Genomic DNA, 144,179 nt, shown 5'->3' with positions numbered 1-144,179 from the left:
TCTTACAAGAACATGATGGAAGTAAACACCGGAAATTGGCCAAAATCATGGTCTCATGAGCATGGATATGCAAATAGCCATCAAGGTAGGGCATTTTGCCAATGGCTCAAATGTGATCATGTGACTGCAAGATGTGCAGCTCTTAGAACTTTGAAATCAGTTTGTAGGTAGCTTTTGGGTGGCCGCTGAGCAACCAATCATAAGTCAAGATTAACATGTAACTTCCATCACCATGCTAATAATTGGGTAGCAGCAAAGGCCTACCCTCTTTGGCGCTACCGGTGTGCCATCTGAGGCCTTTCGCGGGTACCTGAGTGCTCAATGAGCACACACGCGCCCATCGGTGCAAGATTTGACTTCTGCGCATATGCAGCAAATGAAGTGAAGACACTCACGTGAGCAAGATTTTCAGCATGCGCAAAAGCAAAAAATCGGTGAAATAGCTGAAATCTCATTCGTGCAAGTGTCTTCATGTGAGAGTTCGCTTGCTATGCAAGCGCAGAAGCCAAATCTCACGCCGAGGCGCGGGGCGCATGCATCCCAAAAATCACTAACGGAATGTAGCACCTTACTGTTCCAGTAGCAGGCCATCACTGCTGGGTGGGAAAATGGGAGGAAGTATGTGAACAGATCTAGAATGCTTGTTCTACAAATGAATGTTCTTTTTTTAAAAAAAAAAGTTTGTTAAATATATAAACATTAAAAAAGACAGTACATGATCTTTCCATTTTGTTACATATTTGTTTACCTTATTATTGCATTGTATAATGTCTTGGGTTGAACAGAAACAAAACAACAACAACAACAAGAAAAAAGAGAAAAAGGAAATGTAATAACAACAAAACACAAAAAGAGAAAAAGAGAAATCTAGGAAAAGTGGGAAACAGATAGGAATAGAAAAAACCCCCCAACATATAATAACCCCCCTCCCTAAAAACTGTTTTAATAGACAGCTCTTTTTCTTATATACTTCTACGGCATGTAACATCAACGGTTATTCTTCGGTTTTGTGTGTAACCGAAATTGTACTATATTTCCCTATATCTCATTTTAACATATGTTTTTATAATAATTTAAATATATTAAACATAAATTTTCTATATACAGCTATTATCCCTGTTTTCTCTTATCCACCCAATTGTAGACTTCTTTCCAGATTTCATAATAACTTGATTCATCTTTATTCTTTAACTCTTGTGTTAACTTATCTAATTCTGCACAATCATATTTATTTTTAAGCATCATTCTTTCTGTTGGCTTTTCTTCTTTTTTCCAGTTCTGAGCTATACAGATCCTGATTGCTGTAATAATGTGTTGAATATGAATGTTCTTTTTTATTATTATCATTTCTTTTTTAAAAAATATATCCACTTCCACATTCTGGGTTTTTTTCCACGTATTTTTTATTGCTTAACCCAGAAAGACTGGTGTTAATATCACATTGCAGAAGGAAGTAAATGACTTCACAATTGCACTGCCAAAACTGGGTATCTTAAGTCAGTTTCCTTTTGTTTCCCCAATAGTCTATGCCAGTGGTGGCGAACCTTTTTTTTTCCCCTCGGGTGCTGAAAGGGCATGGGCATGAGTGATCGTGCATGCACAAGTGCCCACACAATAATTCACTGCCTGGGAAGGGCAAAAACAGCTTCCCCCACCCCTGGAAGCCCTTTGGAGGCCAGAAAAGGCCTGTTTCCCAACTTCTGATGGACCAAGTAGGCTCGTGTTTCACCCTCCCCAGACTCCAAATGCCCTCCTCCAGCCCCGCGGAGGCTCTCTGGAAGCCAAAAATGCCCTCCCAGCCTCTGCCCGAGCTAAAAATTTGCTGGCTGGCACACATAAGAACGTTAGAGCTGAGTTAGGGCAATGGCTCACATGCCAGCAGATATGGCTCCACGTGCCACCTGTGGCACCCGTGCCCTAGGTTCACCATCACTGGTTTCTGCCCAAATACACTATAGGGTGAAATAAAGGACTATCACCTTTTTTTTTTAAAAAAGACATATTTTTGATGTCCTTGGTACAAAGTCAAAAGAATAATGTCACATAAACAGGTCAAGACCAATTTTTTTTATTCTTTTTCCACCCTCTCAAACTTTCTTAGCATGTTCCTCTTTCCAAATGCTACAAACCTATCGAAAAGAAATTAGATTGGGGCCAAATTTTAGTGATACGGTTCTGGGGATCTTCTGCAAAGTGAGTAAAGGAGGTTTAGGGTCAGAGGCAACAAATTTGGTCGCCAGTCATATTTTAATGAGTTAAGAAGGGCATGGCAAAAATTGGAAGGCCTTGGGAAGGTTATACATTTCACTAATGACTGGTTTATCTTTTCTTTCCTCAGTTGAATGTGAATCGCAGCATTTAATCCCTCTACCCATCTTGAGAAATCATTCCCATTCTCGCCAATTGTTGCTAAGCTGTGGACGGGTGCCAAACTCATTGCATAGTATTATCTCTGCCAGAGTGTCTGATGGAAAAGGGAAAAATCCTTATTCAGAGACAGGCCTACAATAAGCACAACTTCTTGTGCCAGAATGATCACAGTGCATCCTCTCAATTGTTACTTTTATGTACAGGGGGAGATAATACCCTTGCATTTCCTATTAGAGACATCTCCAGTGTTCTCGCCACATAAGCTGCCATCTGGTAGTGACACTCATTAATTTTCAAGGGGGGGGATCTGGTTCCTGGTCAGTTTGCCTAATGAGATTTTTAGGTTGTCATGCATTTCACATATACAGTGATACCTCATCTTACAAACGCCTCATCATACAAACTTTTCGAGATACAAACCTGGGGTTTAAGATTTTTTTGCCTCTTCTTACAAACTATTTTCACCTTACAAACCCACTGCCGCTGCTGGGATGCCCCACCTCTGGACTTCCGTTGCCAGCGAAGCGCCCGTTTTTGCACTGCTGGGATTCCCCTGAGGCTCCCCTCCATGGGAAACCCCACCTCCAGACTTCCGTGTTTTTGTGATACTGCAGGGGAATCCCAGCAGTGCAAAAACAGGCATTTCGCTGGCAACGGAAGTCCGGAGGTGAGGTTTCCCAGCGAGGGGAGCCTCAGTGAAATTGCAGCATCACAAAAACACAGAGGTCTGGAGATGGGGTTTCGAGGACTTTGGTGTTTTTGTGATGCTGCTATTTCACTGATGCTTCCTTCGCTGGGAACCCCCACCTCTGGACTTCCGTTGCCAGCGAAGCGCTTGTTTTTGCGATGCTGGGATTATCCTGCTGGGGTTCCCCTGCAGCATCGCAAAAACACAGAAGTCCAGAGGTGGGGTTTCACATTTATTTATTTATTTTATTTATTACTTAGATTTGTATGCCGCCCCTCTCCGAAGACTCGGGGCGGCTCACAACATGTGGAAACAAATCATAAATAATCTGACAATTTAAAATATTTAAAGATTTAAGAAAGACCCCATATACTAACAGACATACACACAAGCATACCATATATAAATTAAACATGCCTAGGGGGAGATGTTTCAGTTCCCCCATGCCTGACGGCAAAGGTGGGTTTTAAGGAGTTTACGGAAGGCAGGAAGAGTAGGGGCAGTTCTAATCTGCGGGGGGAGTTGGTTCCAGAGGGCCGGTGCCGCCACAGAGAAGGTGGGGAGCCTCAGGGAAATGTCAGCAGTGCAAAAATGGGCGCTTCAGCTGGCAGAAGGGGTGAATTTTGGGCTTGCACGCATTAATCGCTTTTCCATTGATTCCTATGGGAAACATTGTTTCGTCTTACAAACTTTTCACCTTAAGAACCTCGTCCCGGAACCAATTAAGTTTGTAAGACAAGGTATCACTGTACTTTGATGTGATTGCCTTCTCTTGGAATTTTCTGTCTGTCTTTTTCTCCCAGAATTACCTTACATTCCCAGAAGAGAAGGGAATCAACAGGCCAGCTACACAATGGACTCGTTCCTTTCTAATAGGGTCTCCTTTTTTTAAACTTCTTTTTTTCCAAATTCCTTTCCTGGAAGAAATTCTTAATGGTGAGAGTTATTCAATAGCAGCAGAGGTGGTAGCCCCCTCTCATTGGAGGTTATTTGAACATACTGTACTTTTCAGAGTATAAGATGCACCTTAGTTTTTGGAGAAGAAAATAGGGGGGGAAATCTGCCTACCAGGTATTCATCTGGCTAGTATCCTTAGTCAGTTTCAGCTCATTATTTTATCCCCTGGTTAAGGCTTTAAAAATACCATATTCAGAGAGAGTAACAATGAAAGAGCTTGCAATCCGGTAAGAGCTGGGAATATTGTTAGCACTTGGTTAGGGCTGGAAAGAAACATTCAGAGCAAGCAGAGCAATGGGGGGAAAAACCCTGCAAAGACTTAGGGCTTGGAAAACATTCTTTGCAGAGAGTAGCAATGAAAGAGCATGCAAGGTAAGAGCTGGAAAGATTGTTAGCACCTGTTCTGTCGGGCTCTCTGGCAGACTCCTCCCAAAAATTCACAGGTACAAATTTCAGACACACACACGTTTGAACATTCAAAACAATGTTCTTTATAATGAAAATTCATTTAACCTCTTTTGGTATAGCAAAGAGCACTTGTCTCCAAACAACCTGGTTATTTGTACAAGTCCCTTATCAGTTCTGTGATACTTAGCTTGCAGCTGTGAGGCAATTCACAGTCCTTCTTCTTTCACAAAGTGAAACACACTTTGCCCTGGTTTAGCTTCAAAGTGGGAAAAAATCAGCACACAAAAGGTCAAAGTCAGTAAAGCAGTCACGAAACAACGATCAGATAATCCTCCTCAATGGCCAAACCCACAGGCTGCTATTTATAGCAGCCTCACTAATTACCACAGCCCCACCCAACCACAGGTGGCCTCATTTTCTTTGATAATAATCTCTCAGTTGTTTTTGCCTATGCATCGCTCTCCGCATGCGTGGCTCTATCATTAACTCTTGTTCTGAATCCAAGGAGGAGCTAGATAATTGATCTCCTTCTGAGCTGCCTGCCACACTCTCCTCCTCCCTGTCACTCATGTCTTCTTGGTCAGAGGAGCCTTCATCAGCAGATTCCACCGTGGCAAAACAGGCCTGCAGCATGTGGATGTCTCCCCCACATCCACAGTCCTTGGGGCAGGAGCTGGGCCAGAGCTAACCACAACAGCACCTAGCTAGGGCTGGGGGGGGGGAAGCTTTGAAAAAAGCTACATTCAGCATGTAAGATGCACCCTAATTTTCAGCCAATTTTAGGGAGGAAAAAGGTGCATCTTATACTCCGAGAAATATAGTAGTTAGGTGGCTATCTGTCAGAGGTCTGAAAATCTGTAGATTTCTTCCCTGAAAGAATCAGACCTGATGATCTTTAAGATTTACTTTTATCTTCACAACCTACGCAATCATCTCACTTTGCTTCCTCATCCTTCCTTAAAGACCCTTGTCAAGCACCCCCCTCTCAAACCAGTGCAGCCAAAAGTTTAAAAGTGCTGTTCTGTATTTATGAAGACCCAGCCCCCAATTCCCTGACTTACTTGAAAAGTCTGACTTTGTTGTTCAGTGGAGGATTTGGTTATTAAATGTTCTCTCTAGGATGCCTTTGACATTGATGGACAAATAATCTATGTGCTGCTGTGACAGCTCTGACAGCACATGTCTTAAGCAAAGATTAATTACAGGTATTCACAGGCCAAAGTGCCTTTTTGGTGACTAAAAATACTATCAGATCTGAACTATAGTTAAACAAAGTTAATCACTTGGATGTCTATATCAATTATTATTGAATTCCTTAAGAATTTGGGAGTTCCTATTGTTTATGTCACATTTTAGACTGTTTTATTAGAATGTATCCTGTTTTTATTTGTATAGCTGAAAATGGGGTTCCCTACCCTTGCTTTTGTTGTACATACTCCTGGGTCATTTGGAGGATGATAAAGAGCTTGAGGACTCTGATACAGATAGTGTTTATGAATTAGTGGTAGGCCCTGGGTTACAGGTATTAGAACAGGTGGGAGGCCAGCAACAGGATGTTGCTATGAGTCCAGAATCTAGTGAGGAAGAAACAGGCATTCGCTGGGTTAATCCTCAATTCAGAAGGGTCCAAAAACGCAAGGAACAGGTGTTAGGAAAAAGATATTAAGGGGAGGAATGGGTTAAATACTGTAGTGATGTATTAGTTACATCAGGAGGCCAGTGGGGAAGAAGGGCGGAGTTTTAATGTTGCAGTTCTAAGATGAAATGTGTTTCAGTTTGGCTCCAGAGCGAGTAAGTTTATTTTGTGTTATATTGCAGTCATTCCTGCTGTTTTTGAATCATGCTGTAAATTCATGAATTTCAGGAGGCATGAAGGAATGTATGTGGAATGTAATTAAGAGAGATAACAGGAGAAAAGAATGAGCCAGTCTGTATTGCATTTTTTAATACGGAAACAAAGAGAATAAAAATGGAGTTTCTTTGTTTATGAAATACTGCATTCAGTAAGTGTTATTTTCAATAACTAAAGTTCTACCAGAAACCAGAACAGCTTTGGCCAGCCAAAAGCTACCTACAGTGGTTGGGTAGTTCAAAGTCACCCATCCAGAGATTTGAAGGATATTTAGACAACAAGGTTATTTCTAAATAACCTTCAAATCTCTGGACCGATTTCAGGGATTTAAAGCACATACAACAAGAGACCCATCTTCCTAGTAATTTTTTATATTTGGCATTTTGTGTTTTTTTATTATGTTCATAGCATTTACCCTTATGGAAGTGATGGCGAATCTATGGCATGGGTGCCACAGGTGGCACGCGGAGCCATATTTGCTGGCACGCGAGCTTTTGCCCTAGCTCAGCTCCAACGTGCATATATGTGCTGGCCAGCTGATTTTTGGATCACACAGAGGCTCTGGGAGGGTGTTTTTGGCTTCCAGAGAGCCTCCAGGGGGATCAGGGAGGGCGTTTTTACCTTCCCCTGGCTCCATGGAAGCCTTTGGAGCCTGTGGAGGGCAAAGCACAGCATACTTGGCCCACCAGAAGTTGGGAAACAGACTGTTTCTGGCCTTCAGAGGGTCTCCGGGGCACAGGGGAAGCTGTTTTCGCCCTCCCCAGGCATTGAATTATGGGTGGGGGCATTCACACATGCATGATAGTGCATGCCCATAGTCTTTCAGCACCTGAAGAAAAAAAGGTTTGCCATCACTGCCTTACGGAATTTCTAACTATTGCCAAATAGTTGTATGTCCTGGCTGTTGTTGTTGTTGTTGTTGTTGTTGTTGTTGTTGTTGTTATTATTATTATTATTATTATTATTATTAATTGGATTTGTATGCCGCCCCTCTCCATGGACTCGGGACAGCTAACAACAGTGGTAAAAACAGCATGTGACAATCCAATACTAAAACAGCTAAGAACCCTTGTTATAAAACCAATCATACATACAAACATACCAGGCATAAATTGTAGGAGCCTAGGGGGAAAGAATATCTCAGTTCCCCCATGCCTGATGGCAGAGGTGGGTTTTAAGGAGCTTACGAAAGGCAAGGTGGGTGGGGGCTATTCTAATCTCTGGGGGGAGCTGGTTCCAGGTTACTTGCAGATACATTTTAATTCTCTTTGGTGGAAAAGTGGAATATAGTAGTAGAAATTTAGATTTGTTATACATTGTATTTTTTGCACTTTGTTGTGAGCCGCCCCGAGTCTGCGGAGAGGGGCGGCATACAAATCTAAATAAACATAAACATAAACATAAATCAAAATATTTCATAGCTGCAATTCAGTGGTATCATGTGAAGCAGCCCAGTTTAAAAGCAACCAGGGTTGGGGTTTTCCCAAGATTAGCCATCTAGTCTATCAAGTGTCAAGAAGCATTTTGCGTTCTCAGAATCCTTTTTTTCCCACACTTGCTGTTTTTGGTAAGCATTAGCTGAGATTTACATCAGATTTGATTTCTGAGATAAACGGGAGAACATCATATTTCATGGTCTGGGGTTTGTAAAGCACAGGGTTGAGTTAATAATGTATGTATGCATGATAAGCACCCACATTTTCCTCTTCTTGTTGGCAGAAATTCCATTGTTCAAAGGCCAAATCTCAAATAGCCATGATAATCAGATATGTTTTATATTGGTTTTCTTTTCTTATCACACAATAAGCATATAATGTAGCAAAATGTTATGTCACAGCTATTAAAGCATGCAAACACATTAGTATAGAATTAGATCTGCTGTGACAAAGGATAAATATTATGCCTGGGGTGAGTTATGCTACAGCTGTATCATTAGTAATTTTACATACAATTGTAAGTAGATTTTTATCATGCTATATTTATGTAATGCACCCTGCTGTCCAACTCTTTTATTCTTTTGATTATGGATTGAATAATTTTCATTAGTTTTCAAGAAGAGACTAGACAACCATTTGTCTGGAATGGCATAGAGCATTGTGGGTTGAACTAGAAGACCTCCAAGGTCCCATCCAATTCTGTTCTAGTCTCATTTCAAATTTCATGAAGTATAATGATTGGTTGAAATTTATGTTTACCAACAAAGAAATAAAGGAAGACTTGTATAGAGAGCCAAGGTGGTGCAGCAGGTAGAGTGCAGTACTGCAGGCCACTAAAGCTTACTGTAGATCTGCAGGTCAGTGGTTCAAATCTCATCACCGGCTCAAGGTTGACTCAGCCTTCCATCCTTCCGAGGTGGGTAAATTGAGGACCCGGATTGTGGAGGCAATATGCTGGCTCTGTTAAAAAGTGCTATTGCTAAAATGTTGTAAGCCACCCTGAGTCTAAGGAGAAGGGCAGCATAAATAAAATTGAATAAATAAATACAATAAATAAATAAATATATCTATTTCAATCTGTTTAGCTCTCATCAGGTAGCCATACCCTTCTGGGATTCAAAACCGGGCTACCTGCATATTAGGTAAATGTATTAACCTCTAAGCCACAGTCTCTCCTCGCTTTGTCAGTTATACCAGAGGAGAGATTAAATGAGGTTTTTTTCCCAGTGGGGCCGATTTATCATGGCAATCAGGTCTTTGTCATTTTTATGGTTCATCCCATACTATCAGGTTGCCCTGATAGACTGGTCTCATAGGAAAAACCACTCTACTGATGGTTTGGTATGAATTTGACTTTATAATAGAATAGAATAGAATAGAATAGAACAGAACAGAATAGAATAAAATAGAATGGAATGGAATTTTATTGGCCAAGTGTGATTGGACACACAAGGAATTTGTCTTGGTGCGTATGCTCTCAGAATACATAAAAGAAAAAGATACATTTGTCAAGAATCATGTGGTACAACACTTAATGATTGTCATAGGAGTCAAATAAGCAATGAAGATACAATCAATATTAATAAAAATCTTAGGATATAAGCAACAAGTTACAGTCATACAGTCCTAAGTGGGAGGAAAAGGATGATAGGAATGATGAGAAAAACTAGTAGAAATAGAAGTGCAGATTTAGTAAAAAGACTGACAGTGTTGAGGGGAATTTTTATAACATAAAAACCTTCACTGGAGAGGTGACAGTTTGTTCTGCACCTTCTGTTTGGTCAAGACACAAACCCTAAAACTGCAGACAAGAATTATCAGGTTGGAATGGATGACAAAGACATGAATGGATGGTTGAGAACAAGGAAATACAGTACAGAGAAAAATGACTGAGTCAATCAGATATCCAAGAAATAATGAATGATAACTGTTAAGTATCAGGGGTTTTAAAAAAATCTGGTTGTTTCAGAAACATTATTGAATCTTGAGGTTAATTGTTTTTGACAAAGAAATGAACATACATTGAAAAATATGACTGGTTTGATTGTTTATTATATAAGAGGAAAATAGGTAATGCAAGATATACCATTTTGGGGTAGACTTCAGAATGGATTGTGCTGAAAACGGATATGAATGAAAAGCAAATAGGTAAGAGAAAGGAGAAAGAGAGGAGAAAAGTTTTCAAAAACTGAAAACATGTACTGCATGAAAAAATGTCAGAAGCCAGATTTGTCTCTGAAGAGAAAGAATGGAAATTGTATGTCATGAAAGAGGGTGTGAAAGCTACTTGGAACAAAAGAAAAACTCATAGAAATTTAGAGAACAGTGTGTTGTGATTAGTGTTGGGCGAACCGAACCCACAAAGTCCGGGCTCGTATCAAACTTTGTGCGGTTCGGCATGCCGAACCCAAACCCGAATTTTTTTAAAAGTTTGGCAGAAGTTCGGGTTCGGGAGAGCGCCGGGAAGCACCGCCGCCCAGCTGTCACCTTCAGAAACAGCCAGGGCACTTCTCGGCGGTCTCCCGAATGTCGAACTTGGAAGTTTGGCAAAATTCGGGTTCAGGAGAGCGCCGGGAAGCGCCACCGCCCAGTTGTCACCTTCCAGAACAGCTGGGTACCGAACACAAACTTTTTTAAAAATTCAGGTGCCGAACCCGAACCCGAACTTCATTGGGTTCGCCCAACACTAGTTGTGATTTTTAAAAAGTTTTCCATATATATGTAGGGAAATGTAATGCATAATTTAAAGAATCCTGGATATTAGATTCATATTCAGAGCAATTACCCTATTTCAAAGGGGAAAAGAATTTCACCCTACTATATCAACATCCAAACCTCTTTCTTATTTAATATAATTTGAGAAAGATCACATGGGATAAGAATACCTAAATAATTAATAAATCCAATATACTGTAAATGCAGAAAGTATAATTACTTAAAACTCTACCCATCAATTCCAATTTACAGCAGTTATAGAGTGTCTTGCAATTCACCCAAAACTCATTAATCAAGTTCAATAAGGCCAACATTGAAGCATGATGCTCCAATACATTTATATCCTTCTTTAATGCCTTTGTCTTACAGTTTCTGCATTTGGTAGATTGCTTACCCCAAACAAAACAGTGTAATGAGTACCAGAATGCAACCATTTCAGTATGCAGGACACCTATGCAATCTGGCCCAGATCTTCCATGATACTTCCAGTGTAGCAATTTGAGATGCACAAGTCTCAGTGACAGGGCTTGTGTGGAAGCCACCTTCTCCAAATGTAAATCAACAAAGACCCATCCTCGAATACAGCTCATCTGTTTGGAACCCATATTGCATCTCAGACATTAACACCCTTGAAAATGTCCAAAGATACTTCACCAGAAGAGCCCTTCACTCCTCCACTCGAAACAGAATACCCTACGAGACTATCCTGGGCCTAGAAAGTTTAGAACTAAGACGCCTTAAACAAGATCTAAATATTGCCCACAAGATCATATGCTGCAACGTCCTGCCTGTCGGCGACTACTTCAGCTTCAACCACAACAACACAAGAGCACACAACAGATTTAAACTTAATATTAACCGCTCCAAACTTGACTGTAAAAAATATGACTTCAGTAACCGAGTTGTCGAAGCATGGAACTCATTACCGGACTCCGTAGTATCATCCCCAAACCCCCAACACTTTACCCTTAGATTATCTACGGTTGACCACTCCAGATTCCTAAGAGGTCAGTAAGGGGCGAGTACAAGTGCACTAGAGTGCCTTCCGTCCCCTGTCCTATTACTTTCCTATATCTCCTATACCTTTCTTCTATTCCCATATCTCTTCTTCTATTCTTTCATTGATATGTTCTATTACTATATCTTCTTTTCTATTATTTCTTAGATATATTTTACTATGAGTATCTCCTCTATAACCTTCATCATGTATTTTACTATGTGTATATAGATATATACCCACTAAAACCCTCATTGTGTATTGGACAAAATAAATAAATAAATAAATGGGAGGAATATTGATTCATTCTGAAGGTGACAAGTCAGGAAAATAATACTGAAGTGGTGAAAAAGCTGTACAGTTAAGAAAGTGCAGCATGGTGTTATCCCTTCATTATTAGTGAAAGATCATCCATCAAGAACTGTGAAGATAGCAAGGGTAACTGCCCTCTTTGCATCAGGGGTGGGTTCTACTTAACTTCCCCACCAGTTTGCACATGGCACTTCCCAAGATATGATCCTCTGCGCGTGCGCAGTACTAAAAGCTTTTGCGCAAAAAGAAGATGGCGGCAACTCTAAAGGAGAAGGATATTAATTTAGTAAGGTTTAAAGGAAATTAAGCTTGAATTCAATGAGAAGAAAATTAGATATCCAGATGACAACATTAGAGAACAAGGCTGGGGGGAGTTGGATTGACACCGGAAGTAATTAATTGGGAACTAATAATTTTTTGGGAGATTAATTATAAATAATGAACTAACTCGATACTGTTTTTATTATAAAATGAAAATATTCTAAAATGTATTGAAGAAGTTTGTATGGAGAAAAATGATATAGATATATATACCCAAAAAGATGGCGGCACCTATACCATCGTCGAGACAGCCATCTGGGGGTGTGACAAGCCTGGGTCACTGCCAGTTCCAGTGACCCAGGCCACCAAGTTATGCACTGGTTCTATAGAGCCGGTCCAAATCGGGAAGATTTCTGCTTTGATGTGTTCTTAGCAACCAGTCCTTGAAAAACTTTATTTATTTATTTATTTATTTATTTATTTATATTTTATTATTTTATTACTTTATTACTTTATTACTTTATTACTTTATTACTTTATTACTTTATTACTTTATTACTTTATTACTTTATTACTTTATTACTTTATTACTTTATTACTTTATTACTTATTTATTTACTTATTTATTTACTTATTTATTTATTTACTTATTTATTTATTTAGTAGATTTGTATGCCGCCCCTCTCCGTAGACTCGGGGCGGCTAACAACAATAAGAAGAAACAGCATAAAACAAATCTAATATTTAAATTAATAAAAGCCCTTATTAAAAACCAAGCATACACACAAACATACCATGCATAAATTGTATAGGCCTAGGGGGAAGGTATATCTCAATTCCCCCATGCCTAATGACAGAGGGGGGCTTTAAGGAGCTTATGAAAGGTGGGGGGGCAATTCTGATCTCTGGGGGGAGTTGGTTCTAGAGGGCCGGAGCTGCCACAGAGAAGGCTCTTCTCCTGGGTCCCGCCAAATGACATTGTTTAATTGACGGGACTATAGGCAGAGGTGGGATTCTGGGAATTACTCAGAATTGGAATTTGTATGTCAGCGTTCTAAATAGCATCTGAGAAACAAAACAAGTCCCAGTCCATTTCTCTCAATCAGAGCTTGATTTATTAACAGAACCATTTATTTATTTATTTATTTATTTATTTTATTTAGATTTGTATGCCGCCCCTCTCCGCAGACTCGGGGCGGCTCACAACAAAGTGAAAAACAATTTATAACAAATCTAAATTTCTACTAAAAACATTTTAAAAACCCCATTTTCTAAACACACATACATACACACATACCATTCATAAATTGTATATGCCCGGGGGAGATGTCTCAGTTCCCCCATGCCTGACGACACAGGTGGGTCTTAAGGAGCTTACGAAAGGCAAGGAGAGTAGAGGCAGTTCTAATCTCCGGGGGGAGTTGGTTCCAGAGGGTCAGGGCCGCCACAGAGAAGGCTCTTCCCCTGGGGCCTGCCAACCGACATTGTTTAGTTGACGGGACCCGGAGAAGGCCCACTCTGTGGGACCTAATCGGTCGCTGGGATTCGTGCGGCAGCAGACGGTCTCGGAGATATTCTGGTCCAGTGCCATGAAGGGCTTTAAAGGTCATAACCAACACTTTGAATTGTGACCGGAAGTTGATCGGCAACCAATGCAGACTGCGGAGTGTTGGTGAAACATGGGCATACCTAGGTAGGCCCATGACTGCTCTCGCAGCTGCATTCTGCACGATCTGAAGTTTCCGAACACTTTTCAAAGGTAGCCCCATGTAGAGAGCATTACAGCAGTCGAACCTCGAGGTGATGAGGGCATGTTAGCTACGCCATTGTCATTCCGATTCTGAGTACTTCCCAGAATCCCACCTAGGTTAAGATTCATCTTACATTCCCCACACCCACAAGTTCATCACGAGAGCCAGTCTGTTGAGGCAGAACAACCGGTGGCCTTGGCATGGAGAAAGGAATCTTTGGAATCTTCCCCTCTAACTACTCACTACCCCTCCCATCCCCCCTTGTGTTGTGTCAGGCTGAACTCTCTAAACTCCCCATGAAGACTCAGGCCTGACATCACGCTCTTTTCGCACCCGAGGAAAAAAATGGTTTGCCATCACAGTTCTAGTCCTTCTTAATCAGATCAAACAGATTAAATGACTTGAATAATCAAGAGATGTCTAACTTATCGTACAGTTATCTTGTTTTGAGGATTGGTTTCTGAGTCTAAACAGCTGAGAGAATTCTAAATAAATTCTGCCTTTAGCCCTGTAAAGTATTCTGTATCTGCTCCCTAACCTAACATTCAGCATAATTGACCACATCTCCTTATGTTTATTTTTCTCATTGGTCCCTAAACAGTTCAGCTGCAGATCTATCAGCCCTTATTTTTTGGGAATATTAGTATTCACCTCTGAATGCTGATCATCTTAAATGGATTTCAAGAATGACCAAAAATAAATACTAATTTTCCCACATCTCAGACTGACACCAAGAAAGGGAACTAAAATCAAAGAATCAAAACAATCATGGTACAAATGGCATGAATGGATTCAAAAGAAAAACTAGAAATGTTACAATACAAAGTATCAGTATACAGTGATACCTCGTCTTATAAACGCCTCATCATACAAACTTTTTGAGATACAAACCTGGGGTTTAAGATTTTTTTGCCTCTTCTTACAAACTATTTTCACCTTACAAACCCACCGCCGCTGCTGGGATGCCCCGCTTCCGGACTTCCATTGCCAGCGAAGCACCCGTTTTTGCACTGCTGGGATTCCCCTGAGGCTCCCCTCAATGGGAAACCCCACCTCCGGACTTCCATGTTTTTGTGATGCTGCAGGGGAATCCCAGCAGAGGAATCCCAGCAGTGCAAAAACAGGCGCTTCGCTGGCAATGGAAGTCTGGAGGTGGGGTTTCCCAGCGAGGGGAGCCTCAGTGAAATTGCAGCATCGCAAAAACAGAGAGGTCTGGAGGTGGGTTTTCAAGGACTTCAGTGTTTTTGCAATGCTGCGATTTCACTGATGCTCCCTTCGCTGGGAAACCCCGCCTCCAGACTTCCGTTGCCAGTGAAGCACTCATTTTTGTGATGCTGGAATTCCTATGCTGGGATTCCCCTGCAGCATCACAAAAACACAGAAGTCCAGAGGTGGGGTTTCCCATGGAGGGGAGCCTCAGGGGAATCCCAGCAGCGCAAAAATGGGCCCTTCGGCTGGCAAAAGGGGTGAATTTTGGGCTTGCACGCATTAATCGCTTTTCCATTGATTCCTATGGGAAACATTGTTTCGTCTTACAAACTTTTCACCTTAAGAACCTCATCCCGGAACCAATTAAGTTTGTAAGGCAAGGTATCACTGTATATAGAAAAAATAACAAATACCTTACGAATGTCAATAGAAATTAAGAGCAAACATTTTCCTTCTTTCCTTTTTATTTCAAAGATGTATTATACCAATGATATATATAATTGAATGTATATTATTAAATAAAAGATATAAAGAAATGAAAGATATATACAAAAGGTAATAGAGATGGAATAAGATCTGTAAAACTTAAACAAAACATGTGAGAAATATTTTTGAAAACAATAAAGAAATTTACAAAAAAAGAAGAAATGTTGACAGTCACATTTAAGTATCCCTCACTGTTTTCTGGTTTGGAAGAATTTCCAGAAAACGTTTCTTGCATTTTCAACATTCATATATGCACTCTGGCATGCATCAAAATTTTGAGAAAAGAAGGATTTACTGAGGTAGTAATTTATAAAACTGCCTTCATGAACTTTGCTCCGCACCTATGAACATCATATAATTCAGTGTTTTTCAACCAGTGTGCCGTGGCACACTAGTGTGCTGTGAGACATGGTCAGGTGTGCCGCGAAGCTCAGAGAGAGAAAGAAAGCAAGGGAGAGAGAGAAAGAGTGAGAAAGAGCGAGAGAGAGAGAAAGAGAACAAGAGAGAGAGAAAGAGAACTAGAGAAAGAAAGAAAGAAAGAGAGAGAAAGGGAGAGAAAGAAAGAGAGAGAGAGAAAGAGAGGGAGGGAAGGAGAGAGAGAGAAAGACATAGGGGGAGGGAGGGAGGGAGAGAGAAAGAGAGCAAAAAAGAGAGGAAGGAAGGAAGAGAAAGAAAGAGGGATGGAGAGAGAGAAAGAAAGAGGAAGGAAGGGAGATAAAGTGGGAGAGAGAAATAGAGCGAAAGGGAGGAAGAGAGAATTTTTTTGTCCAAACTTTTTTTAGCCCCCCCCCCCCCCGCCCCACTCAATGTGCCCCAGGGTTTTGTAAATGTAAAAAATGTGCCGCGGCTCAAAAAAGGTTGAGAATCACTGATATAATTTATAAACTGTAATTTAATTAGAATGGCGATATTTTTTTAATGTCACTTTTAAAATCACCTCGAGGTTCGACTACTGTAATGCTCTCTACATGGGGCTACCTTTGAAAAGTGTTCGGAAACTTCAGATCGTGCAGAATGCAGCTGCGAGAGCAGTCATGGGCTTACCTAGGTATGCCCATGTTTCACCATCACTCCGCAGTCTGCATTGGCTGCCGATCAATTTCCGGTCACAATTCAAAGTGTTGGTTATGACCTATAAAGCCCTTCATGGCATCGGACCAGAATATCTTCATGACCGCCTTCTGTCGCATGAATCCCACCAACCGGTTAGGTCCCACAGAGTTGGCCTTCTCCGGGTCCCGTCAACTAAACAATGTCATTTGGTGGGACCCAGGAGAAGAGCCTTCTCTGTGGCGGCCCCAACCCTCTGGAACGAGCTCCCCCCAGATATCAGAGTTGCCCCCACCCTCCTTGCCTTTCGCAAGCTCCTTAAAACCCACCTCTGTCGTCAGGCAGGGAGGAATTGAAATTTTCCCTTCCCCCTAGGCTTATAGAATTTATACATGGTATGCTTGTTTGTATGATTGGTCTCTTAAATTAGGTTTTTTAGATTATTTTTTAATATTAGATTTGTTACATTGTCTTCTTTATTGTTGTTAGCCGCCCCGAGTCTTCAGAGAGGGGCGGCATACAAATCTAATTAATAATAATAATAATAATAATAATAATAATAATAATAATAATAATACTGAATTGATGGAGAATTATACTGCTGCAATTAAATGAGTGTGGGAACTAAGTATTGTTTTCTGTAGTTTCCTGAGTACTTACTATTTGCTTTTACTTTCTTGAAAAGATTAATGCTTGTGTCTTGAATGTTGATATTTAGTGAAAGAAGTGGTGCAGAAAAAAAAATCCCAGCTCTTCATCTCTAAGATGCTAGTGTGCTTCTGCCACCACTTTTATATTCAACTATGTAATAAAATGTGTATTGTGCAGAATGCTTTCGGTGTTCTTGAATGAGATTTACAACTTAACTTTTTAATACTCTTCTCTAGTGTTCGTAAAGTAAGTCCTCCAGGAAAACAAAAACCACTTTTCATTTTAGGTATTGTATTTTTGTATCACCTTGGTCCAAAAGGAATCCTGATAGTTTCTATCAGGTATGTCCAGGGGTGGGTCCTTTTGCTGCTGGTTTGCTCAAGGTTGCACCGGGCCCGTACATGTGCTTTGTGCATGAGTGTGCACCCACAATAATCAAAAAATAGCTTCTGCACATGAACAGAGGGAAAACTTAGCTTCTGTGCATGCGTAGAAGAAAAATCCAAGATGGTGACACCCATGGACCAGCACTGACAGAACTAGTTCCATGACATCATCACCGGTTTACTAACGGTTCTGAAGAACCTGTGGGTATGTCCATCCGTGGCCCATGGACCACACGCAGCCCTGGACAATTAGTAATGAGGCCCTATGACAGTGATGGCGAACCTTTTTTTCCTTGGGTGCCAAAACAGTGTGTGTGCACGCTATCGCACATGCGCCAGTGTCCACACCCATAATTGTTTAATTTTATAAGGTGAGCCAACTTTTCACTTGACTGCATTGAGTAAAGAGGAATTGTTTTTGGCTGCATATAAAAATATATAATACATACTGTATGCTAGTGGCCAGGGTGAAGGACCATCGCTTAGCAGCCCCAGGCCTGCCATCATAGGTGTGTTTTAAGTGCTTTTCAGAAGGTGAGAAGAGTGCAGACCGTAAGAATCTCTAGGGAGAGTTGGTTCCAGACAACTGGGGCCACAACAGAGAAGGCTCTCCCCAGCGGTCTTGCCAGCCAGCATTGTTGCAGGGCCTCACGGCCCCGCTCAGGCTCGCAATCTCCACTCATGTGAGCGTCAGGAAGGCTCATGGCTCTACTCATCTGAGCATCACATGGACTCACATCCCCACTCATCCAATCGTTGGAGCAAAAAACACCTTATTCATCTGAATCTCTTACCAATAAAGAGCAAAAAAGATTTTATTTATATAAAATTTATTTATATAATCCAGTAAATCTGATCATCAATATTCTAAACTAAAAAGCAGAGCTGAGGGTTTAGAACTTGGACATAAAGGTTCTGCAGAAATAGAAATACAGTGTTCCCTCAATTTTCGTGGGGGATGCGTTCCGAGACCGCCCGCGAAAGTCGAATTTCCACAAAGTAGAGATGCGGAAGTACATACACTATTTTTGGCTATGAACAGTATCACAAGCCTTCCCTTAACACTTTAAACCCCTAAATTACAATTTCCCATTCCCTTAGCAACCATTTAGATTATTACTCACCATGTTTATTTATTAAAGTTTATTTTAAAAAAATTATTAAAGGCGGACAAAAGTTTGGCGATGACATATGACATCATCGGGCGGGAAAAAACCGTGGTACAGGGGTAAAACCCGCAAAATGTTTTTTAATTAATATTTTTGAAAACCCGTGGCATAGACTTTTCGCGAAATTCGAACCGGCAAAAATCGAGGGAACACTGTACTCAGTAGATGGTAGCAAAAATACACAGCTCTTTGCTTCCATCAAGTGGTTGTTAGGATTTTGCATCTCAGGTATGCTATATCTGCTATACCCAACTTTAATTGACACAACATGGGGCATAGTTTACTTATTTGTAATACATAAAATATGTACTCAGACTTTACCATGAAACAGTTGAAATACTACTCAAGAGCCGTGGTGGTGCAGTGGTTAGAATGCAATAGCTACAGTACTTCTGCTGACTGCCAGCTGCCAATACTTTGGCAGTTCAAATCTCACTAGGTTCAAGATTGACTCAGCTTTCCATCCTTCTGAGGTCAGTAAAATGAGAACCCAGATTGTTGGGGTTGTAGTATTTTTATTGAAATGTTGTACGCCGCCCCGAGTCCACAGAGAGTGGCAGCATATAAGTCCAATTAATAAATAAATATTCCAACACTAAACTTCTTAGAGAGGGCTGTAAAGCACTGTGAAGTGATATATAAGTCTAGTGCTAGTGCTATTGCCATTGCTACTTACAAATTACACTGCATCATCAAATAATACTTCCCAAATCTGGAACCCAGTTTAATACGTACATTACATATTTCAGCTCTGCAAATTCAGGAACCAGCATAGCACTTGCTGACCTGTCTAGAAGTATTAATTAGGAATGAAGCAATTTAGTCAAGTATGATTTAGGGCCTCAATTAAGATAATGAAATCATTGTCCCTCTAAAATTTTTTATCTTAGATGGACTCTCTAAAAATGTGTGAGCATCAGCACTATTTTGTAATTAAGCATTGATTGATTTATTCAAACAGACAAACATTACTGTAATTATCACTTAAGAGTTGTAATGTGACAGTTATTGAAATTGGAAGCTTTTACATTTCATTCCTGTTTGACCTGTCTATTTACATTTTTCTCCATACACCAATATGGATATATACTGCCAAATTAAGATAACACTATACAGATATGAGGAAATAGTCCCTGTAATCATACATTTTATAATATATTTGATCATGTAAGTGGTATGTCTCTCTGTGCTATTTTGGCTGCAAAAAATCTGTCTAAGACAGAGATCTCCAGCTCCCAAGTCTTGTACCGTTCAGAACTGGGCTGTAACATGATGGGCGAGCTTACGTGAGCTTATTTTTTTTTAAAAAAACATACAAGCCAAATAAGTAACATCAGAAGAAAAACACATTAATTTCAGGTCTGTCCATAGATTTCTGTCTTGTAGTAGGAGAACATTGCCATGCTATCTAGTGTTTAAGTTGTGTTCAAAGAAATGAACCTTCTGGGTTCGGTTCCAAGTGGGGGAAAAGACACTGGAAGCAGGGAGGCTCTTTGGAAAGAAGATTTAATACTGGACAAAAGGACCACGTGGTTTGAAGTCCTGAAAAAAGGAGGTATCACATGCCGCAAAGATGTTGAAGAAGAAAAGAAGGAAGTTGCTGAGAGTTTTTTATGCCCTCTGTTGGGGTCCCACCTTGAGTTTCCTGTTCCTATATAAGAAATGTATCCTGATTGGTTGTCAGACTCCTGGATGGTAGGAGGTCTTGGTTAACTTTGTAGGCTTTTGTCTGTGCCCCACAAGGCTTGGCTGATGTATTCTTCTCAGGTACCATGTGGTGAGATGGCTAAAGGGCTTTGAAATTCCTATTATAGATTAGATTAGATTTATTGGATTTATACGCCGCCCCTCTCCGCAGACTCGGGGCGGCTCACAACAATGGTAAAAAACAGTACATAGTAACAAATCTAATATTTAGCAATCTAAATTACAGTTTTAGGTTAAAAAATCCAAAAAAGAAACCCCAATATATAAAAAACAAGCACACAATCGAATCATGCACAAAAACTACATGGGCATGGGGGAGATGTTTCAATTCCCCCATGCCTGACGGCAGAGGTGGGTTTTAAGGAGTTTACGAAAGGCAAGGAGGGTGGGGGTAATCCTAATCTCTGGTGGGAGTTGGTTCCAGAGGGTCGGAGCCACCACAGAGAAGGCTCTTCCCCTGGGTCCCGCCAGACGACATTGTTTCATCAACGGGACCCGGAGAAGGCCAACTCTGTGGGACCTAACCGGTCGCTGGGATTCGAGTGGCAGAAGGCGGTCTCGCAGATATCCTGGTCTGATGCCATGTAGGGCTTTATAGGTCATAACCAACACTTTGAATTGTGACCAGAAACTGATCAGCAACCAGTGCAGACTGTGGAGTGTTGGAGTAACATGGGCATACTTAGAGAAGTCCATGATTGTTCTCGCAGCTGCATTCTGCACGATCTGAAGTTTCCGAACATTCTTCAAAGGTAGCCCCATGTAGAGAGCATTAAAGTAGTCGAGCCTCGAGGTGATGGGGGCATGAGTGACTGTGAGCAGTGACCCGCGATCCAAATAGAGCCGCAAATGGCCCTTGTGAAGATTTTTCTTGTGTAGAATAGACTGCCCTTTGTCAAAGGTGAGGGGAATGAGTAAGTTGGGCTCAGGCCTTGAAAGTCCATTGACAAAATTGGGGGCTACTAAGAGTGAGTTTGTTTTCATTCCTAAAAACATGTTTCCCCATTTTCTCATATAGGAAAATATTTCGTTCCTCTAGAACAATGATTCTCAGCCTTTCTAATGCCACAACCCTTTAATACATTCCTCAATGTTGTGGTGAACCCCAACCATAAGTCTAGTGCCAATTTTCCCAACAGAGCTTTGAGCTGATTGGCAGGAAGGTGAGAGGGACACCCCCACTGTAAACACCTGATTGGTTGGATTGTAAAAATATGTTCCAAGGTGTCAGAATAGAAGCTTTAGTTCCTAACAGCATGGGAAATTTATATTTTCTCTTGGTCTTAAGCGACCCCTGTTAAATTGTCGCTCGACCCCCATAGGGGTCCCGACCCCCAGGTTGAGAACTACTGCTCTAGGAGGTGTAACTTCCTACACTAGTTACGGAGAGAATTCCAGGAGTGTAAATATAGCTAGTATCATTGTTCCTTTAAATGGAATTTATTGGGAGCTCTGTGATTTTGAAATGTAGAGGTGGGTATATGTAAAGTACACATGCATATCCAAGAAGAATTAAATATAATCAAGAATTCCTAGCCTAAGAGCGTTTCTGCAATGAAATCCTGATTATCAAACCCTTCTCAGAGGTATTTGGGTGGCTGATGTAGGAACTGAAAAATTGATTCAGTCTATCTTTGATCTGACCCAACGTAGCTCTTGCTGTGTTAATACCCTCATTGATATTAGTAAGCTAATTGCTTCCACATCAGAGCTCTTAAGTAAAGTACGAAGTTACTATCAATTTAATATGTATCTTTTGTAGATTTTTTTTTCATTTCAGCTTTTTTAATTACAAAAGAAAAGCATCTTTTTAGAATAAATGTTTGTTTAATGTTATTGTAACTGCTACAATGCAAACTCATTTGTAATTACCCATGCTGTGTTATTATTGTTTGTTTAAAAAAAAGGGAATAAAATGAAATTTGTTTGAAAGTTATACTTTTAAGAAAACCTCAAAAGGCATGAGTTTGCAAAACACATTCACAGTGCAATTTTTGAGAACCCTGTCAAGATATCACTAGGCGTAATGTTCATCCTTCACTTGCTGCGAATTGAGGTCTTAACATTTTGTAATGAACGAAGGTTTTGGTTAACCTTGGCTCTGGCAGACCTCATTAAAATAGCAGCCTGTCAGTTTCAAGTTTTAAAATATCAGTCCTGTCAGTTTTATATTCAATAGAATAATCTACAATTTTATTTAGGATATATTTTGTATTGGAATTGGTGTGTCCCAAGTAGTGGGAAAATAAAGCATTAGTCAATATTGCCATCTAGAGGACAAGAAAGTCTCAACTCTTATCATACATGAAGGGAGCAGTGGCAATTCTTGAAATGTCACATATACAGATACACACACACACACAAAAACACAGAGAGAGAGAGAGAAAGATATATTTAACGTAATTATGGTTAGTCACATACATTTAAACTTGTTTCTGTTATTGAGTCTCTTCGGAGAGGGGCGGCATACAAGTCTAATAAATTATTATTATTATTATTATTATTATTATTATTATTATTATTATTATTATTTTGTTCAGTTCTGTTGTCTAACTTTCTGTCTTCATAGTGGGTTTTATATATAATAACTTATATATAATAACTTTTTAATGGGGTTCTAGTTTTAGATAATGCTTTAGTTTTAGATAATGTTTGACTTTTTATCCCCTTGTATCTATTTATATTGTATTTTTATTATTATTGTAAGCTTTGGGACTGGGCGGCATAGAATTATTGAGTCCTTTGGGACTGGGCGGCATAGAATTTGAATGAATGAATGAATGAATGAATAATAATAACCTGTTGCCCTATGTCAGCTTCAGCACATATATTCACTCTAGCCAGCTGATTTTCAGCTTTCCAGAGGGTAGGGGATGCTATTTTTACCCTCCATAGACTCCGGAAGCTTTCCTGAAGCCTGAGGAGATAGAAAAATGTACCAACTGGCCTATTGGAAGTTCGGAGGCTTCAGTGAGGCCTGCATGGGAGGGCATTGCATTATAGGTGTGATATAATGCAACTTTTGGCACCCAAGCTAAAAAAAGGTTTGCCATGACTGCTGTAGCTTGACCCTGATCCTAGCACAATACATCATATTTATTGAATTCTTTGAATATTTTTCAGAAGCAGACTTTACTCGGGGGTTTTTTATTAACCAAATATCTTCCCTTTGTCTTGTGGTTAGGTAATTGACATTAAAGAAAAACTAAAGCTTTCCAAAAAGTTCTGGTCTGCATTACCCTACACCATCTGCAAGGAAGAAACAGTGACTGCTGGCATGTCTAACGAAGAGGATTGCTGGAACGGACACACCAAAGCTAAGTAAGTGAGAGACAAAATAATAAAAACAGTATTTACGGATAAAACCCACCTGTAGTGCCTAGAAGGCTTTGCTTTACAACACTTTGTCAATTGAACACAAGGAAGTTATGGCATTTTTTATCCATAACTAATTAAAGCTATCTCTCTCCATTGTAACTGGAATACAGTACTTTGAAAAAATGCATACATATGCCAGAAATTCCAGATTCTTGGAGTTGTGCAAAGTATTAATGTAAAAGCCTATGCTGATTATCGTAGGTATATAACATTACCTGATTTTTTAAAAACCAAACAAACACATATTTATTCATTCATTCATTCATTCATTGCACTCTAAATCAGATGTTGTCCCATTGCTTAGAGAATTGTTTTCCAAATGTATGTAATTATTGCCTACTGAAATCAGTAGCTCTCAAATGAATACTCAAGGTTCATTTATTTCAGTGAGACCAAAGTTTCATTTACCCGCTCTTAATAAAACCTAGTGCTTTTAATTCCTGGTTATTCCAACTGAAGGATGTGAAGAAGAGGCACAGAAGTAAGTGGTGCCGATTTTCAGTATGGAATTTTTTGTTTCTTTTATGCAAAGTTAACAATAAGAAACTCTGATAAATTTAAAGACAAAAAGGACAAATATAAAACATGGAAAGAGAGACACATAACTAAGACAGAATATCAGCAAATAGCCCGAGTCTGCAAAGAGGAAGTGAGGAAAGCTAAAACTCATAATGAACAAAGGTTTGCAACAAAAGTTTAAAAAAATACACCACCACCACCCATAAAAGCTTCTTTCAACATGTTAGAAACAAGAAAAAAGTCAAGGAAAGAATTGGTCCATTAGTGGGACAAAGTGGCAAGAAGGTGACAAGCAATAGGGAGAAAGCAGAAGTATTTAGCTCTTTTTTTTTTCATTTGTCTATACACAAAGATAAAAAACAGTCCAACTTATCAAAAAGAGCAATGCAAAAAACAGGGTTACTTGCCTAAGTAGAACATCTCCAAGATCCCTTCCAACTCTGTTATTCTGTTCTATTTTATAAACAGGTACTGTATTGCATGAAAATATTCTCTCCCATCTACCTTCCTCTGTAGAATAGACCATTTAGGAATTTTCAAATTCTGAGCTATGGCTACTCAGGAAATACTGTGATTTTTTTATTATTATTATTTTGGAAAGGGGAACTATTTGTTTGCATCCATTCTTGGAAAACACCCCTCCCTGAAACATAAAACACCATAGAATGAGTGAATGATCCTATAAACATATTTATCAGAAAATAAATATGTTTATAGGGAAAAAAAGGAAAATAAATATGTTTATAGAAAAAAAGGGGGCGAGTACAAGAGCACTAGAGTGCCTTCCGTCCCCTGTCCTATTGCTCTCCTATATCTCCTATACCTTTCTTCTATTCCTATATCTCTTCTTCTATTCTTTCATTGATATGTTCTATTACTATACCTTCTTTTCTATTATTTCTTAGATATATTTTACTATGAGTATCTCCTCTATAACCTTCATCATGTATTTTACTAAAACCCTCATTGTGTATTGGACTAGATAGATAGACAGATAGATAGATAGATAGATAGATAGATAGATAGATAGATAGATAGATAGATAGATATGAATGAATGAATGAATGAATGAATGAATGAATGAATGAATGAATGAAAAACTTATAAGTCATGGATGAATGTCCTTGTCTCGTTGAATAATGCTATCAAACTGTAATCATTACAATGATGTGTCTTAATTCTCCATTCTGCTGTACAGGTATCTACCTGAGATCATGAATGATGGACTCACCAATCAGATAAACAATCCTGAGGTTGATGTGGACATCACTCGGCCTGATACCTACATAAGACAGCAAATTATGGCACTAAGAGTAATGACCAACAAATTAAAAAATGCATACAATGGGAATGATGTGAACTTTCAGGACACAAGTAAGACATTATGTAGGCAATTTTCTCTGCTGCAACCTTGCTTTTTATTACTTCTAACACTAGTAGCTACCTGCATAGAAATTAATATCTGTCTTTTTCCTGTATCCAGTCTTTGGTGGCTAGACACCACTGTGGGTGGGCCTTTGGACAGAGTAAGTAAGGTCATATCATACATGGAGGTGGGAACCAAGTTTTTCCATGTTAATCTAATCAAGGTAAGAGTGCTCCAGTTTTTCAATGGTATTAAGACAACTCCAAGGTTTACAATACTGTTGAGCTTGTTTCCCACTTCTGAATGAAATGGAAACACATAACTAATTTTCCAGCTATCACAGAAAGACAAATGAAAAAGATGTTATAAAGTTTCTGTGTGGTCCTGAAACTGTGTGGTCCTGAAACTGTTGATCATGGAGATGCTGTAATGGTCGTAAGCGTGAAAAATGGCCATAAGTCACTTTTTTCAGTGCAGTTATTACATGCAACATGTAAAATGAACTGTTTTAAGTCAATAACTTCCTGTATTATCCAGGAGGAATGCTGGTTTATTGTTATTGATGCTTAGATATTTTATTCATTTTTCTAGCAATTATATCATGTTGCCCCATAGGCAAAAACAAAATATTTTTTGTTTTAAATGAAATAATAGATAAATAATTCCCCCTGGAGGAAAGACGTTGTTTTTCAGTACATTTGGCTAAGAATATCCTGTAAAAACACTGCTATGCCTCTCACTACATTTGTGGGAATATTCAGGTTGCAACTTTATTTTATTTATTGGATTTGTATGCCGCCCCTCTCCGCAGATTCTGGGCGGCTAACAACAGCAATAAAACAGCACATAATAATAATCCAATACTAAAACAGTTAAAAACCCTTATTATAAAACCAAACATACGTACAGACATACCATGCATAAAATTGTAGAGGCCTAGGGGGAAAGAGTATCTCAATTCCCCCATGCCTGGCGGCAGAGGTGGGTTTTAAGCAGCTTACGAAAGGCAAGGAAGGTGGGGGCAATTCTAATCTCTGGGGGGAGTTTGTTCCAGAGGGACCAACTTGCTAACAGATTTTCAGTTTGCTATTTCAATTGTTATTTCTTTGGGCCCAAACTCATGGCTAATAATTTGTATCAGCGGAACAGCTTTATTGGCAGTCTTCCCACTGGGATCTCTTAAAAAGGCACCTATATATTTTTCAAAAATTCAAATTAAATAATTTGGTCTTTATGTTTGCTTCAATGTTTGGCCTTTAGAGAGCATCCTTGTGCATTCCACTGTGACCCTGACAGATCCTTCTTCTGCATGTAACACAACGGTGGATTGCTCCCAGTGGCAGCGGCTCCACATCCACAAACCAGTAGCAATGGTTTTTAGAACCCACTAGTAATGTAATACCCCTGCCTTATGGTCAATGTGAGACCTGCTATAAGGAAGGAGTTTGCAACCAACCTGCCTGGAAGCTGATGGTCCACCAAGTGGTACACTCAGACCAGTAACGGGATGCACCCGGTACGGGACACACTATAGTGTGATAGCAGAAATGGAGGTGCATATGCATCTCCATGTGTCTGATGCATGCATCAGCCTTCCATCATTGCAAGATGGGAAAAGTCAGGAACTGGATTGTGGGGGCAATAGGCTGGCTCTGTTAAATGTGCTATTGCTAACATGTTGTAAGCTGCCCTGAGTCTAAGGAGAAGGGTGGCATAAAAAAATTGAATAAATGAATGAATTAATGAATGAAAACATACATAAATGAATGAATGAATGAATGAATGAATGAATGAATGAATGAATGAATAAATAAATAAATAATACACACACACACACACACACACACACCGGACCAGAATATCTCTGGGACCGCCTTCTGCCGCACGAATCCCAGCGACCAGTTCGGTCCCACAGAGTTGGTCTCCTCCGGGTCCCGTCGACTAAACAATGTCGTCTGGCGGGACCCAGGGGAAGAGCCTTCTCTGTGGCGGCTCTGACCCTCTGGGACCAGCTCCCCCCTGAGATTAGGATTGCAACCACCCTCCTTGCCTTTCGCAAACTCCTTAAAACCCACTGAAACATCTCCCCCTTGCCCATGTTGTTTTGGTGTTAGATTGATTGTGTGCTTGTTTTTTTAATATTCTGAGGTTGTTTTTTATGATTTTTTTAGCTTAACATTGTAATTGGATTGGTAGGTATTGGATTTGTTATTATGTATTGTTTTTACTTTGTTGTGAGCCGCCCCGAGTTTGCGGAGAGGGGCGGCATATAAATCCAATAAATGTAATCTAATCTAATCTAATCACACACACATACACACACACATGTTGGTGCAACATTTGGCTTCTGCGCATGTGCCAGAAGTAAAATCTTGTGTGAGGATATTTCACCAATTTTCAGTGGGCTTTTGCTTCCTCACATGCGCGGAAGCAAAGAAATCACTGAAAATCGGTGAAATCTCGCATCCTCACACATGTGACATTCCGCTTCTGGAACATGCGCAGAAGCCAAATCTCACTCACCAGTCTCCGGGAATGCACCAGTAGCGCCAGCGATGGGGAACCCTTGCCTGATCCATTACTCAGACCCATCAGACAGTAGATCTCAAAAAATGAAAGTAACCTGGAGTTACTCCACTCCCTGTGTACAGTTTGAACTGTTCTCTAAATCTCTTCCCTTATTTTTCTCTTTCTTTCCCTGGTCCTACAGGTGAGGAGACCAGTGGCTCCGGTAGTGGAAGCGGCTGTACAGATGACATTTGTCCAACGGAATTTGAATTCATCACCACAGAAACTCCTTTCATTGACTCAGACAGGAGGGAAGTAGACTCTTCAGCCAGCCAGCCCAGCCCATTTATCCTCACGGGCTTCCTCCTCCTTCTTACAGTCTGGCTCCTGCAAAGACACTGCAGATAATCCTGGCTCCGGTCTGTCCTGACTGCCTTTTAGCTATTGAAAAAGAACAGAGCAGCCAGTTTGCTCCTTTTCTGATGCCCTGAGACAATGGACCGCACCACCGACCCTTACGGTTTTCTACCAGAAAGAAGCGGCCCTGCCCCCCTGCCCGGTTTGGCACTTTCCCGGAGAGTGCCGGGGCCTAGAAGAGGCTCTTCTGGTTTCCATCTAGGGAAGGTGACGCCTGCTTCTCAGAGATCTCTTCTTTCACACTTTTATTCTAGAAGAATTTTCAGAATATGATTTGCTTTTATGCTTCAGAAAGGGGAAAAAAATGTGGGGGGGGGAGGGGACCTGACATGGGCTTTTCTTTTTATTTCTTTTCTTTTCTTTTTTTCCGTTAGAAAGAAAAAGAGAATGGGAAGAAGACACATGTTGAAAATAAAGCTATTCCAAGGCCGAATAATAAGCACGCACATATGCACACATAGGAAACCCAAGCCTTCTTTTCTTATCTAGGACAGTGTTTCCCAACCTTGGCAACTTGAAGATATCTGGACTTCAACTCCCAGAATTCCTCAGCCAGCGAATGCTGGCTGGGGAATTCTGGGAGTTGAAGTCCAGATATCTTCAAGTTGCCAAGGTTGGGAAACACTGATCTAGGACACTTCTGTATTGCACTTCAAATCACCAAAATGAGGTGTGTTAGTCCCTGAGAGAATATCTTGGAGTTTGGTGTTTGTTTTGGGGTTGGGTTTTTTTTTTTGTAACACAGGTGTAACTACGTTGATTCTTAACTGTCAATGGAAGAGTTGGTGGAGAGGTTTGAAGCAAAAACAGGACACTTTCTGAGAACGAGAGTGGCACCTTCCTGTCCCTTTGCTCTCACCAGTTGGTGTTTCCCAGCTAATATTTTTGTTCCAGTTCATTTGACCCCTGTTACAACACGGGTCCAGGGATGCCCTATGGGGGCATCTGCAGGACGGTATGAAAAAAAAAGTCAAAATGGCAGCCATGATCATGTCATCGAAGCCCCTCCTCTTTTTGGAGGCCTACTGTGTTCATGGATTGCACATAAGAAGGGGTGGAGCTTCAATCACATGCCTCTACCCAAGGGTAGGCAAAGTTGGCTCTTCTATGACATGTAGACTTCAACTCCCAGAATTCCTGAGCTAGCATGATTGGCTCAGGAATTCTGGGAATTGAAGTCCACAAGTCATAGAAGAGCCAACTTTGCCTACCCCTGCTCTACCCTAATCTTGGCATTTTTAACAAACCCGCCCCCTATCACCATCCATCCACAGCATTTTTAAAATCAATTCTTGATTTTAGAACATTATACAGACCATCCACCACCACCCAACAAATCTCTTACAATATCCAGTAATCTTTCTTACTTACTTATTTACTTTCACTCTTGATCTCGAACAGAATTTTCTGAACCCGTGCTGAACCCAATGGCCAATTTAAAAGCAGCCAATAATAGTAATTGGATCAATATCTTAACTTTTCATAGAAACTACTTTCTTCCTATTGTTTGTTGTATCAAAAGGGAATTCTCTTGCTGAGCTATTGACACTCCTACATGTGCACGCACTCACACAAATATCTCTCTATCTACACATATAATATATATATATAGTACTGACACTCCGAATTTATTTCACTTTTTTAGTCTTAGTACGGCCATCTATTTTTATATATATGAATATAAATATAAATATATATATAAAAATCACAGATTTTAACTTCTTAATTACAAGCTCAGGGTTGACACATCTTTGTAGGGGGGAAATGTTTTGTCAACCAGCTTTTCGTGTGTATGTGTGTTGCTTGGGTAAATGTCATCCTATCATTATTGACAACTGCAAAAGTCAAACGGGAGACTTTTTTGCCCATTTCTTTATAGCAGGAATATGCAATCATTTTTTTTTTTACAGGTCTGCAATCTGCATTTGGTCTTTAAATGGTATGATGTCATGGAGCGGCATACACAAAGGATATAAACAAAGTCCAGTGAGAAAAAAAATAATTTTAATCACATTTTCATTCAAATAACTTACCATATTTTTCAAAGTATAAGATGCACTCTTCCCCTTCCCCAAAATAGCAGAAAATTTGAGTGTGTCTTATATAGTAGTACCTCTACTTATGAACTTACTTCATTCCGTGACCAGGTTTTTAAGTAGGAAAGTTTGTAAGAAGAAGCAATTTTTCCCATAGGAATCAATGTAAAAGCAAATAATGTGTGAGATTGGGAAACCGCAGGAAGGGTGGAGGCCCTGTTTTCTCCCAGGAGATACCTAGAGAGGCCCCATGGAGGCTTCTCCCCACCTCTTCCGGTCCTGTTTCCTCCCAGGACATTCCTAGAGAGACCCCATGGAGTCTTCTCCCCGCCTCTTCCGGGCCTGTTTCCTCCCAGGAGATTCCTAGAGAGGCCCCACGGAGGCTTCTCCCTGCCTTTTCTGATTATAGTTTTGGAAGTTTGTAAGTGGGAAATGGTTCTTGAGAAGAGGCAAAAAAATCTTGAACACCTGGTTCTTATCTAGAAAAGTTCATAAGTAGAGGCGTTCTTAGGTAGAGGTAACACTGTACTACGAATGTAACTTTTACTAAGCTTTTTTCCAGCCCTAGTGAAGTGCTAGTGAGTGAAGCAACCTTCTGTGCTTTGCTAGCGAAGCCATCTTCCCTTTGCCTGATTTTCTCATTGTTTCTCTCTGAAGAGAGAGAGAGGCGCACTGTTTTAGAAACTGTTTTTCAACCCCAACCAGAGGATAAAAAGCAAGCATGTGGGCTCAAAACCAGCAAACTCATGCTAAAGCTGACCAATCTAAGGACTAGCCAGATGAACGCTTGGTAGGCAGATTATTTTTTCCCTCCTGAAAAACTAAGGTGTGTTATACTCTAGTGCATCTTATACTCAGAAAAATACAGTAATTACCAGTAAATACCATTCAAATACAGTGGTACCTTGACATACCAGTTTAATTTGTTCCAGACCCGAGCTCGTAAGTCGATCAACTCGCATCTCGAACGAATGCCTTTAGACTTTGTTTTTCGCGCCGAGATAACTGGAAGCAAGGAGATTCTTGCGCCACCTAGTGGAAGCTCGGCTCGTATCCCGAATTTGAGCTCGGGTGTCGAACAGAAATTTCGCTTGCGTCGCGGCTCGTAACTTGGAATACTCGCGTGTGGAGCAGCTCGTATCTAGAAGTACTACTGTATAGGGAATCCTCACTTAGAACCTGCCTTGTACAGCAACTGCTGTTACTCTGATGAAAAAATAACATTGCAATTCATTCTCCTATTTATCATCTTCACAGGCCCGTAAAGCAAAGGAAGCTAAAATAAAATGATATGCGCAATTGCGGTTTCACTTAGCGATCACTTCAATTAATTACCAGTCTCAGTTGTGGTCGCTAAACTAAAATTACCTGTATTCCTCTTACATTTGATAATTTCCATTTTTGATCCTATCTGGAGTAATAATTTTGGAGACTCTTTGAAGGTTCTGTCCAATATTTGTGGGTTTGCATAAGTTCTATATGGACAGGGAAAGTTAAGTATGCTTTTTTGGGATATCACATGCACAATTCATGCAAAAGGTGGGGGGGACTTTGACAACACGGTTGCAATCACTGCCTTCATTTTTTGACAAACAATCCACAGAAGGTGTTATTATTATTATTAAGCCCCTTGGAGGTCTAGCTCCAAACTCATGCATTTGTGAAAATTTGTGGGATATGGACATGGGAACATAACAGCTTGATTTGGTAACGATGATTGCATTCTTATCTGCTTAATTAACTGCAAGAGACTTAAAATATCTGAAGGATGCGTCTGGATAACATGATCTGTAATCTATGCTTACGTGATCCTGATGGGCACATTTCAGGTTTGTTCATGAGATCCATTAGCCAAACCACTTAGAGATGCACTTTGATTACAAGAAGCCTGAAGTAGCAATTTCTTTAAATAATCAGGCTTGTACCCATCTCGTTTTCCTTCTACTCAAAATTCCACTCTAGGTTCCTCATGGCTTTCTTCCTTTGGGCAATATAATCTATAGCGGAGGTAAAGAGCGATGTAATTGCTACATTCCAAACATTTGGGAATTAGAAATCAGTTAATTGTAAATCTCCCAGGGAATAATTAGCAAATCCACAGCTGATTTCTGCCCAGCCTGCTATACCAGAGAAGAAAAACCTTCCTGCCATAGTCCATGAACTTCAGATCTTCAAAAGTTGTATCCTCTAGTCACGATAGACCTCACAAAGTTTTCTAGGGAAAGAGACATAAGTAGTTTGCCATTGTTCTCTTCTGTGCTATCATTGTTAACAGTCCTGTGGCCGTAGTGATATCCCATCTGAGTTCCAATCAAGGCCAGCCATACAAAGTTGCTGATTTCAGACAATGGCAGCCTCTTGCAAAGATCCAGATATTGGTGAACCAATATTGTGTTGGAGAGAAAATGTCGATCACATAGCTTTCCCTTGAATTCAGCTGATTCTGAAATTCTGGGAGTTAAAGTCCACAGACTTTAAAATAAATGAAACCCTGATCTAAAAGATGCTAAAAGTCAATTGTGGGGGAATTAATTGCAAACGTGTGGAATCTGGCCTTTGTAGCACCTTCTATTCACATTTACAAATGATTTACTGATATTTTCTGTACAGGCGTCTCCTCTGATTTATTAACCACATTCGCTTTTGTCAAGATTTAGGTGAAAAATTTAAGTTTCCACATTCCAAGATTTCTTGAAGTGCTTTTTGTTTTCTCATGTTACCCAATTTTTAATATTATTCATATATAATATATTATATATATGAGGGTTATCTGGAAAGTAAAGTAACAAGGCTAGTAGCTTTCATGGGGAATACTGATAGGGGAAGTTGGTTTTACTATTATTATTATTTATTAAATTTGTATGCCGCCCCTCTCTGCAGACTCGGGGCGGCTCACAGCAGCAATAGAAAACAATATACAATACAAATCTAATATTACAAAGTTAAAAACCCATATTTTAAAAGAACATGCACACAATATACCATGCATAAACTATATAGGCCTGGGGAAGATGTCTCAGTTCCCCCATGCCTGACGGCAAAGGTGGGTTTTAAGAAGCTTATGAAAGGCAAGCAGGGCGGGGGCAATCCTAATCTCTGGGGGGAGCTGGTTCCAGAGGGTCGGGGCTGCCACAGAGAAGGCTCTTCCCCTGGGTCCCGCCAGACGACATTGTTTAGTCGACAGGACCTGGAGAAGGTCGACTCTGTGGGACCTGACTGGTCGCTGGGATTCATGCGGCAGAAGACGGTCTTGGAGATATTCTATTGTGTAGCGGGAAGCCAGCGGAAGAGAACGAGCAGTGCCAGTGGTCAGTAGCATCATTGACTGGAGTTGTGATGAAGGTTAGAGATGAGCATCCTTATTCCATTTCCCTCCAAGTGTTAAGTGCGCGCTTCAATATGCTTCCTGAATGCTACAATGCATTGGGTGCTGCAATGGGTGCCCAAGATGCTTACTGAAGGGCACAAAATTGACAGAGTCAGTGCCGCTCGAGAATTTCTTGACCATTTCGAGATTGAAGGCAAGGCTTTTCTCAACTGTAAAGTGACAGAAGATGAACTTGGCTTAGCACCATACTCCAGAGAGCAAACATCAATCGATGAAGTGGCGCCATACCCATTCTCCTTCAGCAAAAAATTTCAAAACTCAACAATCAGCGAGAAAAATCTTGGGCACCCATCACAGCAGCGTTCATGTCCTTAGTATTCAGATAGCGTATTACAGTACACATTTCACACTAGGAGGGAAACGGAATGAGGACGCTCATCTCTAACCTTAACCAAAACCTCAATCGATGATCTACTGACCACTGGCACTGCTCGTTCTCCTTCGTTGGCTTCCCACTACACCAGACCTGGGCAAGGGATGGCCCGTGGGCCGCATTTGGCCCACCTGCTGTCTGTGACCGGCCCGCCCACTATCTATAACTGGTCTGTGGAGGTCGGGGTCTGCTCCAGTGCAAGGATGAAAGAGCTCACTGTGTCTGCCCAGACTTCTTCGGTTCCTGCTTTTCTGATTAATCATGAGAAAAGCAGGAACCAGAGGAGTCCCGGCAAACGCAGTGAGCTCTTTCATTCTCGCATTGGGATGGACCCCGACCTCCTACCAAGAGCGGCCAAGCACAGAAACTACACAAACACTCCAGCGTAGTGACTATGGTGCACCGTGTTGCCGTAAAGCAAACAATTAGGGGTCTGTAGAGTGGGTCTGGGTGTTTAGGGCAAGCCAGGGTCTGGATCTTTACAGTATTGGGTAGAACTGAGTTAATTATATTAGTCCGGCCCTGTAAAACCATCCCAATTTCTCATGCGGCCCCATGGCAAAATTAATTGCCCACCCCTGCACTGCACAATAGTAATACCAACTTCCCCCGTGAACTGCTCAAAAAAATAAAGGGAACACTTAAAAAACAGAATATAACTCCAAGTAAATCAAACTTCTATGAAATCAAACTCTCCACTTAGGAAGCAACCCTGATTGACAATCAATTTCACATGCTGTTGTGCAAATGGAATAGTTGTGCAAATGGAATATTTCATGAGAATATGTCATTCATTCAGATCTAGGATGTGTTATTTGAGTGTTCCCTTTATTTTTTTGAACAGTATATATGCCTTCCTTGAGCTATTATCTCCTGAAATGTACCTCTGATTCCCAGCAGGCACATTGAACATGTCTGAAAAACAGATGCTTGAACAGCTGTTTTTATATGTTGAAATTGAACACCTGGAAGCTAGGGTGTGAGGAAGTGCTCTGGTTTGAATTGATCCTGAGCTGTAACTACCCCGAGTAGCATTATGTCCTCATTTTCACTGATGCTTCTTAATTGGCGTCCAGCCAGGGATGAAATCCAGCAGGTTCTGAGAGGTTCTGAAGAACTGGTAGCGAAGATTTTAAGTAGGTCAAAGAACCAGTAGCAGGAATTTTGAGTAGTTCGGAAGACCTAGCTGGCCCCAGAATGGGGTGAGAATGGAGATTTTGCAATATCCTTCCCCCAGGAGTTGAGAGGGAATGGGGATCTTTCAGTACTCTTCCCTTGCCACACCCACCAAGCCACGCCCACAGAAGCGGTGGTAAAAAAAATGGATCTCACCACTGGGTCCAGCTTTGCTGATGGCTGTTGTGTCTCTCCATTAACAAAGATTTGGCACAAATTTGAACAAAAACATGATTTCATTGCTTCACGCTTGGTTTCCCATGGCTGTTTTAACTTGAGGGTAGCAAACACAACCTGAACTTCTCAAAAGAAATATTTAATTCTGAGCAAGATCAGCCCAGAAATAGCTCTGGTAAAAATGCAGAGGGCTCTGCAGTAATCATGATTCCATCTCCAAAACCTGAGCTGATGCTGATGACGGGTGTTATTAAATAACACCAAACTCAAATAGCTTGTCTCCATTTAATCGTCTTGACTGTGTGAATTACCATGTGAGTTAAAATCAGGAATGAATTTTGTCCCATCATATTTCTCTGTTTACTTCTTCACAGTAGCTTTCACGATTGCTTTGTGTAAGAGGTGCACAAGGCTTTCAAATACCCCCTTAGAGGTTACATTGTCTTTTTTCTCATATGTCACATTGCCTTGGAATGTGAAAGAGCTATTCAATCTACCAAGTGTGTTAAATTTCAGAATTAGGAAATAAAAATGTAAAAAACTGGTGCTTCTTAAACACAAGTATTCTATATCATTTGATGTGCTTTTCTTTACCTGGCTTATAATTGTACTTCAGAAAAACTGAGATATTGCTGGCTGGGTTAAAATGCAAACAACAAATATCCTGGTTGATGGTCAATACAACACTAATAACACCTACATTGGTTTCTGGTGAATCTGCCCTAAGAAAGCTTGCCGTAGTCAGTGTAGCAGATTTGAAGTCTTGCACAGGTAGCATGGATGTGATAAGATAGCTGCAGGTATTAAACTAAAACCTCATATTCCCTTATCATTTTAAAGAAGGTAACAGCCACAAATGTTCTGAAAATGAACATTTAAGCTCTTTCTTCCATGAGAAAAATGTAACAACCACCCCCTATGGCCTAAACAAACGATTCTTATATTCTTTTTTTAAAATCAAGATGGTTTTAGAATTCAGAAGTCAGTTTTCTAGGGCATAAGGTATGCTCTTATCTTTTCAGCAAATAATAGCAGTAGTACTTAGACTTATACAGTGGTACCTCTACTTACGAACTTAATTCGTTCCGTGACCAGGTTCTTAAGTAGAAAAGTTTGTAAGAAGAAGCAATTTTTTGCATAGGAATCAATGCAAAAGCAAATAATGTGTGTGATTGGGGAAACCACAGGGAGGGTGGAGGCTCTGTTTCCTCCCAGGAGATTCCTAGAGAGGCCCCACGGAGGCTTCTCCCTGCCTTTTCCGGCCCTGTTTCCTCCCAGGAGATTCCTAGAGAGGCCCCATGGAGGCTTCTCCCTGCCTTTTCCGGCCCTGTTTCCTCCAAGGAGATTCCTAGAGAGGCCCCACGGAAGCTTTTCCTTGCCTTTTCTGGTTACAGTTTCGGAGGCTCGGCTTTGTAAGTGGAAAATGGTTCTTGAGAAGAGGCAAAAAAATATTAAACACCCGGTTCTTATCTAGAAAAGTTCATAAGTAGAGGCGTTCCTACGTAGAGGTACCACTGTATACAACTTTACAGTGCTTTACAGCCCTCTCTAAGCAGTTTACAAAGTCAGCATTTTTTTCCCAACAATCTGGGTCCTCATTTTACCCAACTTGGAAGACTGTCAAATTGCAGGCAGCTGGCTGTCAGCAGAAGTATCCTACATTACTGTACTCTAACCATTGCATTACTCTGGCTCATAAATAATAATTCTGGTCTAATTCCAAAAACTCCAATAGCTTCTCACATTAGTATCAACTAGATGTTTTCAGCCTTCATCCCATTCAAAAGCTACAGGCTCCATTAAGACCATCATTTAGCAATTACGAAGACGTCTCTGGATTCAACAGATAACTTTTATTTAGCCCTACATAAGGTTTCTGGTTAATGGCTGAAAATTCTACCACTCTGGCCAATTGTTACTTTATTTTTATGCCCAACAATGCAAAGTCACAGCTGCCAGTTCTTAGCTGGTGTTAGTCTTCATGTACATCAAGTTCTTCCCAAGAAGCTAGGAAGGTGGAATGTGCCACTGACTATATACTGTCATGTGAAAAAGAAAGTACACCATCTTTGAGTTCCATGGTTTTTAGATATCAGGACATATGGTATTAAAAATCCTCTGGTACTTAACAGTTCTTAAAAGTAGATACATTTAATCTCAGATGAACCACACATGACATAGTATGGTACAGCATCATTTATTTCACAAAAAGAAAGTCAAAGAAGATGAAGCCATGTATGAAAAATGAAGTACAATGGTACCTCTACTTAAGAACTTAATTCGTTCCATGACCAGGTTCCTAAGTTGAAACATTCTTAAGAAGCCATTTTTCCCATAGGAATAAATGTAAAAATCAGAACTATGCAACAAAGAAACAAATGCTATGTGTCCGGGGGTGGGTGGGATCCATGCAAAGCTACACAAAAGTCTTACAAGCATCCCCACTACCATTCTCACCTGCTTTTCTGGGAGAATATCACTTTTTGGAATTATCAGGATGGGAACTATTTGCATATCTGTTCCAGAGGGCCAGGTCAGAAGAAGAGAACAGCTAGTCTCTAAAACAGATGCAAGTTCTGTAGTTCCAGATGGAATTTACTTTCAAATGCATGTTCTGTTTTGGTTTGGGGTTTTTTGGGGGGAGGTGTTGTTTTGGGGGTGGGTTTTTTTTAGTTACTTGATATCTGGAATAACCTTAAGCATTAATGGGGCAGGGAATTAGAAGGTGTTAATGAAGTCACAATTAGGTTTCCAATTAAATTAACAACAAGCACTTTTAGAATGTATAATCTAATTTGTTAATCAGCCTGCACAGCATATTTTGATGGAGTGTAAGGAGGTGAAACCAAGTGTTACAAATCATGGAATATATTAAATTAAAGCAGAACTGTTGGAGGATACAGTGTGTTGCCATTTTTATACGAAACAAAAATACAGAAACACCACCCTTTTAAAGTTTAATACAATATATAAAATTGCTTCTTCTGAGAACCAGTAGTGGGTTCTTACCGGAATGATAAAGGATGCCACACGGGCAGTAATGGGCATCCAAAATTTTTACTGCCACACTGTGGGTGGGGCTTATTTTGTGGGTGGGGTTTAATGGTCATGTGACCGGGTTGGAGTGGCTTGCAGGCCATGTGATCAGGTGGGAGTGGCTTGAACGATCATCTTTGTTCAAGTGAACTGTTAAGTCGTCGACTGACAACCTTACCAGTGTCGCTCGCTGGGGTAACAATTTGTTTCACATTTCCTGCACTCTCCTTCCTGAGTCGTCCTCCCCATCTCAGGCTGGGTAGCTAGGCAAATGGGTGCTGTCAGAAGCATAAATGCTGCCACCCATGCCTTCTACTTGCACCTCAGGCGAGAGGTGGCCACGTGAGGCTGGAGGGGAGCCGGGCAGGAGAGAGGGAAGCTCGTCCAAAGCCAGGAAGGAGGAAAGAGGAAAAAAGCAAGGAGCACAGACACAGCAGCAGCAGCAGGGGAAAAAAGGAGAGCCAAGCAAAGACCAGTAATCCACAAAGTGACAGCCACCAATCAGCTGGAGCTGCGCACCCATCTTCATTTCCACTGGTGGAATTGCATTCCACCCTGTCCTGCCTGCTGCCCACCCCTGCAAATGGGGTAGCAAAAGTTGAACTGTGTATGCAGATTTACAGAGGTTTTTTGCTTTTGTTCATGCACAGGGAGCAAAATCTTGCGAGGGGATATACACACGTGAGATTTTCTGGCAAAATCAAAATATTTACTGAAATCTAATGCACATGTGTATCCCCTTGCATGCTGGGACACATTTGTGCACTTGCAAGACACCTGAAGCTGCACACACAGCGCATCGTTAGTGGTGGTAGAAGCAATCCACCCCTGCTGAGAACTTATGCCTGGTATCATATTAATGAGACATCCCCAAATCATCTTTGGCATTATTTCAGATCGTTCTCAGGAAGATTTCCTCAACGGTCAAAATAAGCAAAATTGGGAATTTTAGAAAGCTCAAAGGTAGGATGCACATTTTTAAAAGTTGGAAGGAATGGTGTGAGAGAAGAAGGAAAGGAGGAACTTAATTTACAGTCTAATATTATATTTCAAGGTGGGAATCTGTATAGACAGGGGTGTCAAACTTAATTTCATTGAGGGCCACATCAGAGTTGTGTTTGATCTTGGGGAGGGGGCTGGAAGCATGGCCATGGCTATGATTAGCTCAACATCACTCCTGCCGGGGCGCCTGCCAGCAAAAACAGGCTCCCCAGCTCCCTTTTTGGCTGACATGGCCTCCTGCAATCCTCTGTCAGTGAAAACAAAGCTCAAGAGGGCCGCATGCTTTGGAAAATAAATTGACCGTCTCCTCTTCATGGCAGCTTCTTAAATACTAGAATACTGTTATCATGTCCACTAGGACTCCAAGGTCCCTCTCACTGTTACTCTTTTTGAGCCAGGTTATGCCTAATCTGTTCTTGTTCATTTGGTTTTTCCTGCCTAGGCATAAAACGTTGCTTTTCTCCACATTAAATTTCATGTTGTTGGATAGGTCCCATTTTTCAAGTTTTCAAGTCTGTCAAGATCTTCTTGGATCCTGAACATGTCTTCTGGGGAGTTGGCTATTCCTATCAGTTTAGCATCATCTACAAATTTGATAAGTTCCCTTTCTATTCGCTCATCTAAGTCATCTATGAAGATACGATCAGTTTCCGATCACAATTCAAAGTGTTGGTTATGACCTATAAAGCCCTTCATGGCGCCCGACCAGATTATCTCAGGGACCGCCTTTTGCTGCACGAATCCCAGCAACCAGTTAGGTCCCACAGAGTGGGTCTTCTCTGGGTCCCATCAACTAAACAATGTCACTTGGTGGGACCCAGGGGAAGAGCCTTCTCTGTGGCGGCCCCGGCCCTCTGGAACCAACTCCCCCCAGAGATTAGAATTGCCCCCACCCTCCTTGCCATTCGTAAGCTCCTTAAAACCCACCTCTGCCGTCAGGCATGGGGGAATTGAGATACTCTTTCCCCTTAGGCCTTTACAATTTTATGCATGGTATGTCTGTATGTATGTTTGGTTTTTATAATAATGGGTTTTTAACTGTTTTTAGTATTGGATTATTATTATATGCTGTTTTATTATTGCTGTTAGCCGCCCCGAGTCTCCGGAGAGGGGCGGCATACAAATTAAATAAATAAATAAATAAATAAATAAATAAATAAATACATAAATAAATAAATGAATGAATGAATGAATGAATGAATGAATGAATGAATGAACTAAACTAAACTAAACTAAACTAAACTAAACTAAACTAAAATAAAATAAAATAAAATAAAATAAAATGAATAAATTAAATAAATAAATAAAATAAATGAAATAAATAAATAAATGCCAAAGAATACTGGGCCTAAGACAGAACCTTGTTCTGCTTTCTTTCCTCCATGTAGAACAATTTGGACAATTTGTTCAGTACAGTGTGTACAGTTGCAAATCCATATGGTGGTGGTGATGCTGTCTATCCTTCATTTTTCTAGTTTACCAACTTTTACTTAAAAATCTCAGCAATTTTTAGAGATATGCTGGTTGAGGAATTCTGGGAGTTGAAGTTCACACATTTAGAAATTGCTGATCTAGAAAACCTGATCTAGAATTTTTGGGAAAAAAATCAAAAAGTTATTTTTGAAAACCTTGATATAGAATTCCATCCAGCATCACTTAAGTGGTCTCTGGGGATTCACAGTGACTTGGCTTTTTCTATCCACAAATAGGACCAAAGTCTTTCAAGGCAACACAAGGGCTGCATTTGGCTTTTGAAAGAAATGCCTGCCATCATTTTCCTAAAAGAGACTGCCTTAGATGAGAGAATGATGAGACAAAAATGAAGTCACTGAAGTAGAATTTAGGCAATTTAAATTCAAATCAAAATTCATTCATTAGTATTAATATGATTGCTTCCAATTAAATTGGTATGTTAATATTTAAATAGTCTAATTAATTAATTTTCTTCTCATGTTCAACATATAAATACTGTAATACTTTTGGAAGGTCCATTTCCAAAGTTTCCAGATTTGTGCAAAATGGGATTCCTAGCTTTTGACAGATCAGAAGGCAAGAACAAATCACAGTTTCTGGCTCTGATTTTTATGGGGGGAAAACAACTCGGAATTCCCAATCCACCTGTCACTGAAAACAAATAGCAAAAAAAAAAATATGCTTTTGCAGTTTCTTTAGTTAGCCTTTTATTTTCCTTTACCTACAATTCTTCATGCTGTTAACATTGAACTGGAAGTTAAATCCAGCCTCTCTTGGAGCTTTCAGATAGTTAGAGGTGAAATTCAAAAAATTAGAACATCGTGCAAACGTTCATTTATTTCAGTAATGCAACTTAAAAGGTGAAACTTAATATATGAGAGATACTCGTAACATGCAAGGCAAGATAGTTCAAGCCGTGATTTGTCATAATTGTGATGATTATGAGGTATAGCTCATGAAAACTCCAAATCCCCCATCTCAGAAAATTAGAATATTACACGTGATCAATAAAACAAGAATAATAATAACAGAAGAATATCGGACTTAGGAAAAGTGTAAGCATGCATATCAGTACTTCGTCTGGGCCCCTTTTGCAGCAATTACTGCTTGATTGTGGTGTGGCATGTACGCTATCAGTCTATGGCACTACTGAGGTTTTATGAAGAGCAGGATGCTTCAATAGCTGTCTTCAGCTCTTCTGCATTGTTCGATCTCATGTCTTTCATCTTTCTCTTGGAAATGCCCCATAGATTCTGTTGTGGTTGGCTCTGGCCCAGCTCCTGCTCCAGGGAATGAGGAGGTGGATGCAGGGGAAAATTCAACATGTCACAGGCCTGTGTTATTGCCGACAGAATCAGTTCAGAGTTTAGTTTCCTCGGACGAAGAAGAAAGTGGGAGTGACTCGGCAGAGGAGGGCTTGGCACACAGCCAAAGCAGTCAATCTTCCTTATCTTCTATAGCTTCAGATGATGACATTTTGGATCCATGCAAGCGCAGAATTATGCATAGAAGAGACCAAGTAAGAACATATTACAGGAAATAAGGGAGGCCACCTGTGTTTGGGTGGGGCTCCAGTAATTAGGGCTGCTGCTATAAATAGCAGCATGTGGGTTTGGCCATTGTGGAAGAATATCTGTTCACAGTTCATCAGGAATCTTATGTGCTGGACTTTGTTGCTTTTTCACGCCTTTGAAACCAAAGCAGAGCAACGTGTGTTGTTGGAAGAAGTGGTGTGAAGTTTCTTCACAGCTGCTGGCTAAGTACTTAATGACTGCTTAAGGGAAATTGTACAGACTACCCGGTTGTTTTGGGAAGAGTGCTCTTTGCAATACAAAAAGAGTGCTTAGTTTATTTTGACTTGTGTGATAAAGAACATTGTTTTGAATTTTCAAACATGTGTTTGTACCCTTGAATTTTCAGGAGGCTCCTATCAGAGAGCCCGGCAGAATAGATTCTCTGTGCGGTTCAGGTCAGGCAAGTTTGTTGGCCAATCAAGGAGAGTAATCCCACAGTCATTGCAGAAGATTTTGACACGTTTGGCAGTATGGGCGGGTGCCAAGTCCTTCTGGAAAATGTAAGTCACCACCCCCATAAAGCTCATATGCGGATGGAAGCATCAAGTGCTCCAAAATTTCCCGGGAGGCAGCTGCGTTGACCCTGGATTTAATGAAGCACAGTGGACCAACACCAGCAGATGACATGGCTCCCCAAATCAACACAGACTGTAGAAACTTTGCAATGGACCTCAAGCATCTTGCAATGTGCACCTCTCCATTCTTCCTCCATACTCTGGGTCCTTGGTTTCCAAATGAGATGCAAAAGTGTGCACAGTTCATTGTTCATTGATAGTTCTCATTGTCCAGAAATGTCTCCTTAGTTCTATGTTGGATCTCTCTTTGATGGGTTTCTTCTTGTTATTCCACAATCGCACACATTATTTGCTTTTACATTGATTCCTATGGGAAAAATTGCTTCTTCTTACAAACTTTTCTACTTAAGAACCTGGTCATGGAACAAATTAAGTTCATAAGTAGAGGTACCACTGTAATGACAAGTAGATACCTTTCCAAAAGATTCCATGCAGGTTAAAGCCACCAAGGTTGAGGAATTGCTATAAATAATTCAATTGAAGATCTAATGGGGAATGGAAAGAGATACCGCAAAGCAGCACTTCACTGCTATGGCGCATCCATATAATGTTTTACATTGTACTGTGCATTCACTAGTGGTTCAAAGCCTTTTCGGTGTCTCTTGTCTTGCAAGAAAATAAACAGAAGGACCAGCACAACTAAAACTATGAGAGCTCCCACAATAGCGGATCCTATCATCAGAGCCCAAGTCTGGGATTCTTCATCAGATTCTGAAAAAGTAGAGAAACATTATGAGATACAACAACATTGTAAGTAAAAAACACCACACTTCAAAGATATACAAAGGGTCGCTCATAAAGTAATGCACCACATTTTTTTTCTTCAACAATTATTTATTGAACACAATGAAACTTACACACAAGAAAGAATGATGTTTCTTCTACATTCCCTATTTTTCCACATAATCTCCGTCCTGTTCTATGGCCTTCCTCCAGTGAGACACAAGGGTGTGTATGCCCTGTCGGTACCACTCTTTGTTCTGGTCACGAAGCCATTTCTGCACTGTGTGAATCACCTCTTTGTCATCCTCAAAATGTCTTTCGTGACCAACTATTACTTCTGTCAACTGCAAATTCTCCATAAACTGTACACAAACGTTTGTGAATGTTCCCAACAGTTTTTTTCTCTGCAGTGAGAAATTCAATGACAACCCTCTGCTTGTAATGTACACCACTCACAGACGCCATTTTGAAACACTGCTGTAGCTACGCTATCTGTCTGAAGAAATGCACAATTTATACATGCACTCCTGACAATTCAAATAATGTATATCTAAAGTTTTGCATTTGTACCATTACTGGTGTTGTGGTTAGCTCTGGCCCAGCTCCTGCCCCAAGGACTGTGGATGTGGGGGAGACATCCACATGCTGCAGGCCTGTTTTGCCCCGGTGGAATCTGCTGATGAAGGCTCCTCTGACCAAGAAGACATGAGTGACAGGGAGGAGGAGAGTGTGGCAGACAGCTCAGAAGGAGATCAATTAGCTAGCTCCTCCTTGGATTTGTATGCCGCCCCGAGTCTTCGGAGAGGGGCGGCATACAAATCTAAATAATAAATAAATAAATAAATAAATAAATTCAGAACAAGAGTTAATGATACAGCCACGCATGCGGAGAGCGAAGCATAGGCAGCAACAACTGAGAGATTATTATCAAAGAAAATGAGGCCACCTGTGGTTGGGTGGGGCTGGGGAAATTAGTGAGGCTGCTATAAATAGCAGCTTGTGGGTTTGGTCATTGTGGAGGATTATCTGATCGTTGTGTTTCGTGACTGCTTTACTGACTTTGACCTTTTGTGTGCTGATTTTCCCCCGCTTTGAAACTAAACCAGGGCAAAGTATGTTTCACTTTGTGAAAGAAGAAGGACTGTGAATTGCCTTACAGCTGCAAGCTAAGTATCACAGAACTGATAAGGGATTTGTACAAATTACCAGTTTGTTTGGAGACGAGTGCTCTTTGCTATACCAAAAGAGGGCTTGGTTTAAGTGAATTTTCATTATAAAGAACATTGTTTTGAATTTTCAAACGTGTGTGTGTCTGAAATTTGTACCTGTGAATTTTTGGGAGGATTCTACCAGAGAGACCGACAGAACAACTGTAGGTTGAAAAAAATGTGGTGCATTGCTTTCTGGGCGACTCTAATATATTTTTTTTAAAAAAACACATGGAAAACATTAGCACTTAAAAATAGGATTATATGTTTGCAATATAAAAACCAACAAAAGAGATACATTGAAGTGGAGACGTAACCTAGATGTGCTGAAATTTGGAGAAGCAGAGCCATGATGGATTTAATATGGAGAGTATAAAAACCAGGGTTACAAGGGTTCCAATTCTTTGGATTTAAAGCTTCTTCAAATTGACCTGGTGTCAACTAGCCTGCTGCTTACTACCATGGACAAGTGGGGAAGGGTCAGTGAAGAATCTTTCGTTGCAGCTTTGCAAATACAGTCTGGTCTTTGCTTATCTCTCCAAGGTATTTTTCTTCTAGCTTTGATATGCAGCAGCCCTCTGACTGCCTAGCTACAAGGCAGTTGGGCTCTATAGTTTTTTTTTTCAATTTGCTGATTCACACAGGCTGTGCCTCAGATCTTGCCTGGAGATCTGAACTGAAACTTGTTGCTTTCAGTTCATTCCTAGTAAAAACTACTTTTTTTCTGAATCTATGGAGCCAAGGATTTTTCCTTCCTAGGAGATGGACAGAGGCAGCCCTGACAGAAGCTTGGTGGTGCAGTGGTTAGAATGCAGTAGTGCAAGCTACTTTATTTATTTTTATTTGTTTATTTTGTCCAATACACATTGAAGAGAATAGACAAGTAGTAATATATATAAAGAAAAGGATAGAAGAAAAGATATAAAAATAGAGGAGAAGATATATGAAAGGTGTTTTATTTATTTTTATTTATTTATTCATTTGTCCAATACACAATACATATGGAAGAGAATAGACATGAAGTAATATATATAAAGATAATATGTAAAAATAGAGGAGAAGATATATGAAAGGAAGAAAATATATATGATATATGAGATAAAGGAAAGACTGTTTTTTTATATAAAAGGTTTTTATTATGGGGTTTAGTTTTTAGATATTATATATGGCTTCTTTTTATTGCTGTATCTTTTGTATTGTGTTATATTATTTTGTAAGACACCTGAGTCCTTCGGGATTGGGCAGCATAGAAGTCAAATAAATAAATAAACCTGCAGACTAATTCCATGGCATCAACCACAACAATCTTGCATCAACTACAGTAACATGGTGCCTGATTCTTGCGCAATTGAGAAAGAAAGAGTTCTGAAATTTGGGGGGGGGGGAGGATCGATTAATATTACCTGGTAGATCAATGTCATAACTGTAGCCCAGTTGCTCAGCAGTTAGAAACATTTCCTTATTCGTGACAGGGGGGAAGAAGGGCACCATGTTAAACATCTGGTTGTGGCCAATGGGTGCCAGTTCCTGGGGCCAGGCATTGTCCAATGGCTTGAATCGTTTCATCCACTCATCAAATATAGCATCAGTGAAGGAATGAAGGACCTGTAATTCCAATTGAGGTTCATCTTAAATTATTGATATGGCTAGACAAATATAATGAAAACAAACAACTACCCATAACTACTTTCTGGCTACCCATATTCACCATGCGTCCTTGTCCGTCATAATCAAGAGCCACTCCGTCTTGAACAATGAAAGATGTTGCAAAAGAAAAGTAGTAGAATTATCCATTTCTGTCCCACAAAAGGTTCAACTAACTCATAGATTCTTCTAGGTATCTACCAGTGAAGGGTCGCCATCCTGCAACTACCCGTGTGCTTTGCTGACCGCACTGTGTCTTTGGCAGATGCGCAAACGCGCCCAAGTGAAATTTTGCTTCTGCGCATGCACAGGGAGCAAAATCTCACAAGGGGAAAATCGCTACATTTTCATGTGCGCGTATGTCCTCTCACGAGCAGGGGTTGGCAGCAGGCAGGACAGGGTGGAACGCAGTTCCACCAGCAGAAATGAAGATGTGTGCGCAGCTCCAGCTGATTGGCAGCTGTCACTTCCTGGATTACTGATCTCGGCTCAGCTCCCCTTTCTTTCCCTACTGCTGCTGCTATATCTGCGCTCCTTGCTTTTTTCCTCTTTCTTCCTTCCTGGCCTCGGACGAGCTTCCCTCTCTCCTGCCTGGCTCCCCACCAGCCTAACTCAGCCACCTCCCGCCTGAGGTGCAAGCAGAAGGCATGGGTGGAAGCGGAGCTGGCAGCATTTATGTTTCCGGCAGCACCCGTTTGCCTAGCTACCCAGCCTGAGGTAGAGGAGCGACCCAGGAAGGAGAGCACGGGAAACGCAAAGCAAATTTTCACCCCAGCGAGCAACACTGGTAAGGTTGTAAGTCGAGGACTTAACAGTTCACTTGAACGATGATGATCATTCAAGCCACTCCCACCTGGTCACAATGCCATCAAGCCACCCCTACCCAGTCACATGACCATTAAGCCCCACCCACAAAATGAGCCACACCAACAGTGTGGCAGTAAAAATTTTTGCTGCCCATTATTGCTCATGAGGTTTTGCTTCCTGCCCATGCGCAGAAGCAATATCTCACTATTTAATATCTGCACTATTTAATACTTAATATTTATTGAACTGTCCTGCCTTCTCCAGTACCTTAGTATCTTCTCCAGTACCTTAATCAGTTTTATTTATTTATTAATTGTATTTATACTTTTAAAATAGGAAATAATTAAATAGTATGTTTTTACCCATAAATGCTTTAATCATTTTAATCATGATCTAGAACTGAATTTTATAGCAATTAAAGAAAATTGAGCTACTTGCCTAATTTGTTATCATGCGCACTCGCTGGTCGCCCGGAGCTGCACGTACAGCTCCATTTTTGCTACCGAAACACCGTCCCCCACCGTCCAGGTAGGAACCCAATATTGGTATCTACAGACTGGTCTATGCTTCAGGTTTAACCTCAAAGTAAATATTGTTACAGTCGGGGACCACAGATTCATTGTAGGGGGAATATAACTACAGAAAGTAAAAATAAGATTTTCATGGAGTTCTTCTTCTCTGACATAGAGACAACAGGAGCAACGTGAAAGTATCTGTCAACATTTAAAATGCATTAAGGCCATCAGAAGCTTCAGCCATCCATTTCCTTTAGGTTCCTGCTACAAATTGATGGGGAAATTGCTCTCCTGGTGTCTGGAAATTTACTACAGAAGTAAAACATCAGGGTTGAGGGAGAGCTCAGAAACAGCATCTCAGCCAGCATTATTCACCCCCTGCTGTAGGCTCTGTTCTAAGAACAATTTTGTACAAGCTAACAGACTTCAGGAACTTTTTGGCAAGAGAATAAAGCTGTGTGTGTAAAACGTATCCATAAGTTTTTGACAAATTTAACACAGCCTCACCAGTCAGACAAAAGTCAGTCAGATAAAAACACAGTCTTCCTAATAGCAGGGGTGTTTATGCACTATTTATTTCATACTTAATATTTATTTAATTGTCCTTCCTTTTCCAGTACCTTAGTATAATCCTTAATTAGTTTTATTTATTTATTATCTATATTTATACTTTTAAAATAGGAAATAATTAAATAGTATGCTTTTACCCATAAATGCTTTAATCATTTTAATCATTATCTAGAACTGAATTTTATAGCAATTAAAGAAAATTGAGCTACTTGCCAAATTTGTTATCATGTTGAACCTTGTGGGTTCAGTACAAAATCTTAAAATGTTACTGTGCTCCTCAACAAATAATGCTATCTATCATTTGTCATTTTTGTGGCTATTCAAATAATGTGACTTAACTGAAAAAGAGTCCAAGCACCAATTTTAAAATTTATCTTGGTCAGTAAGCCACTCCCACCTAGTCACATGACCTTTAAGCCACCCACAGTCATATGATTATCAAGCCATTCCCACCTGCTCACGTAGCTAGCAAATCACCCCTACCTGGTCACATGGCCTTTAAGCCACACCCACAAAATAAGTCACGCCCATGGTGTGGCAGTAAAAATGTTGGCAGCCGATCATCACTGGGTGGATGTGACCAACTGGGTGGCCGTGGCTGACTGGATATGGCTGACTGGGCAGGTGTGGCTGATTAGATGGGTGTGGCTGACTGGGTGCACATGACCAGCTTGATGCCACTCCCCAAACTGCCGCCATGTTTCCTCTTCACACTGGGTCAAAGCTACACTGGCACAATATTTCCTCTTCACGTTGCGTAGACCAGGATGAAGCAATGTGACTTGCTCTTACATTTTCCCAACAGGCCAGATGTAACCATATTGTGGGTTGGATCCAGCCTGTAGGCCTTGGGTTTGACACCCCTATCCTATAGTATCAATGTAAAATCCAGTGGCGGGTTTCTACCAATGTGGTAGGTGACTGTCAGATTGTGCAATTTGAATGTGGCCACTCCGGTGCCAGTCCTTCAGGTGCCGCTATATTTTTTTTCTTTAATTTTTAGACTTTTCTGTTTTCTGTGCATGCACAGAAGCAAAATCTTGTGACAAGATGTGCGTACATGTGAGATTTTGGTAAATTTATGCTTCCGCGCATGTGCGAAAGCAAAAAATCACCAAAATCTCTCTCACGCATGGATCCTCTCATGAAATTTTAGCGCATTTTTGCTTACTGTACATGTGTGGAAGCAAAATCACACTGGGGAGGTACGCACATACGTGAGAATCCCCATGCTGTGCGCGCAGCGCATCGGTAGTAGCAGCTAAGAGCAATCCACCGCTGGAAAAATCCCAAATGTTTGGAATTCAAAATTCAAGAAAAAGGTCTAAATGATTACAAATGTTTTTGTTTTTTCCTCATGTCCTTCATCACCTCTCTATAAAGAGAGATTACCTCAGAACAAATCTTTGAAAGACTCTCCATTTGAGGCAAATATTATTGTCTTTTTCTTCATGATGGTTAAGATTATTACAACCTCAGAGGATGCTACGCTTCAGACACCAAACCATTATTTCAAACCTGCTGAAAAAGAATCTTGGCACTCTTATTGAAATTTACTAAGAGTGAATGTTCAAGTCTTTCCTCTTTTGGTTACTTGTACTGTACTAATAGTTGCAGGGATCAAACTTTAATGTAACCAGCAGAGGGAGCTCACATTAAATCAAAAGGACTCAGCGTCTTTTTGATTTTATTAAAAAGTTTAATTTTCCATATGCGGCAGCTTCATGTTTTTTTAATATTATTTGCTGATTGGGGGGAAAAATCTATTGGCCCCCCTCTGATTTTTTCCCCCCTCCACAGACTGACACAGCTGTCCTCCTACATCTTTAGTCTCCACAGCACAAAGGGCTGTTGTGAAGTACCGAAAAACACATTTTTAATCTTGTTGAGCCAATGCTATCTTTGCAGAATACTATTTTCTTTTCAGATGTTTTTAATAATGTAACAAGCAATGGATAGTCTTGGCTTCAGAACACTATAATAAATATCACATTTTAAAATAACAATGAACCAGAGTTTACTATCTCATTATAAAGCATTCTGTCTTTTGCAAGACACTGGAATATTCATAACACTGATTAAATCTCTGGAGCAGGATTTGGAAAATCATTTCAAATATCGTCCGTTCCCCCCAATATAATTCATTCTTGGCTCCTAATCTATCAAATGTGGGGATTAAGGGTTTCTCAAATGTTTGAAACTCACTTTTAATCCACTAGAACTGTAGCAAACATACATGTGATAAGTGATGGGGGTGATAACACTGGATCTTTTAATATTTCTTTCATATAACTTTTCTCTACCATTGAGAACTAATTGTAACTGACTAACTAATTTGGGGTAACTGATAACCTGATTTGATTGTAAACTTCTGAGTGCTTCAGACTTCAGAAGAAAATATATGAAATATAATAATATTTCAACAACAGGTACAAGAATAATGTAATGAAACAAAATGAACATTAACTGAATATTTTAAGTGGTTTGCAAGATAAATTAAATGCCTGATTTGCTTCCCAATAAATTTAAATAAACCCCAAAACATGTATATTCAAAGTGTTGGTTATGACCTATAAATAGCCCTTCATGGCATTGGACCAGAATATCTCCGGGACCGCCTTCTGCCGCACGAATCCCAGCGACCAGTTAGGTCCCACAGAGTTGGCCTTCTCCAGGTCCCGTAGACTAAACAATGTCGTCTGGTGGGACCCAGGGGAAGAGCCTTCTCTGTGGTGGCCCCGACCCTCTGGAACCAACTCCCCCCGGATATCAGAGTTGCCCCCACCCTCCTTGCTTTTTGTAAGCTCCTCAAAGCCCATCTCTGTCGTCAGGCATGGGGGAATTGAAACTTTCCCTTCCCCCTAGGCTTATAGAATTTATACATGGTATGTTTGTATGTATGATTGGTTCTTTAAATTGGGGTTTTTTAGATTATTTTTAATATTAGATTTGTTTACATTGTCTTTTTATTGTTGTTAGCTGCCCAGAGTCTGCGGAGAGGGGCGGCATACAAATCCGATTAATAAAATAAATAAAATAAATAAATTAAATGTTCATATAACATGTAAATTTTATTCTGTGTCCCATCGCTGTATGTTCAAATGAGTTCACAGTGTTCAGTAAAATAATGTCAAGATAGCAGCTGTTTTTATTTGTGTTGCTCATGAAATACTCATTTTGAGAAAGACTAATAGTCTGTCACACTATTGCAGCTGGCATCTTAACATGTTTACCACATTTGCAGCTTCCTGCTTAGTGCTATTCCAAACTAAAAGCATAGTAGTCAATAGAGCAGAGGCGGATTCTAACTAACCTCACCACCGGTTTGCTTCCTCCTTCAGGCGCAGTGCTGAAAACTTGGCTTCTGCACATGCGCAGAAGTAAAAACAAGCAAAAAATAGCAAAAGAAAGCTGAAAACAAGATGGTGACGCATGCTCAGTGCTGAAAACTTATATATAGCAAAATATTCTCTCCCAAAAAATGACCCATAAAAGATGGCGGCGTCCAAGGACCAGCACTGACAGAACTGGCTCCATCACATCACCACTGGTTTACTACCGTTCTATAGAACCAGTGCAAACCAGGAGGAACCCACCTCTGCGATAGAGATTAGATCATTGGTGGCTAACCTTTTTTTCCTCAGGAAAAAATTTCCTCAGGAAAAAAAGCCATATTTTTTTAATTTTAAATTTTTTAAATTTTTTAAATTGGATTTGTATGCCGCCCCTCTCTGAGGACTCAGGTCGGCTCACAACATATCGAAAGTACATAATAATCTACATCTCAGAAATCCAATTAATATGACAAAAAGAACTTTAAAAACTCCAATATAATTTTAAAAGACATTCATCACCATTCACTCCATAAATACCCTAAGGCACTCGTTGGTCAGGGGGCTAGGATCTAATGGCCCCAGGCCTGGCACCATAAATAGGTCTTTAAACTTTTTCGGAAGGCGAGGAGGGTGGAGGAGCTGATTCCAGAGGGCCGGGGCCCCCACAGAGAAGGCTCTTCCCCTGGGCCCCACCAGCGTCCCTCGCCTATGGAATATGAGGGTCTGTTGTGGCAACCAAGCTCCAAACCTGCTTCTCCTGGTATCCTATCAACTGCAAAAGTGGTTGTTAGAATGAACATTTTTCCGCTCTGGGTGAGCCATTTCTACGGCTGTCATTGCAAGTGCTAGAATTTACTAAAACTGCAGCAATAACAATAGCCGAACGCAGAGAAACAAGCAGGGATTTATTTATTCTTTCTTTCATTCATTCATCATTAATTCGTTAGAAACATAGAAGATCAACAGCAGAAAAAGACCTCCTGGTCCATCCAGTCTGCCCCCACACCACTTCCTGCACCCTATCCCAGGATGGACAGATGTTCATCCCAGGCAAGTCCAAATTCAGTCCCTGTGGACCGACCAACCACGTCCGCCGTAAAAGCATGTGTGTGCACTATCATGCATGTGCGAGTGCCCACACCCATAATTCAATAAAATAAAATAAAATTTTAAAAATGTTTTTAAAATCCCCAGAAAAGACAGGCTACTTGAAGGGAGGAAGCAGTTACCTGTTGGACCGAGCCATTTCCTGCCTCAAAAAGTGTGGGGGGGGGGGAGTGAGGTGAAGGAGGGAGGGCCTGTTATGACAGGCCGGTCACAGACAGCGGGCAGGCCGGATGCGGCCCGCGGGCTGCCCCTTGCCCAGGTCTGCCCTAGAGGCTCTTTGGAAGCCTAAAATGCCCTCCCAGAGCCTCTGTGCAAGCCAAAAATCAGCTGGCTAGCACACACATGCATGTTGGAGCTGAGCTAGGGCAACGGCTACATGTGCCATAGGTTCAACATCACTGGATTAGATATACTAATCAATAGAAAATATTATTTCCACTTTATGCATAAATCTGGAACCAGCTCCCTCCGGAGATTAGAACTGCCCCCACCCTCCTTGCCTTTCGTAAACTCCTCAAAACCCACCTCTGCCATCAGGCATGGGGGAATTGAGGCACACACACACACACCTGGGCCTATACAATTTATGTATGGTATGTTTGTGTGTATGTCTGTTTTAATAATGGGGTTTTTAAAAGTTTTTTAAATTTATTAGATTTGTTATGAATTGTTTCATTGTATGCTGTGAGCCGCCCCGAGTCTACGTAGAGGGGTGGCATACAAATCTAATAAATAAAAAAATAAAAAAATAAATAAAGTCCATTTCCTGCTGGTCATATTTAATTATAAAAGTTTATGGAAATCAAAAAGCAGAAGGATATACCACAAAAATAGGATCATTTGCCGCAGAATGGGGGAAAGCACCCGTTCCATTCAAAACAGAGTGAATCCAGTTATGGAGACTGATGATTGACGGCTCAAGGTTTCCATCTGGCTCAGCAAAACCTTCCAGTGCATTCCTGTGACAAAGGCAAAATAAAGAGGCATGGACACTTACATCAAAAATGTCACCCAAAAAAGCACAACAAAAATGTTCTTCCTGCGCCAACTCAAAAAGCTCAGACTGCCCAAGGAACTACTGATACAATTCTACAAAGATATTATTGAGTCTGTCATCTGCACCTCTATAACTGTCTGGTTTGGCACTGTAACCGAACAAGACAGACACAGATTTTAACAGATAGTTAAGACTGCATAAAACAGTTACAACTGGCCTGCCTTCCACTAAGGACTTGTATACTGCATGAGCCAGAGAGAGGGATGATAAAATATCTAGAGACCCCTCACGTCCTGGACATAAACTATTTCAACTTCTTTCCTCAAGACAACGCTACAGGATGTTGCATGCCAAAACAACTAAATACAAGAAGAGTTTTCGTCCCATACCATCACTCTGCTAAACAATTAATTCCCACAATAGTATCTATACCCTGAGATGTCAAACCACCTAATAGAAATGTCTCACTATTAGCTTTCTCATCTTTTCTGTTACTATTTCCTATCACTGTTGTAGCTTGTGATTTATGATTATGGTGGTTTATGATTGTGATCATAACTTATCACTTGTTGCTTGTATGTACACTGAAAGCAAGGGTGGAATTCAAAAACTTTAGCAACCCGATCTCTGCCCAGTTGCTGGGCAGGTGTGGCTATGGTGGGCGTGGCCTAATCGGTCTCCTGAACCATGGTGGAGGTGATGGTTTCACCCTCCCTAGGCTTCAGAGGTTTTTCTTGAGCCTCTAGGAGGATGAAAACGGTCTCCTCTGGACTCCAGAGACCCTCCGGAGGCCGGTAACAGGCCTCTTTCCAGACTTCCAAAATTTCCAGGAGCCCACTTTTGGCCACCAGAAGGGTGATAATGGCCTCCTCTGGACTCCAGAGACCCTCCAGAGGCCGGAAACAGGCCGCTTTCCGGACTTCCAAAGCTTCCAGGAGGCCCGTTTTTCATCTTCCGCAGGCTCCAGAGGATTTTCTCAAGCCTCCAGGAGGATGAAAACAGTCTCCCCCTGGCTCTGGAGGCCCTCTTGAGCCCAGAAACAGGCCCATTTCCAAACTTCCAGGAGGCCCATTTTTCACAGAGCCTCCACATGGGCCCAGCACTTACCCGGCATCCAAAATGGGCCACATCAAGACTCCTGGAAAGAGTGGGGTGGGGCAAGATGGACAGGGCCAGACAGTCCTTACAATGTCTGGTTCAGCAAACCAGATATTTAATTAGCAGATGGTTTGCCTGAATTGATCCTTAGCCACCTCCGTGGTCTGCAGTCTCAGCTCATCAAGTTGATTTTCAATAAACTTCCCGAGGGCCTCTTTTAACGAATCAACCTTTGCTTTAACCGTGCTCAGCAGCTCAAAAATAGAGAGTACGGTTTGTGCTGTTAGCAGGCTTTGTCTTGATAAGAAGTCAATTATACTCTCATTATTCAAATTTGTCAAGTTTGGCTTCTCACCCCCCCTCTTTCGAAAGCTCTGCAGCTGGGCAGAGGACAGGAATCTGTTCAGAGGTGAAGGAGGGGTCCTCATCCTCTGCAGAAGAAGCGAGATCTATGAGATGTTGGCTTTCGATCTCTGCTTGTTCATCCCACTCCAATGCCTCCTGTTCTCTTGAAGAGTTGAAAGGTATTAGGTTACTCACAGGGAGTGGCTGCCTGATTCTCAGATAGCTGCCGACCTTCTGTTGTTTCAAGGGCTTTGGTGAAGTTTGTGATGCAGAGTATGTGCGTTGCCTCTTCTTGCTTTTTCCCATGTTGGTTAATTGTGAAAACCTCCGGTGTCCAGCTCTTCTTTTCTCTGTCTTGCTTATCGGCCTCTCTTTTTTTTTTTGTATAATTTATAATAAATTATAATAAAGCCAAGAGGAACTGCTGTGGACACATTCCACCCGGTATGGATTTTTAAAAGTTGTTTTAAAAAATGAATTAAAAGTATAAAATATTTTGTTAAAATGTTAAAATGTAAAAATGGAGTTAAAAGTTTAAAATAAATTAAAATTAAGTTTAAAATTTAAAATATAAATGAGTTAAAAAAGAGAACCTGTTTACTTTTGGAGGAGCTCCTCAGAGTCAGTGATGCCTGTCCTCCATCTTGGCTCCTCCCTCCTCAATCCTGAATTGATCCAAACCAGCTGAATCCCACCTCTGACTGAATGTTTTTGCAACAAAGACAAATTCTTAATGTGTCCAATCATGCTTGGCCAATAAAGAATTCTATTCTATGTAACTTCTAAGCATCTCCAGCCAGAAATAAAAGTCATTCTCAAGCAGCAAAATCCCTTCTGAAATTGAAAGGACTCACCTGAAACTGAATCTAGAATTCCGAAAGAAAGGAGGATTATCGAAGTCCTGAAGAGAGAGACACTTCTGAACGTCCTCTAGAGTTGGCAGCTTATCACCGGCATTGCTAAAAGGGAGCCTCTGTAGAGGCCCTTCATTGCTTCCATTACACAGCGTGACCAGGCGGTTATAATCATTCAGACTTAGGTTCAAAATAAGACAGATAGCAATAGTTAGATCTATTCGTTAGTAATGTTTTCCCAATTTTGTTTCAGTACAGTAGAAAAGAATTAAACTTTTAATTAGTTACCTGAACAATTAATAGCACAAATGATATTTGTTTTAAGTTAGCAGAATTTTGGTAATCTATTTTGTACGATATTTAGTAATAACTCTAAAGTGTGCAATAGGGTTGATATTCCTGGAGGGGTCTGTAATATGGTAAATGATTTAGCTTTACTAGATAAATGGTCAAAGCAATGGAAACTGCAGTTTAATGTTTCCAAATGTAAAATAATGCACTTGGGGAAAAGGAATCCTCAATCTGAGTATTGCATTGGCAGTTCTGTGTTAGCAAAAACGTCAGAAGAGAAGGATTTAGGGGCAGTGATTTCTGACAGTCTCAAAATGGGTGAGCAGTGTGGTCGGGCAGTAGGAAAAGCAAGTAGGATGCTTGGTTGCATAGCTAGAGGTATAACAAGCAGGAAGAGGGAGATTGTGATCCCCTTATATAGAGCGCTGGTGAGACCACATTTGGAATACTGTGTTCAGTTCTGGAGGCCTCACCTACAAAAAGATATTGACAAAATTGAACGGGTCCAAAGACGGGCTACAAGAATGGTGGAAGGTCTTAAGCATAAAACGTATCAGGAAATATTTAATGAACTCAATCTGTATAGTCTGGAGGACAGAAGGAAAAGGGGGGACATGATTGAAACATTTAAATATGTTTAAGGGTTAAATAAGGTTCAGGAGGGAAGTGTTTTTAATAGGAAAGTGAACACAAGAACAAGGGGACACAATCTGAAGTTAGTTGGAGGAAAGATCAAAAGCAACGTGAGAAAATATTATTTCACTGAAAGAGTAGTAGATCCTTGGAACAAACTTCCAGCAGACGTGGTTGGTAAATCCACAGTAACTGAATTTAAACATGCCTGGGATAAACATATATCCATTGTAAGATAAAATACAGGAAATAGTATAAGGGCAGACTAGATGGACCATGAGGTCTTTTTCTGCCGTCAGTCTTCTATGTTTCTATGTTTCTAATCACTGTACATCAATTTGGCACTTTCTGTGTAATTAATTATAATCAACCTCATCCTCAATAAGCAGAGATAACAGCTCTAGTGTGCAAGTTGAGGGTGATGAAAGCCAAAATACAAAACACATCCAAAGTCAGGTTTACAACTAAGATTGTTTATGTGATAAGAACACTCACCCTATGCAAAACTCTAAGATACTATTGTGTAGAACAGGATTTCTGAAACTATTTGTTTATAAGACCCCTTCTCACTTTTAAAAATTATGTAGAATTCCAAAACAAATTTTGTTTGTGTTACATTTATTAATATTTACCCTATTAAAACATCAAAATTGCATATTTGTACTATGTTTACTTATTGCATCACATAAAAATAAACAATATTAAACTGATTAGATATTAAAATATTTTTATGAAAATACTTGGGTTATTTTTAACAAATAAAAATAATAAGAGTGACATTGTTTTACAGTTTTGAAAATACCTTAAATATTTGACAAATAAATCTGATTTTGCGAACCCCTAAGGAGGACTTGGGGGAGCCCCATGGGGGTCCTTGGGCCACTTCTTTAAAATGTTACTTTTACCGATTCTGAGATAAAACAAAATGCAATATTACTTCTTAAAAGTGCTGCAGGGAGTGGGGAAAAATCAGATAATTGGCCTTAACTGAACACAAGGTATTCGGGCCTTAAGGATATTAACTTTAATCCTGTTAAAGTTTTGGCATCAGTAGCTTGGAGGCCCTGAGCAAAAGCAACCCATGGGGAAGAAATGGCTTTCCTTCTCATAATTTAGTGAAAATAATTGTGCATTGGAGGAAGAGAGAAGAATTAGACAAGACGTGACCATGGAGTTTATTCGCATAACATGGTTTAATGGTTTTAAGCTTTTGGGAGGCTTTCCCATATTTTTCGGAGCATAAGTCACACCGGACTATACGTTTTGGGAGAGGAAAACAAGGGGAAAATTTTTCCTCTGCCTCCCACCAATTTTCTCCCAGCAAACAGTAAAGATGATAGACACTGTCTGCTGTGCATTTCTGTGCAAGTGTGCCTGACCCATAGAAATAGCAAAGAGTTGGAGAAATGTACATTATGGCAGTATATTAATGCCAGAAAGTTTTCTTAAATGTAATCACACTAACTCCTCCCAATTATTTAAATAGATCTACTCCAGACACGACTAAGTCAGCTGCCTTATCTTAATACTAAACAGGTTCGCCTGGTGCGGCCCTATCTGGATTGGGACTCACTGCTCACAGTCACTCATGCCGTCATCATCTCGAGGCTCGACTACTGTAATGCTCTCTACATGGGGCTACCTTTGAAAAGTGTTCGGAAACTTCAGATCATGCAGAATGCAGCTGCGAGAGCAATCATGGGCTTTCCTAAGTATGCCCATGTTACACCAACACTCCGCAGTCTGCATTGGTCGCCGATTAGTTTCCGGTCACAATTCAAAGTGTTGGTTATGACCTATAAAGCCCTTCATGGCACTGGACCAGATTATCTCCGGGACCGCCTTCTGCTGCACGAATCCCAGCGACCAGTTAGGTCCCACAGAGTGGGCCTTCTCCAGGTCCTGTCAACTAAACAATGCCATTTGGCGGGACCCAGGGGAAGAGCCTTCTCTGTGGCAGCCCCGGCCCTCTGGAACCAACTCCCCCCACTCTCCTCGCCTTTTGTAAGCTCCTTAAAACCCACCTCTGCCGTCAGGCATGGGGGAACTGAGATATTCTTTCACCCTAGGCTTCTACAATTTATGCATGGTATGTTTGTATGTATGATTGGTTTTATAACAAGGATTTTTAGCTGTTTTTAGTATTGGATTGTCACATGTTGTTTTTACCACTGTTGTTAGCCGCCCCGAGTTCACGGAGAGGGGCGGCATACAAATCCAATAAATAAATAAAATAAAATAAATAAACAGGGCACTGTTACATTTCAGATTATACTTTTAAAGATCTTTAAAATTGATGTAGCTTTCTGAAAGTATACATTCTCTGCTAGTTAAAAGAGGATACAATAGCACTGGGCCTCTTCAGATCAAGCATTTGTTTTAAAAAGCTTCTTCATTTCATTAAGTTGTCTAAAACAATAATAAAGCAGTCTTTAAAAAACAAGTCTAATAATTTGAATGCTCTACAGACATTTATTGACTTATCCCCTTGCATCCAGTTCAGCAGAAAATAAAAATGTGCCTCACTTTTTCAGTTCTAGTACTGTTTGCTGCAAGGAGGTAAATTGCTGGGGGGCAGAAGCCAAAGATTGGGGGTGGTTGGATGGGACTACATTTGGTGCATAAGACACACCCAAGTGTTCGCCATCTTTGGGGAGGTGTCTTCTACTCCGAAAAATACAGTATATAACATTTGGCAAATATATTGTAGGGTGTTCTTTTTTTCCCATTCACAAAATGGCTGTCATGAGAGAGACATGGTTATGACCTATAAAGCCCGGACTAGATTATCTCAGGGACCGCCTTCTGCTGCACGAATCCCAGCGACCAGTTAGGTCCCACAGAGTGGGTCTTCTCCGGGTCCCGTCAACTAAACAATGCCGCTTGGCGGGCCCCAGGGGAAGAGCCTTCTCTGTGGCGGCCCCGGCCCTCTGGAACCAACTCCCCCCAGAAATTAGAATTGCCCCCACCCTCCTTGCCTTTTGTAAGCTACTTAAAACCCACCTCTGCCGCCAGGCATGGGGGAATTGAGATACTCTTTCCCCCTAGGCCTTTACAATTTTATGCATGGTATGTTTGGTTTTTATATTAATGGGTTTTTAATCATTTTTAGTATTGGATTATTATTGTACGCTGTCTTATTGTTGCTGTTAGCCGCCCCGAGTCTCCGGAGAGGAGCGGCATACAAATCCAATTAATAATAATAATAATAATAATAATAATAATAATAATAATAATAATAATAATAATAATAATAACCTAAGGTAAGGGTGATCTTTCTTCCTTTCAACCCATCCCAATTTACCTGAGATCAATTTACTAACCTCTTGCCACGTTTCTTACTTTCTAAGAAACCACATGAAGGTTATTTGGGATCCACAGTCATCCTGGCATGTAGTGATATTTTGGATCAAACTTTGGTTCAAGAAAAATATCCCTCAGTGGTGGCAGCAGCTAAAGTTGTGCCTGAACCGAGGATGTGTCAGATAGGCTTTGGTTACAAAATCACCTTTTCTCAGTCACAGAATTGGAAGTTGCCTTAGATTTTGCCTCCTTTCCTCTTGTGCTACTTCACCAAGGCTACCTTCACAGAAGTACAGTGGTCCCTCGGTTTTTGCGGGTTCGAACTTCGCGAAACGGCTATACCACGGCTTTTCAAAAATATTAATTAAAAAATGCTTTGCTGTTTTTTTCCCTATACGCCTTTAATAAATATTTTTTTAATAAACTTTAATAAATAAACATGATGAGTAATAATCTAAATGGTTGCTAAGGGAATGAGAAATTGCAGTTTAGGGGTTTAAAGTGTTAAGGGAAGGCTTGTGATACTGTTCATAGCCAAAAATAGTGTATTTACTTCCGCATCTCTACTTCACGGAAATTCGACTTTCGCAGGTGGTTTTGGAATGCATCCCCCGTGAAAATCGAGGGAACACTGTACTGTAAAGCTTAGGATTGTTTAGTAAAATGGAAAATTATCATAGAAATCATTCAATGTTTTAAAATATTGAAGGTTTCTTGAAAAGCATATTTACATTATTTGAATTCGATCTTTGTATTAATTAAAAATAGTTGAAAGATACTGTAGATTAACCACAGTGGCAAGGGAAAATTAGTATGCAAAGGCTGAACATCAATGTTTCACTGGTCTCCAAATGTTTGTTACCTATTGCAAACTATCTCCCATTCTGAGAATCTTGAACTACGACTTATTAGATTTGGCTCATCTGGTCTTGATGCTCCAAAAAGCTGATCCGTGCACACATCGCATTCATTTTTGCCTGTAGCAAAATTCCAGAACGGCAATGCAAAGGACTCGTTGCCAATCAATCGCTAAAAACATGGATGGGGAGAAGAGATGGAGAAAAGAGATCAATCACATATTTATATTGTCTTTGGCAATGATACTTACATCATTAACAGTTTTTCAACTTCTCTTCACTTTGCAATATCTCTTAACTTTGTTCGTGAAAATTATATATTCCATTTAATAAGATCCACGCCCACTGCAACAACATTGCCAAAAAGGCTTCAAGAGTTGTTAACTTAATCCTACATCGTTTCTGCTCCGGTAATCTCACACTACTCACCAGAGCATACAAAACTTTCACTAGACCAATCCTCAAATACAGCTCATCTGTCTGGAACCCACACCACATTTTGGACATAAACAGTCTAGAAAATATCCAGAGATACTTTACAACGTCCTTCTTGTCAACAACTACTTCAGCTTCAACCACAACAACACATGACCACTTATAGTAAACTTATAATAAACTGCTCTAAATTCAAATGTAGGAAATACGACTTTAGTAACCGATGCATGGAACTCACTACCTGATTCTGTAGTATCATCACCTAACACCCAAAGTTTTTCCCTTAGACTATCCACTGTTGACCTCTCCCGATTCCTAAGAGGTCAGTAAGGGGCGTTCATAGGTGCACCAACGTGCCTTCCGTTCCCTGTCCTAATTTTTCTTTCTTACTACTATCATGTATATGAACATTGTTATATCTTTGTATACCACCAATACATACTCGAATAAATAAATAAATAAATAAATAAATAAACAAAAATAAAATAAAATAAATAAAATAAAATAAAATAATAAAATAAATAATAAAATAAATAAATTTCATTTGCCAACTGACACATACCGTTTTATTTAAAAAAATGCAGGATTCATGCATTATTCTGATTAGCTACCCAACAGCAATAGAATGGTTAACCCGAATAACCAAAGTGCTTTAAAATAAGTTTATATTCCCTGCTTTCTTTTTCTGGTCTGCTCTCATTAACGAACTCCATCATCCAATCAATAGTGCAACAAACAACAAAATAAGCAGCACAGATACATTTCACTATAGCTTAGAGTATTAGTATTTGGAAGATGAGTGTGACAACAAAATTAGATAGATTCTTCTTAGTGCTGAATACATTGTTCTTCTACCTGCAAGCATAGTTCCCTGTAAGCTGCGCAGTGCGCTATAGCGCAGAAGTTTCTACTCGTTGGCCCGGGAATTTCAAATTTAGCGCGGAGGACCGACCTCCGTGCTGGAATTTGAAATCAGAACGGTTGCTGCTCTACAACATAGGGCAGCAACAGTTCCTTAAGCAAAGGCGGGAAACAAAGTGCAAAGTGGCCAATCACAGCAGGCCCGCTTTCTTCCCCGCCCCTTAAATCCTGGATTTTCTCCTCCCCGCCCTCCGGCAGCCAAACGGTTGTTTAGCTGATGTCGGGTAAGGTAAGAAAATCGGGCCTCTAAGCCTCGGTGGGGTGGGGGTTGCCGCCAGACTGCCGAGATGGGTGAGGCAGGGCTGGTGGCGCAGCCCACCGCTAGGCCTCTAAGCCTCGGTGTGTGTGTGTGTGTGTGTGGGTTGCTGCCGACCGGGTGCCTCGTCGGTGTGCGTGTGTGGGGTTGCCGCGGACTGCCGAGAGTGACGCAGCAAAGTAAGAGGTCTGGTGGCGCAAGGCCTCTAAGCCTCGGTGTGTGTGGGTGGGTGGGTGGGTTGGTTGCCGCCGACCGGGTGCCTCGTCGGTGTGCGTGTGTGGGGTTGCCGCCACCTGCCGACTGCCGAGAGTGACGCAGCAAAGTAAGAGGGCAGGTGGCGCAGCCCACCGCTAGGCCTCTAAGCCTCGGTGTGTGTGTGGAGGGGGAAGGTTGCCGCCGACCGGGTGCCTCGGTGTGTGTGGGGTGTGTGGGGGGGTGTTCTAGGCCTCTAAGCCTGGGGGGTGCCGACGACCGGGCGTGTTACCTTTCCGCGGGGCCCTCTTACTTGCGCCTTCCGACTTTTCCGGCAGCTGCAGCGCTCCGCCTGGCTGGAGTTTCCCTTGCGGGGGCCGCGTATGAGCTTTGGGGCCCGGAGGGAGGAAGGGTGGCTGGCCGGCAGCAGCGGCACCGGGAGTAGCCGCCTCACAGCTGACCACCTTGCCGCTGCCCCACAGCTAGTCACAGTGCCGCTGCTGCCGCCGGCCACCCTTCCTCCCTCCGAGCCCCAAAGCTCATACGCGCCCGCCGCAAGGGAAGCTCCAGCCTGGCGGAGCGCAGCGCAAAATAAGAAGAAAAGGTCCCGCGGAAAGGCGGGGGGAAGGCGCGCCTCACAGCTGACCTTTTCTTCTTGTTTTGCGCTGCACTCCACCCGGCTCGAGCTTCCCTTGCGGTGGCCGCGTGTGAGCTTTGGGGCCCGGAGGAGGGCGGCAGCGGGAGGGTGGCGGCACCGGCAGCAGGGCGGGCAGTAGCCATGAGACGGCGGCACGGTGGTCGGCTGCGAACTCCAGGACAGAGGCACCGATGCGGCGTTTGGACGTGTTGCTACACGCCGTACATGCTGGCGTTGCCTGGCTGGCACTTGCCTCCTGGCTGGGCCGGGACGGAGGCTCCAGCCCCATGCCCAACGCAACGCTAGCATGTACGCTGTCTAACACGTCCAGACGCCGCGTCGGTGCCTCTGTTCTGGCCGCCGCTATTGCCCGGTGCTGCCGCCGCCACCGTCCTCCCGCTGCCGCCGTCCACCCTTCCTCCCTCCGGGCCCCAAAGCTCACACACGGCCGCCACAAGGGAAGCTCCAGCCAGACGGAGCGCACCGCAAAATAAGAAGAAAAGATCCCGCGGAAAGGCGTGGGGGGGGAGGCGCGCCTCACAGCTGATCTTTTCTTCTTGTTTTGCGCTGCAGTCCGCCCGGCTGAAAACAAAATGGCTCCAAAAGTTGGCCGGGCTCCCGGGAGGCGGTGCGCGACTGTTTCCTCTTTGCTGCAGAGCCGCACGGAGGCGAAGACACGGTGCCCAGCCACGCTCCGCCTCCCGGGAGCCCAGCCGATTTTTGGAGCCGTTTTGTTTTCAGCTGGGCTCCCGGGAGGCGGAGCGTGGCCGGGCACCGTATCTTCGCCTCCGCGTGCTGCCTCCGCCCGGCTGAAAACAAAACGGCTCCAAAAGTTGGCCGGGCTCCCGGGAGGCGGTGCGCGACTGTTTCCTCTTCGCTGCAGAGCCGCACGGAGGCGAAGACACGGTGCCCGGCCACGCTCCGCCTCCCGGGAGCCCAGCCGATTTTTGGAGCCGTTTTGTTTTCAGCTGGGCTCCCGGGAGGCGGAGCGTGGCCGGGCACCGTATCTTCGCCTCCGCGCGCTGCCTCCGCCCGGCCGAAAACAAAACGGCTCCAAAAGTCGGCTGGGCTCCCGGGAGGCGGTGTGCGACTGTTTCCTCTTCGCTGCAGAGCCGCCGGGCAGAGGCGAAGACAACGGCGCCCTCCACTCTCTCTCCATCTCTCTCTCTCTCTCTCTCTTTTTCTCTCTGTTGCCGGCGTGGTGAACGAGAGAGAAAGAGAGAGAGAGAGAAAGGAGGGGAGAGAGAATGAGAAAGAAAGCGAGAAAGTAAGCAAGAGAGAAAGACAGGGAAAGAAAGCAAGAGAGAGAGAAAGAGAGGGGGAAGAAGGGGGAGGGAAAGACATAGAGGGAGGGAAGGAGGGAGAGAGAAAGAACAAAAAAGAGAGGGAGGAAGGAAGAGAGAAAGGAAGAGGGATGGAGAGAGAGGGAATGAAAGATGAAGGAAGGGAGAGAGAAAGGGGGAGGGAGAGATAGAAAGGAGGGAGAAGGGGGTAGTTAGGGAGAGGGAAAAGGAAGGGCTTGGAGAAAGGCAGGGGGAAAGAAAGATAGAAAGGAAAGAGGGAGGGAGAGATAGAAAGGAAAAGGGGAGGGAGGAAAGAGGGAGGGAGGGAGAGATAGAAAGGAAAGAGGGAGGGAGAGATAGAAAGGAAAGAGGGAGGGAGGAAAGAGGGAGGAAGACATAGAAAGGATAGAATTATGGATGCAAGAACTTGCTCATGCGTGATAGCGCACGCCCACACTTACTTACTTACTTACTTACTTACTTACTTACTTACTTACTTACTTTATTTATTTATTTATTTATTTATTTATTTATTTATTTATTTATTTATTTATTTATTTATTTATTTATTTATTTATTTATTTATTTATACTTATATGCCGCCCAGTGCCAAAGGGACTGCCGCTCAGACACTATACTTTTCTGCTCACCCCGAAAAAAAATTAGAGGGAACACTGCCTGCAAGCTATAAGAGGAATTCTAATAGTCTGTCTGGAATATCTGGAGACATTATGCATTCTCAGGGTGTTTATTTTTCTTAGCATTATTATACCTCTTTATTAGGAAAAGGATGGTAAAAGATACAGAGAGCCTTGGGGAAATGTATACATGTTTTTACTAACATCAGTTAGAAACAGTCTACAGTATTTCAAAAATATGTTCACCAAGAAGGAGGTTTGAAAAATTGATATTTTATGGTTTGGGAATAAGAAGACAGACTATTACATATTTTATTGGTTCTTGTCTATCTATCCAAACATGGAATGAACCAATTTTAAAAACTATAAAATATACACCTGGTTAAAAAATAGCTCTGCAGAAGGAAAATGTACACTTCTTGGTTTAAGAATTGTAAATATTTATTCTTGTAAACCTTACTATATGGTAGAATAGTATTAGTGATTTAAAATTAATATATGCTGATTTTTAATGTAACCCTCAAAATCTCCCTCCCTCCTCCAGCCCTCCCTTCTACATTGTTTCTTCCTTCCTTTTTTTCTTCCTCGCTGTTCCTTCCTTCTTTCCTTTCTCCCTTCCTTCTATTAATTCTCTCTCCCCTCCCTCCCTTCCTGCTCTTCTTTCCTGGTTCTATACTTCCTTCCTTCCTTTCTTCTCTTCTTCCTTCTCTCTGTCTTTCCGTCCCTCCTCTCTCCCTTCCCCTCTTCTGTCTTCCCTCCCTCCAGCTTTATTTTATTTTTATTTATTTATTTTGTCAAGTACCTATTGGTAGTATACAAAGATATAACAACGTTTATATATATGATAGTAGAAAGATAGAGACATTAGGACAGGGAACGGAAGGCACGCTGGTGCACTTATGCGCGCTCCTTACTGACCTCTTAGGAATCAGGTGAGGGCAACAGTGCATAGCCTAAGGGTAAAGTTTGGGGGGTTAGGTAATACTACAAAGTCAGGTAGTGAGTTCCATATATTAACTACTTGGTTACTAAAGTCATATTTCCTGCAGTCGAGTTTGGAGCAGTTTACTTTAAGTTTGTATCTCCTGTGTGCTCATGTGTTGTTGTGGTTGAAGCTGAAGTAGTTGTTGACAGGAAGTCGTTGACAGGAAGGACGCTTCCTCCTTCCCTCCCTCCCACAGGTTCATAACCTCTGCGGCTCTCTGGACCACACCAGTATGAACCCACCACTGCCTACCAGGCTTCAGAAAGGCCTGTGCGCATGTGTGGGGGAAGTGTGTGGGGGATTGTGCATGCATGGGGGGAAGGAAGGGGTTTGGGCATGTGCACGCATGCTAGCACCCCCACCGACTTTTGGCATGCGAACCAAAAAAGGTTTACCATCACTGCCCTAGTTTAAGGTGACCAGACGTCCCGCTTTCCGTGGGACAGTCACGCTTTTTTATAACCTGTCCCACGTCCCGTGCCGTTTCAAAAATGTCCCAATTATTTTTCTTCCTCCCCCCCCCCTCTCTCCTCTATGGTGATGGCGGAAGGAAACAGCAAAGCATCTTGGGGTCATCCTGGGTGGGTTGTACTTCCTGTGTCTCCCAGCTCAGAGTAGGCCTCACGCTCGCAATGAGCTTCCTGAAGAATTCTTCGTCGGAACCGAGTGAGGGGATCCAACTTCGGAAGCCCGTGCTTGCAGGACACGCCTGGGCACCGGCAGCCTGTACATTGCCAAGAGGTGAGCCCCCTCCCCCTCCCATCAATGGCGTCCCGCTTTAGCAATGCTGAAATCTGGTGGCATTACCCTAGTTGCTTCTTTCAAACACAAGATGAAGGCAGTAATGGCAACTGACCTGCAGGTCTCTTTCTAAGAGTAGTAAATGATACCTATGCCAGGTAACAAAAGCAGGGCCTTGATGGGAGAAATCTATCGCTGTGAAGGGACGGCCTGGTCCTGAAAACAAGAGAAACAAAAATTACAGTTAAAAAGGCACTCTGAAAGATTTTATTTATTTATTCTTTGTCCAATATACAATACATATGGAATGAGATAAACGTTAAGTAGTATATATAGGGATAGTAAGTAAAAAAGAAGAGGAGTGGATGAGAGGGAGAGAATATATAGGATATATGAGAAAAGGAAAGGTAATTGGACAGGGGACGTTAGGCACATCAGTGCACTTATGTACGCCCCTTACTGGCCTCTTAGGATAGATTAGATCTGCAAATTTCGGCTCTCTGATCATGCGTGGAAGGAAAATTATCCCTCTGCACATGTGCAGCAGCAAAATGGCATGAGGAGATGCACGCAGGAGCATAGTGAGCGCAAAATGTTGCGAGGCGCACCGGTAGGAGGTAGGAGGAAGTAAGAGTAACCCGCCCCAATCTGTATTACCTACAATATTATTTTTACTACTTAACCTCCCTTGGAGTACTATGTACAGTTCTGGTCACATCACCTCAAGAAGGATATAATGGAACTGGAAAAGGTGCAAAAAAAAGGGCGACAAGTATGATCAAGGGAATGGAGCACCTCCCTTATGAAACCAGGTTGCAACGCCTTGGTCTCTTCAGCCTTGAAAGACGGCGTTTAAGGGGTGACTTGATCGAAGTGTATAAAATGATGCATGGGATAGAAAAGGTGGAGAGAGAAAAATTATTTTCTTTATCACACAATACTAGGACGAGGGGGCACTCCCTAAAGCTCATAGGTAAGAAAGTGAGGGCAAATGAAAGGAAATATTTCTTCATTTCGTTGGTTTATGTAATTCCCTTCCAGAAGAGGTTGTGACAGCTGTCAGCCTTGATAGCTTCAAGGCAGGATTAGACAGATTCATGGATGCCAAGGTTATTGAAACGGATGTCCATGTGCAACCTCTATCTTGGTTGAGGCAGGCAGGATTTCCTCGGGTACCATTTGTTGGGGGTCAAGGGAAAAGGAGGGTTTTGCCTTCTCTTCCTGCTCAAGATCTCCATGGACAATTGGTGGGCCACTGTATGACACAGAATGATGGACTCAATGGGCTTTGGCCTGATTCAGCATGGCTCTTCTTATGTTCTTATGTTCCCACCAGACTGGAAATTCACTAACCTAATAGAGTATCTCTGACGGAATAATAATGAAGCCACACGTAGTAATTATAAATGCTGCAGTTTGCTACTTGTGGCTCATTTCTGCCGGGACCAAGCAGACTTGACCAATGCTGGGTTGCAATCATGTAGTCAGGATGGATAGTAGCCTTGGCAAAATTGAGAGCATCTAAAAACTGTTCTCGCTCTTCATTTGTCAAAGAGTGGATGTTCTTCCGGACAACTGGAGGCTTCTTTTCATCACAATTGGGTCCTGTCCAGCCAAATTTGCACTCGCCACAGTTATAGCCAGAAAAATATCCTAAAGAAAAAGACAGCACCGTTTATATTACTGCTGGATACCAATAAAAATGCCAAGAAAAGAACTGTCAAACACATGTGATTACAACATGTTCCTACAAAAGCTAGATGCTGGCCTGTGGGAAGAAGCCAAGCTCATGTTATGAAGTAGTTGTGAAAATGAGACTTTTGGTAGTTAGAAACAATACTGAGTCCTCATTCAACAACTGTTGGGATCCCTTCTACTGTTGGTTAGGAAAAAAAAGAACAACTTGCCTAACAAATGTTAAGAACTGTATAAATTCAAACAGCTACAAATCTGGTATTAAATCTTTCCTTCTTTTTTAATAGATTATGAGACATTGATATATACAGTGTTCCTTCGATTTTCGCGGGTTCGAACTTCGTTTGTAAGACAAGGTATCACTATATTTCAACTGTTTCATGGTAAAGTCTGATTACATATTTTATGTATTACAAATAAGTAAACTGTGCCCCATGTTGTGTCAATTAAAGTTGGGTATAGCAGATATAGCATACCTGAGATGCAAAATCCAAACAATCACTTGATGGAAGCAAAGAGCTGTGTATTTTTGCTACCATCTACTAAGCTCAGTGTTCCCTTGATTTTTGTGGGTTTGAATTTCGTGAAAAGTCTATACCACAGTTTTTCAAAAATATTAATTAAAAAATACTTTGTGGGTTTTTTCCCTATACCACGGTTTTTCCCATCCAATGACGTCATATGTCATCGTCAAACTTTCATCTGCCTTTAATAAATATTTTTTTTAATAAACTTTAATAAATAAACATGGTGAGTAATAATCTGAATGGTTGGTAAGGGAATGGAAAATTGCAATTTAGGGGTTTAAGTGTTAAGGGAAGGTTTGTGATACTGTTCATAGCCAAAAATGGTGTATTTACTTCCGCATCTCTACTTCGCGGAAATTCAACTTTCGTGGGCGGTCTCGGAACGCAACCCCTGCGAAAAGCGAGGGAACACTGTATACTAAAAGTAGACTGGCTTTCTTAAAACCTCTTTATTTTGATTTATTCAACACTTTCTCTTATTTATCTATAATCTTAGATATTAGATATAAGGAAATGAGCTACAGAAAATATATCTGGTTCACAATTTCAATACAAATCTACCGTACACCCGCCCACCCTTTCCTTCCTTCTACTCTTCCTTTTTCCTTCCTTTCTTTCTTTCTGTATGTTTGTCGAGGGTTTTTTTTGTCTATTTGTCTCGGTCTATTGTCAAATGCATATCGTTCATACTATAATTTGACATGTTTATTGTTTTAATCTCTAATTACCTATTTCTCGCATTTTTTTCTTTTTCCCTGTAATTTGAAATGTTTCCACTGTTAAGTGTAATTAAATGTATTTATTGTATATTTGTAAATAAAACTTTTTTTAAAAAAGGAAAAAAGAAAAAGACAGCACCGTTTATATTACTGCTGGATACCAATAAAAATGCCAAGAAAAGAACATAAATGTCAAACACATGTGATTACAACATGTTCCTACAAAAGCTAGATGCTGGCCTGTGGGAACAAGCCAAGCTCATGTTATGAAGTAGTTGTGAAAATGAGACTTTTTGATTTGATAACACTTTTTAAAGAACACAATACAGCCTGGGAGGTAGTTGGCCCTCCAAGCTCATAAGTATACTACCTGGGCTCTTTAGGAACTGAGCTCTTGTGTTACATGTGACTTAAAAATAGTAAAACAGTCAAATTCTGGACGTTTTAAAAAGGAAGGAAGAAAACTATGCAATATACAAAAATTGCATTTTTAAAAAACAAAGGCAAAATGTTTCCACTGGGTTTTACACAAGCAAGTTACTGTGAGCAGGGCAAAGAGGTAAGCCATAATCTTAACCACTGTACTATTTCTGTAATTAACTTTAAGTTAATTTCTTGATGCAAAAAAAAAGGGGGGGGAATATACTTATTTATTTATTTGTCAAGTGCAAATTGGTAGTGTACAAGGAAATAACACTGTTTATATACATGATACTGGTACTAATAATTGAGAAACGCAGGACAGGGATGGTAGGCACGCTGGTGCACTTATGCACGCTCCTTACTGACCTCTTAGGAATCGGGTGAGATAAACATTAGATAGTCTAAGGGTAAAGTTTTTTGGGGTTAGTGATGAAACAACAGAGTCTGGTAGTGAGTTCCATGCATTAACAACTCGGTTGCTGAAGTTGTTTTTTCTAGAGTCGAGTTTGGAGCAGTTTACTTTGAGTTTGTATCTGTTATGTGCTCATCTATTGTTGTGGTTGAAGCTGAAGTAGTTGTTGACAGGAAGGACATTGTAGCAGATCATTTTATGGGCTATGCTTAGGTTGTGTTTAAGGCGACGAAGCTCAAAGCTTTCTAAGCCTAGGATTTCAAGTCTGGTGGTGTGTGGTATACTGTTGTAAGTAGAGGAGTGGAGGACTCTTTTTGAAAAGTACAGTGTTCCCTCGATTTTCGCGGGTTCAAACTTCGTGAAAAGTCTATACCACGGTTTTTCAAAAATATTAATTAAAAAACACTTCGCAAGTTTTTCCCTATACCACAGTTTTTCCCACCCGATTACGTCATATGTCATCGCCAAACTTTTGTTTGCCTTTAATAATTTTTTTTTAAAATAAACTTTAATAAATAAACATGGTGAGTAATAATCTGAATGGTTGCTAAGGGAATGGAAAATTGCAATTTAGGGGTTTATAGTGTTAAGAGAAGGCTTGTGATACCATTCATAGCCAAAAATAGTGTACTTAAATCTGCATCTCTACTTCGCGGAAATTCGACTTTCGCAGGCAGTCTCAGAATACATCCCCCACGAAAAGCGAGGGAACACTGTGTATCTGGACGCTTTCTAATGTATTTATGTCCAAAATGTGGTGTGGGTTCCAGACAGATGAGCTATATTCAAGGATTGGTCTGGCGAAAGTTTTGTGTGCTTTGGTTAGTAGAGTGATATTACCGGAGAAGAAGCTACGTAGGATTAGGTTAACAATTCTTGAAGCCTTTTTTTTTGCAATGTTCTTTATAATGAAAAGTCAAATAAACTAATCACTCTTTTTGTATAGCAAACAAACTGGTAATTTGTACAAGTCCCTTATCAGTTCTGAGATACTTGTGAGGCAATTCATAGTCCTTCTTCTTTCACAAAGTGAAACACACTTTGCTCTGGTTTAGTTTCAAAGCGGGGAAAAATCAGCACACAAAAGGTCAAAGTCAGTAAAGCAGTCACGAAACACAACAATCAGATAATCCTCCACAATGGCCAAACCCACAGGCTGCTATTTATAGCAGCCTCACTAATTACCACAGCCCCACCCAACCACAGGTGGCCTCGTTTTCTTTGCTAATAATCTCTCAGTTGTTGCTGCCTCTGCATCGCTTTCCGCATGCGTGGCTGTATCATTAACTCTTGTGCCGAATCCAAGGAGGAGCTAGATAATTGATCTCCTTCTGAGCTGTCTGCCACACTCTCCTCCTCCCTGTCACTCATGTCTTCTTGGTCAGAGGATGTCTCCCCCACATCCACAGTCCTTGGGACAGGAGCTGGGCCAGAGCTAACCACAACAGGGTGGTGACAGAAACAAGGGAATATCCAAAGAAATATTTGGGAACCTACAGTGCACACTAAGTATTTTGCTAGCTGCTGCCAGTGGTTGAGTCCAGGTAGGATTTTCTGGAACCTTCTTAGAGTCAAGCCAGGAGGGGCAAAGAACAGGAGCATCTTCAATGTGCTTTGCATTCCCATTATCTTGAAAGGTTGGGGTTCAAAACCTCAAAATTCCCAGCATGGGGTAGTCTGATCTTTTTTTACATATCATTATTAGTTTTTCTGCTACTAGCTATGTTGGCAAAATGACCATAAAGATGCAGTAAAGAGTAATATAAAAGTTTAGTAAAATACTATTACACTGGTGGCCTTTCCAATGTTTTTCTGATTACCTCAATGAGAACCGTCAAGAAATCTATTTTCAGAAAAAGAAATAGCCTTAGGAAGAAGAATCCCATTAGCCCTTCGCAGCCTGCATGCATGGGAACCTACCACATTCGGAAAAGATGTATTATGGAATTAGCTGTCTCACAGCAATAATGACTGTTAATTGCTTGTAATTGCACCCGTGACCTCTATTCTAAACCAATCAACTTACTACAATACATTCAAACAATAAACATTTACAAGAAGTATGTTAGCAAAAGAAAACAAGAATAGGTCAGACTTTCTGATTTAATTATCCCTGATTTACAAAATGGAAGGCTTAAGTAATATAAGGTCCACCATGTACAATAATGTAGTTCAACACTGCCATATACACACAGTCTTTAGCATGGAATTAATGGCAATTAGAATGGTAAGCATATAAAACTACTATGTTCATGTTTGCTCGTAACTGCAATTATAGAAAAGTTAAGTCTACACTGGATTTCTATATATTGTGGCACATTAAACTCAATATTTTTTACTGCCGTGATTTCGATAATCTACAACTCCAAGCCTGAATCAAACAATAAAATAGTTCCCTTACTGGGATGCTATGTTTGACTGCTAGGCCACAAGTTGGTTTGGTAAAACACCACCGATAACACAGCTACCCTCCAAAAAGACCTTGACTTTGTGTCAGAATGATCAAACATCTAGCAACTCCAAATCTCAACCAAAAATTGCTCTGTCCTACACATTAGCCAAAAAAAAAGGAGCACCAAATACTAGCTAAATAAACAAGACCTTATAGACAACCCTCACTCTGTAAAAGACCTTGGAATACTCATATCAAATGAACTAAGCGCCAATGCCCACTGCAACAACATCATCAAAATTTTATCCTAATCCTACCTAGCTTCTTCTCCGGTAATATCATACTACTCGCCAGAGCATACAATATTTCACCAAACCAATCCTAGAATACAGCTCATCTGTCTGGAACCCACACTTCATTTCGGACATAAAAGTGAAGAAATTACATAGAAAGATAATCCAATAAATTAATAAATAACATTCAAAGAAAAATATGCAAATATGTAAAAATGCAAAGCATTACGTTAACAAAAAATAAGATAAAAATGGATAACTCTCCAACTGAAATTCTGAATGACCAGGGATGTGAATTTCCTAAATTTATGTTTTATGTTTTCCCCCCCTTTGGTTTGTTTGTCATTGTTATGTTTGTGTGTGTATATATATATATATTTTTAAAAGGATCTTAGAAACATAGAAACATAGAAGTCTGACGGCAGAAAAAGACCTCATGGTCCATCTAGTCTGCCCTTATACTATTTTCTGTATTTTATCTTAGGATGGATATATGTTTATCCCAGGCATGTTTAAATTCAGTTACTGTGGATTTATCTACCACGTCTGCTGGAAGTTTGTTCCAAGGATCTACTACTCTTTCAGTAAAATATTTTCTCATGTTGCTTTTGATCTTTCCCCCAACTAACTTCAGATTGTGTCCCCTTGTTCTTGTGTTCACTTTTTTATTAAAACACTTCCCTCCTGGACCTTATTTAACCCTTTAATATATTTAAATGTTTCAATCATGTCCCACCTTTTCCTTCTGTCCTCCAGACTATACAGATTGAGTTCATTAAATATTTCCTGATACGTTTTATGCTTAAGACCTTCCACCATTCTCGTAGCCTGTCTTTGGACCCGTTCAATTTTGTCAATATCTTTTTGTAGGTGAGGTGTTCAGAACTGAACACAGTATTCCAAATGTGGTCTCACCAGCACTCTATATAGCGGGATCATAATCTCCCTCTTCCTGCTTGTTATACCTCTAGCTATGCAGCCAAGCATCCTACTTGCTTTCACTACCGCCCGACTTCTATTAGGAATTTTGTCACAGTAACCAGCCTTGCAATACTTCAGAGGTATCACAACTACAATTCTAAAATTCCCTGCTAGCAGCCAATCTTTCATCATCAAACATCTGGAGAACTTCCCTTTTCTCTCTCTCTCACCTGTACACTGGCAGGTTCTGTTGAAGAACTTCAGGGGCCATCGTTCCCGATCGTCCACGTTACGGAGAGTGTAGGGTCCACTCCAGGGCTTCCTGTCTACCTGGACCTCCTGACAGGTGCCCCTGCCTTGCTGTGAACCGCACACGTTGTTCGGGTCCGTCCCCAAAGCTGGACAGCATACCTTGGATTGCAGCTTTTCCACAGTCATACATACTCGTGGAAATTGGCCCTTCGTCTCTGGAAACCCAACCAGGCTCAGATACGCAAGGAACGTCAGCCGAAGCAACTTTTTGCCTTGCAGCAAGAATGCCATGAAGATCTAGTCTGAAGAGCCTTCCAAAGTCTGTGGCTCAGCTTTAGGGTTTTGAATCTGAATGCAGGATAGGTGAAGAGATTGCCATTAGCTGTTTCCAGCTGTTGAGCAAGCCCCTTTTTAAAATGAACCCAAGGAACATTTTGGTTTTTTACTTCTCACCGCAACTGTGTGTGTGTGTGTGTCTTTGCTTAATCCAACTTTCCAAAGGATTGAATGTGACTAATGGGCAAGCAATTTAGCTCTTTGTTGTTTGCCAAGAGGCCATGTATTAAAAGTTTTATGCGCGGGGGGCAGTGAACTCTAATTAGAAGGATTAGCCTTTTGAAATCCCTTATGATGAGCGCATGACACTAGGAGCAAAAAGAGACCCAGGGAACGTGGAGAAGAAGCGCGGGATGACTCGAGACAAAACATCTGCTTCAGTCTTTTTTTCCGCTCAGAGATTTATGAGACCATAACCTCGGGCTTCGTGCTGTGGGCCGAGAGAGTGTGAAAAACCTAGACCTCCGCCACATCTGTAGTTGTGAACGTACACTCCGAAACCCTTTATAGGATCACGAGCTGTCACATGGCAGAAGACTTTGAACTGGGGCCTTTGAAAGACCCCCTTCAGCTTTCCAAACCTACGCAAAGGAACTGAACACACGTAGAAAATTGCGGTGGACTTTGGGAGAAACCCTCCCATACTTCCACCTGAACAGAGGGAAGGCGGCAAAATGGACTGATATCCTGTATTTTCTCCTGCTGTGACCTCAGAAGTCAGGAGAGGCTGCCAGCTCCTCCTGAGGGTTTCCAGAGGCAGCTCTGCCCCCCACCCCAAATTCCCCCCCCTGCAGTCTTCCTTTTCCCTTCTTCCTATTAGAATATAATTCTTTATTGTCCAAGTCTGATTGGACACACGAGGAATTTGTCTTTGGTGCAGATGCTCTCAGTGTACATGAAAGAAAAAGAGACATTGGTCAAGAATCATGAGTTACAACACTTAAGGAAAGGAAAGGAAGGGAAGGGGGGAAGGGGAAAGGGGGAAGAGAAGAGGGGATAGAAAAGGGAAGGTGAAGGGAACGAAAGGAAAGGAAGGGAAGGGAAGAGAAGGGGAAGAAAAGGAGGGGAAAGGGAAAAGAGGACAAGAGAAGAGAAGAAAAGAAGAGAAGAGAAGGGGATAGAAAAGGGAAGGCGAAGGGAACGAAAGGAAAGGAAAGGAAGGGAAAGGAAGGGAAGGAAAAGGGAGGAAAGGAAGGTGAAAGAGGAGAAGAGATGGGAAGAGAAGAGAAGAGAAAGGGGAAAGAGAAAGGGGAAAGGAAGGAAAGGGAAGAGAGAAGGGAAAGGGAAGGGAAGGGAAAAAAAGGAAAGGAAAGGAAGGAAAGAGGAAAGGAAAGAGGAAAGGAAGGGAAGAGAAGGGGAAAGGGGAAAGAGAAGAGAAGGGGATAGAAAAGGGAAGGTGAAGGGAACGAAAGGGAAGGGAAGGAAGGGAAGGAAAAGGGAGAGAAGCAAAGGGGAAAGGGGAAAGAGGAGAAGAGATGGGAAGAGAAGAGAAAGGGGAAAGAGAAAGGGGAAAGGAAGGAAAGGGAACAAAAGGAAAGGAAAGGAAGGAAAGAGGAAAGGAAAGGAAGAGAAGAGAAGAAAAGGGGAAAGGGGAAAGGGGAAAGAGAAGAGAAGAGGATAGAAAAGGGAAGGCGAAGGGAACAAAAGGAAAGGAAGGGAAGGGGAGAGAAGAGAAGGGGGAAAAAGGAGGGGAAAGGGAAAAGAGGACAAGAGGAGAGAAGAGGAGAGGGAAGGGGATAGAAAAGGGAAAGCAAAGGGAACGAAAGGAAAGGAAGGGAAGGGAAGGAAAAGGGAGGAAAGGAAGGGGAAAGGGGAAAGAGGAGAAGAGATGGGAAGAGAAGAGAAAGGGGAAAGAGAAAGGGGAAATGAAGGAAATGAAAAAAGAAGAAAAGGAAAGTGGAAAGGAAAGGAAAGATTAAAAAAAAACAACTGCCGAAACCCGGGATCGAACCAGGGACCTTTAGATCTTCAGTCTAACGCTCTCCCAACTGAGCTATTTCGGCGGTTGGTCAACTCCCCTTCTAGAAGAAATAGAAAAAAACTTGGTTAATTCTTTTCGGTTGATTGTATCGATCTCCGGTTTACACTTTAAAAAAAGGAAAGATTTAGCTGCAGGTGCCTGTACTGTCGCGTCCTGCACCGCTCATTAGCGGGTTCTTCTGCTAATATTAACCCGCCTGCCAACAAGCGCAAATTAATCAGTTTTGTTTTGGTTTTTTAAACGAGGCTTGCTTGCAGGGCTTCTTTCCCATTAGGAGATATTCAGATTCCTGATGCAAATCTCAAGATTTGTCTCTCCTTATCTCATATATCTTTTCTTCCTTCATATATCTCCTCCTCTATTTTTATGTCTTCTCTTTATATATAATACTCCATGTCTATTCTCTTCAATATGTATTGTGTATTGGACAAAATAAATAAATAAAAATAAATAAATAATAAAGTTTAGCCTTGTTTAAAGCGAGCAGAAACAAATGGCATAATTGCTACGGGTAGAACTATCACCATCGGTAAAGCCCTTCTAGCTCTCGGATTGTCCCACGAGGCGTCCCCAGAGGTGCCTTTGCAACCGGAATTTCTGGTTTTTCTTTTTGGAGACGTTTTGCTTCTCATTTAAGAGCGCGAAACGTCTTCAAAGGAAGAAAAAACACAAGGAAGTCTAGTTGCTTCTTGGGGGAAAAAAACACTTTTGGGATTAACCAAAGGGATTAATTTGGGATTAATGGGGGGGGGAGACACTAAATAAGGAGAGAAGTGATTTAGAACTAAGGAGAAATTTCCTGACAATTAGGACAATTAACCAGTGGAACGGCTTGCCTCCAGAAGTTGTGAATGCTCCAACACGTTGGATAACCATTTGTCTGAAGTAGTGTAGAGTTGCCTGCCTAAGCAGGGCGTTGGACTAGAAGACCTCCAAGGTCCCTTCCAACTTGTTGTTGTTGTTGTTATCATCATCATTATTATTATTTAGCCTCTAATAAACCCAGTCAGTACTTTTTAAATGCTGAACTAGCCATTCTGGAATAATTACAATTCCCGTCTGTTACCTGTACAGATAGATGATGATGATGATATTATTATTATTGTTGTTGTTGTTGTTGTTGTTGTTATTATTATTATTATTATTATTATTATTATTATTATTATTATTATTATTATTAACCATGACCTGGATGAATGAGAATCTCCACAGACCTCTCTAACCACTAGGAAGTCTGGAATTTCAGTGTGTTTCACAGAGTCATTGGTAATGAATGTTTTTAATTATATTAGAACTTTTAGGTTTTTTAATTATATTAATTGGATCCAGATGTATTGTTGTTTTCTTTGATATGTTGTGAGCCGCCTTGAGTCCTCAGAGAGGGGCGGCATACAAATCCAATTCATTAATAAATAATAAATAACAAATAAATAATAAATTAAAGGTCGCTACCAGTTGCAATGTAACCACAGCTGCCTTATTATGCAAGTAAGGTCAGATAAAGAGCAGTGGGAAATGTTCTTCTTTTGAGCAAAAATAACCTGCACTTCTCCAGCCATGTCCTTGCTCCTTTGCTACTACGTCCCTACTAGCAAGATTCTCCAGGCAGAGAGCGAGAAGTTCATGCCCCAGTCCATCATCATTATCGGCCCCTACCTTCAGCAGCCTACCTCTCGAAGCACCTCGGTCTCCAGACTAGATAATCCAGGGATGTGGCGAAGGCTGATTTACGCTACAGAAATTACATTACTTTCATTGTCATTTTTTACAGCCAGCAGTTGTCAAGATTTCCTATAGCATGGGTCTCCAACCTTGGTAACTTTAAGCCTGGAGGACTTCAACTCCCAGAATTCCCTAGCCAGCAAAGCTGAATTCCCCAGCCAGCAAAGCTTTAAGCAAAGCTGGCTGGGGAATTCTGGGAGTTGAAGTCCTCCAGGCTTAAAGTTACCAAGGTTGGAGACTCCTGGCCTAAACTAGTTTCTAAACTCAGCAACTTTAAACAGAGCGGGCTACAACTTCCAAAATTCCCAGCCAGTGCTTAATAGAAGAGCTGTCCCTATGTACCCTATGACAAGCATTAAGTTTTACCTCACGTTTCTTGACAAATGTATCTTTTATGTACAGAAAGCATATGCACCAATGACAAATTCCTTGTATGCCCAATCACTATTGGCCTATTCTATTCTATTCTATTCTAATTCTTAATCTATTCTATTTATCCAGTTTAAAGTGAGGTTGAGAAATAACCTGGACCCATGATGGCGAAGCTATGGCACGCATTCCACAGGTGGCATTTGGAGCCATAGCTGCCGGCCTTAGCTCAGCTCTAGCACACACGCAGAGGTTCTGGGAGGGCATTTTCAATCTCCAGGGGGGTGAGGGATGTTTTTGACCTCCCCAGGCTCTAAGAACATCTCTGGAGCCTGGAGAGAGTGAAAATTGGGCCTACCAGGCCCACTGGAAGTTGGGAAATGGTGGAGCAGGGCAGGCAAGGATTCCACTTACCAGCCACTACCGGTATGCCCTCCAGGATTGTAGTGGACGTGTTCACGCTCAATAGGCACATGCAAGCCTGTCGGCACGAAATTTCGCTTCTGCACATGTGCAGGATGCTCTTACACGTGAAATTTTGCCCATTTTTGATTATTTCTTTGCTTCCGTGCTTACACAGAATCCTGCGTGCGAGACCATCCTCGCGTAAGATTTCACTTGCTGCACATGCGCAGAAGCAAAATCCCACCAGAACTCTGATCCTAGATGTACAGCTGAAACCTACTACTGGAGCAGGGGCATGGCACATGGGGGGGACACGATAGTACCCATGGACACGCGTGCGAGGTTATTTTTAGTACCAATGTCACTTGGCGGGACCCAGAGGAAGAGCCTTCTCTGTGGCGGCCCCGGCCCTCTGGAACCAACTCCCCCCAGATGTTAGAATTGCCCCCACCCTCCTTGCCTTTCGAAAGCTGCTTAAAACCCACCTCTGCCGCCAGGCATGGGGGAAGTGAGATACACTTCCCCCTAGGCCTTTACAATTTTATGCGTGGTATGTCTTTATGTATGATTGGTTTTTATATAATGGGTTTTTAACTGTTTTTAGTATTGGATTTTGGTATACACTGTTTTATTGCTGTTGTTAGCCGCCCCGAGTCTGCGGAGAGGGGCGGCATACAAATCCAATAAATAGATAGATAATAAATAAATAAATAAATAAATAAATAAATAAATAAATAAATAAATAAATAAATAAATAAATAAATAAATAAATAAATACTATGTACAGGAATAGGGTTTTTTTCTTCTTCTTCATGCCATCTACTATGTAATTCTTGTGGTATAAAATGTTACTACATATAACTTTTATCCTAAATGAATGGCTCTATTTCTCTATGTGCCTCACGTATATTTTAAGGAGCATTTATTTTTTAGAAAGTATCCAGAAAAGATCCTGAATTTACCAAGTCTGAATTACCAAATTAATTCAGATTTCCTACCTAAGTACTACAGGAACTGTTAAACCATACAAACTTTGCAACACGATTAAAAAGGATTCTTTGAAATTAAAACAATGACCCTTCTTAATCATGTTACAAATGTTTTCCAGGTAAATCGGAAGGTTTCCATTACGCGAGCATTATTTCAGCATTCTTTAGTGAAAATACAATTTACATGCTGCTGTAGATTGGGCTGGTCTGATATTCATTTTGAAGCTGTGGATGGAAACCAGCTGGAAACCAGGAAGCCAATGAATGCATAGAAACAGAAACATAGAAGATTGACGGCAGAAAAAGACCTCATGGTCCCTCTAGTCCAGTGTTTCCCAACCTTGGGCACTTGAAGATATTTGGACTTCAACTCCCAGAATTCTCTAGCCAGCATTCGCTGGCTGGGGAATTCTGGGAGTTGAAGCCCAAATATCTTCAAGTGCCCAAGGTTGGGAAACACTGCTCTAGTCTGCCCTTATATTATTTCCTGTATTTTATCTTAGGATGGATATGTTTATCCCAGGTATGTTTAAATTCAGTTACTGTGGATTGATCAACCACGTCTGCGGGAAGTTTGTTCCAAGCATCTACTACTCTTTCACTAAAATAATATTTTCGCATGTTACTTCTAATCTTTCCCCCTTTTGAACAAAGAGGAGGGATAACCCCACACATACTTTTAGCTCAGAATCAACCATAAGTATGCTCGACTACTGTAACGCTCTCTACATGGGGCTACCTTTGAAAAGTGTTTGGAAACTTCAGATCGTGCAGAATGCAGCTGCGAGAGCAATTATGGGCTTCTCTAAGTATACCCATATCACTACAACACTCCACAGTCTGCATTGGTTGCCGATCAGTTTCCGGTCACAATTCAAAGTGTTGGTTATGACCTATAAAGCCCTTCATGGCACCGGACCAGAATATCTCCGGGACCGCCTTCTGCCGCACGAATCCCAGTGACCGGTTCGGTCCCACAGAGTTGGCCTTCTCCGGGTCCCGTCGACTAAACAATGTCGTCTGGCGAGACCCAGGGGAAGAGCCTTCTCTGTGGCGGCTCCGACCCTCTGGAATCAGCTCCCCCCTGAGATTAGGATTGCCCCCACCCTCCTTGCCTTTCGCAAACTCCTTAAAACCCACCTCTGCCGTCAGGCATGGGGGAACTGAAACATCTCCCCCTTGCCCATGTTGTTTTGGTGTTAGATTGATTGTATGCGTGTTTTTTAATATTCTGGGGCTGTTTTTAATGAATTTTTTAGTTTAAAATTGTAATTGGATTGGTGGGTATTGGATTTGTTATTATGTACTGTTTTTACCTTGTTGTGAACCGCCCCGAGTTTGCGGAGAGGGGTGGCATATAAATCCAATAAATCTAATCTAATCTAATCTTTATATCACAGGTGTCATCACGTTACTGTCATGACATTTCCCCCATTCACGGAGCTAAGGTGGACGTGGCCTGCATGTGACGCACCTGGCTCACTGGCCGCCAGTTTGACACCCCTACTTAAAACACTCATCACCCTTAAAGAAATATAGTACTCTATTTTTTGGAGTATAAGACACACCTTTTTCCTCCCTAAAAGCTGATAATTTGGGTGTGTCTTATGCTCTGAATATAGCTTTTTTCCCCCAGCCCTAACTAGCTAACGATCTTCCCAGTTCTTACCTTGCAGGCTCTTTCATTGTTTCTCTCTGCAAAGAATGTTTTCCAAGCCCTAGGTCTTTGCAAGGTTTTTTTTCATCTAACTTGCTCAGAAGAAGTTTCTTTCCAGCCCTAACCAGGTGCTAACAACGTTCCCAGCTCTTACCAGCCTGCAATTTCTTTCATTGTTACTCTCTGCAAAGAATGTTTTTGATGCCCTAAGTCTTTGCAGGGATTTTTCCATTGCTCTACTTGCTCTGAATGTTTTTTTTTTCCAGGTGCTAATGATGTTCCCAACTCATACTGGCTTGCAAGCTCTTTCATTGTTACTCTCTCCGAATAGTTTTTTTTTTAAAGCCCTACACAGGGGATAAAATAATATGCTGGCTAAGGACACTAGCCAGATTAATACCTGGTAAGCAATCTTTTCCCTATTTTCCTCCTCAAAAACTAAGGTGCGTCTTATACTCCGAAAAATAGGGTAATTTTATTTATTTATTCGATTTTTATGCCGCCCTTCTCCTTAGATTCAGGGCGGCTTACAACATGTTAGCAATAGCACTTTTGAACAGAGCCAGCATATTGCCCCCACAATCCGGGTCCTCATTTTACCCACCTCGGAAGGATGGAAGGCTGAGTCAACCTTGAGCCGGTGATGAGATTTGAACCGCTGACCTTCAGATCTACAGTCAGCTTCAGTGGCCTATCACTTCACAGAGAATATTTTTATAAAACAAGTATAAACTATAATTGAAATATATATTTTATTCTGTTAAAATATTGCTTGATTGTCCACAAATTAATTTCTGTTGAGCAAGTAGAAAAATTCCTATCTTTTCAATTCAGCTCTGGAATCATCAGACATCAGCACAGGACAGTATTTTAAAAACGAACAGATTACTAATGTCCTCTGGTAAACATGATGAAGTGTGTGCCTACCCCTTAAGTATAAAACATTGTCTAAATTTTAATAATACTGATAGTACAATGTTGTAACAATACAAAAGAGCTACTTTAAAGTGCAATTTTAAAGGGAAAAATGTTATTGGCTTGAAATGTCATTTTAAAGCTTCAGTACTGGAGTGTTGGTAAAAATTAATTTGGCCCCAAAGAGGTTTACATTGAGAATTCAAAAAATCCATTCTATTCCGCTGATACTTGTTTCTTGATTGCAATACATCTTCAATTACTCCATTTTTTTCTTCATGTGTTCTTGAGGTAGTATGATTTCCTTTTTTTCCCCTTTCCAGCTCTGATATATATGAATTCATACAGATTCTCCAGCAATAGAAAATGGTTCCAAAGCCTTTTCTGTATTTTTCCAGTTGTGGAAGTTCTCTTGGTACCATTCAACTAGGGTTAGAAAGAAAACAAATAATTTTACTTTTAAACACACTTGTAATGTAAATCTATGTCAGTCTTAATTAATGAAATGAAATGAATGACTTAACAACCTACTGACAACCTTATATCCTTTCACCAAAATTGACATCTCATAGGGGCTTTCTGTACACTACTAACTTTCCAACTATTTTAATTTGAAGTAGGTTCTCATCTAACCATAGAAAAAATATTATGCCATCTCTTCTGCAACCCAACAAGACCGGCACAGACTTCAGAGGATAATCAGAACTGCAGAAAAAACAATTGCTGCCAACATAGTTCCCTCTAAGCTGAGCAGTGAGCAATCGCTCACTTAAAAATCATCATCAACTCAGAGTTTTCCAAACCTGCCCAGAAGCCGAGAGGGAAAGAGTGAGAGGGAAGGAGAGAGAGAGGAAGAGAGGAAGAGAGAGAAACAGATAGAAAAAAGAGAGGAAGGAAAAGAGAAAGAAAAAGAATGGGAGTAAGGAAGAGAGAAAGAAAATCAAAATCTAGTTTGAAACTAGCTCAACTATTTAAGTGGCATTTTGATATTGATAGAATTGCCCTATTATGAGCTCACTGTTATAGACACACAGTACAGTATTTTATTTTGAAATTCTCTGAGGCAAAACAGGGTGGGTTTTTTATTTGTTTGTTTATTTGTTTGTTTATTTATTTATTTATTTATTTATTATTTCTGTGCCGCCCAGTCCCGAAGGGACTGCCGCTCAGGCACTATACTTTTCTGCCCACCCCCCAAAAAAATTAGAGGGAACACTGGCTGCCAACCTGCCTTCCATTGACGACCCGTACACAGCACGAGTCAAAAAGAGGGCAGTGAAAATATTAACTGACCCCTCATGTCCTGGACACAAACTGTTTCAACCCCTACCCTCAAAACGTCGCTACAGAGCACTGCACACCAAGACAACTAGACACAAGAGCAGTTTTTCCCCGAATGCCATCACTCTGCTAAACAAATAATTCCCTCAACACTGTCAAACTATTTACTAAGTCCGCACTACTATTACTACTAGTTTTTTCCCATCATTCCTATCACCAATTTCCTCCCACTTATGACCGTATGATTGTAACTTGTTGCTTGTATCCTTAGGATTTTTATTAATATTGATTGTTTCCTCATTGCTTATTTGACCCCTATGACAATCATTAAGTGTTGTACCTCATGATTCTTGACAAATGTATCTTTTTATGTACACTGAGAGCATATGCACCAAAGACAAATTCCTTGTGTGTGCAAACACACTTGACCAGTAAAGAATTCTATTCTATATTCTATTCTATTCTATTCTATTCAATGGTCAGCCAGTTCCAGGCCGTGATGCAGTCCCGCTGGAACAAGGCCCTCCGGCTCTTAGCCACCAGCAGCGCTTCCCTCCAGCCTTTTCCCAAAGCCCTGCACCAGGAGGCTGAAGTGGACCACAAGTCAAATTTTCTGCCCCCCTCCAACCTTCACAAAAAGACCCCAAAGGAGGTGACTCTCTGCAGTGACATAACTGTTGCTGCACATATTGCACATATCCGGCTCTGGGGTCATAGTTTGAGGGCGCCTGATTTAGTGCAATATAAAACATGCAAATAATTTTTCTGCGGACCACCAAACTTTTCCAACAGACCACATGTGATCCACAGACCAACAGTTGGCGACCGCTGATATAGATGATGAAGCTGAACACATAAAATGTATCCTGTTCAAACAAAAATGCTTCGTGCAAAATACAGTGATACCTCGTCTTACAAACGCCTCGTCATACAAACTTTTCGAGATACAAACCCGGGGTTTAAGATTTTTTTGCCTCTTCTTACAAACTGTTTTCACCTTACAAACCCACTGCCGCCGCTGGGATGCCCAGCCTCTGGACTTCCATTGCCAGCGAAGCACCCGTTTTTACACTGCTGGGCTCCCGTCGCTAGGAAACCCCACCTCCGGAATCCCTGCTGGGATTCCCCGCAGCACAAAAACAGGCGCTTTGCTGGCAATGGAAGTCCGGAGGTGGGATTTCCTAGCGAGGGGAGCCTCAGCGAAATTGCAGCATCGCAAAAACACAGAGGTCCGGAGGTGGGGTTTCAAAGACTTTGGTGTTTTTGTGATGCTGTGATTTCACTGATGCTCCCTTCACTGGGAAACCCCACCTCCGGACTTCCGTTGCCAGCAAAGCGCTCGTTTTTGCGATGCTGGGATTCCCCTCCTGGGATTCCCCTGCAGCATCACAAAAACATGGAAGTCCGGAGGTGGGGTTTCCCATGGAGGGGAGCCTCAGGAGAATCCCAGCAGCGCAAAAACGGGCGCTTCGACTGGCAAAAGGGGTGAATTTTGGGCTCGCACGCATTAATCGCTTTTCCATTGATTCCTATGGGAAACATTGTTTTGTCTTACAAACTTTTCACCTTAAGAACCTTGTTCCGGAACCAATTAAGTTTGTAAGACAAGGTATCACTGTATATAAATAAAAATTAGCTACTTTCTGCTGCTGTTATAATTAAGCACTGAGCTTTCTATGAGAATCTAAGAAGACATGGCAACTGGACAAGTAAAACCCAGGATTTAGTAGCCGTGTTGCCAAATGTAATTGCTGCCCAGAAGCAGATCATTTGTGCTCAGATTTCAGGCTTATAAAATTAACCATATAAAACTCAAAAGCAAGTTTAATTAAGTTCCCCACTGTAGAAATTGCAACTTTAACCGCCTAACTCTGTGACAAATTGAGTGTGTGAATTGTGTGAAATTTATTTCCCAAATTTGTTTACGACGGCTGTTCGTTTCCATTCTGCCCCTCTCCTGTTTCAATAGTATAGATCAGTGTTCCCCAACCTTGGCCACTTGATGATATTTGGACTTCAACTCCCAGAATTCCCCAGCCAGCGAATGCTGGCTGTGGAATTCTGGGAGTTGAAGTCCAAAGTGGCCAAGGTTGGGAAACGCTGGTATAGATAACATACTTGTTTTCTTGATTCCTTCCTTCCAAGAGACCTTCGGTTTCCAACCCAAGCTGTACATTTTTCCAGAATTCATTGGGTATCCCATGTCATTTGTAGGTCTAAAAATAAAAAAGGAGAAGAGCTTTTCAATAGAAACATTTTATTTCCAGCAGCATTTGTATCGGTTATCACCATAAAACAGAGGTTTTCAGTATCAGACAGATTCTCGTCTTCTCTAAAACCAGCCTTAAAACGAATAAGCAATACATTTTACATTCCTGGGTTGGGGAGCGGGGGGAGGGAATAATGTTTATTTACTTTGCACAACCTATTTCATTTTTATCAAAGAGATGGAATGTGTAAATTAAAAATGTAAATTCAAGTGTAAATTATATACATAATACAGATATGTATATAAATTACTACAACAAGGTACAAGGTCCCACAGAGTTGGCCTTCTCCGGGTCCCGTCAACTAAACAATGTCGTTTGGCGGGACCCAGGGGAAGAGCCTTCTCTGTGGCGGCCCCGACCCTTTGGAACCAACTCCCCCCAGATATCAGAGTTGCCCCCACCATCCTAGCCTTTCGTAAGCTCCTTAAAACCCACCTCTGTCGTCAGGCATGGGGGAATTGACATTTTCCCTCCCCCTAGGCTTATAAAATTTATGTATGGTATGCTAGTATGTATGATTGGTTTCTAAATTGGGGTTTTATAAATTAATTAAATATTAGATTTGTTACATTGTATCATTATTGCTGTGAGCCGCCCTGAGTCTGCGGAGAGGGGCGGCATACAAATCTGATAAATAAATAAAATAAATAAATAAATAAGGTACACATAATTTAATAGTAATGGAACTTAGACTTATATATTATTTTTTTATTATTTTATTTATTAGATTTGTATGCCGCCCCTCTCCGTAGACTCGGGGCGGCTCACAACATACAATAAAACAATTCATAACAAATCTAATACATTTAAAAAACATTTAAAAACCCCATTATTAAACCAGACATACACACAGACATACCATACACAAATTGTATAGGCCCGAGGGGGGGGGAATGCCTCAATTCCCTCATGCCTGACGACAGAGGTGAGTTTTAAGAAGTTTACGGAAGGCAAGGAGGGTGGGGGCAGTTCTAATCTCCGGGGGGAGCTGGTTCCAGAGAGTCGGGGCCACCACAGAGAAGCCTCTTCCCCTGGGACCCGCCAGACGACATTGTTTAGTCGACGGGACACGGAGAAGGCCAACTCTGTGGGACCTAATCGGTCGCTGGGATTCATGCGGCAGAAGGCGGTCCCGGAGATATTCTGGTCCAATGCCATGAAGGGCTTTATAGGTCATAACCAACACTTTGTAAAGTGCTTTACAGCCCTTTCTAAGAGATTTACAGAATTGACATATTGGCCTCAACAATCTGGGATCTCATTTTATCAACCTCGGAAGGATGAAGGATGAGTCAACCTTGAGATAGTCAGGATCGAACTCCTGGCGGTGTGCAGGAACCGAAACCTGGGCGGCTGAGGAGGAAGGCTGAAGCGGGTCTGACGAGAACGCAGCGCAGCCCGTTTGCCTCAGCCTCCATTAGAAGCAGCGGTGGCGGCGAAAGCAGAAGCCTCCCGCCCTCCTCCTGTTGGAAAGAAACAAGTCGGTTTACAGAGGAGGAAGCGGTAGCGGCATTAGAGGTGGCTACAGAAGTTGGCTTACAGAGGAGGAAGCAAGATGAACCTACCAAGGAAGACAGGTGGCCACGCGATGGACAGCAGAAGCTTGGGTTTCCTCCCATACCGTCAGCAGCAGCGGCAGTAGCCTTCCCGTAGTCTGGCGATAACGACTTCTCACAGTTTGGTAGCGGCGGCCGGCATCACCCACCAAACCGTGTGAAAAGCCGCCACCACTGACCGCCAACCAACGGCATTCGGTGTATAAGACGTACCCAGGTTTTGGCGCACTTTTTTGAAGTAAAAAAGGTGTGTCTTATTCACCGAAAAATACGGTAAGTCATCTGGCTATATTATTCTTAAAGTGTGCCTACCTCTGCTGTTTTTGCCTAAAGAGATGCTGAAGGGGGGCGGGGGGAGACACCAAACAATTCTGAGTTAATGTGAGATATTTTTTGAATTTCTGTATCCAATAAGCACGGGAATCTTTAGAAGCAATTATCTCCAAATCAGCATCCAGTATCTGCTAAGAACCATACATGTACACTAATAATTCCCTTTCTCCTTGATGTTTCCAAGCTTTTATGTAGTCTAATCCTTAGAGATTATCCATTTCATTCAAAATTGATTTTATACTTTTTAATTCTTCATCTTCCAACTGCGCCCAATGCCTCTTATTGTTTAATTAAGATGTGCCACTCTCAATAAATATTTCTAAGTATCGGTATTCTTTGGACTCAATAGACAATGCTTCATTTCTGTTGATTGCAAATCGCTCCTTTCCAAGAATCCCTGTGCAGATGGTAATTTTGCTAAAAACCAAGATGGGGCAGGTGATTAAGGAAAACTGAAACCAGAAGCAATAAAACACAAATAGGGAGCGAAAAACCCACACCTTATTGTAAGACAATCTGCTAGTGACAAAATACAAAATATAAACCAGAACTGTTGAAAAGGGTAAAGCAAACAAATCCACACAACAAAGTATACTTAAAATTTCTCCCTTCAGAGATTGATTTGTTTGTTTGTTTGTTTGTTTGTTTGTTTGTTTGTTTATTTATTTATTTATTTGATTTGTATACCACCCCTCTCCCGAGACTCGGGGCGCCTAACAGCAACAATAAAACAGTGTACAATAGTAATCTAATACTAAAAACGATTAAAAACCCATTAATATAAAAACCAAACATACATACATAAATACATACCATGCATAGAATTGTAAAGGCCTAGGGGGAAAGAGGATCTCAATTCCCCCATGCCTGACGGCAGAGGTGGGTTTTAAGTAGTTTACGAAAGGTAAGGAGGGTGGGGGCAATTCTAATCTCTGGGGGGAGTTGGTTCCAGAGGGCCGGGGCCGCCACAGAGAAGGCTCTTCCCCCGGGTCCCGCCAAGCGACATTGTTTAGTTGACGGGACCCGGAGAACATCCACTCTGTGGGACCTAACTGGTCGCTGGGATTCGTGCAGCAGAAGGCGGTCCCTGAGATAATCTGATCCGGTGCTGTGAAGGGCTTTATAGGTCATAACCAACACTTTGAATTGTGACCGGAAACTAATCAGCAACCAATGCAGACTGCGGAGTGTTGGTGTAACATGGGCATATTTGGGAAAGCCCATGATTGCTCTCGCAGCTGCATTCTGCACGATCTGAAGTTTCTGAACATTTTTCAAAGGTAGCCCCATGTAGAGATTGAATCTTTCTCGGTTTTTTAAAATCTAAAACTTGTGGCTGGTGAAAATTAGTGTCAATACAAGCCTTTAGAGTTTCATCTGTGAAACAAAGAGTGTTTCAAACGACAGCTTTTCTCTCATTCTTAGAACTGAAGAGGTGGACGGGAACTAGTTTAGTATTATGCAAAAAAGCTTCCCCATGTCCCCTTGGAAGGCTAACAAAAAACTGGGGATTATCATGACTAAATGTGCATTTTTTCTGCTCTGGGAAAGGAAAAGAAATGTACTAAAAGCTCCATGCTCTCTTCTCAATACAACAACCCATCCCACAAAAGAACAGACTACTTTGGGGTTCAATGTATTCACATTTCCGCAGAATTGACAGAGTTAATGTGTCTAATTCTGTGACAAATGTTTAAGAAGATTATATAAAAAAAGAAAGCAATCCTAACAAATGATTTGAAATGAAGCCAACTCAAGTCTTACCTGTCTTTAACATAATCCATCCAGTGTTCTATCTCAGCTTCTGAACTGGTATTTTTAATCTGACAAGGAAGAAAAGATGCGTATTACCAACTAAATATTTGATCATCTTGATTTAATTAACCTTCTTCGAATAGATACTTCAATGAATAATGGGAACAGCTTTTACTGTACATGGATTTGTTGATGCACTTCAATCAGGAATGACAGCAGAATTCTTCCAGTCATAATACTCTTAACTTAAATATTATAGAATTACAGATGCAAAAAAAAAAGTATCTAATAGGAAGACATGAACGGATAGATACAATCCCATTTTTTCTATTGTGGAATATGCTGTGAGCAGTCTCACAATGGCTACTTGACCTCAAAATTTGCAACTAGTAGAAGAGAGATGGTTATAGGTAGCCCTTGACATACAGCCAAAATTGGGACCAGAATCTGGGCCTTTAAGCAAGATGCCCATAATCATAACATAGGAAGGGATTTTGAACGTCTTCTATTCCAATCCTGTCCAAGCAGGACTGTGACAAGGACCGTGACCAGGTTCTTAAGTAGAAAGGTTTATAAGAAGATGCAATTTTCCCCATAGGAATCAATGTAAAAGCAAATAATGTGTGTGAGTGGAGAAACCACAGGGAGAGTGGAGGCCCTGTTTCCTCCCAGGAGATTCCCAGAGAGGCCCCATGGAGGCATCTCACTGCCTTTTCCGGCCCTGTTTCCTCTCAAGAGATTCCTAGAGAGGCCCCCTGGAAGCTTCTCCCCACCTTTTCCAGCCCTGTTTCCTCCTAGGAGATTCCTAGAGTGGCCGCACTGAGGCTTCTCCCCACCTTTTCCAGCCCTGTTTCCTCCCAGGAGATTCCTAGAGAGGCCCCACGGAGGCTTCTCCCCACCTTTTCCGGCCCGGTTTCCCCCCAGGAGATTCCTAGAGAGGCCCCACGGAGGCTTCTCCCCACCTTTTCCGGACCTGTTTCCCCCCAGGAGATTCCTAGAGAGGCCCCATGGAGGCTTCTCCCTGCCTTTTCCGGCCCTGTTTGCTCCCAGGAGATTCCTAGAGAGGCCCCCTGGAAGCTTCTCCCCACCTTTTCCAGCCCTGTTTCCTCCTAGGAGATTCCTAGAATGGCCGCACTGAGGCTTCTCCCCACCTTTTCCAGCCCTGTTTCCTCCCAGGAGATTCCTAGAGAGGCCCCACGGAGGCTTCTCCCCACCTTTTCCAGCCCTGTTTCCCCCAGGAGATTCCTAGAGAGGCCCCACGGAGGCATCTCACTGCCTTTTCCGGCCCTGTTTCCTCTCAAGAGATTCCTAGAGAGGCCCCCTGGAAGCTTCTCCCCACCTTTTCCAGCCCTGTTTCCTCCTAGGAGATTCCTAGAGTGGCCGCACTGAGGCTTCTCCCCACCTTTTCCAGCCCTGTTTCCTCCCAGGAGATTCCTAGAGAGGCCCCACGGAGGCTTCTCCCCACCTTTTCCGGCCCTGTTTCCCCCCAGGAGATTCCTAGAGAGGCCCCACAGAGGCTTCTCCCCAACTTTTCCGGACCTGTTTCCCCCCAGGAGATTCCTAGAGAGGCCCCACGGAGGCTTCTCCCTGCCTTTTCCGGCCCTGTTTGCTCCCAGGAGATTCCTAGAGAGGCCCCCTGGAAGCTTCTCCCCACCTTTTCCAGCCCTGTTTCCTCCTAGGAGATTCCTAGAGAGGCCCCATGGAGGCCTCTCCCTGCCTTTTCCAGCCCCATTTCCTCCCAGAAGATTCCTAGAGAGGCCCCACGGAGGCCTCTCCCTGCGTTTTCCAGCCCTGTTTCCTCCCAGGAGATTCCTAGAGAGGACCCATGGAGGCTTCTCCCTACCTTTTCCGGTTACAGTTTCAGAGGCTCGGGTTTGTAAGTGGAAACTGGCTCTTGAGAAGAGGCAAAAAAAACTTTGAACACCCAGTTCTTATCTACAAAAGTTCGTAAGTAGAGGCGTTCTTAGGTAGAGGTACCACTGTACCAGTGTTGGCAAACCTTTTCAGCACATACTGGAAATCTGAAGAGAAGCCTCCCGGAGTGCATGCACATGCTGGGAAGATGATCTTCCAATTCCCGGCATGGACATGCGCACCAGCCACCTGGTTTTCCAGTTTCTGGCACACGTGCGCACGAAGGGCAGCTGGCTGGTGTGTGTGTGTGTGTGTGCCAGAAACAGGAAGAGCTCCTTTCCAGCGCATGCATTCACCTCGGGAGGCTGCTCTTCCTGTTTCCGGCATTCCTGCGTACATGAAGACCAAGTAGCACAAGGGCTGGGGGGGGGATGGGATCCAGGAGGATGTGATGACAGAAAGGGGGAGGAGCCCACAGCACCCAGCTGCGGCTTTAATTAATTAATTTATTTATTTATTAGATTTGCATGCCGCCCCTCTCCGCAGACTCCGCAGTAAAAAAGACAAATCTAACAAATCTAATATAAAAAGTAATTTAAAAAACCCCAATTTAAGAGACCAATCATACAAACAGACATACCATGCATAAATTTTATACGTCTAGGGGAAGGGAATATCTCAATTCCCCCATGCCTGATGACAGAGGTGGGTTTTAAGGAGCTTACGAAAGGCAAGGAGGTGGGGGCAACCCTGATATCCGGGGGGAGTTGGTTCCAGAGGGTCGGGGCCGCCACAGAGAAGGCTCTTCCCCTGGGTCCTGCCAAATGACATTGTTTAGTTGTTGGGACCCGGAGAAGGCCAACTCTGTGGGACTTAACTGGTCGCTGGGATTCATACACGAATGGGGAACTTTTCGCTGCCCAGAGGATGCTTTTCAATCAAAGCCATATGCATGTGTGTATCTCTCTCTGTCTCTGCTCTCTTGGAAACTGGGTGAGAGCAACCCTCCTCTCTGTTGTGATCCCCTGTCCAGCTGTGGTGAGGCTGGGAGAGTGCACACAAATGGGGAGACGGTCAAGCGAGTGCCCACCCACCCTGTGTGTGCCTTTTCTGTATTTTCGCTGAGCCTGGCTGCTCATTTGAAGAGGGTCTTCCCGCTCACACACACCCTCCCAGTCTCACCATATGACTTTTATCATATGGTTTATCAGTGATGGCGAACCTTTTTTTCCTCGGGTGTCGAAAGTGTGCAGATAGAAACATAGAAACATAGAAACATAGAAGACTGACGGCAGAAAAAGACCCCATGGTCCATCTAGTCTGCCCTTTTACTATTTCCTGTATTTTATCTTACAATGGATATATGTTTATCCCAGGCATGTTTAAATTCGGTTACTGTGGATTTACCAACCACGTCTGCTGGTAGTTTGTTCCAAGGATCTACTACTCTTTCAGTAAAATAATACTTTCTCATGTTGCCTTTGATCTTTCCCCCAACTAACTTCAGATTGTGTCCCCTTGTTCTTGTGTTCACTTTCCTGTTAAAAACACTTCCCTCCTGAACCCTGTTTAACCCTTTAACATATTTAAATGTTTCGATCATGTCCCCCCCTTTTCCTTCTGTCTTCCAGACTATACAGATTGAGTTCATTAAGTCTTTCCTGATACGTTTTATACTTCAGACCTTCCACCATTCTTGTAGCCCGTCTTTGGACCCGTTCAATTTTGTCAATATCTTTTTGTAGGTGAGGTCTCCAGAACTGAACACAGTACTCCAAATGTGGTCTCACCAGCGCTCTATATAAGGGGATCACAATCTCCCTCTTCCTGCTTGTTATACCTCTAGCTACCTCTAGATATGCTATCATGCATGCCCGAGGGCCCACACCCATAATTCAATGCCTGGGGAGGGCGAAAACTGTTTCCCCCCATGCCCTGGAGGCCTCCTGAAGGCCGGAAACAGCCTGTTTCCCAATTTTGGGTGGGCCCAATAGGCTCGTGTTTCTCCCTCCCCAGGCTCCAAAGGCTTCCCTGGAGCCGGGAGAGGGTAAAAACGTCCTACGCCATCCCCCCGGAGGCTCTTTGGAAGCCAAAAATGCATCCCAGAGCCTCTGTGCAAGCCAAAAATCAGCTGACCAGCAGACACGTATACGTTGGAGCTGAGCTATGGCAACAGCTCGTGTGCCGGCAGATATGGTTCCATGTGCCACCTGTGGCAGCCGTGCCATAGGTTCGCCACCACTGGTTTATCATATGACTTTTTATTACAACATTTCTCCAGAACCGCACGAATAAGGTCCCACAGAGTTGGCCTTCTCCAGGTCCCGTCGACTAAACAATGTCGTCTGGCGGGCCCCAGGGGAAGAGCCTTCTCTGTGGTGGCCCCGGTCCTCTGGAATCAACTCCCCCTGGAGATTAAAACTGCTCCCACCCTCCTTGTCTTTTGAAAACTACTTAAGACCCACCTATACCGCCAGGCATGGGGTATTTGAGACATCTTTCCCCCTTATTATAATTTATGTTTGGTATGTATGTGCTGTTTGGTTTTTAATTATGATAGGGTTTTTAGTTTTTTTTAATATTAGATTTGTGCCATTATAATATGGTTTTTATCGTTGTTGTGAGCCGCCCCGAGTCTTAAAAAATAAAACAACCTGAAGCAAATAGAGGTTTATAATGTGAAACATTTAAATAAAACCAAGAACTTCCCTAGTAAAATGCTCAAGTCAGTTCTTGGCCATTTTACTGCTATTGCTCAGGTCATTTAGTTATTACTCACCAGATGGACTAATTCCTTTGCAAGCTGGGCAATAGACATTGCAAAAGTGGTCCCAATGTTGTAGATCTCGCCTGGCTGTCCTTTCTTCAGAACAGTAAGGAATGCTTCCGCTACATCACTAGCATAAAGAAAATTTCTTTTCTGAAGTCCTGAACCATGAATGCAACTAAAGGAAAACACAAGAGTAGATCATTTTTAGTATGGATTATTAAAAAAGCAAGGTCGTTGATAGTAGCGGAATGGTCTAGCTGGGTTTTCAAGGAGTTACACTCACTAAAAGACGGAAGACATCCCTAAATCCTTCATTTTATTATTCAAATTGATAGTCTTTACTGGGTAAAGTATGCAAAAAAGAAAAACCGAGTGCAAAGCAAATAATGATGTACAATTTTTATTAACAATAAAATTCTATATTACACATAAAACATGACATTCCTAAAGTGCAGATTGCTGGGGACCATGGGAAAGAAAAAGAGAATAATACACAGAAGCATATAGCTCCCTGAACTAAGGTTTAAGATTAGTGAAAAGCACAAAATAATAAACATGATCTAGCACAAATTCTATGACCTCTGCTGGTGAAAAGATATTAAACACCCAAACATAGCTTCTCATTTGATCAAAAGCAATACACAAACTAAAATACATCCAGGCTTCAACCACCCCCCATTTGTTCATAATACAGTGATCCCTCGATTTTTCGCGATCTCGATCTTCACGAAACGCTATATCGCGATTTTTCAAAAAATATTAATTAAAAATATTTTCCCACCCGATGACGTCACTCTCTTCCTTTCTCATCTTTCTTTTTCTCTCTCTTTCTCTATCTTGCTTCTTCCTCTCTCACACTCTCTTCCTCCCTCTCTCATCTCTTTCTTTCCTTCTCTCTCTTTCTCTATCTCTCCCCCTCTTGCTTTCGAGCGGCGGGCGGGCGGGCGGGCGAGCGGCGGCCGGGCAGCAGCGAGGAGCCGAAGATCGGGGTTTCCACTTTGCGTGGGTGGCGGGGAAGACCCAGGGAAGGTTCCTTCGGCCGCCCAGCAGCTGATCTGCTCCGCAGTGCCGCAGCAGCGAGGAGCCGAAGATCGGGGTTTCCCCTTTGCGTGGGCGGCGGGGGAAACCCTGATCTTCGGCTCCTCGCTGCTGCCGTGCTGCCGAGCAGATCAGCTGCTGGGCGGCCGAAGGAACCTTCCCTGGGTCTTCCCTGCCGCCCACGCAAACTCCACCATCTGCGCATGCGCGGCCATGGAAAAAGGGCGCGCATGCGCAGATGGTGTTTTTACTTCCGCACCACTACATCGCGAAAAATCGATTATCGCGAGGGGTCTTGGAACGGAACCCTCGCGATAATCGAGGGATCACTGTACATATTTAACACTACTCAGCAATTTTTCACTGTATATCTAAATTAAGAATCACAATATGCGGAAACATAATTATATGTATTTAAATGAAAATTAAATACACACCAAACTCCAAAGTTCTGTTCTCTTTTCTTAATATTACAAACTTCTTTGGCAATAAGAAAGCAACTAATTTTATAGGCATACAGTTTCCCTCGATTTTCGCGGGTTCAACCTTCGCAAATAGCCTATACCAGTTTTTCAAAAAATATTAATTAAAAAGTACTTCACGGATTTTTTCCTATATCACGGTTTTTTCCACCAGATGACGTCATATGTCATCGCCAAACTAATAATTTTTGCAAATAAATAACAAAAAAATATTATTAATAAATAATTATATTTATAAATATCAGGATCACTAAGTGTCTTATTGGATGGTGACTACCAGTAATAATGGTGAGTAAATGGTTGTTAAGGGAATGGGAAATGGTAATTTGGGGGTTTAAAGTGTTACGGGATGGCTTGTGATACTGTCCCTAGCCAAAAATGGTGTATTTACTTCCGAATCTCTACTTCGCGGAAATTCAACTTTCGCGGGCAGTCTCGGAACGCATCCCCAGCGGAAATCGAGGGAACACTGTATTCCAAATTTTAGCTATAGGTTCAAGTTTCAGGATATGACATGGCTTGTTTTCTTACACAGTTTTTAAATGAGCACATACATGAACACTAACACATACCATTTTCTATTCTGCTGTAAGAGAGAAATGAACTTAGGAATAACCTAGGAAATATAAAAGACAAAATGAACAATTATTAACATTCATACTGCTATAAAAAAAAAATGATACAGCTTAATTGCTGCAAGTAAATTTTCATTAATGCTTGATGTCAGTTCGGCCATCTGCAGCTTTGTGCTTCGCTGGCATCCTCAGGAGGAAAGCATTTTGAAATTCCCTGATATTTCCCTGACATTTCCCTGTAATTTGTGATCTAGTTAAGACGTAGTCGTAGATGACATCATACCAAATGGCTAAGCCGTGGAGAAATATCGGTAGCTGAGGAAGCAAGTTGTTTGTATTTGTATTTGTATTTATTAGATTTGTATGCCGCCCCTCTCCAAAGACTCGGGGCAGCTAACAACAATAAAAAAGACAATGTGAACAAATCTAATATTAAAAATAATCTAAAAAAAACCCCAATTTAAAGAACTAATCATACATACAAGCATACCATGTATAAATTCTATAAGCCTAGGGGGAAGGGAAAATTTCAATTCCCCCATGCCTGACGACAGAGGTGGGTTTTAAGGAGCTTGTGAAAGGCAAGGAGGGTGGGGGCAATTCTGATATCTGGGGGGAGCTGGTTCCAGAGGGTCGGGGCCACCACAGAGAAGGCTCTTTTCCTGGGTCCTGCCAAACGACATTGTTTAGTTGACGGGACCCGGAGAAGGCCAACTTTGTGGGACTTAACCGGTCGCTGGGATTCGTGCGGCAGAAGGTGGTCCCGGAGATATTCTGGTCCGATGCCATGAAGGGCTTTATAGATCATAACCAACACTTTGAATTGTGACCGGAAATTGGTCGGCAACCAATGCAGACTGCGGAGTGTGGTGTAACATGGGCATGCCTTGGGAAGCCCATGATTGCTCTCGCAGCTGCATTCTGCACGATCTGAAGTTTCCGAACACTTTTCAAAGGTAGCCCCTTGTAGAGAGCATTACAGTAGTCGAACCTCGAGGTGTTGAGGGCATGAGTGACTGTGAGCAGTGACTCCCAGTCCAAATAGGGTCGCAACTGGTGCACCAGGCGAACCTGGGCAAACGCCCCCCTCGCCATAGCTGAAAGGTGTTTCTCTAATGTGAGCTGTGGATCGAGGAGGACGCCCAAGTTGCAGACCCTCTCTGAGGGGGTCAATAATTCCCCCCCCCCCAGGGTTATGGACGGACAGATGGAATTGTCCTTGGGAAGCAAAACCCACAGCCACTCCGTCTTATCCGGGTTGAGTGTGAGTCTGTTGACACCCATCCAGTTATGCTCCTTTTTACTTGACTCTGCCAGGCAGGACTATCCATGGGGTTTTTTAAACATGATTTTCCCCTGACTTTGGCATATAGAGATTAGAGAGGACTTAAAAAGGTGCGGGTGTGTGTGTGACAGGTTTGATGGAAATCAGAGATATGACAAACAGGTTGCCCCAACCTTCAAAGACTTGGAGCCTGGGAAACGATGCAAATTGCACGAAGTGGTATTTGGGAATCAAGTGGTTTCCTAAGCACCTATATGGCACACCATTGGTTGAAGACAAACTGGTCAAGGGGGGAAGGCCAGGAAGAAAGGAAAAATCTGTAACCTTTTGTGCGGGAATCTTAGATCTAGCCTTACTTTTGCTGCAACCACTACTACTTGGTAAAATAACTTATCACTTTATGGCTAAGTGGGGTCGAGGGGTCTTTCTTTCCTAGCTGGGGCAGGTCTGACACCACCAATCAGCATAAAAATCTCTACCTTCCATCCAAAAATTGCACTGAGTTATGCACCTGGTATCGGGAAGTGCTTTGCGTGCATGAGATAGAATGAGAAGAATCTCAAGCCCTATTTCAACTCTTAAGGGGAATGCAGTGGCAAGTAACATGCACACACCTGCACAGTGGTGCTGCAGGATGGAATAAAGGCCCTGCATGTGCTGCATCAAACCATAACAGAGGTCTCCTTAGCTATCTGCAATTCAGCAAAGCCCATTTTCACATACTGGACCAGTGGTTTTCAACCTGTTTTGAGCCGCGGCACATTTTTTACATTTACAAAATCCTGGGGCGTACCACCAACCAAAATGACACTCTAACACAGTACATATTATACATATAGTTAATAATAGTTTCTAAATGTTTGATATTTCTACTGTCAGATTGAGAGGTTTGCTTTCTAGGTAAGGATTCTGATAAACATTAGAGTTCACCCAGAGGTTGTGGGTTCAAATCCCATGGTCAGCTGGGTGCAGGGGCCTTGGTTCTGTCTGTTTTGATGATGTATATAGAGATTTGAGCTCTTTAAGAAGATTACCCTTAAGGAGGCCATATACAATATAGATAACATTGTGATGCATTGTATATCACCCTCTGCGGGGGGGGGGGGGGGCGGGCTCTTATAAAAATAAAAAGGTCAAATATCTATATACACCATCAGGATAGACATAACCGGCTGAGGCTGAGGCTTCATCTAGTGGTGGCAACATTTACCTCCAGTCCTGACCAGGATTAGAAATCTGGACCATGGGGAGGACTAGCAGCTTCAACTACTCGCCGTGGTCACACAATGACATGTGCGCAGTAGCCCCAGCAGGGACCTTCCTGGGTTTGGATGAGAGGTGGATTGCTATTGGTTCATCGCTAGTGGTCAGGATGAATCCTAGAAGGTGATTGGTCAGTGAGCATTCCCTGCGCCTTCACTCTTCCTGTCGCTGATGGAGGCGGCTGGCAGTGGGCCGGATAAATGGCCTCCGCGGGCCGTAGTTTGGGGACCCATGTTTAATTTCCCCACGGCACACCTGACCATGTCTCACGGCACACTAGTGTATCGCGGCACACTGGTTGAAAAACACTGTACTAGTCACTTGAGCTAAGTTGCAACATTCCTGCTGTTCATTTGGTAAATTAAAATCTCAAAGTGTAGGCTAGACACAAGATTGTAATTTAATTGGGCTATTGGAGATAACACTAAGATAAATTTTCCTGTAAGCAATTATCGGTGAGAGGGAGAGATTGACAAAAGTCCAATATTATCACTTTCTAGCTCAAGGATGTCCAGCAGACAAGTTTGGTCACACCCTGCTTCGAAATAATTGGAAGTTAAAAATTGTAGTAATTAGAGACTCAGATGGCTCTGTAAATATTTCAATCTCTACCCATCAGAAATCTCAAAACTGTAGCTTGGACATAAAATGATAAATACTTTATTCTAAGCACAGCTATTTCATAATGGTCAAATCTTTGGATAATTATGGGCTCTGATAACAGATGTAAGTCCAGCTTTTGGTACATTTTGCAGATTTAAAAAAATGCCATGAGTTTATGAGAAGATTGACCTGATCAATTTATTATATCTTGGCCTTATCATGAATTGTCCTAAAAACAGTATAGTTTGTCACTTTTTCATGGGATATTTCCATGGTAATCTACACTGCTTGAAAAAATAAAGGGAACACTCAAAGAACACATCCTAGATCTGAATGAATGAAATATTCTCATTGAATACTTTGTTCTGTACGAAGCTGAATGTGCTGACAACAAAATGAAATTAATTGTCAATCAGTGTTGCTTCCTAAGTGGACAGTCTGATTTCACAGAAGTTTGATTTACTTGGAGTTATATTGTTGTTTAAGTGTTCCCTTTATTTATTTATTTTTTTGAGCAGTATATAAAAGTTTAAGAAACTAAAAAGTAAAAAGACCTTGATTTAACTTACTTTTTCAGGAAACTGATGGGGTCCATAAACGTTGCTGCTCCGTGTGATAACCACTGGAAACTTTAACGTACACATGACAACTGTATTAAAATGAACCCAGTCGAAACTGCTATTAATGACCTAACATGATTGATATCCAGTTAAACCCATTCCTGATGGCATAATTTCTATTGCCAGAACAGCAACAATTTGTATTTGTATTTATTACATTTGTATGTCGCCCCTCTCTGAAGACTCGGGGCGGCTAACAACAATAAAAAAGACAATGTGAACAAGTCTAATATTAAAAATAATGTTTAAAAAACCCAATTTAAAGAACCAATCATACATACAAGCATACCATGTATAAATTCTATAAGCCTAGGGGGAAGGGAAAATTTCAATTCCCCCATGCCTGATGACAGAGGTGGGTTTTAAGGAGCTTGCGAAAGGCAAGGAGGGTGGGGGCAACTCTGATATCTGGGTGGAGTTGGTTCCAGAGGGTTGGGGCCGCCACAGAGAAGGCTCTCCTCCTGGGTCCTGCCAAACGACATTGTTTAGTTGACGGGACCCGGAGAAGGCCAACTCTGTGGGACCTAACCGGTCGCTGGGATTCGTGTGGCAGAAGGCGGTCCCGGAGATATTCTGGTCCGATGCCCTTACAGATGCAATGCCCTTACAGGTTTTATTTTCTTTTTGGCTTCCTCAGATTTTATTGCTAAGGACTGATATCAATAAAAGAGAATATGTCAGCTGCCGCCTTAATGCTTGCTTGTGTGTCACTATTATACGGTGACAATTTGCCATGGAATCTGGGGAGGATGGATACTTGGGGGAAAGCGTTAATAGTAACTGTTGTATCTCCCTGAGATGCTGCTTCAAGATCTCCCAGCTGGGAGAAGAAGGCAGCTCCATATGACCTACATTTGAAGTGACCGTTCTGAAAACAACTTGTTTGAACCTGATTGGTTATGGAGGATCAGCAATGCAAGGCAGTTAAGGGAGGGAAAAGTTGAATTTAAGGATTTTGGCACACGAATCTCAGTTCTAGAATTGCACTACTGAAATGCACTTCACTTCTAATAAAACTACAGCGTTCCCTCGATTTTCGCGGGTTCAAACTTCGCGACTAGCCTATATCACGGTTTTTCAAAAAATATTAATTAAAAAATACTTCGCGGGTTTTTTTCTATACCATGTTTTTCCCGCCCGATGTCGTCATACGTCATCGCAAAACTAATAATTTGTGCAAATAAATAACAAAAAATAATAATTATTGTGAATAAATAATTATGTTTATAAATATTAGGATCACTAAGTGTCTTATTCAACGGTGAGTACCAGTAATAATGGTGAGTAAATGGTTGTTAAGGGAATGGGAAATGGTAATTTAGGGTTTTAAAGTGTTAAGGGAAGGCTTGTGATACTGTCCATAGCCTAAAATGTTGTATTTACTTCCGCATCTCTACTTTGCGGAAATTCGACTTTCGCGGGTGGTCTCGGAATGCATCCCCCGCGAAAATCGAGGGAACACTGTATACCTTTCTCAACATATGGAGCCAAGGATCATTTCTACTGTTGGTATATGTTTGTGGAAGATTTGACAATATATTTATAGTTTAGGATTTAAATGTATTAATTTTATTTATTAATCTAATTTATACGCCGCCCAATTCCTCAAGGACTCTGGACGGTTTACAACAAATAAAAAAAATATTTAAATGGGGGATCCTTGATTCTCTCTGAGCTTGGTTGTCTTCTTCTGGACATTGCATCACCCAAATTTAGCAATGATATTAAGGATATGCACTCAGATAATGGCTGACATCACCCACTTTTTTGCCAACAGAACAACAAAAAGACATAGATTTCTAAGGCAGAAAGGCTAAGATTCAAATGGCACATTTAGCAGAAGGATCTAACTTGATCCACTGCACCTAACATTAAAGTCCAAGGAACAAGCTGGTATCTAAAAACAGGCGAGCAATCTAGGACCCCTAAGCTACACATAATTTCCAAATCTGTTTCCAGACAAGTTGTTAAAATTAGTGGCATGGTTTCTTCCCATTGGGAGGCAAACAGTAGCAGAAAACTTAAAAAAAAACCCTTCCAATACAGTTTAAAAATGCCCAGCATTCTCCATGCTAAACAAAACCACAACTTCACCCTGGCATATTGGTGTGGTTGAGCTGGGTCCCAACCTCCTTCTAATAAATGTGGCCACCAAGCTCGCGTTCCCAGCTCTATGGCACAAATCACTACTTTTTGTTATGCATTCACAGCCTTTTGGACCCAGCAGATAATTGCTAGAAGCTTTTATTACCCTCCCAATGTCATTTATGCTCACCCGATATCTTTCCCAGTACGACTGGACAAAACATTCAGCCGCTGCCTTAGATGTTGCGTAAGGATTTGTGGGTTGTTTGGGTGAAGATTCATCAAATTCCTGCAGCAGAAGTTTACATGAAGTCAATTTTAGCAGACATAGTGGTGAATTACGCATGGCTCCAGTTACCATATTTTTCGGAATATAAAACGCACCTTAGTTTTGGGGGAAGAAAACAAGAAAATAAAATTCTGCTTCCCAGCAAACAGTACAGATGATATACAGTGGTACCTCTATTTACGAACTTAATTCGTTCCGTGACCAGGTTCTTAAGTAGAAAAGTTTGTAAGAAGAAGCTATTTTTCCCCTAGGAATCAATGTAAAAGCAAATAATGTGTGCGATTGGGGAAACCACAGGGAGGGTGGAGGCCGTTTCCTCCCAAGAGATTCCTAGAGAGGTCCCAGAAAGGCCTCTCCCCACATTTTCTGGCCCTGTTTCCTTCCAGGAGATTCCTAGAGAGGCCCCATGGAGGCTTCTCCCCGTCTTTTCCAGTTACAGTTTCGGAGGCTTGGATTTGTAAGTGGAAAATGAGTCTTGAGAAGAGGCAAAAAAAATCTTGAACACTTGGTTCTTATCTAGAAAAGTTCGTAAGTGTTGTGTTTGGGCCTGGGCCAGCTGTTGCCCACACATATGTGAGAGATGCATCACAAAGTGATTGTGAAAGCCTGGCTGACAGCCAGGAAAATGTGGCAGAAAGCCCAGAGGATGAGGCAGATGGTTCAGAGGAGTTGGCAGAAAGACCACAGGAACTGGCAGACAGCCCAGGGGATTTAGTAGGCAGCCCGTCAGATAGCCTCTCTTCTTTGGATTCGGAAACGGAACAGATAATCAATATGCGTAGCCGTAGAGCAATGCAAAGGAGGGCTCAATTAAGGGATGATCACCGGTGCTTATGGTGTCACCTGTGTTTGGGCCTGGTCCACAGAATGAGGGCTGGGTGTGGTTCTCATAATGAGGGCTACAGTTATAAAAGAGAACAGAGGCAGAGGCAAATGGTGGATGTTTATCTGTGTGGTTTGTGTGGCGTTGTTGTTCCTGCTTTGAAGCTTCTGCTCTGTGCCTTTGGATTTCAACGCAGCATTGTCAGGCAAGTGGGAGTTGAAAACTCTGGGACTAGCTGCTGCTCGTGCTTTGAAAATTCAGAGAACTCCTAGAACGTTCCTGCTACGTGAATTTTGTATTTGTTTGCTTTTGCATGAACTTTGTATCTAGCTGAATTTTCGCCTTGAACTGTGTTTTACAGGGTTTTCGTTAGCCTTTTCTTTTCTGTTTAATACAAGTTTGCTGATTAGCAATGCACATGTGTGTCTGACCTTCTTTCCTGGACCGTTAATTATCAGGCAGAACAGAAAGTAAAGGTATTTGTGTCACGCTGGAAATTGCCAGCCACAGAGACATTCAGTACTTAAAGAATTAATGTGTGCCTTCCCTCTTGTCACTCCCATTTTTACATCAAATTCCACATATCATATCCGTCTGCTTACATAGCAGCACATTCCTATTCTCTTCCTTCTTCTCTTCGCCATGTTTTAAGCTGCTTGATAAATGTGTCTATCACGGCACTGTTATTTTCTGTTTTAAAATAAAGAATGTTTGTTTTGACTTACTACTGCCTGAATCTCCTTTAAATCCATCCCTCCGCCTTATCAGTTAATAAGGCGACATGGTAGCAGAGGATGGTTCTACAGAATTAAGCAAAAGCCAAATGGCGAGAAACTATACAAAGCAAGATTAGTAGCATAAGGCAACAGTTTGTAGGTAGAGATACCACCGTACACTGTTTGCTGTGTATTTCTGTGCATGTGTGCCTGTCCAAATTAGAGAAATGTACATTATGGCAGTATATTAATGCCAGAAAGGTTTCTTAAATGTAATCACACTAACTCCTCCCAATTATTTAAATAGATCTACTCCAAGCATGACTAAATCAGGGTTTAACTCAGCTGCCTTATCTTGATACTAAAACAGGACACTGTATTTCAGATTATACTTGCATGGATGCTATTAAAATTAATGTGGCTTTCTGGAAGTATACATTATTCTCTGCTATTTAAAAGAAGATACAAAAGCACTGGGCCTCTTCAGATTAAACATTTATTTTAAAAAAAACCTTCTTCATTTTGTTAAGTTGTCTAGAACAATAATAAAGCAGTCTTTAAAAAGTAAGTCTAATCATTTGAACATTCTACAGACATTTATTGACTTACTTTCCTGCATTCAGTTTTAGCAGCCTGATTAGCACAAGAAAATAAAATTCTTCCTAAGCTTCTACCTCCCAGCAATTTGCCTCCTTGCAGCTTTAGTTTCACTTCAGTTTTAGCCCCGCCCTGCCTGCAGCCTCAATTAGCTGAGGGTCAGGAAGCTGCTAATCAGTTGCTTGGCTTAGCAGGCTCTGTTCTTTTTGCTGCAAGGAGGTAAATTGCTGGAAGGCAGAGGCCAAAAGGTGGTGGCTGAGTGGGCTACATTTGGTGTATAAGACGCACCCAAGTTTTTATCCTTTTTTGGGGTAAATAGGTGCATCATATACTCTGAAAAATACGGTAACTAGTACAAGTAACTCCAATACTGGCAGCAAGTATTACGAATCCAGTTGCAATATATATATACAGGTAGTCCTCAGGTTATGACCGTTCATTCACCAACCATTCAAAGTTGCAGTGGTGAAAAAATGGTACTGATGACCAGTCCTGAGAGTTCTGACCACCATTCTGACCACAGTTACAGGATTGTGATTTCTGATGTTCCCCGCCAGTTTCTCACAAGCAAAATCAATGGAGACGCTAGCTGGAAATCACAATCATGTGAGATCCTTGCCTAATGACCCACACTTAACAATGGCCAGAACTGCTTTTGCTAACTGATATGGTCCTGACATTACAACAGTGATGCAAATTCTGTCGTAACCTCGGGACCACCTGTACTCATGATTTGTTCTGCTTACTTGTACATCAAATTACAAATTAGAATCCTTTTTTAACAGAAAACAATATAAGGATTTAAAATATTGATATAGTTTCTTTATAAGAGTTTGGAGCTGTAATACCAGTCAGACCCACACAGTGGGGGAGAAAGGCAAGAAATTTCAACCTACAGTGATCCCTCGATTAGCACGGTCTCGATTAGCGCGAAACGCTGCAACGCGGTTTTTCAAAAAATATTAATTAAAAAAATAAAATATTAAAAAATAAAAAATAAGTCCACGCTAGTTCTCTCTCTCTTTCTCTCCCTGTTGCCGGCGTGGTATATGAGAGAGAAAGAGAGAGGCAGAGGTCGGGCGCATTACCGGGAGGTGGAGGCGGCGTGGGGACGCTGGGTGCCGGGGACACCGAGGAGGGGGTGGACGTCAACTGCGGGCGGGAGGAAAGCGAATGCCACGGGGCTGGGCTCGGCTCCCCCCTCGGCTCCCCCCCTTACCAGCCCCGCCGCGGAAGGCTCCATTCTGTTCCCTGAATGGAGACCGCCGGCCGCTCAATCGGGCCGGCAGGGAACGTGGACCGGCAAGGTGCCCTCCGCTCTCTCTCTTTCTCTCCCTGTTACCGGTGTGGTATAAGAGAGAGAAAGAAAGAGAAAGGAGGGCGACTTGCCAGTCCACGCCCCCCTGGATGAGCGGCCCCGCATGGCCCCAGCGCCGGACTCCGTTGCCGAACGCCGAAACCGGAAGGGGCGAGGTGGGGGGGGAGAACGGGAGGCTCAGCATTCCGTCAGTCGCAGCGCTGGCTGTCAACTTTTCTTTTTAGCACTGGGGAGGCAAGTCAGCTCCTGCCCAGTTTTAAAAAGAAAAGTTGACAGCCAGCGCTGCGGCTGACGGAATGCTGAGCTTCCCGTTCTCTCTCCGCCCCCTCGCCCCTTCGCCCCCCTGTGTTCCTAGGAGAAGTGCTGGTGAGGAGCAGAAGGTCTGTCTTGCCTCAATCCCCAGCACTTCTCCTAGGAACACAGGGAGGCGAAGGGGCGAGGGGGGGGGAGAGAAAACGGGAGGCTCAGGAAGGGAGCTCGGGAAGGAGCCCACGGTCAGTCGACTGCGGGCGGGAGGAAGGCGATTGTTCCGCTGCCGCCAGCATGGCCTGGCTGGCAGCGGAAGATGTAACGGAGCCCACGGGGGATTCGCCTTCCTCCCACCCGCAGCCGAGACAGATCATGGGCTCCTTCGCAACCTCGGAGAGCTTCCTGGTTTTCGTGAGCTTTCATGCCCTGGAAGCTCTCCGAGGTTGCGAAGGAGCCCACGATCAGTCTCGGCTGCGGGTGGGAGGAAGGCGAATCCCCCGTGGGCTCTGTTACATCTTCCGCTGCCAGCCAGGCCATGCTGGCGGCAGCGGAACAATCGCCTTCCTCCCGCCCGCAGCCGACTGACCGTGGGCTCCTTCCCGAGCTCCCTTCCTGAGCCTCCCGTTTTCTCTCCCCCCCCCTCGCCCCTTCGCCTCCCTGTGTTCCTAGGAGAAGTGCTGGGGATTGAGGCAAGACAGACCTTCTGCTCCTCACCAGCACTTCTCCTAGGAACACAGGGGGGCGAAGGGGCGAGGGGGCGGAGAGAGAACGGGAAGCTCAGCATTCCGTCAGCCGCAGCGCTGGCTGTCAACTTTTCTTTTTAAAACTGGGCAGGAGCTGACTTGCCTCCCCAGTGCTAAAAAGAAAAGTTGACAGCCAGCGCTGCGACTGACGGAATGCTGAGCCTCCCGTTCTCCCCCCCCCACCTCGCCCCTTCCGGTTTCGGCATTCGGCAACGGAGTCCGGCGCTGGGGCCATGCGGGGCCGCTCATCCAGGGGGGCGTGGACTGGCAAGTCGCCCTCCTTTCTCTTTCTTTCTCTCTCTTATACCACACCGGTAACAGGGAGAGAAAGAGAGAGAGCGGAGGGCACCTTGCCGGTCCACGCCCCCCTAGATGAGCGGCTCCGCATGGCCCCAGCGCCGCCCAGGCAAAGGGGAAACCCCAAGATCGCTTGCCGCTTGCCGTATTGCAGCGAAGGAGGCGAAGTGATCTTGGGGTTTCCCCTTTGCCTGGGCGGCGGGAAGACCAAGGGAAGGTTCCTTCAGCCGCCCAACACCTGATCCGCTCCGCAGCGTGGCAACGGGGAAACCCCATCTTCGGCTCCTCGCTGCTTCCGCGCTGCGGAGCAGATCAGCTGTTGGGCGGCTGAAGGAACCTTCCCTTGGTCTTCCCCGCCGCCCACACGCAAACTCCACCATCTGCGCATGTGCGGCCATGAAAAATGGCGCACATGCGCAGATGGTGGTTTTTACTTCCGCATCCAGTATAACGCGGAAATCGGTTAGCGCGGGAGGTCTTGGAACGTAACCCCCGCGCTAATCGAGAGATCACTGTATACAGTGATCCCTCAATTTTCGCGGGTTCAAACTTCGCAAACTTCAAACTTTTTCTATACCACGGTTTTTCCCACCCGATGACGTCATACGTCATCACCCTAAGTCACTTCTCTCTCTTTCTCTCTCTTTCTCTCTCTTTCTCTCTCTTTCCTGTCATTCTCAGCTTCAATCATTTTCTCATTTCTCTTTTTTCTCCCCTTTTTTCTATCATTTCTCTCTCTCTACCTTCCACTCTCCCCCCCTCTCTCTCCCTCTCTCCTTTCTATCTCGCTCTGTCTGTTGCTTTCTCTCTGTGAGAACGCCTGCCCCGCCTCTCCTGCAGCCCCCTCGCTGACAGCTGGGATGAAAGCGCTCTCAGCTAAGGGACTGCGAGAGAGGTGGGGCGGGCATTCTCAAAGCGCTCAGAGCGGCTAGCGGCCGAATGAGGAGGACGAGAAGCCGTAGCCGCCAGCGCTGCTGCAGGAGGACCCGTGCCCCAAGAAAGCTGGTGAGGGGTGGATCGGGCAGGTGGGGGGTAACGGCGAGGGGGCTGGAGGCGCTGGGGGGGCGGCCGACATTCAAAACAATCTTTTCCGGCCTCCGCACTTTCGTCGCTCCCCGCCCCCAACTTCAAGCCCAGCTCCTTGCGCGGCCTTGGAAAAAGGTGCGCGGGGGTAGTTTTTGGCTGTCCATAGCCAAAAATTCTGTTTTTACTTCTGCATCTCTACTTCGCAGAAATTCGACTTTCGCGGGCAGTCTGGGAACGCAACTCCCACAAAAATCAAGGGATCACTGTAATAGCTTACCTTGTCACAGCTTCCTCCATAAACTTCATCAGTGCTGACATATACAAACTTTTCCACATTAGCCTTATAAGCAGCCCGAAGCAGAATATATGTTCCATAAACATTAACATAGTTGAACTCAAGTTTGTGCCAATATGAAAGATCTACATTTTCAGTGTAAAAGAATAAAGAGGGTGTCACTTTGACAACTGAAAACAATTACAATCCTTAACAGAATGCTCTGATAGAAAAATATGTTCTTTATTCCCCAAACATCAAACAACAAAATGCTTCTAAAAATGTTAAAGTTGCAACCTGACAGCCCATAGAAGCATAAAGCAAAGAAAGAGTATTTATCTTTCTTTGTGAACAGAGAGGTTCATAAACCTCCCAACTTTGGGCAAAAAAATCCTAGATAATGCCTCAGACTCATATGTTAAGAGCACACTGGAAGTCTAGATAAGTGGAGCTTATGCATAATAGCATTATTACACTTTAAATATTTTGTCCTTATGTTCAGAAGATACTGTTATGGTTTTTTAAAAATTAAAAAGCTAGATATAAATATTTTAAATAAACATATAACACTTTAACTCGAATAGCTAGTTATTCTAAAATCTATTGTCAGACAAACAGAAAAAACATATACAGTGATCCCTCGATTTTCGCGATCTCGATCTTCGCGAAACGCTATATCGCGATTTTTCAAAAAATATTAATTAAAAATATTTTCCCACCCAATGACGTCACTCTCTTCCTTTCTCATCTTTCTTTCTCTCTCTCTTTCTCTATCTTGCTTCTTCCTCTCTCACACTCTCTTCCTCCCTCTCTCATCTCTTTCTTTCCTTCTCTCTCTTTCTCTATCTCTCCCCCTCTTGCTCTCGAGCGGCGCGTGGGCGGCGGGGAAGACCCAGGGAAGGTTCCTTTGGCCGCCCAGCAGCTGATCTGCTCGGCAGCGCCACAGCAGCGAGGAGCCGAAGATCCGGGTTTCCCCTTTGCGTGGGCGGCGGGGAAACCCGGATCTTCGGCTCCTCGCTGCTGCGGCGCTGCCGAGCAGATCAGCTGCTGGGCGGCCAAACGAACCTTCCCTGGGTCTTCCCCGCCGCCCACGCAAAGGGGAAACCCCGATCTTCGGCTCCTCGCTGCTGCGGCGCTGCCGAGCAGATCAGCTGCTGGGCGGCGGAAGGAACCTTCCCTGGGTCTTCCCAGGTGCGGAAGTAAAAACACCATCTGCGCATGCGCAGCCATGGAAAAAAAGGGCGCGCATGCGCAGATGGTGTTTTTACTTCCACACCACTATATCGCAAAAAATCGATTATCGCGAGGGGTCTTGGAACGGAACCCTCGCAATAATCGAGGGATCACTGTATTTAAAATTATTATTGCAGGGCAGAATCTTATGCAGAAATAAGCGTATTAATCTTAAAAGTTGCAATGTCTGTACCAGATGCAGCCGTGTTCCTTTCAAAAAAATTTCCTTTTATGAATTGGTACATATTTAATTCCCTTCCCATAACCATAATAATTGAGGACCCTTATATTATTAGTGTTTATAAGAGATGGTTTAAGCATATGGAACAGCATTGAAGGTATGTATATTGTTATCTATGTTTTTAATGTGGAGAAAAATAAAAAAACTTTTTTAAAAAAAGAATTGAGGGCCCTATTTTTAAAAAAGTAATATTTTTCAAATATTCAAGTAAATGTAGCACCATAATTGCATGAAAAATAAGATTGCTACACTTAAATTGAAGTCTATGCCAAATAAAAATTCTAATGACCAAAACAAACTGCGTACAAATTGCTCAACTTCATTTATATAATCTACACTTCAACAGAGTTCAACTGGCAAACTGAAATATTTAAATCTCCACCAGCCACATCATAATATGTAGCTTATTACATGAAGCATTAGCTCTGTCCCTTCCACAAAACCTGGAAGCTATTGAAGAACGCTTTATCAATCCTGCAAGATGGTGACAATTACAGGGATATGCCATGCTCACCTACATGCGTTTGAGCTGCAAAATGTAACACTATGTCAATTTTCTCAGTCTCAAATAATTCTTTTATGAAATTGGGTTCACAGATGTCTCCCTAATAAAGAAAAAGGGAAATATAAAATCAGCATGGAACAGCAAGTTATTTTTTTCCAATGGTAAGCATTTGATATATAATTGGTATATAATCTTATGGAAAATTGCAGGCTTTCATCTCAGTTTTCATCTTATAACAATTGCACAGTAAAATCAGAGAGCTGGAAGGGGAGATTTTACACCAATTTCAACTTGCTTAGTACAAGGAATCTAAATTAGGATTAGCACTATTCTGGTCTCTCTTCACTCCTCAAACTTCTATCAAAATTAAATATAATCAGAACTTTAATCAGAAGTCTTGATTTCCATTTCACTGATTCTAATCAATGATTTTCTGAAATGTTTCCGATTTTGGGGGATACTTAAAATACAATGTCCAGAACTGGCCACTGTACTCAAAGTGCAGTCTGACCACAGCAGAGTAAAATCGAACTATTTATCTTCCATGAACTGTAAATTATACTTCTGGAAAAAACAACTTAAAATTGTGTTTGCCATTTTAGCTACTACATGATATTGCTGACTCAAATTTAGTTTGCAATTAATTTTTATTCCCCAAATGGTATTATCAAGCCAGTATCCCCCATCCTGCTTTTGTACATTTGACTTGTATTCTAGGTGACGTATTTTGTTTTTACCTGTTCACTGTTGTTTTATTTTTAACCCAACTCTCAAATTTACTCAAATCATTTAGAATTATATTGTATAGCTGTCCTAGTATTATTATTATTATTATTATTATTATTATTATTATTATTTATTATATTAACTATCTCATACAATTGTTGATATCTGCAAATTTATTAATCAATAAAGTTAATCATTCAAGTTAATAAAACTTCTGAAGATCGTGTGCTTGGGAATATGGCAGCCTACCTGAGACCTTGTTTCACTATGATCAGGAACATAGAAACATAGAAGACTGACGGCAGAAAAAGACCTCATGGTCCATCTAGTCTGTCCCTATACTATTTCCTGTATTTTATCTTACAATGGATATGTGTTTATCCCAGGCATGTTTAAATTCAGTTACTGTGGATTTATCAACCACGTCTGCTGGAAGTTTGTTCCAAGAATCTACTACTCTTTCAGTGAAATAATATTTTCTCACGTTGCTTTTGATCTTTCCCCCAACTAACTTCAGATTGTGCCCCCTTGTTCTTGTGTTCACTTTCCTATTAAAAACACTTCCCTCCTGAACCTTATTTAACCCTTTAACATATTTAAATGTTTCGATCGTGTCCCCCCTTTTCCTTCTGTCCTCCAGACTATACAGATTGAGTTCATTAAGTATTTCCTGATACGTCTTATGCTTAAGACCTTCCACCATTCTTGTAGCCCGTCTTTGGACCCGTTCAATTTTGTCAATATCTTTTTGTAGGTGAGGTCTCCAGAACGGAACACAGTATTCCAAATCACCAGCGCTCTATATAAGAGGATCACAATCTCCCTCTTCCTGCTTGTTATACCTCTAGCTATGCAGCCAAGCATCCTACTTGCTTTTCCTACTGCCCGACCACATTGCTCACCCACTTTGAGACTCTCAGAAATTACTATCCCTATAGGAACCACTGATGATCACTCTTGGAGTCTAATTTGAGTCAACTATGTCTTGCCAAGCCACCCAATATGCTAGAATTGAAGCTGTAGTCATTTGATTTTAAAAACCCAATGAAAGCAAAAATTTTAGTTTACCTGAACAAATTTGTAGTTCTCTTTCTCAGAAACTGTCTTAAGATTTGTTAAGCTTGCACAGTAATCCAACTTAACAAAAACAAAAAAAGGAAAGAAAGTGATCAAATAAGTGTTTTACACGAGAAGTTGCTAAACGCAAGACTTTTTCAGACTAAATGATTTGGTCTGAGAATTCAAATTTTACAGAAAGCTTTTTAGTGGTTTCACAAGCAAGAATGCTAATATCCCACTGTCACAATTGTCACAAATTGCTGGATAAAGGTATATAGCGGATACAAAAAGTGTGTTATTAAAATGCCAGGTGTTTGAGATGCAATACAGACAAATCAGAATTTGTCCACCTTTAATGTAACATATAGGTTGTGCCATTCAATTGTACAATTCATTCAAAATGAACAGGCTTGCTATGAATTTTAGCAGCCTTCTCAGTTTTTAGAAACCGAATACAAATTTTTATTCAGAAGCAGAGTTTGTTCTTTTATTTGCATGTATGGTGCAGAATTCACAGATATACTCAGTTATAAAGATATCTAAGTTCATCCACTTGAATCATTATCAGCACATCAACCATTAGAAAAGGTTAGAAGCTTAGATTTGTCTCCCACCGTGTTATCAGTCTAACACTCTTTTTAGGGTAATTATTAAAAGTGATTCATTTAATTTAAACCAAAGGTCTTACCTTATCCAGATTAATGATCGTATAGTTAGGATACTTTTCCACGAGGGAAACTATCACATGGGAAGCTCTGTCAATTTTGGAAGAAAAAGAAACACAGATGGTGAATGTGCAGAAATTGAACGGGTCCAAAGATGGGCTACAAGAATGGTGGAAGGTCTTAAGCATAAAACGTATCAGGAAAGACTTAATGAACTCAATCTGTATAGTCTGGAGGACAGAAGAAAAAGGGGGGACATGATCGAAACATTTAAATATGTTAAAGGGTTAAATAAGGTCCAGGAGGGAAGTGTTTTTAATAGGAAAGTGAACACAAGAACAAGGGGACACAATCTGAAGTTAGTTGGGGGAAAGATCAAAAGCAACATGAGAAAATATTATTTTACTGAAAGAGTAGTAGATCCTTGGAAAAAACTTCCAGCAGACGTGGTTGGTAAATCCACAGTAACTGAATTTAAACATGCCTGGGATAAACATATATCCATTGTAAGATAAAATACAGGAAATAGTATAAGGGCAGACTAGATGGACCATGAGGTCTTTTTCTGCCGTCAGTCTTCTATGTTTTTATGTTTCTAATTACCCTGTAATTACGGGCGGTTGGGACACGCCGGCAGAACACAAGGTGGAAGGTTTTAAGCATAAAACATATCAGGAAAAGACTTAATGAACCTATACCAGACTTCAGATATTTTTTTTCTAACTCTTGTTCATGGACATCAAGATATTTCCTCATTTTTTTTTGCTCTGGCAATAAGATGGGGAGTTGTAAATCTTTTTCTGCTTCTCTCTCTTAAGCCTAAACTAAGATATTTAATTACCTCAAAATAAAAACTAAGAAATACACCACAATGAAAGAGGACATTTTTTAGTACTTTGAAAAATGCTCATAGGACGCTACAGTACAGGTAATGCTCAAAGTACAACCACAAAAAATAATCTCTTGATAAGTGAAAAAATTGTTAAGTGAATTGTGACCCATTTTTCTTGTCACACTTAAGCGAATCTCTGTAATTGTTAAATTAATAACACAGTTATGTGAATCTTGTTTCCCCATTGACTTTGCTTCTCAGGATGTTTATTATTTATTTATTTTTATTTATTTATTTTGTCCAATACACAATGAGTGTTTTAGTGGGTATATATGATGAATACATGATGAAGAGGAGATACTCATAGTAAAATATATCTAAGAAAGAATAGAAGAGAAGATATAGTAATAGAACATATCAATGAAAGAATAGAAGAAGAGATATAGGAATAATAGAAGAAGAGATATAGGAATAGAAGAAAGGAATAGGAGATATAGGAGAGCAATAGGACAGGGGACGGAGGGCACTCTAGTGCACTTGTACTCGCCCCTTACTGACTTTGCCCAAGATGACCACATGATACTGGGACACTGCAACAGTCATAAATGTGAAGCAGTTGTCAAGCATCCAAATGTAAATAACATGACAATGGGTATGCTGCAATGGTCATAAGTGTGAAAAATGGTCATAAGTCACTTTTTTCAATGCCACTGTAACTTTGAACGGTCCCTAAGTGAACTATTGTATCTCAAGGAGCACCTGTAATGGTACAGTTTATTTTGATGTTCTTTAAACCCTGTCTTTTAAAAGCTAATTTTAAGAGAAATAACTAGCAAATCTTTAAATATGCAAGGTCATAGTCTATTAGAGAGATTTCAACTATTTTTCAGTGTCAAATATGGGGCTTCAGGAGTCTTTTGTCAGGAAGTGGTTTAAATAAAAAAAAAATTATGAGTACTGTGTGGAAATGTGCAATACAGAAAACAGCTTTTTAAAAAAGCGGAATACAAACAGCTTGAAAGCACAGAATCAGCCTCACCAGGCAAAGAACTCCCTTTCAGGATTTCAAATGCATAATTTGAATACTAGTGAATGAAATAGAAACCCCTTTTTAAAAAAAGCATCTAGCTACAGCAGATAAAAAGAAATTTGGGGAAAAAAGAGGTGACTTATAATCACTGGTTACTGGCTTTGTTTTTAAAAAGTTATGGCCAAAAATAGATGAGCAAAGAAAAGGAGAATTCAGGCTGAAGTTATAACCGGAACTCAATAATTAAGGAAAGCTTCTTTTTATTTGCACATAGTTCAGACAGAACTGACAAGCAATTTAACTGTGTAGCAATTTTAGGAATTCAAAAGCAGAGGCTATCCTTCCTTGGAAGCAATTCTAGTTCTGTTTACACAGTGGTTTTGGATACAAATATTGCACACGTATATATATTTTTTTAAACTATTTTTTATTAGCTCACAATATAAAATTTCCTATAAAGGAAAATAGTGGAAGAATTAGAGTAGAGAAAAGGGAAAGGTTTAGGGAAATTAGAGGGAAAAGACCTTGTCCTTCCAATTCCTTTATAAGATTTATCAAATTTCAAATTTTTACTTTTACCCAATAGCATAAATTAGCCCTTTTTTATAACAGCAAACCCATCTCATCCTTAAAACCCCAAAAACAAAGTTTCATTTTTGTCCCCCCACTTCTCAAGCACAAAGACCAGAAGCAGTTTCTGACTTGTATATTTAATTTTCTTTTTTTCTGTAAGAACATTAAGTGTATTGTATTGTATTGTATTATACTGTTCAAAAAATAAAGAGAACACTTAAACAACACAATATAATTCTAAGTAAATCAAACTTCTGTGAAATCAAACTATCCACTTAGGAAGCAACACTGATTGATAATCACATGATATCAGCACATTCAACTGTGTACAGAACAAAGTACAGTATTCAATGAGAATATTTCGTTCATTCAGATCTAGGATGTGTTGAGTGTTCCCTTTATTTTTTTGAGCAGTTATATTATATATGCAGTGTATATTATATATATACAGTGGAACCCCGACATAAGAGCTGCTCTACTTAAGAGCAACTCGAGATAAGAGCTGGGAGGGGAGAGATATTTTTGTTCTACTTACAAGCCCAAATTCGAGATACAAGCGCCAAGGAGCTGTCTCCTGAAGCCAAACGCTAACTTCCGCGTTCGGCTTCAGGAGACAGCTGCGAAGCGGCGCGCGTGTTTTAAAAGGTTGCAGCCGGCCTGGGGGGTTCGGGGGGGTGCTTGCAGCTTTCTTTCTTGCTCTTTTTCTTTCTCTCTTTTACCTTCCCTTCCTCTATTTCTTCTTTTCTTTCTCCTTCCCACCTTCTTCCCTCCCTCCCTCCTTTCACTCATTCCTCTCTTACTCTCCCCTTTCATAAGTTTCCTTGCTTCCTTCCTCTGTTCCTGTCCCTTCCCCCTTTCTTTCTTTCTTTCTTGCTCTTTTTCTTTCTCTTTTACCTTCCCTTCCTCTATTTCTTCTTTTCTTTCTCCTTCCCACCTTCTTCCCTCCCTCCCTCCCTTCACTCATTCCTCTCTTACTCTCCCCTTTCATAAGTTTCCTTGCTTCCTTCCTCTGTTCCTGTCCCTTCCCTCTTTCCTTCCTTCCTTCCCACCCTCCGTCCATTCATTCACCCATTCCTCTCTTGATCGCTTAAAGCCGGTCCCTGGTGCAAAAAGGGTTGGGGACCTCTGTCCTACAGGATTGGGTGGCAGAGAAGTTGAACATATGTAAATTTAAAAGTTTAAGAAAGTTTACAAGTTAAGTGAAAGAAACTTCATTATTCATTTATATGTACATGTACATTTCTTCATTAAAAACATGTCTTTCTGCATAATTTAGACTAACTTTGTGAGTTTTTTGAGGGCTGGAACCAATTAAAATTATTTACATTAATTCCTATGGGGAAAAGTCGTTCGAGATAAGAGCTGCTCGACTTAAGAGCCCAGGTTCGTATCTCGAGGTACCACTGTATATGGGTATGGCTAGTTGATGAGAGCAAAATAGCTTGAAAAAGAACTAGTCTCCCTTCCTTTTCATTATTAGCAAAAATGTTACACACACACACAATCCCAAATTACACATTTATGTTATAATTTTGCATGCCTCGTCATCAATCTTTTTTAAAATTTATTTTTAGGATTGACACATTTAATAGAGTAAAATAAACCCCTTCGTCCTTCCCTTCCAAAAGCATCTTTATTGGTACCTTTACTGGTTCCAATACCTTTATTGGTACTAATAACTAATAAGCACCTTTAAACAGCACCTTTATTGGAAGCCGAGAAAAAAAGCGTCAACTTTTTTCTCGGCTTCCCAAAGACTAGGATATTCGGACAACCCGTTGGAAACCAAGAAAAAGGTTGGAAATTTGGGCAGAAGCGCCGCCTTCCCCAAACTTTCGCCCCGCTCAAAGAGACTCACATGAAGCCGGCGCCTCCGGTCACCAGGACTCGCTTCGTCAAGCCCCGCTGAGCCCCTCCAGCCCGCGAGACCCCCGAGGACATCCTCCTGCGGAGCCCAGCTCCACTTCCGCCCCCTTACGTCAATTCCGTCCACGAGGATGAGCCTTCTAGCGCGCGCGCAAGGCTCGAGGAGGCGCCAGGCCCATTAGGCGTCCTGATCCGAGATTTCGCCGTTTCTGCAACACGGCGCCCGCGAGCCCGTCATTGCTCTCGTCAGTCTCTCTGGATCCCGAGTCGTAGCGGTTAATGCCGATCGGGGCTTTTTGCACAATAACGCCATGTCAGGAAAACAAATTCCAAAGTTGCCCCCCCCACACACACACACAAAAGGCAACTTGGACTTGCTGGGTTCTTTTCAAGACGTTTCTCTTTTTCCCCAAAGGTTTTTTATTATTATTATTTTTCCTCTCATTCAACATACAATAGAATAGAATAGAAGAATAGAATTTTATTGGTCAAGTGTGACTGGACACACAAGGAATTTGTCTTGGTGCATATGCTCTCAGCGTACATAAAATAAAATATACATTTGTCAAGAATCATGTGGTACAACAGTTAATGGTTGTCATAGGGGTCAGATAAGCAAAGAAGAAGCAATATTAATAAAAATCTTAGGATATAAGCAACAAGTTACAGTCATACAGTCAACATGGGAGGAAATGGGTGATAGGAATGATGAGAAAAACTAGTAGAATAGAAGTGCAGATTATTATTATTATTATTATTATTATTATTATTATTATTATTATTATTAATTAAGTTCATTTAGTATGGACTTACTGTAGATTTCTGAGGTGGAATACCCTTGAAATAATAGAAAATATTTGTAGCTCAGGTTTTTGGCTGTGGTGTTTGCTCTCCCAGCTCGCCATTTAGTAATTTAATAATAATGATAAATTTAATAATTTAGTCTAGCACACAAGACATATATAAACTAAAGAGGAATGGGACAAGACACTTCTACCAAACTTCCCTTATGATATTATCTAGCCTGGTAACGTTCGGGAACTTTGACAAGTTCGCAAAGCAAACCTTCTGCCAAAATGAAGTACAGTATCCTTTTCTGCGAGCCAAAAGAGAATCATTCAAATCCATGTTTAAAAGCTCTTTTAATTTATGCGTATTTGGGAACAAACATGAGTTTAAGTGGCGCTGCTTGACATTAAAGCCATTAAAGCGGGACAGAATCGGACCTTCCAAGGTTTCAAAAGACCTTGGACTGGATGGAAAGAGCAAGCCTCGCGATCCCAAACCAGAAGGCTCAAACTCGGGGTTCGACTAGAAGTCCTCCTGGGCAGAGACCTCCAACCTTGGCCACTTGAAGACTTGTGGACTTGAACTCCCAGAATTCCTCAGCCAGTTTTGTTCTGCTTTGCTGGCTGAGGAATTCTGGGAGTTGAAGTCCACCAGTTTTAAAGTTGCCAAAGTTGGAGACCCCCTGCTCCGGGGCATCTCCGCCACTACGACCATTGCTACCGCCAGACGTCGCTTTCCGTGTCGCGGTGGCCCCGCCCCTTCTTTTCCCTCCGCCAATCCTATTCGACTTCAGTGACGCAACGAGCGGAGCGTTCCTCCTCCTAGCAACCGTCTCCAGAATGCCAGTTGGAAGAATTCCTCCTTGTGATTTGTGAGAGGCTGGCGCGCGGCAACGGCCCCTTCCTTCCTCCCCCCCTCCCGCCCTCCTCGGAAAGGCCCTCTGATTGGCCTCCTCCCGGTCAAGCCTCTCTTTTCATTGGCTGCCGCTCCTTTCCTGGTTCCGCCCAGTTTCCGTTCGCCTTTGAGGGCGAGTTGCAGACGTGGTCGGGATGGGGGAGAGGTGACGGCGGGGTGGCCGTCGGAGGAGCCATGGAGCGGCTGCTGTGCTTCGTCTGGGTCGCGCTCTGGAGCGGCGGTGGCGCCTGGATGCGCGGGGCGCAAGCCAAGACCGTCCATGGCGGCTTCTCCAGCGCCGCGGCCCGAGCTGGCCAGGTGGTGGCTCGGTTCCAGTTCCGAGGTAAGAAGCGGTGTGGGTTGCGGGGGGGTGAGCCGTGACAGGCTGGTTCGAGGCACCGCTTCGTGGGGCAAAGGCGGCATGGGGTACCTGCCCCCCCCCACATGTTCTTCGTGGAAATAACACTACACACACACTGTACATCCTCGGGGAAAAGAGCCGTTTTTTCTGCATCTGTGGGCGCCGCCTCTTTCTCTCCCGAAGACGACAGCAGCTACCAATTTTTTTAAAAAAAATCTTTATTGAATATATATACACTGCTCAAAAAAAATAAAGAGAACACTTAAGCAACACGATATAATCAAACCAGTGAAATCAAACTGTCCACTTTGGAAGCAACACTGACAATTTCACATGCTGTTGTGCACATTCAACTTGGTAGAGAACAAAGTATCTGATGAGAATATTTCATTCGTTCAGATCTAGGATGTGTTCTTTGATTGTTCCCTTTATTTTTTTTTGAGCAGTATAAGTTAAAAAGAGTAATAAAATACACAGTATAACAATAATATAAATGGTAAAGAAAAGAGAATAACGGAAGTGTTAAGGGTAAAGAAAATAAAGTAAGAAGTTTAAAGAAGAGAGAAGATTAGAGGGAAAGATGTTGCCAAATATTTTGGATCTTTTTGTCCCTGTCACATCTCAGACCCACCCTCTAGTACGGGTTAGTCCTCAACTTAGACTGCAATGGAGCCCAACAATAACAACAACAGTAGAGTTGGAAGGGACCTTGGAAGTCTTCTAGTCTACCCTAGTCTAGTCCGCACTAACCCCCACCTTATTGGCCTTCCGGAAAGCCCGAAAGACCTGGCTTTTCTGACAATTGGGGCCATTGTCCTAGGTGGGGGGGGATGACTGGCGAGGTCAGCCCATGAATGTATGGATGGCTGCAATTATTTTAAATTGAAATGTGTTTTATATTGTTTTTATACTGATACATGTTCATTTTTGTTGTGAGCCCGCCCTGAGTCCCTTGGCAGCATAGACAGACAGACAGACAGTCCAACCCCCTGCTTAGGTGGGAGACCCTACACTACTTCAGATAAATGGTTACCCAGCATTTTCTTTAAAACTTCCAGTGTTGGAACATTCACGTAGGTTTTATTATACTGCTTTAATTTGGCACAGCACATAATGATCTCCTAGCTACATCACAGTATGCTACCAGTATAATGTAAGATTTACTGGATGATATGAGTAGTAAAATTTATTTATTTATTTATTTATTATTTGGATTTGTATGCCGCCCCTCTCCGAAGACTCGGGGCGGCTCACAACAAGTGAAAAACAATCCAATACAATCCAATTAATTAAAATATTATAAGTCTAAGAAAATCCCCTATACTAACATACACACATACAGGCATACCATATATAACTTCAACGTGCCCAGGGGGAGATGTTTAGTTTCCCCATGCCTGACGGCAAAGGTGGGTTTTGAGGAGTTTACGGAAGGCAGGAAGAGTAGGGGCATGTAGAAGGTCCCATGTCAATATCTTTGGAAAATGAAATCTTATCTGTTCCTCCTACATGAACTCAGAGATGATGCAGGAATCAAAAGTAAGTAGTTATAATTTTATATTTTAATAATAATAATAATAATAATAACAACAACAACAGATTGGAAGGGACCTTGGAGGTCTTCTAGTCCAATCCACTGCTTAGGCAGGAGACCCTACACTACTTCAGATAAATGGTTATCCAACATTTTCTTTAAAAACTTCCATTGTTGGAGCATTCACAACTTCTGGAGGCAAGCTGTTCCACTGATTAATTGTTCTAACTGTCTGAGTGTACGGTGCCAAATTGGAAATCGAGTAACCTGGTTGTTATGTAGACCCTGCTTTCCCCATTGACTTTGCTTGGGAGGAGGAAGTCACAAAAGGGGGATTCACCATGACCGCTGGGACATTGCAACCGTCATAAATGTGAGTTGGTTGTCAAACATCCGAATTTGGATCATTTGTGACGACGCTGCAACTGCTGTCGGTGTGAAAAGAGGTCACGAAAAAAATTGTGCCAGTGTAATGCTGAACGGTCCCTAAACAAACTGTTGTAATTCAAGGACTACCTGTAAGCAATGCCCCAGTCAAGAAACCATCAGTAAACAGCCCAACCAAAAACTCTCTAACATTGCCTTCACCCACACAAACTGGCAAAACACAAGAATATAAACTGGCAGCAAACTGCGCTCCCTTAGCCCTGATGATGTTACCTAGTTAGGGTAATAAAATGCCTGAAAGAAAACAAGCAAGCCCAGAAAGCGCTAGGGGCCCGTCATTTTATCTCTGAGCTACAAATATTTTCCTTTATTGTTCCCCTAGGCCAGTGATGGCAAACCTTTTTTTCCTCGGGTGCCAAAAGCGCATGTGTGCGTGAGCTTGTGTTTTGAGTGCCCACACCCATAATTGAATGCCTGGGGAGGGCCAAAACTGCCTCCCCCGCTCCCAGAGGCCCTCTGGACACCATAAATAGCCTATTCCTTGATTTCCGGTGGGCCCAGTAGGGCCACTTTTCACCCTCCCCAGAGGCTTCCCTGGAATTTGGGGAGGGCGAAAATGCCCTCTCCCACGCCCTGGAGGCCCACTGGAAGCTGAAAACGCCCTCCCTCACAAGCTGAAAATCAACTGGCTGGCGCGCATATGCATTCTGGAGCTGAGCTACGGCAATGACTCGTGTGCCAGCAGATATTGCTCCATGTGCCACCTGTTGCACACTTGCCATAGGTTCACCATCACTGCCCTAGGCCAGTAAGGACTACTGGGCATCTTCATGATTGCAAAATAAAGGTTTCCCCTGAGTTGAACTATGGTGTCCTTAGTGACTGTTGGAAGAGGGCTTTATTGCCTTCCATAAAAGAGTTTACAGGTAGTCCTCAATTTACGACAATTCATTTGGTGACTTTTCAGTGTTACAACAGCACTGAAAACAAAGTGACTTTTGACCGTTTTTTCACACTTATGACCATTGCAGCATCCCCATGTTCATGTGATTTTGACAACTGCTTTGTATTTGACAGTTGTAGTATCCTGGGGTCATATGGCCATCTTTTTCCGACCTTCTGAGTCAATAGAGAAGCCAGATTCACTTGTTAAATTAGTAACTTGGTTATTAATTGCAGTGATTCACTTAACAAATGTGGCAAGAAAGTTGTGAAACTCAACTAATTTCTCACTTAGCAACATAAATTCTGGGCTCAATCATGGTTGTTAGTTGAGGACTTCCTATACTTCTGCACTGTGATGTCATGATAGTCTATCTCAGTTCTGCCCTGATCTCTGCTGATTTCCTTTGGGATCAGCTTTGTCCTCCCAAGGTACAGCTGGTTGCTATGTTGCTTTAGAGCCTCTAAAACCTCAGACATTTGTAGGCTCCATTTTATTTTATTTCAGTTACTAAGCACTGAATCTCTAGGAATTAAGCAGAACCGGCAAATGTGTTCTTGCCAGGGGGAAATCTATTTTTGGTGAATTATACATTTTTTGTGATATCTTCATAAGCATTTTAGCTCAGAGAGAGAAGCACAGTAATTGGTAAGTTGGTGTTAGGTTTGCATGTAATACAGCAGCCACCTTCTTAGTCTAGGGTTAAGGTTGGGTGTGAACGATTGTGATATAAAGCATATAAAGTATATAGAGTCACCTGCAAGTGTCATTGTGGTCACAGGAAATGTGATATTTCTGCACCTTGTAGCTTCTGCTCCAGTCTTCCATGTGTATACTGCTCAGTATTTTCTAGCAGATGAGTGACCAGTATGTCACTCAATTTTAAGCATTTTATGAATTTAGTTCACTATATGAGTTCTTTTTTGAGAAGGGATGCCAAATCCTCAGGCTTTGCTTACCCCCTGTGAATTCCATGAAATGATTATTTTGGAGGTAAGTCACACAAGTGATTTTTGCCTCTTAACTGATGGAATAATGCAGTTCACTTGATCATAAATATCTCAGTCGGGGAGCATTCAGCCATCAGTTTGCATGGCAATTTTTGATTCTCCTGCACAGTGTTGGGCTAGCCTAGTACTGCTGCTCATTGGGCTATTGCAGCGACAAGATAAGAAAGTTAAACTCTCCCAAGCACTTAACAAGCCACTGGTCTGGAAGCAGCAAGTAGTTCTGAGCAAGTCAGAATATGGACCAAGCCTTCTGTCCTGATAGGGACATCTAGTGAAGCTGCAGAGGAAGGAAGGCTTGTTGCCCACCGAGCATAAAGTAAAACTGTCAGCTGTCACCTTGAGCTTGCTGTGCTTCGCTGTTCTGTTGTTGCAGACTACCATGAATCGTGAGGAGGGAAATAGAGACTATACCCTCTTGAGATGCTGCCCCAAAGTCACCTAGAAGAAAGAGAGATTCACTTGGAAGAAAAATATTGATTGATTGATTTGATTTGATTTCTATGCCGCCCTTCTCCTGAGACTCAGGGCAGCTCACAACATATAGAAATCTAAATAAAATTTACAGATTAAAATCCCCATAATTAAAAGTTAACAACAGATTCATCCATCATCCATCACAGAGGCAGGTCTTTAAAGTTGTACGGAAGGCAGGGAGAGTGGGGGCAGTACGGATCTCCGAGGGGAGCTCATTCTAGAGGGTCGGGGCCGCCACAGGGAAGGCTCTTCCCCTAGGTCCCGCCAGATGACATTGCCTGGCTGACGGAACCTGGAGAAGGCCGACTCTGTGGGATCTGACCGGTCACTGGTCAGATCCCACTTTCAGTTATGAAAGTATCTTGCATGGACTTGATTGGTTACAGCGTGGTGGGCAGCAAGGGTCAGTTGCGGGAGGGTGGGAGTAGAAGTTAGGGATTTTGGCACACAATTCTCAGTTCTGGCTATGCAATACGCTCGACTTTTAATAAAACTATACCTTTTTCAACAAATGAAGCCAGGGGTCGTTTCTATTTAGAGGTTGTGGCCAGTTTGACAAGCATGAATAGCAACAGCAAGCAAAAGATCTAATTAGTAGCCTTTTTTGGGGGGGGGGGTGACAAATTGTTTGGATTGCAAAGTAAGTATAAAGTAAAATTAATGGCGGATCCTTTTCAATATTTTCTGGTCATTTTTCCTTAAAGAGAAATCCTGGAAGTGAGAATTGTTGCTTCGGTTCTATACTTGCAGACCTCCCTGCTGTGATTTGATCAATCCACTTGTTCACTAAATATTTTTCAGGGACAGATAATGTAAAGCAGGAAGGCTATTCCCCCTGTCGGACATCTCAGAAAAGGGCAGCTGGAAAGCTAGTTGTTTAGGTTTATAGAGATTACTTACAGAGCCCCATCAAAGTGGTCATGCTTCTTGATGATCTTTGGCGAGAACAGGATAGGGTGATGCAACCATCCTCAGTCTCCTTGAGCTTTTAATACCAATGCCAATGCCAAGAGATTCCACCTCCCAACATTCTGACCCCACCCTCCCCACATGCCCTTAATATTTGGTTTTAATTTGTTTTAATGCAGATATAATTTTATGACTGTAAGGCACCCAGAGTTACTTTTGGCAAGGTGGCCAGCCAATAAATTTTAGAAAGAGAGAAAAGGAAAGGGGAAAAAAAGGAAGAGAGAGAGAGAGAGACAGACGAACAAAACTTCTAGACCAGTACTAATTATTTTTAGACTACTTTTTTAATGACATGCCATAAATATGTATGGGCTTGTATCTTGAAGTGCAAAATCTATTATTATTATTATTATTATTATTATTATTATTATTATTATTATTAATTGGATTTGTATGCCGCCCCTCTCCAAAGACTCGGGGAGGCTCACAACAGTAATAAGAAACAGTGTAATAATGGGACAAATCTAATAATAAAAATATATAAAAACCACACCAATTAAAAACCATACAGCACATACATACCAAACATGAAATATAAAAGCCTGGGGGAGATGTCTTAGTTCCCCCATGCCTGGCGATACAGGTGGGGCTTGAGTAACTTGCAGAAGACAAGAAGGGTGGGGGCCGTTCTAATCTCCGGGGGGAGTTGGTTTCAGAGGGCCGGGGCCACCACAGAGAAGGCTCTTCCCCTGGGGACCGCCAAACGACATTGTTTGGTCGATGGGACCCGGAGAAGGCCAACTCTGTGGGACCTTATCGGCTGCTGGGATTCGTGCATTAGAAGGCGGTTCCAGAGGTAACTGTAATAGCCCTAGATCCAGTTTAAGTATCTGGTTGACTTTGGCAAGGTCAGGCATGGAAGGTATAACCTGATTTGAAAGCATCCAGAAGATGACAGTTACAACAGACCTCTGTACAATTGCCAAGAAAACAACATGGGGATGTCTGTGGAACTAGAAATTCAAATACAACTTAATTTTATCCAACTCTTAAAGGAAATATTGGGAGAGAGATTTGTAAATTAGCCACCTAACTTTCCTGCTTAAGGTCATCTGGTGAGGTGGAAGTTAAATTGAAAAGGGTGAATTCTCCCCTTTTTAAACCATCATTTTCTTAGACTAGAATGAGGAGGTGTGGAAACCATTCCCCTTTCTAACATTAAAATCTTTTCCAATATTCAAAACTGCCAACATGAAAGCCCTGAAAAATATTCCAAAATTTCCCCAAATATGACTGGACAAAGGGAGTTAAATGTTGGCAGCAAGATCTTGGAATGTAGATACGGTGACTAAATGTCCTTTTTTATATACAGTACAGTCCTTTATTTCAGAAAACTGTCCTTTATTAGAAAATGCATTTTGTACAATTTTGCTGTTCAATTTTCTTCTGTAAATCAAACTTATTAAAAAGTAAACAATTACCTACAAATCTCTTACCCCTTTCTCCAATTTGTTTTTTCTAAGGAAATATGGCTATTGCAAGTACCATATGGGGGGAGGCACATGTGGTGGCCTTGAGAGTTCTGTCTCAAGGTCTGCCTTTCTCTGTTTATGGTACATAATTGCAATAGGCCTGAGTTTAGTCTTTTTCAAGACACTTGTTCCGATCACCCCTTGGCTCTTCGAAATGAAACGAAAGTTATCCCAGATTTTGAAAAGCTATCCTAAGCACATGATACATCTGACAGAGTGAGAAATTCAATTCTCAGGATTTTTGACACCTTTCAGCAAAGACAGAGCTTTCAAAAAATGATCTTGCTACACAAATAATAAATATGCAATTAAACTGCCTTGTACGGAATGTTTCTCTCTTGCTCGTGTTTCTATAACAGAATTTGACTTCTTTTTAAATATCAAGGTGATTGTGCTCTTCTGTATGTCAGAATCAACAACGTGGCAACTGCTGTTGGAAAAGAAGCAAAGCTTCATCTCTTTCAAGCTCAGGAATGGCTAAAGCTTCAAGCAAGCCAACAGGATTACAGCTGTAAAGAAAAACTGGGAAAAGCTCAGCTGATAAGTGAGTCTGTGCACAGGTGTCATTAATGTATTGAGCCATTATATAGCCTGCTTATACTCATTGGCTGATCATAGATTAATCCTTAGTAAAGCATTTTAGTGGCAGTTAAAGTACTTTGATATTTGCACCAAAAGGGATGGAAATAGCAAGCTAGGGCACATTGGCTTCTAGCTAGACTAGTTACGAAATCTTTCTACAGTCACACTTGTTCTGCTTCCTTCTATATTAATTTCTGTATACCTACATTTCACTTTTCATCATTCAATTCTAGTCTATTTTGTTTCACAGATTACATGTGTATGATGTATCACAAGTGAATGCTCTGTATTGGATCCTAAATATGGTCCTTTTTTTCCATCTACATCGGGGTTTCCCAAAGTGTAGTACGCGTACCCCCGGGGTACAGGAAGAGTTTGGTGGGGGTAGGTGTTCAGAAAAAGTTCTGAAATACACCTTGCCTTTTCCAACTTCATATCTATATGAAGTTGCTTTTTCAGCCTTTGTAGACATTAAGCCGAAAAAAAGGAACAGACTATTGGAGGTGGAACTGCATCTAAGATTAAAATTAACAACCAGGGAACCAAATTATGACGATCTGTCGTCTCACACAAAAAATTTCATCCTTCTCATTGATTCAGATAAATGTTATTTATAATATAACTTTTATTTATATTTTATTATGAATAATTTTATTTTTCAGTTATTATTATTTTGTGTATGTACCAAAATTGATATATTTTGATATTAAAATACATCCTTTTTTTAAAAAAGCGTTACGAAAATTATAGAAGGGGTACACATATGTTAAAAGTTTGGGAAACACTGATCTAGATAATAGAGAATTGCTACACCCTGCTTATCCCCAGCCTGGCCATTTTTGTTTTGGAAATCCTGAAAAAGTTAATCAGAGTTGAGATTCTAATTGTTGACAAAACGCGACACCTAGGATAAGTTCATTGAAGGGAAAGCTTTCTAATCTGCTAATGCTTGCAATCCAAGCAAATGTTAATATTTACTCTTCTCTTTTGGATCCAATACAAAACGTGATAACATATGTCAGCCAGTGTGGATCAATCAATCAGGTCTAACACTTGGAGACTTAGCATCGCAGCCTGCCTTTGCAGCCAGTCCAAAGCTCTCCCCACTAGACTTTTAACCACAACAAATTTGGAATGCAAAAAGCTGCATTAGAGATAGGCAATTTTTGATGGGCCAGAGGCTATCCTTGGACTTCCAGACTACCAGAGGGAGGGTGGGATGCAGAAGGCTGTCTCACTATTGCTATGAAATCAGGAGAATGCCCCTTTCTGCCATTTGCTTTAGAGCAGGAAGGTTTAAGAGGGGAACCACTCCCACCCCAAGCAAACAAATGTTCTTAATCACGCAACTGATAATCTTCCATTTTGCCACATTTTTAAAAAATGATCATATTTGTTTCTCTTTCTAAGTTTTCTCAGTGAATTAAAGAGAAAACTGTTACATAGAAACATAGAAGTCTGACGGCAGAAAAAGACCTCATGGTCCATCTAGTCTGCCCTTATACTATTTTCTGTATTTTATCTTAGGATGGATATATGTTTATCCCAGGCATGTTTAAATTCAGTTACTGTGGATTTATCTACCACGTCTGCTGGAAGTTTGTTCCAAGGATCTACTACTCTTTCAGTAAAATAATATTTTCTCATGTTGCTTTTGATCTTTCCCCCAACTAACTTCAGATAGTGTCCCCTTGTTCTTGTGTTCACTTTCCTATTAAAAGCACTTCCATCCTGAACCTTATTTAATCCTTTAACATATTTAAATGTTTCGATCATGTCCCCCCTTTTCCTTCTGTCCTCCAGACTATACAGATTGAGTTCATTAAGTCTTTCCTGATACGTTTTATGCTTAAGACCTTCCACCATTCTTGTAGCCCGTCTTTGGACCTGTTCAATTTTGTCAATATCTTTTTGTAGGTGAGGTCTCCAGAACTGAACACAGTATTCCAAATGTGGTCTCACCAGCGCTCTATATAGCGGGATCATAATCTCCCTCTTCCTGCTTGTTATACCTCTAGCTATGCAGCCAAGCATCCTACTTGCTTTCCCTACCGCCTGACTGCACTGTTCACCCATTTTGAGACTGTCAGAAATCACTACCCTTAAATCCTTTTCTTCTGAAGTATTTCTGAAGTATTTGCTAACACAGAACTGCCAATACAGTACTCAGATTGAGGATTCCTTTTCCCCAAATGCATTATTTTACATTTGGAAACATTAAACTGTTACCTGTACAGTTGACTTAAAAGTATTTTTTTAAAAAACTATTCAATGATGCAATTGACTATTTTTACATATTGCAAGTGTTAATATTTAAACTAATTTTATGCTACCAAGAAAATGACGTCTTTTGTAAAGCATGAAAAGGGTCCCTTTCTTGTTCAATTAAAGAAAATGAAACTAGGAAATAAGATTACAAAGAGTAATATCAATCTTTGTGGACCACAAATATTTTACAATTAGTAAATCTCAGATAGTTTATTTCAAAGTTATCAAAATCGGGATCATTTTTAACTAATACACTAATCAAAATAAAATGTGAATAGTAGTGCATGACCAGTACCCATAGTTAATTACTGTATACAGTATACTGACATTGACAGATGTCATGTAGCCATATCCTGACTATTATATATGTACAGTACTTCCTTCCCAAATTATTTTCAAAATGTATAAACTGGCTTTTGATCTGTTTAGAATAAGTCAAATGGAGATTTAATCATATTTTATTACTTAACAAAACAGCTTTATACTGAGTTAGAGCTTGTTCAGTATTGTTTGCAGATATTAACTCCTGTATTTTAGGCTGTTATATTTTTCTAACCTGACACAAAGAAGTCAAGGATTCAAGGTGATTTTTTCTTCAGGCAAAGTCTTTACCCTGCCCCTGAATCATTGAAGTATTTTTTTCTAATTAAATAAAATTTTCTGTAATTGACTATTCATTTTGAGTTTCATAATAAGTGCATTTAATTTCTTCTTTGGCCTAAAGGTGGTTTAAAAGTGACTAACTGGCAATGATTATTGCTCTCTATATGTAACGAGTTGGTATGTTCTTCAAACATAGTATATTTTCATTTATACTGTATTATAAACATACTCTACAAAAATACATTTTGTTGGTGTGTGTCTGTCATATAGCACATATATATACTGCTCAAAAAATAATAATAAAGGGAACACTCAAATAACACATCCTAGATCTAAATAAATGAAATACTCTCATTGAATACTTTGTTCTGTACAAAGTTGAATGTGCACAACAGCATGTGAAATTGATTGTCAATCAGTGTTGCTTTCCTAAGTGGACAGTTTGATTTTACAAATGTATGATTTACTTGGAGTTATATTGTGTTTAAGTGTTCCCTTTATTTTTTTGAACAGTGTATATTGGCACATGCACCTTCAGTAATATGAATGTGCCCATTAATCATAACCAAATATAAACAATTTCTTGAATGCTAGAAATTTCTTATGACTAAACATTTTAGATAGTAACTTTAATGTATTTTTTTAAGTGAATATGAACTGCACCGAACAAAATATAACGGTATCCCAGGTCCCTTATCCAGACACGTGGTATGTGTTTTATGTCGACAAGTTTACCTGTGCTGAGACATATGAAGACTCTGGCTCTGAGGATGTTCAATTTGAAATGGTGCTACTAAATCCAGATGCAGAACGGAATCCATTAGATCACTTTAGTGCAGGGGAATCAGGTAAGGTATTTTTCTTGATATGGAGTGGGCTTTGTGGGAAATAGAATGAAGATGTGACTAATTTAATGGAAGTATATTTTTGGAGAAGAAGCATTTCTCCAAATCTATGAAAGATTATTAATTTAATACTAAGTTAAAATGGGTTGATTGCTTTAACCAGACTTTGGGGGTCATAAAGCTAGATCCTTCCCTCTTCCATTTTTCTTGTATAGATAATTATAGGTAATCCAAAATATCTAGTGACTTTTTCACTTTGGAAATAAATACAATTTTATCCTTATATTTGTTTTAAATACAGGTATCGTAGAATGCCATACCTGTATGTTTCTTTTAACTGTGTTGAATGAATTGAGAATAGTGCAAGCTGGGGTGGTCAAACTTTTAAGCCTTGGGGTTTAACAGCTACTGTATCTTCAGTAGCCTTTTGGATTCAGTTCCAGAAAGAAAAACATACAGTGATACCTTGTCTTACAAACTTAATTGGTTCCGGGACGAGGTTCTTAAGGTGAAAAGTTTGTAAGACGAAACAATGTTTCCCATAGGAATCAATGGAAAAGCGATTAATGCGTGCAAGCCCAAAATTCGCCCCTTTTGCAAGCCGAAGCGCCCGTTTTTGCGCTGCTGGGATCCCCTCCATGGGAAACCCAAACTCCGGACTTCTGTGTTTTTGCGATGTTGCAGGGGAATCCCAGCAGGGGAATCCCAGCATCGCAAAAACACCGAAGTCCTCAAAACCCCACCTCTGGACCTCTGTGTTTTTGCGATGCTGCGATTTCACTGAGGCTCCCCTTGCTGGGAAATCCCACCTCCAGACTTCCGTTGCCAGCGAAGCGCCCGTTCCCAGTGGTGGCAGTGGGTTTGTAAGGTGAAAATAGTTTGTAAGAAGAGGCAAAAAAAATCCTAAACCCCGGGTTTGTATCTCGAAAAGTTTGTATGACGAGGCGTTTGTAAGATGAGGTATCACTGTACTTGATTGCAAAACAAGCAAACAAGAAACCTCTCTGCAACTTTTTAAAGCCTTTATGTCTTTTTTTTGGGGGGGGGGGGGATCATGTGACTGTCTCCCAAAGCAACTTAATAAATAAAGAAAATAAAGTGTTTGTAAGGTAAAATTGCATTTTACATGGGACCACTTTATGGAGCACCCATCACATTTACGTATTCCAGCAGTGACATCTAGTGGTAAGACAAAACACCTCACTCTTAGCTGCTGCTTTTGCAAAGACTGCCATGGTTGCTGTATTTAGTCTGAAAAACAATCTTGAAGATAGTGATCCTTCAAAAGAAGGATGATTAAGCAGAAAAAAGTTACATAACCAAACAGATTATATTTTTGAAATCAAAAGCGAAACTGGATTTCCTTATTTTCTGTAATCCCCAATCCCTAGCACAGCATTTCTCAATCTACAGTATACGCAATTTAAGTTCTATGAACTTCAACTCCTAGAATTCCCCAGTACCCTATCACATATCTTCACCTCTGCTAGCATTGTATCTCCTCTTGTGGTGGACCTTTCAAGACCTAATGAAACCTCTCAAGGTCTTATCACGAAGGGCCTTTTCTGTAGTGGAACTTGTTTCTGGAATGCTCTCAGCATCTTATGAAATGAAATGAAACTGGTTATTTCCCCAGACTTTTCAGACTTCTATACTTCAAATCAGCTGCTTCTTCTCCATTACTTAGTTGTAGTCAAGTCTGTTTTAATTGGAAGTTGCTCTGGGAATTGTCAGGTTTTTCATTATGCAGGAGGCATGGAAACAGCATTTATAAGAAGCAAGGCATTCATTCAGTCATGGGCTCCTCCTCCCATGTGGAGGAAATGGCCCAGGAATGGCAGGACCAATAGATTTCATCCAGGAACAGCACAATGAACAGATTCCCAGCGAAACGTGCTGGTTTTTTTGCTTCTGCGCATGCACGGAAGCAAAAATACCAACAAAATAGCTGAAATCTCATGAGATTTGGCTTGCTGCAAAGCCAAATCTCACATGGGGCATGCGCATGTGTTGGGAGCGCCCGCACCAGCCACCAAGGACTGTCAGGTTAGCGTGGTAAGTGGCTGCCCAGTACTGCATTCATTGTCAAAAAAATGAATGAACATTGTTTGGTTTGGCTTTGTTTTTTTTCTGTTCACAGGCTTACATGAGTTCTTCTTCCTACTTGTCCTGGGTTATTTTGTTGCTGCCTGCATTTACGCTCAGTCCTTGTGGCAAACAATTAAGAAAGGGGGACCTATGCACACGGTGCTCAAAGTGCTCTCTGCAGTTTTGCTCCTGCAAGCAGCTTCAGCTCTTGCGAACTATCTGCATTTTTCAAGGTAAATTCAGATTTGCCCCGGAAGGGACTTCAGCTGTATTCCTATAAGCTGTTGCTCTTCTCTGCTGCCTTAGGCTTCCAGCAGCAGCCTTTACTAACAAGAATTTCTAGCTTTCCCAGCTAGCTTTGCTCTTAAGGCCTGAACCTCAACTGGTTCCTTTGAAAAATTCTAGCCTGTGCTGCTTAGGCTTAAACTTTCCTTCGGTTCCGGCATACAGAGGCAAGCAAGCTAGAGATTTGAACCGCTGACCTGCCGATCTAGCAGTCAGCTTTAATGGCCTGCACTCTACCCACTGCACCACCTCGGCTCCTTCTTTTACCCTGGATTACCTTTAACACATTCTGCAAATAACGTGTTGTGTGTGGGGAAAGATTATTTGTAATTATTGTGTGGGCCCTTTGCATTTGAAGGACAAAATGTGTTTCTGAGCATGGAAGTAAGAAAGACCTGTTGCCAACTTCCAGTATTATAGCCCAGGGGTGTCAAACTCTATTTCATTGAGGGCTGCATCAGGGTTGTGTTGGATCTCAGGGTGGGCGTGGCCAGGGTGGGCGTGGCCATCTCAACATCAGGTCAGGGGTGCTTGTATTGACCCAAGTGCTTGAGGCCCTCCCGAGCTCCATTTTTCCTGGCAGAGGGTTGCAGGAGGCCATCACAGCCAAAAACGGAGCTCAGTCAGGCTGCGTGTGGAGGGCTGCATGGCCTGCCTGCCTCCCGTTTTCACTGGTAGAGGCATTACGGACTGGTCCTTCACTGTTTCCAGGGCAGCCCCGCGGACCAGATATAAGCACCCCACAGGCCAGATCCACCCCACAGGCCTTGAGTTTGACACCTCTGATGTAGTCCCTTTCGCCTCTACTTCACATCTTAGGGAAAGCCTTTTTTGGTTCATAAAGTAGCCAACTCAGAAGTACCTTTCACCATGGAATCTGCAGTGGTACACAACTCTAACATTGTGTGTGAAGCTTTGGACTTTTTAACAGAATGAGCTTTTGAAAATAATTTTCTTTTGTTCACATTAGTTATGCAAAAAATGGAGTAGGAATGCCTTTTATGGGGAGCCTTGCAGAATGTAAGTACATCTTTTTTCTAAGTTGACTATTTGTTTTCTCTGGCATATCATGAAATATTGTTTAATATCTTTTTAATTATTACATGTGTTGCTTGGAGTGCGCTAATGTCCTGTACCTCCACATACTGCCTGGGGTTGGTAAGATCCCACCAGCCGATACCCACGGGAACGCTTTGTTCACTGTGTCTAGCAACATATTTGATTATTTCAAAAGGTGCTTAACAATGTAATCACACACCTCTCTGCCTAAACCTGCACATGCAGAATTGATTGCTCTCAGAGTAAATAGAAGATTAAACCAAATACTTGGGCAGCATAGCTGGAAAATTGAGAGGCATGTTACTGTTTATTTGCATCATTTGGGGAGCCCTCGGCCTCTTATTCAACCTTGAAATTTTCTGACAGTGAGACTAATCAACCAATGGAACAGCTTGCCTTCAGAAGTTGTGGGAACTTCATCACTGGAAGTTTTCAAGAAGAGACTTGGGGAAAAGGAATCCTCAATCTGAGTATTGTATTGGCAGTTCTGTGTTAGCAAAAACTTCAGAAGAGAAGGATTTAGGGGTAGTGATTTCTGACAGTCTCAAAATGGGTGAACAGTGCAGTCAGGCGGTAGGGAAAGCAAGTAGGATGCTTGGCTGCATAGCTAGGGGTATAACAAGCAGAAAGAGGGAGATTGTGATCCCCTTATATAGAGCGCTGGTGAGACCACATTTGGAATACTGTGTTCAGTTCAGGAGACCTCACCTACAAAAAGATATTGACAAAATTGAACGGGTCCAAAGACAGGCTACAAAAATGGTGGAAGGTCTTAAACATAAAACTTATCAGGAAAGACTTAATGAACTCAATCTGTATAGTCTGGAGGACAGAAGGAAAAGGGGGGACATGATCGAAACATTTAAAAATGTTAAAGGGTTAAATAAGGTTCAGGAGGGAAGTGTTTTTAATAGGAAAGTGAACACAAGAACAAGGGGCCACAATCTGAAGTTAGTTTGGGGAAAGATTAAAAGCAACGTGAGAAAATATTATTTTACTGAAAGAGTAGTAGATCCTTGGAACAAACATCCAGCAGACGTGGTTGGTAAATCCACAGTAACTGAATTTAAACATGCCTGGGATAAACATATCCATCCTAAGATAAAATACAGAAAATAGTATAAGGGCAGACTGGATGGATCATGAGGTCTTTTTCTGCGGTCAGACTTCTATGTTTCTATGAGACTGGACTGCCATTTGTCAGTAATGATGTAGGATCTCCTGCCTGGGCGGGGGGATTGGATTAAAAGACCTACAAGGTCCCTTGCAACTCCATTAATCTTAAAGACATTGTTAAAAGACGACTTGTTGTGCTGCAAAAGTTGAAAATGGCTAGCCACATTTTTGGAGAAGTGACTGAAAATAAAGAACATTCCTAATGAGGGCAAAATTGATCTCATTGTAGCAAGAATGAGTGTGAATGATAAACGTTCAGCTGTTCACCCAAAGAAATGGCTGCTCTGAAGGACTTGTATGAAGGAGAGAGGCTTCCACTAGCAGAACTAAGGTCCTCCACAAGGGCTGTCTATATGCCAGGTTATCCCTAATGACATAATTACTGATTTAACTCTGTAACCTTTCTTGGTCTTTTCTTTAGTGTGTGACATAATCTCTCAGGTGCAGATGTTGTACCTGCTACTGAGTCTTTGCATGGGATGGGCAATTGGTAGATTGAAGAAATCTCAGAGCAAACCTCTCCAGTGGGATTCCAGTCCAGCATCCACTGCCATTGCCGTAACTGCTGTTGTGACACAGGTCTGTGGTGGGTTTCTATTTTTTGTTTTGTCTTTACCAAGGAAGGGATTAGCGACTAATAATTCTAGAACTTTAATAAGATGTAATATTGGAAACGATGTTTCCTGAATAGAATGGTCCAATGATTGTTTGGGAAGATAGTTCATGAAAGGCAAGCTGGACAGGTTCCGTAGCTGAATTTTAGCATAATTGGAAGTTGCTGCCAAAGCCATAGCCTCCAAAAGAGAGCGAGTTTGGGGTAGTATACCAGAATAGAAACTAGGAAAGCTGAGTTCCAGTCCTGATTCAGGCACGAAAATAGCATAGCAATAGCATTTAGACTTATATAACACTTCACAGTGCTTTACAGCCCTCTCTAAGCAGTTTACAGAGAATAAGCATATTGCCGCCAACAATCTTAGAACTGCCCCCAGCCTCCTTGCCTTTCGTAAACAACTTAAAACCCACCTCTGCTGCCAGGCATGGGGGAATTGAGATCCTCTTTCCCCCTAGGCCTTTACAATTCTATGCATGGTATGTATGTATGTATGTATGTATGTTTGGTTTTTATATTAATGGATTTTTAATCATTTCTAATACCAAATTACTATTGTACACTGTTTTATTGTCGCTGTTAGCCGCCCCGAGTCTCCGGAGAGGGGCGGCATACAAATCCAATCAATCAATCAATAAATAAATAAATAAATCTGGATCTTCATTTTACTGACCCTGGAAGGATGGAAGGCTGATCCTACTGAGATTCGATCTGCCAAACTGCTGGCAGCCGGTGATCAGCAGAAGTAGCTTGCAATACTGCACTCTAACCACTGCACCACCAAGTCTCTTTTTGCCAACGGTATTTACGGTTACCTTGAGCCAATCCCTATTTCTCAGCTCTTATGAAAAAGAAGGAATGGGAACCACTTCCAAAATCTTGACACAACTACAAGGACTTGTCCAAGGGGTAAAAATTGTCTCCAGATCCCCTTCTCCAAAAATAGCTTCCAAAAGGATTAGTCCAGAATATTTTGTTACAGATTTTCCATACACACACACACACACACACACACACACACACACACACACACACTGTATACTACACACACACACACACACACACATTTCTATTTAGTAATTAATTTGAAGTTTTACTTTTTCCCCAATCTGAGGTGGTCATTACCAATAATGTGGATTCATCGTGCTTGTATTTTCTGAACAAAGTTTTCTTCCATCATCATTTTTTTAAATTCTTGGTATATGGCTTGTTCTGTTGCAGAGCATTCTGCTTATTTGGGAGCAGCTTGAGGATACCAATCACCATAGTTACCATTCACACCAAAGTTTAGCCGGTGCACTTCTCCTTGGCTTAAGAATTTGCCTAGCTGTGTTGTTAGGATGCGGACTTTGCCAGATTATCCGAATTGAGAGGAGTACTCTAAAAAGAGAATTCTATATTACTTTCACAAAGGTATGTGTGTTACATGAAAACCTGATATATTCTTTTTAAAATCCCAATTCAAATACTTTTAATGAAAATATAAAGAAATATAATTACGTATATTTATTCTGAAGTAAGTCAGGATGTTTGTAATTGGGCTCCTTTGTGTGTATACGTGTAAATAAAAAGTTTTTAATTGCTCAGGAAAGTTTTTTTTAAAGGTATACTTCCATTAGTATCCTTACCGCTTTTCTGTTTCATGATTTAGAATAATTAATTCTTTTTTTAAAGTTTTGACAACAGGGAAGTGTCTCGCTGGGGTCCATAAACTATAAATGCTGCCAGGTATCCATAGCTGATATCCACACGTCTTTTCTTTCTTTCAGGGATGTATTCTGTGGTTTTTATGTCATCCAACTCTTGTGACTATATCTCTAATGTTTAGAGATTATCAGAGAGAAAAGGTTAGTATATTGCAACACATTAGGGATGTTTTTCAGAATAGAGAATCGCTGACATGAATAATGCTCTTTTCTGATGATAAAACCCACACCTTTTAATTTAGCTATTTTTTTGCTAGGCCTTAAATTATATAGTTGCCTTAAAAATCCTTGTTCTTGCTGCATACATTTCACTAAGCTGGCTTTAAAAGCAAGTTAGGATTGCAATCTGACTATTCCCCTTACATTTATTCTGTGTTTAGTTAAGCCGGATGCAGAGTTATCTTGAAAAAGGGATTATTTGAGTTGATTGTAAAAAGAAGGGCAAATTGTGCTGCAAAGAAGCTCAAAATGGCTTCCTGGCATGCCTTTTGTGGCTTGCTAAAATTACCCCTACCACTCCAGTGGGAGGAGAAAACAAGGGGTTGCTTTGCATTTGGGGATTTGGAAGGTTTTGAATGGAAAAAGAGATGGCCAAAGGCTCTGTGTCACTCCCTAAAACTCCTCAGCTGCATCACCAAATAGAAACTGGGCCTGCCTATTTTTGAAGTACAGTGATACCTCGTCTTACAAACCCCTCGTCATAGAAACCTTTTGAGATACAAACCCGGGGTTCAAGATTTTTTTGCCTCTTCTTCCAAACTATTTTCACCTTACAAACCCAAACCGCCACCACTAGGATACCCCACCTCCGGACTTCTGTTGCCAGCGAAGCGCCTGTTTTTGCGCTGCTGGGATTCCCCTGAGGCTCCCCTCCATGGGAAACCCCACCTCCGGACTTCTGTGTTTTTGCGATGCTGCAGGGGAATCCCAGCGGCCCAAAAACGGGCGCTTCGCTGGCAACGGAAGTTCGGAGGTGGGGTTTCCCAGTGAGGGGAGCCTCAGTGAAATCGCAGTATCACAAAAACACAGAAGTCTGGAGGTGGGGTATTGAGATCTTCTGTGTTTTTGCGATGCTGCAATTTCGCTGAGGCTTCCCTCACTGGGAAAACCCACCTCTGGACGTCCGTTGCCAGCGAAGCACCTGTTTTTGCGCTGCTGGGATTCCCCTGCAGCATCACAAAAATACAGAAGTCTGGAGGTGGGGTTTTCCATGGAGGGGAGCCTCAGGGGAATCCCAGCAGCGCAAAAACGGGCGCTCCGGCTGGCAAAAGGGGTGAGTTTTGGGATTGCACGCATTAATCGCTTTTCCATTGATTCCTATGGGAAACATTGTTTCATCTTACAAACTTCACCTTACAAACCTCGTCCCGGAACCAATTAAGTTCGTAAGACGAGGTATCACTGTATATCCTCAGCCTTCCTTGTAAAGCATGGCTCAGTCCAATGGAAATTGAACTCACCCCACCCCACCCCACCCCGCTTCCTACAGCCTGTAGTTCTGGGAAATCAGGGGCAGGAACATGAATATGGCCCTGACAATCGAAGTACAAAAGGAAAGAATGAAGATTGTTTCAAAGAAAAGCTTTCTGAGCAAACCAAAGTTCCTTGGGGAAATCAGATGTAAAGAACATTTTCTGAAATCATTGGGTTAAATCCAAATGAAGCCGTATTTTAGTACTGTAGAGATGAAGTAGTGGAACCAGAATTCCGTGGCCAATTTCAAGTCATAAAACGGTGCAGTTGAATTTTTGTCGTCGCGTTTTGATGTGGGAACCCAAGCCAAGCCCTGTATTTTGGAAATCATTGCTAGAAAACAATAGTGGCTTAACCTAGAATAAGCCTCCTATAAATTATTCAATTTATTATGGTGTCTGGAACGATAACTTTTCTAATATTATGGATTGAGAGACACTTTGTGTAATATCTGCAGTTGTGGTTTTTCATCCTATGAGCCGAGTTTGGTTTCATGCGATTGTAAAAGGAAATGTCAGCTTTCTGGGCCCCAGTGCTCCAGATTTTGCATACACTAGAACAGAATCTCTGGCAGTTTGCATAATTTGTGTAATGACATCCTCAATTAAACAATGTAAACGACACCTTGCTGCGATGGTGTGCTCTTTGATTTCCCATGCCTTTGGGAATACCAGATCTCCATCCCTGCAATTAATTAGATAAAACACAATTTCATTTGTACCTCCCACTCCCCTCCTCCCCTCCATCTCCTAGTAAAACTTTGCAAGGTGTGGAAAGAAAAAAGAATTTTATCCTTGCCATATGCTATTCTTTCATTGGCGGCGTCTAAAGAGATCTTGCACCCCTTTGTACATCAATGAAAGTTCACACAAATTGTATGTTCATTGTATAAAGCGTATTCTGTCTCACTCGGTTTTTGTTATTGTTCCCTCTTAGATTATTACCATGGGTGTCATTCTCTGCCAGCTGTTTTCCATGGTCCTTCTGTACCGGCTCTTTGTTTCCCATAGTCTTTACTGGGAAGTATCCTCTCTCTCTTCAGTGACATTGCCTCTAACAGTAGCATCTGGACATAAAAGTCGGCATCACTTCTGAGATCCTTTTGGAGATTTCTTGGCAACGGTGCAATAAAGATTTGGAAACGTAGCAGCTATTTCCAGCAGAAACTCAGCTCAAGAATAGCTAAATAAATAGAAGACAGCATTTTTGCCCTCGCTGGATCACAGCCGATGCAGAAGTGATTGGAATTTATCAAAAATAGTGATGAGCAAATTTCTTCTTTTTCCCCTTTTTTTCTTTTTATTTTTTTCCCTATTGTTTGGATAAAGACCACGTGATTTTAGCCCCATTCTCACTCCGCAAATCTGCCTCGTTTGCATTAAAGTTCATAGATAGTGATAAATTTAAACTAATTGGATGAAAGAGTTCGGCAGTTCAGATAATATGTATCTTGTTTAAGGTGGCTTTAAGACCAAAAAAAAATTATGCCGAAGTTTAATAGGACTTACACTGTAATAGGTCCATAAAAACAGTGTATAATGTTTACAGTGAACAATAGTTCTCATTATCACTTTCTTGCCTTGAGGCTTGGATGTAGTTCAGTTTTTAGCTTGATTGCCAGTTGTATTTTAATTCTGTGTTTGACATTTTACAAGAGCAGAAGGGTGATTAACTAACTCTTTAAGTTAAAAAAAAACACACCAACAGCCGCATGGTTGTAAAGGAAGCAGGTTTATGCCTCCTAAACTGAAGAGAGAGGGGGGAAAATGAAATGTGTTGATGCAGTACTACAGTTTTAATCCTGAGAGAATTTGGTGAGGATTCAGTCATAATTAAGCCATAGCTGCAGATTAAATTAATAGAAGCATTTCAAATGCTAGTTTCAGTCATCAACTACCCATGAATTCCTGCCCAAGGATACTTAATCAGGATTAAATTTCCTCTGAATAATTGAAAAACAAAATACTCACTGGATTTGCTGTAATTCAAGTTGGCGTTGGTGTTATGAGCAGTTGCCATTTTTCCAGCCGTTGCAACGGAGCAACACTTGTTAGTGGTACATTTAGGCTGTTGCAGTAAAATACAGAGTTTAATTGAAGTGCCTATTTATTGCTCCAAATTAAAATCCTATGAACAGTATCTCCTGTACAATATGAACGTTCCTGTTAAGTAACTGGTTTATTTATTTCAAGGCTAATGTCTTTTTTCCAAAATGTGTTTGTAATTGTGGCCTACAAGAAACTTTAAGCCCCTCTTTTTTAAACTATAATTACCATATTTTTCGGAATATAAGACACACCGGAGTATAAGACGCACCTTAGTTTTGGGGGAAGAAAAAAAGGGACAAGAATCTGCTTAAGAGATATTCATCTGGCTAGCATCTTTTATCTGGTCAGCTTCAGCACATTATTTTATCCCCTGGTGTTGAGGCTTTTAAAAAACCTTATTCAGACAGAGTAACAATGAAAGAGTTTGCAAGTTAGAGCAATGGGGAAAAAAAACCTGCAAAGACTTAGGGCTTGGAAAACATTCTTCACAAAGAGTAACAATGAAAGAGTTTGCACGTGGGGAAGAGTTGGGAAGAACGTTAGCACCTGGTTAAGGCTGGGGGAAAAAGCTTCGAAAAAAGCTACATTCAGAGTATAAGATGCACATGAATTTTAAGCCTCTTAGGGAGGGAAAAGGTGCATCTTATACTCCAAAAATATGGTACTTTCGTTCATCTTTGCTCTGAGTTGCACCTACAAAATTGCCGCATTTTATTGTCCTTGGGGAAATGGACACCTCTGTGGCATTTTCTTCTTCCTGCCCTTTCTGGTAGATTCAACAGCCAGAAGAAAAGGAGGACATAAGAATATTGTGATATCTCTTTATCCAGTCTTCCTATTTCTCCATCCTCATACTAGGACTGATCAGAAACAGGAATGGAGCTATCTCAGACATAGCTTGTGAGAGGGGGGGGGGATGCGGGGAAGTTGTTCAAGAAAGCCCCAGGCTACAAATCTGAAATTGTGCAAACTTGAACATAATTTTAGGAATGCATCCTTGAAAATCACAGACAGTCTAGACTACAAAAGTGCTGCTTCAGCACAATTTCTAGTAAAGCTGGGATTTTTTTCTAGTTACAGAATAGGAGATCTTCCAGTATATGATTTTAGGTTTTGGAATTTGTAGGCCAGTATTTCTCAACCTTTGCGACTTTAAAATAAATGAACTTCCACTCCCACAATTCCCTGGCTGGCTGGGGAATTCTGAGACTTTGAAGTCCACTTATTTTAAAATTGCTAAGATTGAGAATAGCTGCTGTAATAATTGGCTCCTTGCTGAAGCAAACGACAGCATGGTAATTCACTAAAAGGGTTAATTTTTAATTATTATTTTGTTACTTGGAACAAGAATAAAAGATCGTGTTGGAAAGATTGAAATAGTTTAGTTTCACATTAGTGGTGAAATTATTGCAAAATTATTTTTTGCATTTCTCATTAACCACATCAAAACTTTGCTGGTTAAATTTGTGTTTATCTGTGTGCTGATCATTTACAGTAGAAAAAGTGCCTTTGGGCACAGATTTTTATAAACAGCGGGAAACTTAGCAAATTCTCTTGCAGAAAATACAGCATTTACGGACAAATTCAAACATTGAGGTAATAGTGGCATTGGAGATCTTGCAGTATCAAACACGGCATTTCAGAAAACTGCACAAAAATGATAGGTGCTCTTATATTTATGATTTCTGCTTTCATGTGGTTGAGTTTGGCCTGCCAGCAAACTTGAAATAGTGTGGTCATGAAGACTGACAGATAATGGATCGCTTAGCACATAAACACCAAACCTCAGTGTCTTGGCTGCTATGAAAAGACATTGCAATCTGTCTTCTGTAGGCTTTCCAAAAGCTACCAGTGGCACTTCTGGATTTTACAGTTTAGACATATAGCAATTATGTACCACAGATATTATCTACCTCGAAGGTGTTATCAGATGCCTTTTTGTAGTGTCCATACTTCTAGTCATTCTGGTCAAAATAATGATC

The 144,179-nt window shown here is 41.5% G+C and overlaps 4 protein-coding genes and 1 non-coding gene across 7 annotated transcripts in view; 2 read left to right on the top strand and 3 right to left on the bottom strand.

Annotated features, from left to right (window-relative positions):
• Positions 1 to 28,842, top strand: part of GPC6 (glypican 6) — a 992,840-nt gene extending 963,998 nt beyond the window's left edge. The window contains exons 7-9 of the mRNA XM_070751300.1: positions 23,590 to 23,726; positions 25,501 to 25,676; positions 28,379 to 28,842. Of these exons, the coding sequence (XP_070607401.1) occupies positions 23,590 to 23,726; positions 25,501 to 25,676; positions 28,379 to 28,584 (519 nt within the window). The 3' untranslated portion in view covers positions 28,585 to 28,842. The remainder of the gene's footprint in view (positions 1 to 23,589; positions 23,727 to 25,500; positions 25,677 to 28,378) is intronic.
• Positions 28,843 to 41,936: 13,094 nt separating this feature from the next.
• DCT (dopachrome tautomerase) lies at positions 41,937 to 75,703 on the bottom strand. Its single transcript, XM_070751864.1, has 8 exons — positions 75,391 to 75,703; positions 69,132 to 69,431; positions 67,894 to 67,994; positions 61,696 to 61,862; positions 56,607 to 56,786; positions 54,136 to 54,271; positions 46,738 to 46,939; positions 41,937 to 44,114 (listed from the first exon to the last, which is right to left on the bottom strand). The coding sequence occupies exons 1-8, from the start codon at positions 75,701 to 75,703 to the stop codon at positions 43,933 to 43,935; spliced, it is 1,581 nt and encodes a 526-aa protein (XP_070607965.1). The 3' UTR covers positions 41,937 to 43,932.
• Positions 75,704 to 77,678: 1,975 nt separating this feature from the next.
• Positions 77,679 to 77,751, bottom strand: TRNAF-GAA (transfer RNA phenylalanine (anticodon GAA)). Its single transcript has one exon. It is a non-coding gene; the product is annotated as a tRNA-Phe (tRNA).
• A 5,858-nt stretch (positions 77,752 to 83,609) lies between these two features.
• Positions 83,610 to 118,834, bottom strand: TGDS (TDP-glucose 4,6-dehydratase). 2 transcript variants are annotated; one of them, XM_070751298.1, is made up of 12 exons: positions 118,611 to 118,751; positions 114,341 to 114,407; positions 113,662 to 113,730; positions 111,877 to 111,967; positions 109,892 to 110,034; positions 103,747 to 103,845; positions 101,421 to 101,480; positions 97,698 to 97,741; positions 95,615 to 95,780; positions 90,991 to 91,049; positions 87,186 to 87,283; positions 83,610 to 84,212 (listed from the first exon to the last, which is right to left on the bottom strand). In XM_070751298.1, the coding sequence occupies exons 1-12, from the start codon at positions 118,691 to 118,693 to the stop codon at positions 84,127 to 84,129; spliced, it is 1,065 nt and encodes a 354-aa protein (XP_070607399.1). In that variant the 5' UTR covers positions 118,694 to 118,751; the 3' UTR covers positions 83,610 to 84,126. The 2 variants fall into 2 exon arrangements, with proteins under 2 accessions (XP_070607399.1, XP_070607400.1); XM_070751299.1 differs by lacking the exon at positions 101,421 to 101,480 and having other exon boundaries at positions 118,611 to 118,834.
• A 1,554-nt stretch (positions 118,835 to 120,388) lies between these two features.
• On the top strand, positions 120,389 to 142,288 carry GPR180 (G protein-coupled receptor 180). Of its 2 annotated transcripts, XM_070751296.1 has the most exons (9): positions 120,389 to 120,644; positions 127,837 to 127,995; positions 131,552 to 131,752; positions 133,890 to 134,070; positions 135,093 to 135,142; positions 136,779 to 136,936; positions 138,192 to 138,383; positions 138,740 to 138,817; positions 141,086 to 142,288. In XM_070751296.1, exons 1-9 carry the CDS (start codon positions 120,497 to 120,499, stop codon positions 141,242 to 141,244), a joined length of 1,326 nt encoding a protein of 441 aa, XP_070607397.1. In that variant the 5' UTR covers positions 120,389 to 120,496; the 3' UTR covers positions 141,245 to 142,288. The 2 variants fall into 2 exon arrangements, with proteins under 2 accessions (XP_070607397.1, XP_070607398.1); XM_070751297.1 differs by lacking the exon at positions 138,740 to 138,817 and having other exon boundaries at positions 120,392 to 120,644.
• The last annotated feature ends 1,891 nt before the right edge of the window (positions 142,289 to 144,179 follow it).

The sequence above is a fragment of the Erythrolamprus reginae genome, chromosome 4 (assembly GCF_031021105.1).
Source record: "Erythrolamprus reginae isolate rEryReg1 chromosome 4, rEryReg1.hap1, whole genome shotgun sequence".
Taxonomy (NCBI): Eukaryota; Metazoa; Chordata; class Lepidosauria; order Squamata; family Dipsadidae; genus Erythrolamprus; species Erythrolamprus reginae.
The sequence above is the reverse complement of the archived record's forward strand: the minus strand, read 5'-3'. Positions and strand labels throughout refer to the sequence as shown.

What these genes read in the sequence shown, in the direction of transcription:
- DCT (XM_070751864.1), bottom strand. Translation starts at nt 75,703, where the DNA reads ATGGCATTCTTGCTGCAAGGCAAAAAGTTGCTTCGGCTGACGTTCCTT. An exon ending in CAAATGATCCTATTTTTGTG is followed by an intron (nt 46,940 to 54,135) that starts GTATATCCTTCT and finishes TTGGAATTACAG; the next exon opens with GTCCTTCATTCCTTCACTGA. An exon ending in TTATGACATTGATCTACCAG is followed by an intron (nt 44,115 to 46,737) that starts GTAATATTAATC and finishes CTACTTTTTCAG; the next exon opens with AATCTGATGAAGAATCCCAG.
- TGDS (XM_070751298.1), bottom strand. Translation starts at nt 118,693, where the DNA reads ATGTCCTCGGGGGTCTCGCGGGCTGGAGGGGCTCAGCGGGGCTTGACG. An exon ending in CGTACTGGGAAAGATATCGG is followed by an intron (nt 101,481 to 103,746) that starts GTGAGCATAAAT and finishes TGTACGTTAAAG; the next exon opens with TTTCCAGTGGTTATCACACG. An exon ending in TTACAGCAGAATAGAAAATG is followed by an intron (nt 95,781 to 97,697) that starts GTATGTGTTAGT and finishes GTTTTCCTTTAG; the next exon opens with TTGCATTCATGGTTCAGGAC.
- GPR180 (XM_070751296.1), top strand. Translation starts at nt 120,497, where the DNA reads ATGGAGCGGCTGCTGTGCTTCGTCTGGGTCGCGCTCTGGAGCGGCGGT. An exon ending in GGCTCGGTTCCAGTTCCGAG is followed by an intron (nt 120,645 to 127,836) that starts GTAAGAAGCGGT and finishes TTAAATATCAAG; the next exon opens with GTGATTGTGCTCTTCTGTAT. An exon ending in GGGAAAAGCTCAGCTGATAA is followed by an intron (nt 127,996 to 131,551) that starts GTGAGTCTGTGC and finishes TATTTTTTTAAG; the next exon opens with TGAATATGAACTGCACCGAA.